Source organism: Perissodus microlepis, chromosome 2 (genome assembly GCF_051167445.1).
Source record: "Perissodus microlepis isolate ML-2025 ecotype Zambia chromosome 2, ASM5116744v1, whole genome shotgun sequence".
NCBI classification, from domain to species: Eukaryota; Metazoa; Chordata; class Actinopteri; order Cichliformes; family Cichlidae; genus Perissodus; species Perissodus microlepis.
The window spans coordinates 27,795,102-27,939,280 of record NC_140462.1 but is presented as its reverse complement, the minus strand read 5'-3'; the positions used below and the strand labels follow the sequence as shown (position 1 = coordinate 27,939,280).

At 38.6% G+C, this 144,179-nt stretch overlaps 4 protein-coding genes across 8 annotated transcripts in view; all 4 read right to left on the bottom strand.

The window, feature by feature from the left end:
• The window catches only part of pcgf1 (polycomb group ring finger 1), an 11,110-nt gene extending 7,915 nt beyond the window's left edge, over positions 1-3,195 (bottom strand). For both annotated transcript variants that reach the window (XM_084954213.1, XM_084954223.1), the window contains exons 1-3: positions 3,088-3,195; positions 489-594; positions 193-345 (exon numbers count right to left, since the gene is read on the bottom strand). In XM_084954213.1, coding sequence (XP_084810339.1) covers positions 193-345; positions 489-594; positions 3,088-3,174 — 346 coding nt within the window. In that variant the 5' untranslated portion in view covers positions 3,175-3,195. The remainder of the gene's footprint in view (positions 1-192; positions 346-488; positions 595-3,087) is intronic.
• A 59,285-nt stretch (positions 3,196-62,480) lies between these two features.
• On the bottom strand, positions 62,481-74,782 carry fgf24 (fibroblast growth factor 24). Of its 2 annotated transcripts, XM_084954202.1 has the most exons (5): positions 74,056-74,782; positions 73,848-73,884; positions 69,217-69,394; positions 66,003-66,109; positions 62,481-64,289 (listed from the first exon to the last, which is right to left on the bottom strand). In XM_084954202.1, exons 1-5 carry the CDS (start codon positions 74,085-74,087, stop codon positions 64,011-64,013), a joined length of 633 nt encoding a protein of 210 aa, XP_084810328.1. In that variant the 5' UTR covers positions 74,088-74,782; the 3' UTR covers positions 62,481-64,010. The 2 variants fall into 2 exon arrangements, with proteins under 2 accessions (XP_084810328.1, XP_084810321.1); XM_084954195.1 differs by lacking the exons at positions 73,848-73,884; positions 74,056-74,782 and having other exon boundaries at positions 69,217-73,792.
• Positions 74,783-92,491: 17,709 nt separating this feature from the next.
• On the bottom strand, positions 92,492-109,982 carry npm1b (nucleophosmin 1b). The gene is made up of 11 exons (XM_084954184.1): positions 109,874-109,982; positions 109,482-109,564; positions 107,540-107,659; positions 107,222-107,315; positions 106,839-106,930; positions 106,496-106,569; positions 106,239-106,302; positions 100,951-101,049; positions 97,165-97,254; positions 96,998-97,072; positions 92,492-95,543 (listed from the first exon to the last, which is right to left on the bottom strand). The coding sequence occupies exons 1-11, from the start codon at positions 109,968-109,970 to the stop codon at positions 95,490-95,492; spliced, it is 942 nt and encodes a 313-aa protein (XP_084810310.1). The 5' UTR covers positions 109,971-109,982; the 3' UTR covers positions 92,492-95,489.
• Positions 109,983-113,092: 3,110 nt separating this feature from the next.
• On the bottom strand, positions 113,093-126,823 carry tlx2 (T cell leukemia homeobox 2). 3 transcript variants are annotated; one of them, XM_084954156.1, is made up of 5 exons: positions 125,617-126,823; positions 119,302-119,514; positions 118,479-118,716; positions 116,019-116,199; positions 113,093-115,532 (listed from the first exon to the last, which is right to left on the bottom strand). In XM_084954156.1, exons 1-5 carry the CDS (start codon positions 126,131-126,133, stop codon positions 115,521-115,523), a joined length of 1,161 nt encoding a protein of 386 aa, XP_084810282.1. In that variant the 5' UTR covers positions 126,134-126,823; the 3' UTR covers positions 113,093-115,520. The 3 variants fall into 3 exon arrangements, with proteins under 3 accessions (XP_084810282.1, XP_084810272.1, XP_084810293.1); XM_084954146.1 differs by lacking the exon at positions 113,093-115,532 and having other exon boundaries at positions 115,545-116,199; XM_084954167.1 differs by lacking the exons at positions 113,093-115,532; positions 119,302-119,514 and having other exon boundaries at positions 115,545-116,199.
• Positions 126,824-144,179: the final 17,356 nt, after the last annotated feature.

The window sequence follows — 144,179 nt, the reverse complement described above, 5'->3', positions numbered from 1 at the left end:
TTACTAAGAAAATCATTCAAATGTGAAAGGCAGCAACTCATAAGAACAGCCTACATCTGTTAAAAACTATAATTTGGTTATTACTCCAGAATTCACTTGCTTGGCAGGTGCAAAACAAGCACACGTGCCTTGCAAAACTAACCGACTCCAACTATAACTAACAAATAGTAGAGAGCAGTTTTGTTTACATACTTTCTTGTAATCCAGGCACCAGTTTGTAGACAATGTCTTGCATCACTCGATCCAATTTGAGGTTGAGTAACGGCTGTGTTTCATGAATTTTGATGTTGCACATTGGACAATATTTGCTTGTTTGCAAATACTTTACGATACAACTTTTACAGACTGTAGAGGAAAAAAGAAACAGAGATAGTTGCTTCACATTATGCTGATAACAGACAGTTTAATAGTGCCTGTGAAACGGCATTAAGGCTGTTGGCAGCAAATGATATAAGAATAAATGATCATTTGGCTCTGTTAACACTCACAGGTGTGTAAACACTCTGTTATTGTTGTGGCATCTATGAAGTAGCCTGCACAAAGGTAGCAGACAATGTGTTCATTCAGGTCCTTGATCTTCAACTTCACTTCCTCCTGTGGAGACAAAAAAAGTGTTTTGACAAGCTGGCTACTTTGTTAGGTGGAACTGCTTGTTTACACAAATATCTAGCAGGTCATATGGCAGCAACACGAAATTTAGGCATGCAGACATGGTCAACGGAGCCTGCTAAATTTAAACCCCAGTATCAGAATGGAGGGAAAAAAATGACTTAAAGTGATTTTCAATATGGCATGGTTCTTGGTGCCAAAAGGACTGGACTGAGTATTTTGCTAGTCTATTGGGATTTTCACACACAAACATCTCTAAGGTTTATCGACAATGTTCCAAAAAAGAGAAAATGCCCAGTGAGCAACTGTTCTCAGGGTGAAAATTCCTTCTTGATGTCAGAGGTCAGAGAAGAATGGTCAGACTGCTTTGACAACGAATCACTCATGAAACCAAGGTATACAGAAGAGCATCTCTGAACATGTCAAACCTTGAAGCAGATGGGCTACACCAACAGATGACCACACTGGTGCCACTATTTTCAGCTAAGAGTAAGACATAAAACTGGACATAAAAAGACTGGAAAAACACTGCCTGGTCTGATCAGTTTCAGTTTCTGCTGGGAAACATTCGGTTGGTATGGTCAGAATTTTGTGTAACTAACACAAAAGCATGGATCCATCCTGCCTTGTATCAATGGTTTAGGCTGGATGTGGTCCAGTAGGAAAAGACCCTATGTCACAAAGTACAAATCTTTGCTTATTATGTACGTATGAATTGTGTCATTTATGGGAAATATTTAAAGTCAAAATACCAGTACATAAAACTGTAAAAATTCTTATAAAAACACTGCTTTTATGCATTTATGTCACAACATTGATGTCTAATTTCTTTGAATGTAATGGTTATTGTGATACCCGTAGTAGAATTATACTTACAAAACAGTAAGGATATAATTCCAGTGAAAACACTGCTGTGAAATATAGCCAAAGGCAAAGGGCACATGGCCAGTGTTTAACAAAACAAATAAACCACTGATTCATTTGAGTTGTTGGTCTGATGAAGGCTGTTCCATAGTTTAGGCACTACATGTACAAAAATCAAAATTATGATTGCCTCTGGATTTAAACTAAGAACATGGAAAAACAGGGAACAGCTTAGAAGCCTTGATGAGATGAGAGAAGGACTGCTGGAAAAAGCAAGCAAAAGGCCATAAAAAGAAACTTTGCATTTAAATAACAAGAGCTATGGATGATGGATGGATGAAGGCACTATCAAACTAGAAAGCTTACTTAAAAATCTGAGTGAGCTGGGATTTTCACAAGATAAAGGTAACAGACTATTAAGGACAACTTTGTAGTGCAGTGTATTCCCCTCTTTCTAAAGGAACAACAGAGACCAAATTAAAATGTCCCCTACAGCACAATTCCTGTGGAGTCATAGTGTGCGGTCACTGCAGAGGTCGAGCATTTAGACTTGTACTGTTTTTATATCCATGCGCACAATGGGCCTTTGAATGGTGATTCTGCACTTAAGCCCAGTTGATCTACATACAGTTTTTGTAGGTTTTGCTATATTTTTAGCAGACATTTTTTAAAGTTTCAGTAAATTTAATATTTAAAAAACTTAGAAAGGTGCAGTACTGAAGATTTTCTTTGGAATGGAAAAGGCTCTTTAGTGGGTGCAATTTTTTTTTAAATGTATGAAAACTCGGAGTTTAAAGCTGAATTTAACAAGAACTTTTTTATAACTCATCCCTGTAGACAAGTGTCTGTGTTTAGCTCAAGTAGTCAAACATGAAAACGGGTTTGTCCAGCTCAGAGAGGTGCTGCTCTAAGCTGACCCTGACCTTTGACCTCTGTGGGAAAGACCCACGAACCAAACAAAAACAAAAGAAAGTTTTCCTACTAGTGGCGCCAGTGAATATTGATACAAAACATGGGTTAAACTGAAACAAAGGGGGACATTTTGATAGAAAAGTGGAATGATGTTTGTCACGTTTTTGCACAGATTTGGTGGAAACTACGGGCAGCATCGCGATGAAACATTGAAAATCGAGTAAAAGCAACGAAGCGTTCTCTTACTAACAACTGCGTGCGATCAAATCAACCACAAACCAACGGCAGTTCGAAACAAGAGAGCCGTTACAACGAGAAAGAACCCACGGAGTGCAACGATCGTTACCGCCCCACTTCACTCACACAAGGCTTGAATTAAATGTAAAAAAAACAAAAAAACAACTTGAACTGAGAATAAGTGCTAAATGTGTGCTCTGGAAAAAGCAAAATAACAGTTAGTTGACAAGGTTTCAGCACGCTGCTCTACAAAACAACACGATCGCACTCATGCCCTCTACGCATGCTCAAGCACGTCTCTCCTCGCAGCGCTTCAGCAGCATCGCTCTCCTCTCTCTCCATCAGCGCCGCGGAGGCGACAACGATCTGCCGCTAATACGTGGGATTAAGTCCCCCCTGTTACACTTCGACGCTCGGTACCTTCCCCCCTCTGTGAGGACGAGCTCAAGTAACACCATTACTCACCTCGTTTCGCAGTGGGTCCAGTTTGTAAACGGACTGTAGCTGATTTCGTAGCCGCATCGCTATGGCCATCGGACCTTGCTCCGCCATCTTTGGGACTTATGCTAAGTTCCGGGTAAACCGGAAGTGGCTGTGGTGGTGTTAAGTTGAGGCGGGGAGCTGCGAAATGAAAAAAAGGAATAGGAGAAAAACGAATTTTAAATAAGGACAATAAAAGAATAATGACTTAAAGAACGAGTGGGAGCAAACTCCGATTTTTTTCCCAATGGAAACATAAAAAACCCACAATTGTTATGAAAAAATGTTATTTAAATAAGGGCGTGAGAGTGTGGGAAAAGGCTTAAAAACTAAAGAATAATACTAAATAGATAATAAAATGGTGAAATACGTGGCTGAAAGTAAACTAGTCATCTGAAAGTAATAGATTAAATGGTCACCAAATGTTAGCTAAACTGTCAGAAAGACGTGTACACTCACTGGCAACTTTATTAAGTACACTTTTTAGTACCAAATTGGACTCCCTTTAACCTTCGGAACGGCCTTAACTCTTTTTGTCAGAGTCAATATGATACTGGAAACATTAGAGATTAGAGATCTTAGAGACTGTTGTACATACTGACATAATAACATCTGAGAGTTGCCGCAGATTTGTGAGCTGCACATTCTTAGTGTTACTCTCCCATTCCACCTAATCTGAACAGTGCTTTTGGATTAAGATTTAGTAATAGTGGAGTCCATATGGGTACAGTTACAGCAACAGTATTCAGGAAGGCTGGGACATTTATATTGTGTTTAATTGGTATTAAGGAGGTTAAGGTTTGCCTAGAAAATATCCCTCACAGCATTACACCACTACTACCAGCCTGAACCATTGATACAATGGCAGATCAATGCTTTCATGTTGTTTATGCCAAATTCTGACTCTACCATCTCAATTGAGACAATTCCTCAGTTGAGTTCAATTCACCTCATCAGGCCAGGCAACATTATTCTAGTCTTCTGTTGTCCAGTTTTGGTGAGTCCATGCATATTGTAGCCTCAGTTTCCTGTTCTTAGCTAACAGGGGTGACACCTGGTGTGGTGTTCTGCTGCTGTAGCCTAACAGCTTCAAGTTTTGATGTGCTGTGCATTCAGAGATACATACCTTTGTGTAGCAAATGGTTATTTGAGTCACTGTTTCCTTCCCATCAACTCAGCATTCTGCCCATTCTCCTTTGGCCTCTGACATTTTCACCCAGAGAATTCCCACTCACTGGATATTTTCTCTTTTTTAGACCATCCATCCATTCGCTTCCACTTATCCTTTTCAGGGTTGCGGGGGGCGCTGGAGCCTATCCCAGCTGTCATAGGGCGAGAGGCGGGGTACACCCTGGACAGGTCGCCAGTCTGTCGCAGGGCTACAGACTTTTTTTCTTTTTTCTTTTTGGCCATTGTGTAAGAAAATCTCAGTTGACTGGCAGCTTCTGAAATACTCACACTAGACTGTCAAATTTAAATAATCTTTCTTCCCCTTTCTTATGTTCTGTTTGAACTAATGTAGGTGAGCTTGACCATCTCTACATCTCTAAATGCATTGAAATTCATTGAAATTCAAATATCTAACCAGTTGGCTGATTAGATATGTGTACCTAATGAAGTGACCAGTGAGTATTTGTGTTATTATGAAGTTAAAGGATTACAGAAAATGGTTGTAATTATGATTAATTAAAATGAGTTGAAATAGTCAAGCAATGGACACATGGTAATGGAAAAAGAGGCTAGTAACATTTTTAGCTAAGCATAAGCGATACATGTCTAGAACATCCAGGATCAGTCTTCAAATGGTAGTAGGAGTGTAATGTTTAGTAAACTTTGTCACCGAGATAACAGAAATGGACGTTCATGTTAAAATCCTCACAGATCATTTTAAGTCCAACCCACCTGTAGCGAGGATCTTTTTCCACTAACTGTAGAGGTGCTTGAAGGCTCTTGCTTCCCAGACAGAGTGGCTCAAAACTCGACAGACCTCCCTTAATTGAGGGAAACTGCCATAAGCAAGCATTAAATAAAGCATATAAAGAGTAGTTAAAGTAAAACTCTCCTGTATGTATTGTGTTTGACTTAATGGTCAAACACAGTACACCAAAAACCGTCTTTAAAATGCCACTAGTCTCTCTGGTGATTTAAAATGTGTGTATGGCTAAGTCAGATTTTTACTTAAAGATTCTGATCAGTTGTCACTAGAATCCTAAATTCTTTAACATTAAAAGTGTATTAACAGCTTAAAAATTTCCACCAACTAAGATCAGTTACAAAGGGAGCTGCTGTTAACCAAAGCGGTTCTAGATATGCTTGGGTTTGGCCAGTAAGGATACTTAAAGAAAGGTAGAAATGGAAGAGTAATTACCCTCAACTCAGCTTATTTTGCACTGTTGCCTCACAGCAAAAAGATCCTCTGGGTTTGAATCCACCAACTAGCTGAAGCCTTTCTGTGTGGAGTTTGCATGTACTCTCCTGTATGTCTGTATGGGTTGTCTCAGGGTACTCAGGCTTCTTCCCACAGTCCAAAGACATGTGGGGATTAGGTTAACGGATGATTCTAAATTGTCAATAAGTGTGAATGACAGTGTGAATGTTTGTCTGTCTTTCTGTGTTAGCCCTGTGACAGACTGTCCAGGAATAGTCTTCGAGCTCAGTCTAGGAAGCATTCATTCATAAGTTAGTCTCCACTTTTGGCAATAGAGGGTGCTGCAGTCACACAATTGATTTAGTTGTCTGCAGGCTTTCAGGTCTTCTGATTTGCTGCTGATTAAATAGATCTCTGTCTATTTAACATCACATATGTAAATGTCATTTATACATTCAGAGTTATTGAAGCTTCTGAAAAGATGTCTTTGTATCTGGCAAATTGACTTAGGGGGTCCTGACTCTTGAGTTGGTCTATATAAAGTATTGACACAAACAGCCTTGGTAACTTAGTCAAGTTAGTACATTAAATTACTGAGTTTTCTGAGTTAGTGTTTTATTGATTGGACACGGGAATGTACTTGATAACAGACTCATGAACACTGCAGTTTTTTATGCAGCCATGTATCGTATGTAGTTAGTAGTTGGGACATTTCAAGCCTGCCTTTGGATTGACATGGGGGAAAGTTTGGTATGGTGGTACAATACCTTAAGGCGTCCCAGGAGAAAAGTGGAAGTGTGGGGAAAACACCACAGTCTCATGTGTTAAACCACAATCAACAGCTACATGCAGAACACGGTAGGTCTTGTAACCTGAATCCTCTGACTGCAGTACTCAGGCATCGTGGAGGGTGGGCTGATACCACCACTGCAGACAAAAATTTGTACTTAATGCTCACTGAGGAAATTAGTTTGGAAACCTTTATGCCATGAACTTACACAACAGCTAAAGTGAGTGTAATTGGCTTTACTTGTCTGATATTTCTAGTGGTAACCCTTTTATTTGGGAGAGCTTGTGAGTGAAGTGCTTGAACTCCTAGACAGTTAGGGGGCTGAATGGGTATTTCTCTTCCCTTGCTGAACAACATCCATCAAGGGTCTCTTGAGAAAAGAAGTGAACCATCAGCTCAGTGCCCCAGCAGCAGAGAACTGTGGTTGCCCTGGGCAGCTCCCAGACCTAAATGTGTGTGAATATGAAGCAGAGTGTTGAAATGAATGAGTATAGGCTCAGCAAACATTTTCAAAGATTATCGTGTGGCTTATGTATTTGTTATTTAAATCAATAGATTATATTGTGTTATGGTGTATTTTTGGTATTTCTCTTGGGTTTCACAGTGGAGAGACATTGCATGCTTTTATATATGTAATGAAGCTGAGGTTTTGTTAGTCAGACATTGGCTAAAACCAGATTATTTTTCCAAAAATCACTTACAATTATTTACTTATGGTTAAAAGCAAAGTAATAGCTTTGTGGAAAAAATAATTTTCAAACAAAAATGAACTCTGGGCTGTGGCAAAGATGCCTTTAAATTAGTGTGTACCCTTTAAAAATAACAGTCGTCTTCTTGGCATTATACGTGGAGGTCTGCCTGATCCCTCCCAGAGGGCTTCCAACCTGTGGACCACCCAAAGCTGCGGTCCTAGACAAAGACCTGCCCCTCATTCATCCTTTTGTAATTTCTCAGTGCAATGGAATGAGTGGCAAGTTTGTGTTATTCCTTACAAACTCAGTGACTCCATGGCAGTTGAAATGGCTATGTGCAAGTCATTTATTGTGACTATCGGGACTGTGTTTTTTGTAGCTGTTTAAAAATACTCGGATTTGATGTAACCCATTTTAAATTTTGGTATTTTAAAAGATGGTACAAATAATTGAATGGCTAATGATCACAATCCCATAATATTGGCCTTTAATATAAAATTCTACAAGGCTGTTTCCTTTTCCAGTCATTGTTTTCTTAGTCAAACTTGTAATACCTTGCAGGGATTTTATTCAACAGATAATAAGACAAGCACTTGTCAGCAAGGTCCAAATCAGATCAGTCACTATAAATTGGAAATTACAAAAGGCACAAGTAATATATTTTCATTCTTGTACAGAACAGCTGTGATCAGTGTCGCTTCACTAAGCATTCATAGTCGAGCCTTGTGTCCCATGCTGGCTGCCATTTCCTCTTGCCAATGTAACGTCTTATCTGCTAGGTCTGCAAGGTCACTGCTTATCTGATTGACAAAGCTCTGACTCCACACAATATCCAAATAACCTGAGGGCCTGGAGGCACAGTAAGATCACAGCATGGCCAAATCTACTAGTCGGAAGAGTGAAAGCAAGTCAGAGAAGAGGCAAAAAAGCCAACAAGGAGGAAGAGGATCAAGATAAATCAAAAGCTTTCATTTAATGTCATTACTTCATGTCAGAATCATGGAAAATGAATCCCCCTTTTTCATGGTGTGTCCATAATCTGACAGTTATTTCAATAGTCCTTCACTTGTGTTGGAAATGATTAGTTTATCTGAGGGATCAAACACCTGCCAAGAATACAAAGGTGCTGCTATTATGAAGAATTTGAGGATTATTTGCAATTAAATAAATCAGACAGATAACAGGAAACCTCTTTGTCTGTCCTTGAGTCTGATGTTAACTGTCACTCCTCCTAATTCAATCATCCTTGAGGATACTCCTTTAAACCACAGAGCTCTAAATCAAAACGAAAACCCACAGAGAAGCTCGAGATTCTGTTTACGTCTGTCCAGGACACCCTGTGCTAAAACTACTCTGCAGTAGGAATCTGTGTTCTACCAGGCCAAAAAGGAGGCCCCCATCTTTCCTCTACCCCTCGTTCTCTCTGTCTCCCCCCCTCTCTCTCCCTCAGAGCAATCAGAGCATGCAGGGGTGGACTTCAGCTTTTGTCTCCTTTGCTCTAGCAATTGGCCACCAAGTGGCAAGCTAATGATGAGAGCCCTTTTGGAATTACTCCAGAGCAGTACTGCTTGTGCTGCTTGATGGGCGAGGGCATAATGAATGATGTAGGGCAAGCCCTTAGGCCTCCCCCTGGCACAAAACCTGCAATATCACAATTTGAATCATTTTAAACACTGAAAAAAAAGAAAAAAGAAATACATGCACAGGAATGTGGCTCAGTGTGAAAAATGTTATGACGTCACAGAAATGTGCAGCAGGCACTGTGGCCTAAAGTATGTTTGTGCATTTGATTATAAAATTATTTGATTTCATCTAAGTTGTGGATACTTTTCATAAATTTTATTTATATTTGTCTGCCTCTACAGTCAGTTTATCTAACTCTAAGATCTGTCTAAGATCTGTCAAAGATAAAAAGCGAAACTGGCCTTTAACCAAGCATGATCTTTAAATTATATCTATCTATATATATATATATATATATATATATATATATATATGTGTATATATATCTATATATATATATATATATATATATATATATATATATATATATATATATATACACATATATATACATATATACCCCTGCACGGTATGTACCACCGGCAGATAGAGAAGGTGGCTGATATCCAGAAATCCTACCAGTGGCTGGACAAAGCTGGACTGAAAGACAGCACGGAAGCACTAATCATTGCAGCACAGGAACAAGCACTAAGCACAAGATCCATTGAGGCTGGGGTCTATCACACCAGGCAAGACCCCAGGTGCAGGCTGTGTAAAGATGCTCCAGAGACAATCCAGCACATAACAGCAGGGTGTAAGATGCTAGCAGGCAAGGCATACATGGAACGCCATAACCAAGTGGCCGGCATAGTGTACAGAAACATCTGTGCCGAGTATAACCTGGAAGTTTCGAGGTCAAAATGGGAGACGCCCCCAAGGGTGGTGGAGAATGACCGAGCTAAGATCCTGTGGGACTTCCAGATACAGACGGACAAAATGGTGGTGGCTAACCAACCGAACATAGTGGTGGTAGACAAACATGAGAAGACGGCCGTAGTGATCGATGTAGCGGTTCCGAATGACAGCAACATCAGGAAGAAGGAACACGAGAAGCTCGAGAAATACCAAGGGCTCAGAGAAGAGCTCGAGAGGATGTGGAGGGTGAAGGTGACGGTGGTCCCCGTGGAAATCGGAGCACTAGGTGCAGTGACTCCCAAGCTAGGCGAGTGGCTCCAGCAGATCCCGGGAACAACAGCGGAGATCTCTGTCCAGAAGAGCGCAGTCCTGGGAACAGCTAAGATACTGCGCAGGACCCTCAAGCTCCCAGGCCTCTGGTAGAGGACCCGAGCTTGAAGGATTGACCGCCCACAGGGGCGAGTGGGGAATTTTTTATTTTTTTATATATATTGTGTATGTGTTACAGAAGATATAAGAACAATAATTTGACAAAAGCAGTCTGGAATGATCCAAAGTAAACAAGAAGCACTTAACTGACATGTAAAGAAACAAATGTAGAGAGAGTAAAGGCAGTAAAAACAAAACAAAACTCAGAATGTAAGCAGAGAGGACGACATACCAAAAAAATACACTGAGTTAAGAGGTGCTGACAAGCTAAGTTTCGAGAATACACCACATCTTCACGGTGTGTGACAAAGCAGTGCAAAACATGTTCACATCCCGTATTGTTTTAAATGTCCTGCAGATTTTACCCGAGCCAAGTGAAGTTACTCTATCTCTGTATGGTTATCTATCAGAAGCTGGAGGATGCATGTGTTATATCTAACTGTCATGCCGGTAATTGCGGAATTATTGCAAACTTTCAAGATACATTCTTTGACATCAGCTGTTGTTGATGATGTCTGTAACAGCCCATGCACACAAACATTTCGCTTTGATCATTCCTCTTTTTGTGCTGTTGTAGTTACTTTGCTGTGATAAGATAGAAGAGAATAAAATAGAGCTTCTGCATTTTACCAAGTGTGTAATGGTGCTTTGAAAACTGTAGTCCACAGTATAAATAAGCTAGAGGCAAACTAATGAATGACATGATTGGAAGATACTGAGATAAGATTAGTTTGCCAATAAGAACAAGTTATCCTGCCAGTGTCGGAAGAAAAGAAAGCCCCGTATTAAATCTTATTAATGTGGCACAATAGAGCTTTGTCTGTCATCTATCGAATTTTCATTACTCGTGTGTGTGTGCGTGCAGCTTTTTGAATTATGCGTGTGTGCTTTGGCCTGTGCTCATCAAGAGCACACAAATACTCACACAGGCTGTAGTAAGCCATGGTTACACGGCTTTCACTTATCTTAGTTATTCTAGGATTATATAATGAGTCTGACTTTTCTCCACATGTGGTAGAGCACATGACCCTTTTACTTGTAAAATCTTACAAATATATTGTAAAATTCACTGAAAACATAAATAGATAAGGTTTTCTGTGTCACTGGAATTTAATTGAATACTATGAAACCCGAAGGACTCACACTGTCAAGCATAGAAATCCACAGTTAGGGTCAGGGTTAGAAGGCAGTTTGTGGAGTGAAATGGCATGCAAAAAGAAAGTGTTAAGATAACGTGAAAATACGTGATGTGTTATTTAAATGCTATTACATGATACCAGCCTGGTCCAAATTCTAAGATTGGGTAATTCTTTCCACCTCCTTAAAAGTAAAAAGGATAAAATACTGTTCTGTCTTTATCTCTCACTCTCTGATACCCACACACACACACACACACACACAAAGGAAGACTCATGTTAAGATAAGGTGATTTGTTACTTGTGTTCATAATCCACACACTCATAACAAGGAGCAAATCTTGTTATTTATGGATATGGGTATGTTGCATAACACCAAATTTCAGATGCTTTTGTGAAAATATAAATTCCAATCAACCATCTACTTCTCAACATTGTTATATCTCACGTGATGTTACGGAAATGTTTGACAGCATGCTGAGTCATTCGTGTACGATTGCCAGCTTCCTCTGCCCACTCTGTACTCCTTTTGAAATTTAAGCCCCACAAATGGCTAAGGCACACTTCCTCCTGTTGTTTTCTACTGTATCTCCTCTGTCCAGGTACATGCTTACTTATCATAGGCATCTTATCTTCACGGACATTTAAGAGAATAAGGGTAAAGGAATAACATGCGCTGCAGAAAGGAAGCGTCATCTAAATCCCAATGAAGGATGCAGGCTAGCCAAGTGCCACCCTTAGAGTCAGTCTACAGCAGACTAGAGCGATATCTTAGGTGTTACTGTTTTGTTAAGTTTTAGATGTTTGCCAGTCATATAGTATTTTGCTTGTATCATTTGCTCTTCTTGAATAAGTATGCACATGTAATTACACAAGCACAGACGTTCATCCATCCATTAAAAAAAAAAAAAGAACGGCTTATCTGACACAGGGTTGATGGGGTGACACAGGGTGAGAGGGGGCCACACCCTGCACCCTGAACAGTTTGTTGCAGGGCTACACAAAGAGACAGACAACCATTCACACTCACATTCACACATATGGGCAATTTATAATCACCAACTAACATGACATGCGTGCATTTGGACAATGCAAACCACTACACTACTGTGCTGAGCACCGAGGTCGTAAAACAAAATCCTGCAAAAGGTTATACTGACTACAAAAGGCCACAAAAAAGACTAAAGGCTGATATGAAAAAAGTGTGCTAAATAAAAAAAGATGACCCAGACAAGCAATGATAATTGGAAGCAAGGACAAAAGCTGGTCAAGTTCTTTAAATGCTGAGAAAAGCTGCTTCAATACTTCCTGTCTTTCTTCCTTTATCATATGATCTTCTGGGCCTATGACAATATAAAAGGAAACAATCCCATAATTCTTTGTGGCAGAAGCAGACCTTTACAAATTGTGTTTATCTTGCACAAATGTACAGTTATTTTCATACAACAATATCACTTGTGATATATATAATAAATATGACTTGAGAGGAGGGTGAGTAGAGCACTTTCAAAGTGACAGTCTTTTGTTTGACATTGTTGACTGATAGCCTATATTCCCTTTTTAATATTTCGACTCCAAATTTGGTAATTAAGTGATATTTTCACCAGATTGTGCATGGAATACCAGTTTTGGTCAACACAAAGCAAAGTTTGAGAAACTGAAAAATTGATAGCTAGCTCCTTTGAGTGTTTTTCACTTTGAACAAGATGAAACAATATCTTCCACTCATTCAAAGGGGCCATGACCTTTATCATGCACAACTTTAAGCTGTCATACAACTTAAATCAGCGATTCCCAACCTTTTTTGAGCCACGGACCGACAATATTTTCACGGACAGGCATTTAAGGTGTCGTGAATAAATACAACAAAACAAAACCAGTACCGGTACCAAAAAAAGAAGATTTATTCATAACACATGGGAAAAGACCCAGGGAAACCGAGTTAACGATAATAACGATAAAAAATAACGTTAAAAAACGATAAAAACCCTGAGAACCATCAATTTCACACCTGAGCCTCAACTCTTGTGGCCCGGTACCAAATGACTCACAGACCGCTACCAGTCCGTGGCCTGGGGGTTGGGGACTGCTGACTTAAATAGATGAATTTACACAGTTGTCATCAGAGAATAAATTAGCTATCTAGCCCAAAATCATTGTAACAGCATTTATATTTATGCTGAAATGTTGGACATTTTACCATGGGAGCTTATGGACATTGACTCACTACTGTGTTGGTTTCACTTTTCAGACCCACAACCTTAGCAGTGCTAATACAATGATGAAACAATGCAAAAGCAATACAAAAAAAGTTCTTGGTTTCACGACCAAGAATAACAGCCTTTGAAATCTGTAAGTCTTACCTTTACCTTATGCCATCTATACAAATTTTCAGCAAGCATCATTTTCAACCAACTGTAGTTCAATTTCCTAAATTTCCTAAACCACGGTGGTCTTCTAACACCAGCTTGTAACATTCAGATAGATGAACATCAAAGCATTACTCTGCTCCAAGATGCCTTTGAGAATATTTGTGTGTGCGTGCATGTGAATTTGTGTGAGATAATGGCAATCCTTTGATCCCCAAGAGTGATTTGGTTGAAGCTTTCTGGTGCATTATTTCCCTTTTGGCCTCCTGTAAAGAACTTTGATGAGGACCCAGAAGAGAAGACCCTTATTGCCTGCACTTACTGTGTCAATAATGGAACTGTTTTGGAGACTTTACCCTCGTCTAATCTTCTTCTCTTCCAGTCATACATGCAGGCAGTCTTTCATCTATCTTTACCATCTCCTTCCGTAGCATGCAACTTCTGAGATCGTCAACCCGCTCCACCACCACTTCTCGCTGCAGGAGGAAGCACTCTATCTACAAGGGCTGTCTTAATGACGCTTACTGCTCACTCTCACTAACACATACAGGATGAGATTATGAGTGTTGTGTTTACAAAACACATTACATGTATATGATATCATTCAAAGTTACTCATAAGTGAAAAGAGAGCAGCCACTACATACTTAGATGGGATTTTTTTGGACATGCAACAGATTTTAAAACAAAAAGTACTGGACATTTCCAATATAAAGCCATAATATCTTGACGTGTTTATAGAAATCTTAGTCAAAGTTGGTCCATAGCATTTAATTACTGTATATATGACTTATATATATATTTTATTGCATTTTTCCAGAAGTTTTAAGCCTACGCTGTATTTAATACACATGAAAGAAAATCAGCATTTTCTGGTTTATGTTCTGTCTTAATTTCTGGTTTAGTTCAGTCATTTTATATATTTGTAGTGTTGATCTTTTTTACACTTAACAATCAGATGAATAAATGTATCAAAAGATTTCCCTAAGGATCATATAAAAGGTGCTTTAGCCATTTTTAAATTTTAATCTCATAGTGAAGAGTCAGGTAATCACCAAGTAATTACAATTTATCCAGCACGAGTATGAATTCCATTAACAAATCAGTTGAACCCCATCATGGTACTTTACTAGAAATAAGGATCCCCAGAGAGCAATGAATGTCTGTACAAAATCTGGTGTTAATCCATCTGATAGATATTGAGGGACTAGTTGCAATAGAGAAAAAGTCACATTTCACCATTAGAATCTATCCTTTGGGAATCCATAGCAATCCCTCAAATAATGGACATGTTTTAGTCTCTCTATAAAGAAACTTAAAATCAAGGAAAATAAAATGTTTTGGTTAAATGTCTCCCTAGTTACTGGTTACCAATCTGTATAACCCCCCCACCTCAGAGAGCCCAGACCTCATAAAATTAAGAAATTGTTAAAGGCCATGCATCATTTTTTAGGTCATGTCAAAGACAGCGGCTGCTTGGAGTAATTACAGGGAATCAAAGAGTAAGTGGTGCAAGATCAAAGGAAGGCATTCTTCTGTAATCCTGGGGTGTTGCAAATCTTTTGTAATCTGGTTGCTGTGTTCCACCACTGTTTGACATCTATTTACTGTATTAAAAGGAACGGTGTCATCAATTATGGGCCTGCTAGTGCTGTTGTTTACTTTTGCCAAGCCCTGAGTGCCGGGGCCACTTTGTGAAATATAGATTTCCCCTCTCCCCTGTTTACTCTCTGCAGTCAAAGGTGTGCTGTCTCGCTTGTCCTCGGCTTTGGGTTGGGGGTTGTCTGGTTGTTTCATGGTCTGTGATGTAGGGTCAGAGATTACCGGGGATAAAGTTTTGGCGGCTTGCAGGTTTTGCATGTTTGCTTAGCATTGACATGTGGAAACTTACATGTCCTTAGCAATGAATTGGCTGCAGTCATTTCATGTTTGGCTATGTGGCTGCATGAATATTCAGATTAAGTCTTCTTAAGATTTCTTCTTTCTAATTTTAAGCTTTATCGGTTGATTTTCACTGAGGATTAAAGGCCTTTAAACATCTCTTTAAATCTGTGCTATGTTCCCATGAAAAACTGACAAAACAGAAAAATTAACCTGCTGAAAAGGACTTTTATATTTTCTGTGGTTCACTATGAAACTAATTCAAAATCTCAGTGTCTGAATTACAGTTAATCTGTGCATAGGCCTAAGGGCAATCTGGGAAAGCAACACCTATCGTCTGATGACTTAGCCTCTGGGAATGCCATCCAATGCTTTGGAGCGGATATATGGGCCAAGAGTTCCTGTTTTCCATGTGTGGGGGTCATTCCTTGCCTACAGATTTTTCTTTTTTTATATAGATCTTTCTACAGAAATTAGTTTGCACTAGCAAAATCAAGCAGCTATGTGGAAAAGTTAATTTTCCATCAAACAAAGAAGTAAGTAATAATAATAAGTAATAATTAGTAATAATAGCACACTCCAGATGAGTGGTCCCCAGCCATTGCTTCATCTCTGGTTTTATATCTTTGGCAACTGAAACTGCTTAACCAAAATTATAGATTGTCTTGAAATACATGTATGTATGTATGTATGTATGTATGTATGTATGTATTTTTTTCTTCTCCATTCATTATCTTACAATGGCTCTGAGGATTTTTCTTACATTTCATTCCTATCTCAGAAATATAACAACGATCTTAACTTGAATGCGATTGGCTCTGTTGACAGAAATGTAATCATATAATCACAACATGCTTGATTTAGCCCTTGTCTCTGTAATCTGTGTCTCTTTAAATGCCCCTTCAAACCATTTCTTCCTGCCACAAACACAGTTTTGTGTTTGTGGCAGGAAGACACAAAGATCAGGGATATCTGATTTTTAACTCAGCCTCTTCCCTGCACTCAGACCGGATACACCTATTGTCTGATCTGATCATATCCCTCTCCTGCGAGGCTTCATCACAGTTACTCAATGTGAAGGATATGGAGGTCTGAAAAGGACAACCAGTCTAGTGCACACATTTCCCAACTAATGGAGATTGTGAGTAAGAGGCTTTAAGGTGGGTGGATCAAAGATATGATATGATTAAAGAAGAACTACAACATGTGGTTCCCTGAGAAATAAATGAACAATGGACTTTTTCAGAAGCTTCTGTTACTATTTTTTTCTTTGTAACATATAAAATAAAACAAGAAGGTGAGCATAATTTGTGCTTACTTTAATTAATACATTATTCATTTACATCTCCTCAGCCTTCTGCTTAATGTTTATAGCTTTAAACATATTACTAGACATCCGGTTCAGAATTCTCAGACTGAAAAGAAAAATCTAATTTAGACTTTGTGCCTCTTCCTTACACTTTAAATCATCTTAGCAAGCTCAAGCACATTCAGATTTTATGATATCATGGGTGTAAGTCAGTTACACAGTTCCCTTGTATCATGCTTTGATGAAGAGTCGCTCTGGTCTGATTAAAAGCTCGGTATAGCCATCTATCATATTCCAAATACCTGGAGTTGTATTCACAAAATAACCTAAGGCTAAAAGTAGCTCATAACTTGCTTAGGTAGAAGAAAATATAATGGGTGTGTAACTCTGAGTGTTACTACTAAGTGATTCATAAAGCATTAAATAGCTCATTAGTCTGACTGAGGTTAGCGGTAGTCCAGAGGACTCAGGTGTCACTAAGATCTGCTCACAATCAGATGTAGCTGCTGCTGATCATCTGCACCCCTGCACACATATTGTTTGGTTGGTAAAATGATGATGAAAAGTTGCACCTTTGCAGTAAGAATATAGTGACAGATCATGACAAATTAAAACACTGTTCTCACACAGGGGATGGTGGTTTTCTCAACCCTCTTTGACTTTACCTTGATGCAGTTACAGAAAAAATTCTCGACATTGACAGTATTGTTTAGATTTATAAACCTCCATAATAGCAACTGATATGCGATCAAAACACATGCTTTACTTTTTTTTAAAGAGGTTAACCAATATTGTTTGATTAACTAATCACAGGAATCTGTATACACAATATTTCAGCTTTCAGGGGCTCAAATGTCGTCAGTTACCACTCAAAGCTGGTAACAGGTCTGCTGATTCCATACATCCTGCATCAAGTTTGCGAAAAGGTTTTAAAAAGAAAACTGCCATACAGAGAGACTACCAGTGGTAAGATAAGACCCTTTGTGGATATGACCCATGGTCTTTACAGACAGTAAGAATGATGTTTACATTAGCTCATCCTTAATCAACTAAACTAAAAATTGAGCTACATTCTCGTTTAATCAAAGATCTCTAATCAGTGCTTCTCCACTTTGATAAGACAGAGAAGCGAGACTGTTGAAAATCAACTCTCTTAAACTTGGTGCTGAATTACGTGTAGGTGGTCTAATCATCTAAGCTCCCCATCAGGACTCATCCTCACTAACTTTTTCCCCCTTGTGACTTCACTTGACTCAGTGACACACACACACACACACACACACACACACACACACACACACACACACACACACACACACACACACACACACACACACACCTAGGTATACACAGCCCACATTTGTATTGCTGCTGACCAAAGAAGACAAATCAGAAAAGCCTCAGGGCTCGGCCTATGCGACCAAAGAGATGAGGTCATCCGACAGAACCTCATTTTCCCTCAAATTGCACCTCTGATCAGTGCGGTGTTTCCTGCAACAATTACACTCACCCTCATTAGCAAATAGTGTGGAGAAGAAAAAAAGGACCACTTGGTTTATGAAGAGCAGGATGTTTAGTCCAGAGAGGATTGCTGTGTTTTTCTACCCCCCCTTCATCTACCATCATGTCTCGAGGCTTCTTCTCAACATCACCTTTTGATTAGTGAATTCTGGTTTCTAAATCTTGCGCTTGAAGCCTGAACACGAGAGCGCTTACTTAATGTGAAGTCCATGATTTGACATTTCTTGCAAGAAGTCAGTCTGAGTAAATGACAAATGCACAGACTTATTCCAAAAAGAATTTAAAAGAACAGTCCCTTTAGGAATGTATTTATAGACATGAAAGCAAAACTTTTTAAAGTACCGTATTTAAGTTATTAGCTATTTTCAGTCTCACAAAGGCTGAATCACCTACAGCATCTTTTCCTTTTAGTTGTTTTCCTTCGATATGGGGCACTTGAGGAAAACATGCTGCAGACATTTTACATCCAATTAGGAGAGTCACATTTCTCTTTAATAGAGAAACACTCAAACACAGATACACACATAAACACACACAGACAGTCTCTTTTAAAAGACAGCATACACCTGGCATCTTGAAGGTCAGATACAGGACAACTGTAGTACCAAGTGTTTATTAGAAGTGGTTCTAGAAATGGCAAAGTTGGTCTATCTGGTTAGTTTAAACCATATTAAGTATAGATATTTGCAGTCCCCATTGGATGACTACTGATGACTTTGGGGTCCCTTTCTCTATCAGTAGTCACGGTTTGTCCCCATTGAGCATTTTTTAAAATTTATTGGTTGGAAACAGCATACAGTTTACAACATGTTTGTTGTAAACAAACTACAACAAACACAATGACATGACTTTTCATCAAGCTCCTTGATCAGACTGTTTGTTATATTTTTCCAATCTTTGCTTTATGAGCACCGACATGCAAAGTATCAAAGATGTCATCCCACTCATTTCTTGGGTATCTTGAATCTTGCTCACTCCTTGTTTTCAGAAATATATTGGATCTGGGCTGAGTGCAAGGTGATTTCCTAAGATGGACACTTTGGCAGTGTAGGACCTTGATTCATCCCCAGAACACGGGGGCCCTCCAAAAGCTGGAAACTGTTATAATTCATTCATGCTGCTCTAGGCCAAACGGCTCCCACTTGAGTCAGTATGATCTACGAGTGACCATGAGCCCCAGACACATGTAAATGTACACCACTAATTGGTCCAGCAACAGACAAGGCTTTTAAATCAGCAGTTATAGCACCTGTTAGTTCAAACAAGATGGGATAGAGATTGTTTTATGATTTGTTTCAATATTTCTTGATTTCAGATATGTTATATGGTTTTATTCGCTTGGCTTGTAACTTTTTGTCTTGTTTTGTTTTTCCTCTCAGTTTGCTCTTTTTGGTGATGTTAGTACATTATTTTTCAAATAATGATAATGGTTACCAGGTTAATGTACTATGTAAATCCAGTGTAAGCAAACATTTATGACTATTTAAAAGGAGAGCGTGCAATAAAATAATGACTATGAAAGGATAAGTAGTTGTGCCTATTTTACTACAGAGACATCTAGTGATGTTTGCATGCTAACTAGCTAGCACCAGCCCCTATACCCTCACAAGATACAATGTTGTACGTCAAGATGAGATAGTGAGTCACTGTAGTGTACAATCTACCCTAATTCCAATATGGGAGGAAGTAGAAATAGGGCCCAGAGATTGCATTTTTCTCAATGCTGATGAAGGACAGGCAGTTAACTAAAAACAAAACAAACAAACAAAAAAAAAAACCCAGTTATGGCTGAAGCTGTTTGAAAGCAGTCATTGAATGGCAGAATTAAGGGTAGAGTCAACTGGCTAGAGTTTCTTTTTGGCCTAGCAACCATTATTCTTCCTCTCATACTGCTTATGTCCCGTCCCCAAGGCCTCAAACTATGCCGAGGACTGAAGGCCTGGTACCCTCAGCAAGCCAGGATTTTCTAGCATATCTGAGATAATGACTGGATTCCATATGTTACTGCCAAACAACAACTGACCCTCCTAGATTAAAAATTCTATGTCTTTATCTAATAGTAGCTACAATAATTGCATAGGAGATCAAAACAGTTCTCAGAACAGCACAACTTGTTAGGTTTCATTTTGAAACATCCAGATGAAATGGGTAAAGAACTTTTAATATAAAATCATGAAAAAAAGTTGCACATGCAATGCCAAATATATGCTCATCAGTTTAACTGGCAATTTTATATTGGTTGTAGTTAGAATAAATGGTTGTCTGTCTCAGTTATCCCTGTAATAGACTGGTGAGCTGTCTAGGGTATGCCCCACCTCTCGCCTATGTCGTAAACACAGTGAGAGTTTATCAACTGTCAACCAGTGATGAAGGTAGTGGATAGACTACTCACCTAAGACCACGAGTTAAACACACCCTTGACCCTCTGCAGTTTCCATACAGACCAAGTGGGAGTGGATGATGCAATCATCTACATGCTGCAGAGAGCTTACTCCCATCTAGATAGTAATGGCTGCATGGTGAGGATCACCTTCTTCCCTTCTTTGATTTCTCAAGTCCAACACGATTCAGCTGCTGCTACTGAGAGAGAAGCTAAAGGAAATGCTACTAAACACATCCACCATCTCATGGATCACCAATATGATGGTGTAGTTCAGTACAGGAGTTCCACAGGGGACTACATTGTCTCAATTACTGTTCACTTTGTACACTGCAGAGTTTTAGTTCACCTCCCGGTCATGCCACATCCAGAAATACTCTGACGTGGCATGCAGTGGTTGGATGTATTAGTGATGGGCAGGAGGAGGAGTACAGAGTACTAGTGGATGATTTTCTGAAGTGGTCAGAGCAGAAAAATCTACTTCTGAATGTAAATAAGACCAGAGAAATGGTGATCAACCCCAGAAGCAAGAGGAAAGCTCTTTGTCCTGTCTCTGCATTGATGCGGTGGAGGAACACAAGTACCCGGGCGTCCACACATCGACAACAGGCTGAATTGGAAGACAGAGGAAAAAAGGGGATGAGCAACATTTATTTTCTGACAGAAGCAAAGAAGCTGACATCATTCAGTGTGTGGCAGCAAAATGGAGAGATTTTCTATCACTCATTTGTGGTGAGCGCAGATTTTGACACTTTTGAAGCTGTGGTGGAGAGGAGGCACGCAACAAACTGTTATCCATCATGGATAATCCTATCTACTTTCTACACCATATTGCACCATACTGATTATTGAAGCACTCTATCAGTAAAAGATTTGCATTAGATTCTTGCCAGCAAAGAGTTTATGTAGGGATTTAGACCTTGCATTAAAGCATGAGGCTGTACTGTACAGGAGGCTTTACGGAAACATGTTGACAATAAATTGCGAGCAAGGAAGTCCAGCTGATGCAACAGATTTTACATTTAACTGCTTATCAGATTCAGAAATGCCATACAGCCATCTTTCTTCTTCATCTTCTTTAGCTGATACCTTTGGGGTTTGCCACAGTGGATCAACTTGGTGGACAACTTTTTTGTCTTCTTTCAGTTCTATCTTTACCATTGTCTGTCCAATATATTTAATATCCCTTCTCTCCACATTTCTCAGCCTTATCTCAAAACTGTTCAACCTGAGCTGTCCCTCTGATGTATTCATTTCTAATCTTGTCCATTCTGGTTCTCCCAATGGAAACCTTAGCATCTTCAACTCTGCCACCTCCAGCTTGGCCTCCTGTCTCATTGTCAATGCCACTGTTTCCAAATCATACATCATAGCAAGACTCACTACCATCTTGTAAACTTCCCCCTTTACTCTTCCTTTTATCCCTCTGTCACAAATCACCCCTGGTACTTGTGTCCATCCATTTCATCCTGCCTGAACATTCTTTACCTGCACTGTGCACCTTCCATTGCTTTGAATGACTGACCCCGGGTACTTAAACTTAACTACCTTCACAATGACTGCTCCTTGCATGTTCAGCGTTACCCTTGTCTCCCTTTCATTTATATAGCCATTGTAAAAATAAATGTAGGCATTGTCAGTTCTAAGGTTTTATTTATCAGGATATAGTAAAAAAAAAAATCTATTGGTGCTTATTAAATTCTAAAAGTCTGTAAAGCAGTTCAAATGATGCACAATAGACCAGTTAATTTCATTATTTATTTAGAAGAAGAAGTTTGTGAAAAGAAATTAAAATAAAAGTACACCTTATAATTCAGTAGCTCGTAAAATCAAATTTAGCATCATTAACTTGAGGTTATCGCTTTCTGTATGACTTTGCCAATCTCTCATTTTGTTGTGGTGAAGTTTTAGCCCATTCTTCTCTACAGTGATGCGTCATTTCATTAAGTTTTATTGATGCATAGCTCTGTTAAGGTCCTACCTCAGCATTTCAATCTGGTTGAGGTCTGGACTTTGACTGCCATGCCTTGATTTCTTTTTTCACCCATTCTGTTGTAGATTTACTGGTGTGCTTGGGATCATTGCCCTGTAGCATGACACAATTGTGCCAAGCTTTAGTTGTTGGACTAACTACGTCAAGTTGGATCCAACTCAACTCGTTGGCTCTAAGATGCCCAGATCCCATGGCTGCAAAACCAGTCCAAATCCCCACCTTTCCATCTTTCTGACATTTGACATGAGATTTTTGTGGTGATATGCTGTGTTTGTTTTTTTGTTTTTATTTCTTGCCAAATGTGGTGCTGTGCATTATGGCCAAATACCTCTCCTTTTGCTAGTCTTGTGGTTTCTTCAGATGAATGACCTGAATTGCATCCAAACTTTCAAAACCTCTGCTTTTATATACATGCTCACACTTGCTCATAATCAGTTAATCAAGTGTATTTGATTAGCAGGACCTGGCTCCTTCTCACTTTCTGATTCCTGTGGAAGCAATAAGGGTGTACTTAGTTTTTCACAGAACTGCATTAGTACTAGTGTTTCGTCCTGGCAGCTGTCCACCTCTTCAGATCATTGTCTTTTTCCTGTCTTCATCTGGTTCCTTTTGTTCTTCAGCACAACATATTTTGTGAACTCTATATCCTTAGCTCAGAATCGTTCATTCACTTTTGCAAGGCAGCATCTAGAGCTGATAAAACAGCTTTGACATTCAAAATATTTTCGCTTTCCTCATTGCTGCTCTATTGTTCATATCTTACAGCATCGCAGTGTCAAGAATGTTCTCTTGACATAATTTGACCCACAATGTACAAGCCTGTCAAACATAGTATGCTTTCAGTTATCTTCAGTGTCAAAACTGAAAATGTTAATTGTCACATCAAAATTGGGTGGGAATAGATCAAATACTTGACCTCCGCTAAGGAAAATATTAACATATTTTTGTAGTGATCTTGTGCAGGCTTCCACGCTCATCAATGAAAAAATAGAAACTCTCATCATTTGTTTAGATGACGTTGTCCTAGCAGTGCTCTTTGATGTCCAAAGTTTGTATTCACTTGCAGAAACAGCTAATGTAACCCATACTGTACCTGCAGACAAACAGGGTTAAATGCTCCAGACTGAAGTGATCTGAAAGAACATGACAGAAGATGTGGTTTTCATTGGTTTTGGAGCTGTTATAATAAGTTTAAATCTAGTGAATGTGTTTGAATAAATAATAAAAAGAGACAAATGAAGTCACTTATTTTGTAGACCTTTTTAATGCCCATAGTATTTTAAGTAATTAGACAGACTGTAAGCACTGTTGCCTCACAGCAAAAAGGTCCTGGATTCAATTCCACTTCCCGAGTCTGGCCTTTCTGTGCGGTTTGCATGTTCTCTCCATGCTTGAAAGGGGAAAATGGCTTCCTCTGACAGTCCGAAGTCATGCATGGTGTTGGGTTATATGGTAATCCTAATTGGTGATATTGATCATAGATGTCATAGGCAGATAGTCAGTCCAAGTGATTTGGCAACATAGCATAGCAATTCTTGGTGTTTCAAGTTCACATATTCTGTTTTCTAAGTTATACAACTAAGAATACACAGGATAATTAAAATAGGCATTATCCATTCAAGAATACATTTACATTACTGTATTTAAAGACACAGAAATTATTCAGTGATAATGAGCACAGAGGTATTTTTTTTTTTTTTAACTAGAATTAGTTTGAAGATGCACATTAAATAGCTAATTTTGGTATAATTCTGAAAATAAACACCAATAAACCATGCAGCCATGCAATAAACACTTTGTAAAGTAACTTCTAGAGCAATCAGCATGGGTCTAGTGTTGGTATTTGAGAATATCATTGTCTTTTTTCCTCATCTTCAAAGAACCAGTATTATTCAGTATCAGTTAATGCTGCTAAAAATACACCCAAAGTCACCAGTGCCACATGGTAAGTGCTTTATTGTGGAAGTAGTGTTAGTGTTCAAGTAGTTGAGGTGAAGACTAGTAGAAAGTTAGAGATACTTGTGTAAACATTCACATGTCGTTCAAAGCAGCCAAAACCGAAAATGCATAACCTTAAGAAAATTACCCATAGAGAGCAAAACAGGTTTTTGGCTTTACCAGCCTGGCTACTTATGCAAGGGAACTTTATGGCATCTCAACACTGACTTCATTTTTCAGAAAACATTGCACCTTGTTAGAGCAAAGGAGAAGGCGAGGAGGAAGAGAAGTCTTCTGTTACTCACTTTGTTTTTACAAGCACCTTTGCTTGGTGAAACAAACCTGGCTTAAAACATAAGCTGGCAAAGGCTTGACAACTCTGAGTAAGTTTCCTGTTGGTGCGTTGTCAGAACAAACGGTTTCTGCCTCAAACAATTCAAATGTCCAAATGGCGTGTCATAGTCAAATGGATATGCCATGTTTCAGTCAGTCATGTGGTCCAACAGGTAAACTTAGTCCTACTTTGCAAGCTGACACCACTTTTGTGTTCATTCAAATTGTTTTTATCCTTTTCTATACAAATGACACATCAGTTGACTGGTACGCTGATCAGGTGCCTCCCACATGCTTGTGCTTGCTCCCTGACACATGTTGAAGCCTTGTTGTTTGCCAGTGGTGCTGTCAGGGGGGTGGGGGGGATGTGTCCTTATAAAAGGTGATACACAAATACAAGAAGAAAAATGCAAATGCAATTGCAAATGCAGTTGTCTTTGCATATTTATGTTCAGATGCAAATTACAATTACAACCTCTGATGTGTCTTAGATGCATTTGCATTTAAGACACATCAGACAATTATTAAACAAAGTTTAATAATTTTGTTTATGTAGGTGCTCATTTTGATAAGCAAACATTGTTTTTGGTATTTCATGGATGTAGTTTAGGCTCATTTGCATGTCCCATAAAGGTACAGGTGAAATGAGGGAAAAAAAATCTATGTGCATTACTTGTCAACCACTTTTATCATCCCAGTCTTTCAGCGCATATGATCAGAAATGTAAGTGCATGTAAGATGGGCAAAAAATATTTGGTTCTGTCTCTCAGAATTCCTTTAATTGGAGTTACGCAAACTATTAATCTGTATAGTTACTGTTTGGGCTGGCTGCGCAAGTTAATTACTCAAGCTCTGTCTTTAGTGCCATGTCAGCATTCTGTTTGATCACTTTACTGATTAATTACAGCACTGGCTGCCAGTGCACAAGAGACAATGTTTTCTCTGTCACGACTATGCTGTTTTAATTATTAAAAGAGCTCTGTAACAGGTGTCCCTACTTTCCAAAAATGTTTAGAATCTAGCTTGATGCCAATTACAGGTGCAATGGTGCCCAAATCAGGGTTGGATATGCCCTTGGGTTTGAAGTCATTACCAGGATTGAAGCCAGGAGAGACAAAAAAAAGGTTATGTTAAAAAAGTTCTAATTTATTCAAATAGGGTGCCACAAACCATAATTCTTCTTGTAATAAGGAAACATTTGACCTGCTTTAAGTATTTTTTGCTGAGGTCTGTCTCTTTGTGAGACAGACAGTTGATTTGTCTTACAAAGAGCTATACATGTTTTTTCTAATACTTAATTCCCATGATTATTCTGAGTGCTTAACATTTTTGGAAAGCAAAGCCACTTTTGGTTGCTCCCTTGGAGTTTCCACACCAGGTAGCTCCACGTGACTGCTTTCGCAGCTTTTTTTATGCTGGATGCCCTTCCTGATACAACCCTCAAGAATTCATGTCTATTCCTTGAACTGAACTGGAGCTCTTTCACTTGTTAGGCAAATACGTAAACCGCTACACTATGGAGTCACATTTTTTTAAAGCTTAGGACTAGCATATTTAATTACTTATACTGTTTACATGCAATGGCCTAAGATCCTTTTTAGAATAATTTCTAGGAAGTTGTATATCACTTAATGAGTCTGAGATCTCGGATATGAAGTCTCTTGTGTGGTAGGTTAATGCCTCACTGGATTTACTCAGGATTTTTAATTAAGCTTTCTACTTTCTGTTGAATGTTTTAGGTGTATAGATAAAGAAAATCCTTTCAATGCCACTGTTGTTTGAAATAACAGACACTGAACAATTGTTTCCCAGCTCTGTTGTGACTACGGCTATCCTGTTGCTCTTCACTCATATGGGAAAAAATCAGTTGTCTGTTTTGGGGAGGATCAGACTCCTGCAACCTAGCAGAGAATAATGAAGGGTAATGGTCAGATATTTATTGCTGTTCCAGAGAACAAGCACTCGCAGGACACTGAGGAAGATGATATCCAATGCCACCCAAAGACCGTAACAAATGACTCAGTATTTCTGAGCATCAAAGCTGCTGAGTGCAATGTGGCGGCTGACCTGCGAGGTCGCTGGACTCCATGACATCAGACACAGCATTATGTCATGGTCAACCTCAGCCCCGGAGTGCTAATTAACACCAGACAGAGGAATTATGGACAAAGCTCAGGGCATTACCATTCATCACTGAGCAGCTTAGTTTGTTTATTTGCAGATGTAGACGAGAGAATAATAACAGATTGTGTAGATTAGAGGAAAGAAAACCCAAGGGATATATAAATTAACAAATATAATGGTAGGCAAACTTTGTCGTCTGCTACACCGCTGCTGATTAGACTGCAGCGCTACAATGTTTCCCATGTGACTTAGCACTCCTTAAAGTGGACCTATTATGCTTATCTGTATTTTGTTTTTAATACTTACAAAGTAATGTGCAAAAATCTTGAGCTACCACTCATTTCTTCATATTTTACCAGGAAAGTATAATCTATAATAGAAATATAGTATATAAGGCAAAAACAGAGTTTTTATAACTCTGACAAGCTTGAAAATCAATATTTAGCATGGTCACCCCATTCTTCAACAAAGCCCAAACTCTCTTAGGCAGCTTGTTGTAAAATCTTTAAGTATTCGTCAGGTATAGTTTTCCTGGTATTTCAAGGACATCCAAAGATGTATCTTTGGGTACTCGCTGCCTTTTGTTTTGTTCTCTACAAAGATGATTCCACACTGCTTCAAAATGTTGAGACTCTGGTGAGGCCAGAGTCTGAACGGTTCCACTTCCATTTTTCTATTCAGATAAGCTTTTATTGCAATGGCAGGATTTTGGGGACCAGTTAAGCCATTTCCAGTAATGCTTTTCTGATGGTATTGTATAGCAGATCAAAATATAACAATACCTTTTTGCATTATAATGTTATTAATTTTGACAGGATCCCTAATGGCCCTGGCTGAAATACTGCCCCAAGCAATGACAGAGCCTCCACCATGTTTTACTGATGGTAACTGACACTTGCATTTCTCCTAACCTTTGCTGCACATATGGCTATTTAAATTAAAATAAAATAATCAACATTCTTCACTCTAAGGCCTATTCTCTGTCCAGTTCTTGTGTAATTTGGCACACCTCAGCCTTTTGTCCGTGTTTCTCTTCCTTAGAAATGGCTTCTCGACAGTCCCCCATCCACTAAGGTCATTTCTGATGAGGCTTTGGCAAACAGTAGATGGATCAACTGCAGGGCCAGATGCATCTCTTAGGTCCTGAGTCAGGTCTTTGGTGGATTTTTCCTATTTCTTAATGTCTTGACTTTCAGATACTGTTCGTGTGCTGTAGATAGTTTTTTAGGCCTGCCACTGCTTCTTTTGTCCTCCACTTGTTCAGTTTCTTCAATTTTTCAGAGCACAGCACACACCAATCTGAAATAGACCCAATTTTCAGTGAATAGCTCTTTTGAAAGCATTTTGTTTGTGCAAAATCGATCGCTTTATACCTATCAAACAATATTATCTTTGTAATCTTTGAAGAAATTTCAACAATTTAAATGCTTTTGTGACAGACAAGTAACAAAGTCCTAAGGATACAATTTAAAATGGATTCTTTAGGTTGCTGGTTCTTTGTCTGTTTTGTCTTTTATCTTTGAGTTAGGTGCCTTCTTTATGCTTGATATAGTCAGCTGCAAAAAAAAACAATACTAGATCAATACTATCACAGTGGTGTACGCTCATGTTAAAAATGGTGAATATTTTGAAATAATAAACAGTATGTGCATGTAATACTTGTGAGTATTACTTGCACCAAAAGCTTAGGCTTCAGACTACTCAGACAGTTCTTCCTGCTTTATATGATTGCTCTGTATGAGGTCAAAGAGAGGGGATATCTTTAATATGATCCTCTCAGGCACAAATAAAACCTTTTGTTTACAAAAGACAACAAATCACAGCAAAATTTGTTTAAAGGCAGGATGGCCTTAAAGGGGGAGAAGCAAAAATAACTTGTTTCACAAAGTAAAATAGCCAAACTAGGTGCTGCACTAAAGGTCCAATATAAGATAAAAATTAATTATTTTAAACTGCAAATCAAGCAAGGCACTCAAGTGAAGCCCAAAGAAAAAAAATAAAGTTGGAAATTAGCATAATAGGTCCACTTTAATGTGTCATCAAAGTTTATGAGATTGAGAGGCCCAGGGCAGCAGCTTAAAAGCTTGTACATAAAAGAGACAATGTTTGCTTTGCTGCCTTTAAATTGCTCACCAAAGAGAATTGGAGAGCTGAAGAAAGAAGGAGAAAGAAATGGGGAAAAACAGATGTAACTGATTCGTGGAAGATCTTTCTCTAAACAGTGAACAACAAGTCCTCCCTGTGCTTTTACACATGAATTAATGTAGATTCCAGGCGTATTTTAAGCCCATCTGAGACACCCCAACTCACCGGTGTGGTGGAATTTCGTAGGGGTGTGAGAATCTTGTTGTAATGGGCATTCCAATGCAGCAACATTACCACTATTTCCCAACAATCAATCAGAGTTGTTTATGAAGAGAAGAGGCTACCAGACCTTGCATATGCGGTTGTTATTGTGTGTATAAGGTATGTGTTCCTGTGCATTTTTACATTTGTATTAAACATACAGAAACATCGTGAGGCCAGGTAATAAACAAATCTAAAATTATGTTTTTCTTCCTTCAAATATCAGCCATCTATTCTTACTGTTGTCCAAACTAAATTCTGTCCAAGGCCAGCCCAAGAAGCTGAGTATGCATTTTTTTTCTCTTTTTCAACAGATAACCAAATCAGATCTACAGTAGAGCCCCAAACCATGAGAAGTTATCTCAAGCTGTATGTCATGTAGGACTCCCTGAGGGGGAGCTGACATGTTGTGGAGGGATGAGCACCCGACTGCAAAAAAAAAGCTGAGATGTAGAATTAAAATAGCAAAAAGGTGAGTTGTTCATTTTTAGGCCTTTGTATCACAAATTCCAACAAGAGAAGGCCCACAAAATTCCCATAAAAGTCTATAAGAAATCAAATCCAAGAAACACACAAGAAAACACAAAAGGTAAGCAAGTGGGCAGAACAGAGTAAAATGCATCAATCAATCAATCAATCAATCAATCAAGAACATGGCTTTTTATACTACAAACACTGAGGGTTAATGAGGACAGTGGAAACAACTGGGTTATATGAAACAGGTGAAGACCCAGAAGACAAACGTATAACAAAATAAAACAGAATGTAATAGATCCTAAAGAATGAGAAAACCAAATATAACCAAAAAAACAACAAACTATGAATAAAACATAACACCAAATAATGTACAAGAATTTAGTCCAAGACTCAAAACTCTAGGTCCACAACCCAGGATCATGAATAGAGCATAACACTGCCAAGGTTTGGGATTTAGCTCACTATTGGTCTGGCTACTTTAAAAAGTAAATGGTATGGTTGTTAGCAAGATCAACAAAAGTTATGGCTGTAAACCTGCTGGTCAGTTTTGTTTTGTTTTTTTCATGTTCTTCCTGTACCTGCTTGGGTTTCTCTGCATCTCCAGTGAAAGGTATGTTAGGTTCGCTAGTGATTCTCAATGAGACGATGAAGTGAACCCAAAAGTCTATCTGTCTGAATCTGTTAGCTTTCTGATTAACCAGTGAGCTGTTTCCGTTCAAGGTTTACACTGCCTTTCCCTATGTCAGTAGTGGTTAAAGAAAAAAAAAGAAAAAATGTATTTCCGTAACCATAAAAGCAGCCACACAGGAGTGAATCATTCCAACATTTTATTTGGTAATACATGAACTTTCTGCTCTCACTAGCAAACTGAGTCATCTCTGTGATGTAAAGATGAGATTGAGTCATGCACAAACCATCCCAAACAGTGAGACCTGTTGATATTTTGCAGCATACTGATAAAGATATCTAAAAAAAGAATAGTAATAAACATAACCTAATGTTTTCCCCATGTTTAATAAAGCACATAGCAATGCAGTGCTGTCATATTTTTTTCCTCTTCTGCTCTTCATCATTACTAAACCCAGCTAATATTTATACATATATAGGTTTGTCTTTGCAGTAAATTTACACATTTCCAAGCAATTGTGGTTTTGCACTTTTTTAAACTGTAAAACTGTGTATATGTCAAACTAATTCTATAGCTAGGTCTTTTCCAGCTAGACATTGTTATTTTTGGGCAGACAACTAAAGCAACCTTGCTGTATTTTTACTTGCACTAGAATATGTTTTAAGTGTTTAATTTACTTCATAAAAAACAAACAAGAAAACAATTTTGATATTTATGCAAAGGCATTTTGCATGTAAAAAGATAACTGGGGGTGCACATAACCCTCTTATATTTTAAAGCAGTATTTAATGTTGGTCACCTTGTTCTAGATTTCTTTCTGAACTGTGTTAACCTCTGCTTAAACTGCATCTTAAAGCAGTTACAGGCATAAAAAATATAATATTACTTAATTATATGCTGAGCAGACAATTACATGACAAGTTTTTGAGGACTTGTTTTGTTTTTAAAGTCTTCATTCTTTCTCAGTGTATTTGTTTATGGCTGAATTTTGAGGTCCTGGGCAGTGCCTGACTCACTGACATTGACACTGCACATGTGGATCTTCTGACGACAGGCACATGCACTACTTTCCATCAGAACAAGTTCAGCCCAAATTAAAAAGTGAGGTGGATGACGTTGTGTGACAAAACAAGAGGGCGTTCCCCTCTGTCTTCCACACATTCTCAACTAATCAGGAACTGCCCTGCTTGGAGACACAGTGTCCACTGAATAACAGCATGCAGTGACAAGGTCACCAAATTAAGTAAAGCTGGAATCAAGAATCTGAAGCCTTTTATAATCCATGACTAACAAGATTAGAAGGTCTCCACTCAGCATACAGGTCACTGGAAGAATTATTTGGAGCTGTGGACACAGAGAGACACTCAAATTTCATAACCTTTACCCTAAAATGAAACATCCATCTTAGTTAACTGTGCTGCAATTGCAAGATTTGTGGTTTGATCTTCAGCCTAAGACAGAGTGTCTTTGAGGTACCGCTCATGTTCCTGATGAGCAGACCGAAGCCTTGCAGTTACAGTACCAATAGAAAAGACAGTCTGTGCTTGGCATAAAACTTATACCAGATGATGATCCTTGTCTTGTCCTAAGAAAATTTATCATGCAGATGTAATTAATTTCTTAAAACATACACTCAACAAAAAAAGAAGTGTTAAAAGAATTTGAATTTTTAGGCCGTGGGTGTTTTTTTTCTTTGAGAATAACACCCTATCCTAGCTGTCCCTTGGCTTATGACTCTTGGGATAGTTACAAAAAGTAAGAACAGCAACAAATTTGCACGCATTAATTCTTTGTATTATTAATTATAATTGATTTTTTTTTTTTTACATTTGTACCTCACCTGAGCAACTTAAACTGAGGATCGACATTAAATATGTGAGAAACTTTTTCTAAAGAACTTTCATGCAAATATGAAACACTTTGGTTGTAATTATTCGTATGCTTGCAAATATAGCAGTCGATTTCTGGGAATTTGTTTTATCTTGCATCAGTGGACGTTTTTAGTTCAGAATACTCAATAACTTACTGAACTGTTAAAATTATTTATTTTACAAGCATAAAAATAAAAAAAAATAAAGGGATCTTGTAGTTCTGGGAAAACAAACAAACAAAAAAGTTTTATCTTCACTGTGATGATTTTGAAGGTGAATTAAGATTGAAGCTTTTTTTTGTAAATCTTTCAGGAATTTGAAACATTCAGTGCCCTTCAAACAACATAAAGCACAAGGAGACAGAAAAGAATTTGAGTCTGGAAAAAGCAGACCAATATGCAAAACAACTCTGTGTCTTTCCCAAAGAAAGGGCAGCCTCGTCTCTGAAAAGATTCCATACATGAGGTAGCGAGGAGAATGCCACACAGGCTAAAAAGACAGACTGGGGAGAGGAGAGAATACACTTTCTACCTCCCTCTCCATGCTCAGTGATCCAGCACAGTGAACACAAAAGCGACTTCAACCAGTTACCTCAATGAGAAAAAAGCCCCAAAAGTGCTCCAAATTGAAAGCACCCATATAAGAATATAACCAGTCCAAAAGAAAACAAAAATGCAAGGTATGTCTCAGAAAACCGGCGAATAAGTTATTTGACATAAAAAATAAGACTGAAAACTGAATAGTAAAAAAGTTGTGAATGAGAGTGAAGTGAGTGACAAACTGACAAGACAATCTTAACTGAGGATCTTGCTCCAGTTACGAATCTCTCATTCAGACTAGACTCGACAGACTAGACAGGCCCATTCAGAATATTTGCAAAATTATTGTTTTCACATAAGCTGAGTGTTTTTACAAGTACAAATCCTTTTCAACGGCATATGCACTATTTTGGAAAGTAGTGATGATCTGAAAATTTTTAAATTAATCTTTTTGAAAAAGAACTGATGCCAATGAAGAGAAAAAAAATTATGAAAGAGGGAAAAAGGAAAATTAAAACAGGGGGAAATAAAAGAAAACATTATTCTTGATGTTCTATTTACTTCATCATCATGCAAATGCGATATAAACAGTCCCATTTATAAGTATAGATGAATTTTCTATTGTTTATTATTAATATTATCATGATTGTTATTGTTATTAATGAATAACAGTCTTACCCCACAACATGGTTTTTATAGAAATCTGCATCTATATTTGTTAAAATGACATTTCTTTACACACTGAATGAAAAGTCTTAAATAAACATTCTGCACAGTAAATAGTGTCTTACCAGATGAGCAATTGTAATCAGCTCAGCCCAGATTTCTTTCCTCAAGTTCTCTATGTGACTTTTGAGAACCACACGCAATCCATGATAAATCCTGAGTGCTTTATGCTGCTTTTAGAGGAGCATAATTCTTGCAGGCTGCTCTTTTTTTTATCACCCAGTGTTTATCCTGGGAACACATCTTCTCTAGAGAAATTTCACACAGGACTCGTGAATAACATTTATCTTCACTGGAAGGAGACTACTCTGTAGATTTGTGCCTTTTATGAATGTTTCACTCTGAGGAAAAACGAAGCACTTAGAAATAATAATCAAACCATCAGCCAAAGATTATTTTCTGTGAACAAAGTTTGATGATTGATAATATGTGCAGTTGTATTTTGGGTTTAGATATTAGGTATGATTACGCTATATAAGATTTATCTAACTCTGTTAGAATGCATGCACTTTACTGAGCAATAAAAGATGAACTACATCATGAGCATCAGTAGAATTAGACAACTAATATCAGTGTTGAAGTTGCTGAATTTTCAGAAAGTATTCTTAATGATGCTCCTAACTATAAAAACATTTCATTATAATAATGTCTTTCTGTAGCTGCTGGAAGTAATTTAAGGATATAATTCCTTCACTGTTGCCTTCTTCAGTACCATCTGCCAACACAGTGCAGAGCAGCTGCCTGAACTCTACTTGAACAGAAATTGATTATCTGATTAAAAGTGTTACACCCTCACTGCACGAGACTCTGGGTACTGTTGTTTGTCTGAAAAAGAAAGTCTCAAATAAGAAGTACTGAACTCCCTAGTACAACTCACAAATGTGTATCTTAAAGCAGATGACTCATAAGGTATGAGGTAATAGCATCCCACTAATTTAGAATGTCTTCATTTAGGCAGGACCTAAATAAAAAAAGACCCCCATAAAGCTAGAACATCTTACTATCCAAAATAAGAACCATCCCATATTCAGCTTCAGCAGTTTTAACCTTAACCAGAAATTACTTCATGAATTTCTTCACAAAAAAAAGTATTTCTAACTATCTCACAGATGTATCATTACATACAGCTACTTTCGATACTAATGGTATTTGTTTAGAGTCTTCCTCTCCCATGAATCTTTCTGCATTCACTTCAACAATCACTTCCTAAGCAATCTACCTCTATTAATGGGCTACATACCCCAGGTCTTTAATGTTAGAACCACCATGGGGTCATTTTAAAAATCCTGTGACTCTGTTATATTAAAAACCCACCATCACACATTTCTCAACTTTCCCTAAAATGAGGTTATTCATCAAACACTGAATTTTGTTGTGTGTGTGATCAAAAAAAGGAAAATTCTGACCACCTGTGCCCAGAACTGCCAAGAACGTCATTTGAACCCCATAGAAATGAATGTAAAACCACTACTCCAGCACACGATTATTTACACATATTTCGACGTGAAGACCGCTATAACATGACCCAGAGCCAGGTATGGACTGTGACAAACAAATCCTCCCTTACTGCATTTAATCATAAGTTAATCATTATTCAATCAATCATTAATCTCTAGCTCTCTTCCACTATGTGGCACCAGTTGACTGCTCATCCCAGAGCTCGGTTCTGCCAGAAGTTTCTTCCTGTTAAAACTGAGTTTTTCCTTCTCACTGTTGCCAAGTGTTGCACAAAAGGGGTCATTTGAATGTTTGGGTTTCCTTCTCTGTTATTGGTGGGTCTTACAATTTAAAGCACCCTTGAGGACACTGTTGTTGTGATTTGGTGCTATATAAATGAATTAAAATTGAACCTAATTATGACTGGTAAAGAGAAAGAGTTGCGTGACTTGATGAAAAGACGGCAAATATATAGTGTGTGCAGGAGATTATGGGTAAAGGAAGCAATGGCAGGAGCACTAGAGGTGGATTGAAACTCTTCTGCCAGAAGTAGAGTAGTGGTAATCTTGAAGGAAGAGTAAGTGAATATGTTTGTGGCCGTGAAGATTGTATTCTATATTATATTGAAAATTGCAGATCTAATAACCTAGATTAAACTGGTAGCGACTGTCCCTAGCATGTAGAGATTAGTATTTGGAGCAGACTTTAAAGGAAATGTAGGTGAAGGGAAAGGTGACAAGGAGGTGTTGTGTAGGTATGATGTTAAGAAGAAAAAAAACAGAAGGAAAGACAGTAGTGCATTTTATCAAAAGGAATGGAAAAGGCTGTAGTCTGTCGGATGATTGTGGACATCGAGAAGAGGAAGTAAGTGAAGGCAGAGACAAGAATTAAGTGATGGAAGTTGAAGAAAGAAAAATTTTGCACAGATCTCGGGACGGACTTGATGCAGATTCTGGCTTGTAGGAAGGAGCTAACAAGTGACTGAAGAAGCACAGCTGTAGTGCTTTGGGAAACTGCCAAGAAAGTATTTGGTGTGTCCTCTGGCAGAATGAAGAGGTTAGCAAAGAAAAAGTGTTTTAGTCAGGGAAATGAGGAAAGCAAATAAGAGTGGAAAGTATGGAGAAGTGGAGGTATGCACAAGGGAGATGAAGAATAAAACTATTTGAAACACGCCCAGATCCATGTGTGTAAACTGGAGGGAGACAGGTGGAAAAGTGAACATGTATGGAAGGGAGGAGAAGGAGAATGCAGATTATTTGGTCAACCATCCAAAGGAATGGACAGTGAATAGAGGGGTGAACAAGAGAGTGTATGTGGGCAGGGTGAAGTAGCTGGACAAGAGTGTTACAGGTGATTTGTGATAGCAGCAAGAGAGAAAGAGAAGGCTTATAAAATGGTAGGAAGACCTGCTATGGTGCATAGTTTGGAGACTGTAGCACTTACAAAAAGACAGGAGACCAAGTTACAGGTGGTAGTGTGGAAGATGCTAAGACTTTAATTGGGAGTGATCCGAATAAACAGGAGTAGAAATAAGTATATAAGGGACAGGTCAGGTTGAATAGTTTGGAGACAAAGTTAGAGGCAAGGTTAAGAAGGTTTGGGTGTGCCGAGGAAGGCTATTGAACTGCAAAGCTGGGGAAAAAAACAACCTCAGTGGAGGTTAATGGATGTACTGAAGTTGGATATGGTTAATTTAACTGAAGAGGATGCTAGGGTGAGATGGAGGCAGATGATCTGCTATGGCAGCTACCGAAGGAAGTAGCCAAAAGAAGAAGGAGCAACTATTTCCTCCGGCTTTATTTCACGCATTCCAACTAAACCAGATTTTGAGAAAAATGTATCATACCTGTCATACCTGCAGAGCTATTTACCTACTTAATGAAGCCTAATATGCTTGGTCACATTCTCAGGAAGAGACCACACAGATTCCTCTTAATAGATAGTTGCTGCCAAGCTAGCCGATTGCTTCAGTTATGTTTTCCAGTCGTAATGCTAATCCCACAATCCTCTAAATACATGTTTAAAAAATGGGGATGGCTTCAATATTAAGTCACGTTAGTAACTAGACAAAGAGAATTTGTCTTTCTTTCTCTGCCATGGCAGTCTCATATTTCTAATTTATTCAGAGTGACTGTTCAAACACCCCCCAAAAAGAAAGAAATGTCACAGTTACACAGAAAATAGCCTAACATTAAAACTCGCCTGGGTTTTATTACTATAATAAAGAATGTGAGTAGTGGGATGGCCTGTGCCTTTCAGCACTCAGCTCAAAGATCTTTTTTTCCCCACTGGACCAATCTGTCATACTTATCACTTTTCTTGTTTTGAAACATCAGGACCACCTCATCATCACTTAATGTCGACTATACTTTTTTAAATAGTGTTTATTGTTGCAAAATTGCAAATCTTTCAGTGTGTATATACATTACATATAAAAGTTTTCATCAACACAGGTGGGACACCAAGAAACTCAGATAGGAACAAATCAGGAATTACGACACAACAAAACTTAAGCTAGATATAAAAACACAACAGGAAGTAACAAAAAAAGAATCTTAAAGACATGTAAGCTTAATAAAGGATGGGGAACACAGGTGAAACATGCTAACCAAAGCAGGTAATAAATGGTAAATGGTCTGTATTTGTATAGCGCTTTTACTAGTCCCTAAGGACCCCAAAGCGCTTTACACAACCAGTCATCCACCCATTCACACACACATTCACACACTGGTGATGGCAAGCTACATTGTAGCCACAGCCACCCTGGGGCGCACTGACAGAGGTGAATAGAATAGAATTCACCCTCATAAACTAGAACAGAAACTGGATAACTAACACAGACAGAAGACTGAGGAGAGCCAGAGCAAAGAGCTAAACACTGAGGAATTACAACTGACTTGACACAAGAGGATAAAAGAGGAAAACACAGACAGGACTAGACCAGACATGGGAGCATAATTGACTCAAGGAATACAAAATAAACTTTAACCCAAAACAGAACTAGATGTGAAACTAAACCTTAGAATATCAATATACAAGGAAACCAGGAAATACTGAAAGTAAACACCGGGTCCTAAACCCAGATATCCGAAGGCTGTCTTTCCAAATGTTGAACCTGGGAAGGACCAGGTGATTTTTTTTATTATGATATGATATGTGAAACCTTAGAAATGAATGAGTGTGTACTTTCTTTTTACCATGACTTTACATGCAATGATTGTGTCAGTCGAATGGGTGTGAATCTAACACTGCAGTTTAACCATGACCTCTATAAAGTGAGCCAACAAAGAAAAGAAATTCTCATAACTCAACAATATGCCTTTAATTTTGGATCACACCATTCTGTTTAAGAAAATATTTTGCTTTGTTTTCATCAAAATATCTCAGTAACCTTGGAATCTGTCAAAACATTTTGGGTGCATCAAGTTTACCTGACAGTGTTCGATTCCATCAGAATATAGGTCTGAAATATTCCACTGTTCCAGATTAGTTGGTGTTTTGTTAAACAAAGGAGGGTTTGACTCTGAGCAGAACTCAGTACTCCACCTCGTCGGCATTACATAAAGCGTGAGCCTGGACTTGGCATAGTGCTCCTGTGACAACGCTCTATGAGAACATGACTGAGCAATGCAAAACCCATGACCCCTTTTACACTTGTACCCCACATCATCCTGTCACCACCTCTGTGTCTCATTCTCTCTGTTTTTCAGTTTTTAGTCTTCTCCTCCCTTCTGTCCTTCCTTTTCTCCTCCTAAACAGCTTATTGTGTGTCACTGGTTTTGGATGTAATGCTCTTTGCAACGTTGTGTGGAAAAATAAAATAAGATCTTTGGTACTATCAGCGAGACTAATACCAGTAGTAAAAAGTAGCCCTGAAAGTAATGGCCAAAACTGTTAAAATAGTACTAGTAATACAGGAATCTTTAAAAGGTAAATTAGTGGTAGTAGTTTTAAGAGTACTAGTAATTGCAACAGTTAAAGAAGGTGACTGCAAATGTAGCCTCGTAGCTGCAGATGTAATGTTACTACAAGTGTAGTGGTTCTTGTTCAATATGATAACCACAACTCTTGTTGTTTCTGCATCTGGCTTCCTCTCGCTCTCATGCCTGCTAAGACTTGCAGCTTTGCAAGTCCAGCCGGTACACCTTGTACCATAACACAATCATATCCACCTCCTATTTGTTTTGTGTCTCACTCTCCAGCTTACATCCTATCACAAAAAGTCCTGTCACTTATTTAATCACACATCAAAGGCCTTTCTGCTTGGATCATATCATATGAAAATATCACTGCTGTCACTGCTTCTGTTATTGTTAAGAGTAATGGCAATCTTGTCTGCCCTCTTTGCATATTTTAGGTGGAGCATAGCCCCAGGTAAAAGCATTATAGAAAGTTAATTCTGTCAGTAGTCAACCATACACTTGTAAGTACCACTCTAAACATGTGGAAGGAAGGAAGGAAGCACTGAGTGAAATGGGGTCATTTGATCCTAAAAGAGAAGAAATGCAAGTGATTAGCTTACACTTACACACTTATTGATACCAGATTTGATAAATTTTCCATGTAGTTCTGATTTGTTACTGCTGATTTCTTGTTTATTTCTCATTGATTCTTTGTGGGAAAAAAGTAGAACAGAAAAGGCTCGAATGTAGTGCAGGTGTACAAAAGTTCTCCTGGTGTGAGTTTAACATTTGTTTTTGCAATGTGTACCTGTCAGAAAAAAATCACAGGATCAATCATTATTAACATTGTTTTTATAAAGATACTTAAAATATAAACACAAAATATATGATGGATTAGACAAACTGGATCAGGTTCTCTGCTCAGTTTGCATCCCATGTAGACTGCCCATCAGAGAATGCATGTAAATGTGTGATTTCATTCACTAGTATAATGAATTCATAAGGTTGAATGCTAATGATTTGGATGGACTGGACTATTTGGAAGAAACACTCAGTTCCCATTCACTCTTGTAACCCGATCGTCAGAGACTGAAGAGCAATGTCATCTCCAACCAGGGCCTCAGCTCAGCTGACTTCCCCGCATACCACACCACTTGGTGACAGACCAATCATTGTCTCTCCACCACTGCAGCCAAGGATTCTTTGGGGATTGAATAAACGCAGGTGAGCTACTGCTCTGACAGGGAACTGAAATATTCCTATATTGTATAAACATTACATCACCTACCCTATAAGCTGTAACTGGCAATTGTCCACAAGTTATTAAAGCTTTGTTGCTCGTTCCCTATATTGCCTTGCCTGGTTCTTTAACTGAACACAAAGGGTAAATTCTACTGGATCTGTTTTTGTTACGACGATGCACGAAAACTTTAAAAGTGTGCAAGCTTTTGCTGAGTAACAAAAACAGATTTTGGACAACTGGGACTGAATTTATTTCACCTATGTCATTGTTAGTAAATGGAGACTCACTAAATGTGATCGTCACTAAATTCCCAAGTGGAATAAAAAAACACTCCACCACTTAATGGCTGTTTCTAAAACTGTTTTTATTTTTTTCACTTGTTATTACATATTCTTTATATTAATAGGTATTAATAAACCCCTGAGCTTCCCTCTTATGTATTTAATATATTGAATTAACGCTAAGAGAAATTCAGCACCAGAACTATACTAAGATTAAGGACAGACAAATATTAGTAACATCAGCAGGATAGTTTCTATTTCAGACCAAGACATTTTCTTTTATTACCTCTTGGCACTTTTAAAACATTCCACTTATTTTATCTGTCTTCCCCTCATCCATAAAATTTGATAAAACAACCAGACTTAAACAGTTTTTAAGCATCTGCTAATATTTCTTTTTCTGTTTTAAGTCTCACATTGCTCAGTTCTTCCTTGAAGGGCTCTCTTCATTATAAACCAGGTGTTTATTAGTTTAAGAAGATGTGTGGGGAAAGACAAGACACAGCAGAAGACAAGTTTCAAAACAAAAGGTCATAAATCTATGAAGGCATTTCTATAATATGTTCCCCTCCCAGACAGAAGGAGTTAACACAGGCACGCATCTGCGATGTTTTGTTTTTTTACACTGTCATGCGATACTTTCTTAAAACAGTGTTATGGCTATGCTTTTATTTATGCCAAAGGATATGTGAGAAAATATCTTAAAATACATTATCGTGAGAAGATGACCAATTAGGCTGTTGTCCACAAAAATAATCATCTGTTGTTCCTCTTCACTATAACTTTGTTTGATCACGTTTCATTAAAAGAAAACTAAAGAACCTATCAACTACTATAAGCTGTGATTCATATGTTGCAAAAAAGTTGCTGTCATGTTCATCTTTCTGTGAAATGAATGAATACCTGAATTGCCTTGAATCTGTTCTTTATGCAGTGTGCACTGGATCTTCTGTATTGTGTCAAAAACAACGCATTATCATAATTTGACACCCTAGGAATGTGAATGAGATGGTTTAAAGAAATGAGACCCTGCAACTGGTATTTAGTTCTGAGTGAGAGCATGGAGCTAAATCTGGCAAGCAGAACTAATTATTAAACTAGATTCTGTATGTAGCCCTTTTTTCATGTTGTGCGAGCAAGCAAAAGTTCTCCCAGACACACCTTAGGATGTCAGAGTTAAAGTATGCATTAACAATGTGAACCTATGGTGCGAATTTACTAAGCACAACCCCGTGAACATCAGAAAAGAAACAACAACAACATGCATGCTGCTCATTGTGCCACCTTCATAGACTCAGTTTTCACCATCAGTCATGATACTCAGCACAAATTTAGCACAGTATTTGATGTATCCTTTCAGAGCAATTTCGGGGTCCACAGACAAATCCAAAATGCACACATTCAAATGATCAGAATGGGATTTCTAAGGAGTGGCTTTAATGGAGCAGGAGCGCTTCAATACTCCCTGCGCTTCACAAGACAACTTTGAAAGGGATAGTGGCCAAATCCCATTAAATATTCAAGGTGATTAAGAAAGGCCTTGATATATTGTTCCTAAGAGGCATCTTGGTAGACAGCTAAGAATTTAACTCTGAGTTGAAGACATTTAGATAAAAAATAAATAAAACAGCAATTTTATAAAAATCAAATGTGGAATTTTCACTGCGCACTAAGGAACTATCTTAGTAAGGATCCTAGTCATTGCTATCCTATTTCAACTTTAGTCATTCCTCATTCACCCCACAGTTTGGTCAGATCATATGTTCAGAGGCTGCCTAGTCTCCCATCTGTAACAGCTGATAGAGCAGCAGGAGCAGCTGTAATCTGATCATAGATAATCTGGGGATAATCTGTGGATCATAGATCACTACTATATGACAACAGTTTGAACTTGTCTGAATCCTCGCACAGCAGTGACCTCTGTGCAAACAAAAACTCTTGACGGGCAATCTGTCACTCTCTGTTCAACCTATACATGAGAAAGCAACAAATTGCCTTTGAATTGCTTGTTGTGGGTGAAATCCCAGCTTCAGGGGAGCGTTTTTCTCCTCCTCTCTAAGAGCAATGAATCATAAAAATGTGACAAATATAGTTTGACATTGCTTTTGGGGGCTGATTAATGACTGTAGCTATAGTCACGGTGGAAAGTCCCACACAGACAGGTTTGAAGATTTCTGTTTAGCGGTGGAGCGGTGAAGAAAAGCCTCTTCATGTGTGTCCTGGCGTTGAACACAGGCTGGATGGATGATATGCAATCAGGCTGTTCCCCTTATGTGAACCTTAAAATTTACTTTACAGCTTGCTGCTGTCTTTTTGCCTCTACAGTAACAACAGAATGCTCAATTTGTCATCTACTGTATGTATTGACACTTTCAGTTTTACAACAACATTGGGACGGTTAATGTACCATAAATAAGAATAAAGGATTAGTCAGGTTTACTGTCAATCACGAGATTACCATGCACTCAATATGGAGAAAGGTTGTCGTGTGTTTGATGTATTTAAGATAACAAAGAAGTATGAAGCATGTAGAAATCCTAGCGTATGAACAGTCTAGAAGAGATATCCTCCAGTAGTATTAATTGAAACAAGAAACTAAGAAAACCACTTTTCAGCTTTTAAAAACAAAATATTGTAAGACAATTTGAATCTGATGCAGGCTATAACACTTTTTATGTTGCATATAATAAACACGAATAGGATAGTTTTTCAAGAATGTGTCATGAATGGGATTTCTCCTCTCATCAGTACCCTAGAAAATATACATGCAGTGCAAATACACTGCCTATTTGAGCTCTTAATCAAAGTTATTAGACAGAACCTTTCGTTTGTATTCTTTTCAGTGAGGCTTCACCTAGTAAATTACCTGCCAACTTTTTCTAGATCCCTTACTCACCAGAAAATTAAAATTCTCTGAATTAGTTTTGTTCTACAGGAGCAATTTTGAATATTTTAGCAATTGGCTTAAAACGGCAGTGTTTTGGGTTACAATAGTAAGCTCAGTCACAATAGAGTAAAAATTACCCCAAATTCCTTGCAAGTAGAAAAAAATCAAATAGTTATAGACAGAGATAGGCGCGTTACTGTAATCTGATTACTTTTTTCAAGTAACGAGTAAAGTAAGGGATTACTATTGCAAAAACGGTAATTAGATTACCGTTACTTTCCCGTAGGAATGCTGCGTTACTAAAACCGTGATTTTTTTTTTGCGAGAATGTCTCATGACAGTGACGTAAGCAAGTGCGACGTTCGTGGCAACAGCTGTGTGCAGATCAACAATGGATAATATATCGAGTGCGGGAGAGAGTATGAGCGTGCAGCGTTTAAAGCTTGGAAGTACTGACCTTACTTTGAGTTTGATTCCATAAAAAGTGACAAAAACATTAGCGTCCGTTGTGCGTGGGAAGAAAACTTCTTTTTACAGCGAAAAAAAAACCCCTAAACTTCCGAGCAAGCACCGAGTGCGCTACCACATAATGGGAAATTCACAGAGAAACTTGCGGATTCTTCCACTGACCGCTGCGGCACACCTGCACCAGGGTAAACCTCTGCCTACCCTACGCCTGCTTTACAGGTGAAAAAAGAGCAAAAGGACCGCTAGTCTTTGACTTTATTTATTTTCTGCTGTGTTTTACTTACATCTATTTGAAAGACTGAGTGTAAACACACACAATAAAAAATTATTTTATGTGCTGGAATGTGCAGAAAAAAGGTTTAAATATTAAACAAATTTCTTCCAGTCTGAGAATGTTGCATATAATTAAATTTATGCTTGATGCATAAAGTTATAAGGTTAAAACTAATAAAACAAGTTTTAAAAAGAGACTTTTCCATTTGATTACATTTTGTATGATGGATTATGCAGAAAAAGTAGAATTGGGCTGAAAGATCTATCACTTTATCACCTATTCAGGTTGTAAATCGTGTTTTTAAAAAGTAACTAAGTAATTAATTACTTTTGAAAATAAGTAATCAGTAAAGTAACAGGATTACTTTTTGGGGGAAGTAATCAGTAATTAGTTACTGATTACTTTTTTCAAGTAACTTGACCAACACTGGTTATAGGTGCCCAACTTGTTGCCCTAAAGTTAAGCGTGCAACACCCTGATCCTCTGGTCAACCACTTTTAATCGGAAGGCGACTGCACAGGTCTCCTACTGGGAGGCATCTGTTGCCAAACAATCACAGTCTGATTCACACTGACTACAATCCCCCCTGAGACAGAGTGGTGAAGGTTTGCAAATGACTGTGATTGGATTTACAAATACAGATAGATGGCAGTAGAAGCAGTGTAGATTTTACTCATTTAATTTGTTAGAAAACCTGAACAACCTGTTGATGTGTAGTAGCAGAAGCAGAAGGTTATTGTTTTGGTGGTAATAGTGGGTGGAATAGGTCTACTTTAACATGTATAATAGTACTAGTAATAGTACTGTTAGTTCTCAAAACTAGCAGTGACTTACTAGCACTTGAGCTAGTCATTAATGCTGAAAAGTTTGGGGATCAAAGTAACAGTTGTAATGGCAGCAGTAGCATGATATCAGCACCACCAGTGGTAGCAGTAGAGGTGATGTAGTTATACTGGAAGTTGTAGTGATGAGGCCTTCTGAGAATGTCAAAGGGAATGTTCAAGTCCCTGTGTTGCTTCAAAGTATCACCGCACAGAGAGATGAGCTTTAAGGCCCACTAAATATTTCACAGTTGAAGAGTTACAGCAGCAAAATATGAAATCATCATCTTCAACTATGAAAAGTCGCTGGTATTTCTAGTGTCGGCGCCTATGATAGTAACCATGACTTCATACAGAGCTGTTTGAAAACAACCTCTTTAACCTGTTAAACTCTCACCAGTTTATTTTATTTGTCACCTGTAGCAACATGTTCGTCTGTGTTTTATTTAGGCATGCATTCCAACTGGACTACATTTAGAGAAAGGTTTATCATACCTGTCATACTTTCAGAGCCATTTTCCTCCCTTATGAAGCCTAATATGCTCAGTCAGACCACACAGAGAACGCAGCTTTTTATACAACATCCAGCACAAGTAATTGGTCAACGATGCATTCCAGGCGTGCCTATAATTCGCACAATGCACTGGATGTGTTTTATCGAAAAAAATGAACTGGTTGCTACGGTAACAAATGGCTACAAGGTAAAAAGACAGTGAAATATGTATGACACCTCTTGTGAAAACACCCCCAGCTGCATTATGGTTGTATCATAATAAGAAACACCTGGAGATTAGGTTTTCTTTTTCAGGGGTGGATTCTGTTTTTAATCCCCAGGAGTCTACTGCTCCAGTAATGATGTAGATTCCCTTTTAACAAATGACATACATTTCTGTCCAGATGAGAAGTTTAACAGATGCATACGATGGTCAATGCGATGTGTGTTCACACACATGTAAAAATGCATCACAATGTCTAAGAATGTGTATTTGTACAGAAATGGCATGTAATGGAAGGACATGGAACACACCATGGAGGAGGAAGATAAATGGCAAGAAATCATTATTACAATTTCTGTGTTTCAACCACCGAGGTGGAACTATTAGGGGAAGCTGACAATACTGCCATCATGGCAGCAGAAACCATGTACAACAATGTGAAATGACCATGAAGTATCCACACAAGAAAAATGAAGTCAAAACAGGCATGTGAGCCAAGGGTTTGGGTTAATTAATGTAACTGTTGAGACCCACTGACAAAGTAGTAGTCTGACCTCCATTTTTTAATATAGGATGGAAAAAGCAGTAAATCATCTCAGTGCCAACTCTTGATCTAATTTTTGTTTCATCTTTGGTTGGTTTTTGCTTATTGTTTTGTTTTTAATGGCATCATTACCCATCATGTAGTGTTCCTCCTACTAGCTTGTCTTCCATGCCTACGACTTTGTAGAGTTACATCAAGTGACCAAAATTGATTTGCAATAGCCGGTAATATAATGTCGTTGTTTTTGCTTTTGCAGTTTGTTTGTTTACAGATTGTTTCATAGCTAAATCTATGTTTTACAAGAAGTATGAAAGATCACATTATAGTAGGGCTGCTCGATTATGGCAAAAATGATAATCACGATTATTTTCACTGAAATTGAGATCTCGATTATTTGACGATATTTATTTAACAATAACAATGTATTGAATAATGGCTTTAAAGATTGTCAAAAAATAATATAAAATAGTGTGCAAATACTGATAACAGTGCAAATGTTTGCAATATAAAAAATAAATGAAAAATGCAATGCATGTTTAGTGAACGTTGCAGTGTTGCTCTGTGGTGCAGCTACGACACTGTAGCAAAGTTTACACACTGTGTCTACTTGATCCACGTCTGACTCCGCGAACCCATAATGTTTCCACACCACCAAGTTTTTTTTTACCTCTCTTTTCAACCAACGGCAGTCACTCTCCTCTCCAAATAACTTCTGCTTAGCTTTCCGAGCTTCCCTCGGGTCCTCTTAATTGTTGTGAAGCGTGTTCGAAATGCAGAGAGGTGCGCTCGATTTGCCACACGGAGCAGCGCGAGAGTAAAGCATGAGGGAGGGGCTAATAATCGGCTCAGTCATTTTTAATGATCGTTGAAAGCCCAGATCGTAATCGTGATTAAAATTCTATTAATTGAGCAGCCCTACATTATAGGTTTTCTGCAAGCCCTTTGATCAACTGGCATGCTCTGCAGGGTGTACCCTCCCGTATGTCCAATGACTGAAATGGGCTCCACCCTGCCATATCCCTAACCTGAATAAGCAGCAAAGAAAATGGATAGACAGATGGATTTCTGTAATCTGTTCCAGGTTTACTGTCCAGTTTTAGACTGTGCTGTGTGCACACACATTCTTCATAACAACGACCAGTTTGTGAGAAGGATTTTTCATTTAATTAAATCATGTCTGGACAACATGTAACCGATGAGCTCCCTATAACAAAAAGCATATTAAAATAACCAACCCAACAGATGTATGGCAAAATGACAAAGTTTAAAAGCTGCATGACAGCTTTAAAGAAGTCTGGGTGGTGCCGTAACACTGAGTTACACTCAAAATATCAAGTCAGTTATTGCAAACCAGAAAACATCTAACATTTATTTAACAGTGATTCTTTTCATGAAACTCTGCTGTCTCCACTGCACTGGCATTATCCAAACATGGAAGCATTTTTAAATTCATTTGAAATTGAAGATTTTGTTAAATACGTCACCAGAGAAACACCATAGTTTTCATAGAGTGCTGCATTTCAGTAGTTATTTTTGTGATAATCTGGCCTCCTGGCTCCTAAAATGGTGATGTGTTTATTTCAAAACTGCTGCCTGTCAAAAAGAAGACAGACATTCTTTTCATGCTTTCCTCTGTGGTTTTGTCCCACAGCTGCAACATAGCTGTAATAACTTTTGTCCCATTACAACAGACTATGTGATTTCAGCATTGTTTGGGAAATTCCCCCAAAGAAGCCTAATATTGCATAATTGTATTAAAACCGCACAAAGACTTTGGCTACAGAATAGGTAGAGACAGTTTTTCAGATGAATTAGCTGCTAAAATAATAAACATTGACATTCCTTACTTTATCTCACTATCTAGAGTTACCCACAGGCTGCCAAAATGAGCAAGGTGTTTTTTACTACTTGCGAAAAATATTATTATGTACAAGACTTGAGAACATGATGAAATGGGATCACACCAGCCACAACACTCATCAACGTGTTGTTGCTCTGATGCTTGTGTAGACTGCTCAGTATCTTAATAAAATATTGGTCACCATATTAAAAGATGAATATATAAATACGTAACTCTGTTAAAATGGTTATGTTATGCTTGCAATGTCATTTTTCATTATCCGTTCTTTTATGCCTAACGTCATTAGCTGTTTCTGGGTCCAAACTCTGCTTCACTTCCAAAGTCAAACGAACACTGTGGCATCACTGAGAGTTAAAAACTGTCTAAATTCTTTCATCTTTAATAAATGATCAGTGTGGCTGCTCTACTAGGTGTAACAATTAAGTTTAACATCCAGGCATCCACGAAAGCAGAATGTATTGAATTTAATGTTGTTAGAAGTTAGCAGGAGTTAGCTCACTAGTTTCCACTCAAACATAATATAACATGTTCTGACTGAGGGATTTCTGAAAAAAGTATAGCTCTGCTATCGCTTCTGACATGAATGAAGACAGAAAACTAAACAGCAATGACTTTTGTAGGGTTACCGAAGTTGGGCTAGCTGGTTTAAAATGATGTGCTACGTGGTGGCTAGCTACAAAGGTATGGTTAGCATAATATAAACACATTAGCACACTGAAGCTGGAGGATGAACACTTACTTTTTTCCATTCGATAAAAGTTTACACGAGGCTTCCCGATGGTTAGGGACAAATGCAATTTCATGGCAGGATGCTGTAAACGGACTAAACTTCAGTCAGGAGAACAACTGAGATAATCCATCCACAATACGAGGTTAGTCATTAATATACTGCTACATGGGCTGGGTTTTAAAAACTGAGCTTTAAAATGAATAGTGGTAACAAAAGAGAGGCTGACACTTTTTAGGGGCTTGTTCATTAAATAGAACAAGAAACAAAGCATTAAAACATGTTAAAAACACAACAGCTTAATAAATGCAGACTAGTTTGGACCCGGAAGCAGGGTTCATCACGTTATCACATAAAGACCAAATAGCTGCTCCTCTTTTCACCCTGTGTCTATGACATGGTTTAGCTTTTTTCTCATAAAGATGCCTGCCAAAACAAAGGTATCCCAAAAAGTTGATTGTGTTCATCTGGATGTAGTGTTTTCAGTGGGAGAAACGTTTTGTCACTGTACTGTTTATAAGGTTTCCCCAACTTTATAAACAGTACATTTGCAAAAAAAAAACCAAAACCAAAAAACAACAAAGCCATAGCCCTCGAAGATCTATTAACTTAAAACAAAAGTTCAGCCATATAATCTAACCAGAACTGTCTCCAGAAGAAGATGGGACTCTTGCAAAAATTGTGGCATTGGAGTATTCGTGCAATAGTGTTACCATTTTACAGAATTGTGACCATTGTGTTTATTTTTCATATCAGAAAATGCTAAGGAAAAAATACATGATTTTAGAATCTACAGGAGCATAAAAAGTGAAACACAGTAACCCACATATAGGGACTATTTCTAGGTGTGTGTGGCACTGCTCACACTACTGTCCCTATACAAATGAATAAGCACATGGTATTTTCTTATTAGTCTCAAATCTTAAATATTAAAATTTATGATTTTCTATCACCTTTACAGATTATATATATCTCTGGCCTGTGAGCGTAAGAAGAAAGCTAATGGTAACATTACTCACATTATACATACAACCATGGGAATGGTCTAGGCTAGTTTTCAAAAATGGTAGATTGCTAGAGCAGAAAATGGAAAAATATGCAAATTTTTTACTAAATTAATTTCTGAGTTAAACTTAGAGTGCCATCGGGAAACGACACAATTTTATTCTGTTTGTACAGTGAAATCTGATAATTCTATTTTTGTGGTACAATTTGTCATATTTGCTCAATCCAACATAAAAGAGAATATTAATATGTACATTTTACGTTTTTGCTTCAAAGGTCATTTTGTTGGAAATTTTTTATTTTGTTTTCTATTTCCTGTGTTTCTTTTGTTGAATTTTTATTTGTTCGAAATGAAAGAAAGAAAGAAAGAAAGAAAGAAAGAAAGAAAGAAAGAAAGAAAGAAAGAAAAAGAAAGAAATGAACATTGTATTTTCTCTTCATTTTTTGTGACTAGGATTCCATGTTAAATACATGCTTTAATTTACTATATCTGAAATTCAACTATATAACATTCAGAAATTGTCACTAGTTATCTTTTGCAATATAAAGGGTTTTTTATTTATTTATTTTGTATTAATGTGTGCTCAAATATGGGACTTTGCAGCAGTGCTAAACTTTTTAAAAATATTTTCATTAGCCAATAACTAAACTGATATTTAAATTTAAAAAAAATATCTGTCACAAATTCTGTTTTCATTTTCACGGTAAAAAAAAAAAATGAGTGAAAATGTTTTATCTTTAAGAGTCTTTGAGATATTCATGTATATTAAGCTAACATTTCAGAGCAAGAATTATATATATTCCAAAATGTACCATAAAACTTATTTTTACAAATCAAATACTCTGGATGGAATGGCCCAAATGGAAAACACAAAACCCACAGGACAAGCAAACTAAAATCAGACATAGCAGTAAACTAATCAGACCTGAAGGGAATATCATTGTGTTTTACATCTTATTACTGGCTGTGGGAGCCATGTGGATCACTGTTCTTTGTATGTTAAGTGGCTCACTCTTTATGCTTATTGACTCTCCTACTGGTTGGGTTGGTTCTTTTTTGTGCACATGCATTTTGTAAGAAAGAGAATCAGTACAGCCTTCACTCACCACCTTTACTGGAATAATGTACAGAAGGACCTGAAATTTCACAGAACTCTGGGCATTCTGGAGGATTTTAAAAATTCCATTTTGTTCGACTGATGAATGTGAATGCTCTTAAACTTGCTCTAGTTCTTGATCGATTATTCCATACGATCCAGATGCTTTGTTCACTCATTTTTAATTGCTCATTGTGCATTTTTATTGTGTGACAGTTATATTTTTTTCTTAACTTGTGTTTATTTTTGTTACAGTATCTGCTGTCATCTTGTCCATGTCCCTCTTTTTTTCTGTATAAAAATGTGCTGATGTGCTTTCTTGTGCTGATGTTGTCACAAACAATTTTAATAAATAATGTTGTCTTTTGACTTATTTACCATAAAGACTCTTTTCTCTACTTGAGACATTCTTGAGTTAGCAGATGCCCATGTAAAAATTCTTTCTATTTGAATGAATACTAAACTACCTGCTAGACTGGCAGTATGCAAATTGATAATAATATGTACAAGCAGAGTGTTGAAGAGTGGTGTATTCTGTGTGAGAGACTTACCAGCTGGTAAGTCTAGGTTGTTCTTGTAGGATTCCTAAATCCTAAAAAAAAGAGAAAGTAAGACAAGTACCCTAAAGGAGAATATAAAAATACCTTTCTCACAGTGTGAAAAAACATGGAGTACTGAGAGTGATGGATTAGGCTGTGCTTTATCAAAGCAGAATCCTGATTTATTTATTTTTTCCCACTTTAGGGCATTCCAACAAAACACAAGATTGTCATCTAACATCATAAAGTTATTGAGCTAAACTTGTGAGCTAACAGACCTGGAGCAACAATCATTTATTAATTCCTTCCAGCAAAAAGCAAACAAAACAAATCAATCATTTCAAAAATATCTCTGAAAATATCATCTTCACAAATCTTTTTTATCAAGCACTGGTTCGCAAACTCTGGTGAGGCATAAAGCCATTGCAGGGTAAATCCCTGAGTTACGCATGGTTGAGGTAAAACATGGAGTGAAAATAAATTGTATGAACAAGATTCAAGATTCAAAGTTTCTAATTGTTTATTGTCATGTGTACCAAGAAATTTCTCTGTACAGTGAAATTCTTTCTCTGCTGTCCACACACAGATGCTGGTTAATATGTACAAACAGATAAAAATACAAATAGCATGAATAAATAAATGGAGATAAAAAAAAATGTTTCAAGATGTTTCAAAGAAAAAGAAGAGTTTGCTGATGCTATCAATTTACTCAAACTCCACTTGATCCTATTTTTCCTCTTCGTTTTGGATTCTAAATAAAGAAAATGTCAGAAAAGATTTGAAAACAATTAGTATAAAGTAACCCAGTCTACCTGGGAAGTAGGCTGCGTTGAAGGGACTCACATGCCTAAATCAGTTGGTCAACACAAAAAATGGCTTTAAGGCATCAGACCAGAAAAGGCTACTGTGCTTGGCATTCTCTCTTCCTCATGGATACGTATTTACTTTTGTTACTCTCCAAATACTTCTAAAGGGGAGAATGTTTGGGTTTTTAGTTGCTAAATGTTTTACTTGTTTTTAGTAATTTGATTCCTATATAAAATAATCAAAGCCTTATAATGAAAATGAGAAATACAGTAAGATACACCAAAGAAAAGTTACAATACATCCCTGCTGCTGGAGACCAAACTTACACCAAATTACATCACTGGATGTGAGGCCTTTCTTTACTTCTTGCTTTTATGTTTTCAGCTGTTGCCTTTATTAAATATTCTTAACTTCAATATGTAGACAGTGACACATAAAATGTATATTATCCTAAACACACTTTCACAGAGGACTAGTTATTGTAGATGAATGAGTTTCTTTATTCAAGCTCCCAGAGTTCATCCAACCATGGCAAAGTGCTATTGGCATTCTGCATTGCTGTGATTGGTGGTGTTGATATGTTTTATTAAGCGGTAACTCTAGCTCCTCATATCTGTGTTTCATCCTCATAGTCTCCTAAGAGCATGCTGGAAAACAAAGACGGCAGGGTCCTTTGTGGGGTACACTTAGGACTGGTTTGGTTTACTGTAAACACACTGGCAAGGGTGTCACAGAGGTCACATGTGAGTGTTTGTGTGTGAGTGTGGAGGTTTTTGTCACAGGGCTTCCATAGAGTTAAGTTGGAGGTTCTGGACTGTTTTTGAAGTAGGCGGGTGAGATTGATTTTTATACACTTTTTTTATACACTGATACACTGATAAGCTGTAATTTTACATAGAGAATTAATGAATCATTCTTTTTTTTAACTGGGGTCAAATAATGAATAAGCATCTATAATTTTTTTGAATCCAGTTTTCTTGTTTCTGTTCATACTGTTTGTACTAGGGTTCATATGATGATGATTTGGAAATGCTGTGAAAAAGCAGCAGTTAAAACATCATTTTGATTGTGTTGTAGTACTAAAATGATAGAGGAAATGTGCAAATATGCTGCTCTAATAGAGCTCTAAAGCATACCCAAGACGTAAGTTGGAGGAAGTAGGTTAATTGTTGGCTGACCAGTTAGCAGGGATTGGTATTTGTTACCTTGACCCCTAGTCATTCTACAAACATTGACTGTGGCCTGTATGGTACAGGCTGTGAAGTGTGTGTGTGTGTGTGTGTGTGTGTGTGTGTGTGTGTGTGTGTGTGTGTGTGTGTGTGTGTGTTTACACTTGTACCTTTTCTGATACAGAGGTCAACCAGTCAACTAGCTGCTGAGGGAACGATTTTTCTCAAGCTTTGATTTGCCTGTGAGTAAGTTGGCAAGTATGCTTTCAAAGTCCAGTAGTCTGCAGTCCCAGCAGACCACCACAAAGGAGTTAATCCCCTCTATCACAGCCAGTGCAAACACATTAGCCACACAACATCAACACAGCACTCAAGAGCCCCATTGACAAATCCTCCTCGCTTTCTCAATGAAATTCAGACTGGGAGTCACGATGTTCCTTTCCCAGCAAAACAAGGAGCTCAAATTTTGAAATGCAAGATACTGTGAAGAATAATTAAACTGCATTGTGCAAAGTTTTATCTTAAAATAACAACTGAATAAGACACATGTGATATGAGTTGGTTTTTGTTTTTGACATATGGGCTTACTTTGTGAATGAGCCTGATTTTTAGGAGCAAGACACAATGATGAAGCTTAGAAGTACAATAGGCTTTAAGCAATGAAGGGACTTTCTTTCCATTTATAATTATAAGTATTATGTTGTTACATCTGGTTTCTCATAATGGCATGATTGTACACATCATTGAATGATGAAAAAAGAAAAAAGAACACTCATTAATACACATGGCACTCACACATACACAGGACAGCATTGCACCAGTTTGTATCATAAATAAATGAATAGTAAATACAAAAATCTACAAGATGTGTAATTGAAGAGTAGCAGGTTACTTTGGCCTCCAACAAGATGTCAAGGCATCATCCAGCTGTTGGAGCATGAACTTGACTGAGATGCCTAGACAGCAGTTGGCGACTTCCTGGCAACTTCAAGTCAATATACAAAAATAAATATTCCCTGAGCGGTTGCTTGTGGTTGCAGGCAGTTGCTGACAGTTGCTGTGAAATTGATTGCTAAAACTCTAGTCACGCAGGCCCGAGACAATTCAGTGATCCCAGGTAGCCATCAGTATATTGGGCTTCATTTTATATTGGGACCCAACTTTCAAGGACCCAACTTTGAATGTCCTTGAAAGTTGCTGGGTGAATTTGGTATACAGTATTGCATCAAAACTTCCTTATGATTTCTTTTGTTTGGTAGCAGACCGATGCAGTTAGACAGTGTTTACACGGAAGATGCCGACTTGTCTGGAAACATTCACCAACTACCTACAAAGTGACAGTGAAACTCAAAAATGAAAAAAAAAAACAGAAACATAGAGTGATTACCTTCAAAGGTAAAGCTGTGACTTTTGACACATGCATGTTTCAGCAGCAAGGAACAACTTTTACTCTGAAGGTGAACCCTGTTCATTTCCTGTTTGCTTCGCACTTCTTTAGCTGTTACTTCTACTCTTCTTCTTCTCTTACTGTGAAGTGTGCTATTTAAAATTTTGTGCATATGTTACTAAACAAATAAAAAATTAATCCCACAATTGCATTTGGAGCACATGCTCATACTGACTACAGGCACTTTTCTTTCTTGTCTGACAGTAAACCTTTGGTAGACATTCCCTTCAAGCAGCCAATTATGGACCTGCTTTGCATGACGCTCTGCCTCTCTGTGTGGCTCTGCTGGCACCACACCTTGCACTCAGGCCACTGAAAAGTAGAACACCAACATAGCTGCTAGCAGTGTGAACACAGAATTACTGTCAAGCTCCTGAGAGGACGTCATTCGAGATACAATGGCAAGTGGGCAGTGGCCTCTTGGTCCCCCGTGGGGGTTGCAGGCTCCCAAGTGAGAGCACTGTAGACTCCCAGCTGTTCTATGCAACATGCTGAACAGTAGGGGGTCGCCCTGTGTTTGTTTAAAACTAACAGGAATCCCATTAAAGCCCTGACTCCCTTCATTTAGGACTGCCATGGGGACACAAAGGACAGCCCTGGGAAGCGGCATGTTGCAAGGGACACCAATTATTGAGGCGAGGACACTGGCCAGCTTGTTCGTGCTCAGGGACATGTCAACTCGTTGGACGACCCCCTCCGTCAAACCCATTGACCAGAGCACACGGAGAGGCATCTTAATTGGTGTTGGGCAAACAGATTTTGTCACAAAGTTGCAAAGGAAGCTAAGTAGCTGAATGTTCACATTGTCTAACCCCTGACCTGAGCTTTAGGGGCCACTCCGAGACATCATTATGCTCCATTACTTTGAGTAATCGTCTCAGACTCGTCCTATACCGCAGCAGGGAATCCAGGACAGCAATTAAAAGCAATATTCTGACAATAAAGATGGCGTAAATAAAAAGTGAGCCCTTTTCTCTGTGTACAGTGATATGATAGTGGCGAGGGGCAAGATCTGGCAGAGAAAGTAGCTGCTAGGGTCTTTTAGCCAAAACAAGTTGAGTTTTTTGATAATGAGACGGGGTCTTTTCAGTCTTTTTCTTTGCTCTAACCTGTCACTCAGCTTCAACTCTATCCCCTTGCTGGACCCCCAGAGCCCCTGCACTTCCTCCCCTCTCTGCCTCTTTCATTCTGTTTTAAAAGAGATTTTTTTAGAGGGAATCACTTGACATCATTAGTTTTGGAGAGCGGCCACCATGGCAGGGTTGCTTGTCTTGGCTCATGAAAACATATGTTAGATTAGCAGCAGAGGACTTGTGTTTCGACCTCAGGTGAAAGGTCGAAGCGCAAGTCTTTTCTTTTCCTTTTCCTTTTTTTCTCCATTACCATTATCATTAATCTAAGAATAGATACTGGCCACCAATTATTCTTGATATTCCTTTTAATCTGGCTAGGAATTGGAGTTGTCTCTGCTTGTCATATAAGATGTACATGAAGAAAGCTTGTGCTACTAGTTTCTCAATACTAATTCTCTAAAATAAACTGTCCTTATCAGAATTTCCATAAATGCATCAGTAGAAGTTGGGGTGGACTGCTGGATAAACAGAAGTTTGGATTTTAGAATCTTTCCAATGATAAAGTTACAGTTTGTGAAATCTCACCACTAGATGTCAGTAGATTAAAGATTGCAGTCAACTGAGTTCTTTGTAGGCTGTCAGTCCGATGTTTACCTCAGCTGTCAATATCTCAGGTGTCCATGTGTATTTTCTCTAGAGGAAGCTGTAAAACTTTGTCAGTGAAGCCCAATATGAGTCAGTGAGTCTGTAAAGCTCACTTCTATCTGATGACAGCAATGCTGAGGTGAAATGTTGAGGATGTCCGGAACTTTTCTTGCGGTAAGAACTGCTGTAGTTTCCGCTGTTAGCTGGTGTTAGCTGGCATTAGTGAAAGTGTCTTTGAAGCGGATCAAACATTTTTGTTCTTGGACACTCAGTGAATAAATTGATATGATGTTATGATGTTAGAATTTGATCAAACCGTTTATCAGAGGGAAACTGTGTCATAACGTTAGCTTTTCACCTATAATCAGCTGTTGTTTAGACAGCTTGTTGCTGTATTGCATGTCTAATCTGCTGAGAATACGTAATTGCAACAATATCAGAAATAAATATACATACACATTTTTGCTTCTTTGATGAAAGGGACTTCTTCTCAGATTGATCCTATGATCCTTAATCCTTAATCCTTCGTGAGTCTGAAGGTGCAGCTACTAATTAAAATTTGCAGTAACACACGAACACCTACAAGTTCTCTTATCTTTTACCTTTGGTGTCCTACATATGGTGTCTTTAGTCACATACAAAAACGTGAATGGGGGAATAACAATGTGACAATAACTTCATATTGGCCACTGTATTCAAGTTGCTGGGGCAACATGGCTACTTCCACAAACCAATAACCTGCTATATTTTTATTCAATTAATTCTACCCACATCAGTTTTTTGGAAGATGTAATTACACATTAATCAATGTGTATTTCTGAGTATCACATTTGTTTTCTAATAAATAAACTTAAAAATAAATTAACTGTTCCTTTAAAGCTTAGCTTATGCTCGCTGTGTGCTTTCGTGCTGCTTCAGGTGTTCAGGTGCTTCATGCATGGCCCAGTTTTTCGACCATGGCGTGCACTGTAGGGCTGTTGTATATAAAAAAATAAACAAGCTAGAGTGACAAGTCTGCGAGCAGGCCCCCCTCTGCAGGCATCTCTTCAATCACTCAATGCGGGAGCATAAGGATTCCCAGATTAAACAGAACTCGTGGAGGGAGATTACTACAACAATTGAAAAAGATGAGACTTTCTGCTGAAAGCCTCAGAGAAACTACCCGCTTTGACTGTTATCATCACAATGAATGTCCCTTATCAGTTGTAATCACACACACAGATATGGCCAGTAGGCACCCTCGTGTATCTACAGGTAGTCCAAAAGGTGCACTATCATCCTTTTTAATCACTGATATAAGAGAAAGCAACCCAGATCGTGTCTGAGAACACCTTCATGTAAATAAGTGTGTGTAAAATTTCTAGTGGAGACCCTAGTAACACTAGACAACTAAGCATTCTGATTTGTAGTAAAAATCTCGAAAAGATGTCTTTGAAGCCAAATCACTGTCTTTCCCTAACTCTACCCACAATATCAGGCAGCGACATAATACTCAAAGTATCCTGAACAGAAACATATGCGAGAATTCTACGAAAAAAGCCAACTAACATCAGCCACTGAGCCTGGGAAACTGTGTTGTGTACACTGCATAGTTTAAACTGTGAGGTGGCAAGGATATCTATTTATGGTTACACTAAAAATGTAGGTAACTGTGCCATCTTGTTTTACTGTACATAAATGGTGCATGGTGTTTTGTTCAGTGCTCTGGTGCATGAGCCAAAGACATGAAGATGTTGACGAAAAAAAATAAGCTTTTTAAATCTTGTTTTGAAAAGGAGTCACTTATCAAATAAAAGTGATATTTTTTACCTTATTTATTTAGATCGGTGCTTCATATTGTTACAGCCCAGAACTGTTGCTAATATGACTTTCAAGTTTGTAGACTTGCTTCTAGAAAGATTTATCCTAACCAGTTAGTTTTCAGTGCCTAAAGCAAAGCACTCAAAAAAAGATGGGTGTCTAACTCAATTCTAAGTGTTTGTGCTAATGCCTATATAACTAAATTATACCATAAAATAATCTCATCATACAGTTCTTTTTGTTTTTGTTTTTTTTTTCAACAATGATTTTCAGTATTTTATCTGATGTATACCTCTTGCTACTGGCTGTGGATCATATCTAGGACAGACACCCTAATAATATAATCATTTAGGTTGGAGGGCTTGTTTTCATGTACTGTGTAACAAACCGGAACCACATTCTTCTCACCCATCTCTCCCTTTGTCTGTATAGCACTGATTCAGATGCACCCACCCAAATCACTGCACTGGGTTGTTGGTGTTGACTGCTATTTTGCAAACAAACCATTCACATAAATGCCTAAGACAGCTCAGTGGTTAAAAAATAACCAAAGATCATAAATTAAATCAAATAAAAAGATGATACAATCATAATGACTTTAGGAAAAAGATCGTGTGAGAGTAGATAAGACAAGACAAGACAACATTGTTTCATACAGGAGTAACAGTGGCACAATAGATCGACGATATAAGTAGACTTCTGAGATGTCAGGCAATCACCACGGGTGAATTTTAAAAACCCATCAATGGTCGGTGCTCACTGCTTTGTTTTACAAAACTAATTCCAAAAGTTGGCACATATGCAGACATAAAAAACATCAAATTTAAATTAAAAAACTTATTTGATTATACCTAAAGGCACAATGCATCCATTTTATTTGACCTGGCGTATTGGGTGACCCCTTCGCCGATTGCATCATATATTTTGAAAATCATTGTTGCATCCTGATATTTCCATTGCCGGAAACTGGCGTCACAACTTAAAAATTTGGCCTTGATAGAACCAAGCATTTTCTGCCCATTGGTGGGAAAGTGCTGATTAATTGTGTCGTAGCCCTGTGAGAAAGTACGCCCAGCGCAAAGCACTAATTACGGGCCCTGCCTGGTTGAGAGAAAAGGGGGCAAAACTCTCAACAAAGGCTCATCTCATATCTCAAGACAATGAGGAGCCAAAATAATAGGGGAAAGGAGAAGTTAATGAGCTGTGTCACCTGGCATCTGCTGATGTAGGGACAAGGACTGACTAGTATAGTCTGTCTGTGGCCATGTGAGAGGAGAAAACATATCATGTATGTTCAAATGTGTTTTCACAGTTCATCACTTTAAGTTCATTTTTCTGCAACATTGCCCAAAAGATAGAAAAATGTAGCGCAGAGATATAATAAATTTAAACTTTCTATTACTCTATTATTATGTATGCAATGTGAAGCTTTGTCAGTGTTGCTGTTTCTCCCCCTTTAGGTGTTCAGCCACTGTGACTGCCATTGTCTAGTCAGGTCTGTTAAGGTTTGAAGAATAAAAACAAAAAAACAAAGCTGTTCCCAATCACATGCTTTCCAAATGGCATTGCATGGTGGATCAAAAGCTGAGAGTATTCTATACATCCATCCATCCTCTTCTGCCTATCCTTGTAAGGGTCACGGGGGGAGCTGGAGCTTATTCCAGCTACCACAGGGCAAGAGGCAGGGTGCGCCCTGGACAGATCGCCTGACAGAGCCGCCTGTAGCAGTAATTCCATCAGTTGCTACTGTAGTTATGAAAACATCAGAAAGAAAATCAAAGTATAGGTACATATGCATTTGATGGAATGAAATACATTCTGTTCCAGATGCAAGTATGCTGCTAGCAGTTTTAAAATGCTGTGACTGGTGACATAATGTCGTAACCCATCAATTACATGCAGTAGTATTAAAACTGCCAGGTAAGCTTTGATATTTCACACTTTGGTTTTGACACAATATTAAAAAAACACAGAATTTTCACTTAAGTTGGTTAGTGTATTTCCCACAAATGTGGATAGGGACTTTAACCACTGTGCTAACTTTAAAAATCACCTCATGTGAACTTGAAATAAAATATAATAAGGCTGACACAGTATACATACTGACCTTTATTTTTGACCCTTCTTATTCAAAACATGCTGACCACATGTTGTTATGAGGAGAACAGAGAAGAGGTCTGGCTTTCCAGAAACTGTATGTACAGTAAGCACATTTGTAATCCTGTAAAAACACAACTCAGCCATGTATTCAAAAATACTTTGAGAATCACAGAGAGGGTTTCCCCTGTGGATTTCACAGTCACAAAGGCAGTCCAGTCAAGTGTGGTTAGCGCTTAGCGTGAGTTAGACGGGTGGTAGCAACAGTCCTGTTTTGACAGTAAATGACGTGATGTCAAACTACATTTAATGACACAAGGTATATTATAGGTTGAATACTGTTTTATTTGGCTTCAGAGTTTTGTTTTTCACTGACCTTGAGGGACAATTTCAGTAATATTCATCGAGAAAAAACTTGTTTCATGTCTCAAATAGAAGAAAATTTCTGTTGACAGGGCTAATTGTTAAGTGTGTGGTTGCTGATCTCAAGGCCAACGGACCACTTTTGGGTGTTCCACTAAAATTTGTATAATTTATTCAGAACCACAAAGTTTTTTCTCTACGTTGACTCTGCTTTCTGGTCATACTGTATCCATTGTGCACATTTTCAGCGTGCTGAGATTTTCTAATAATAGAATATAAACTACTTGGCAAGGAGGACTGCATTTAAAGATTCCACCTCCTTTGAAAAGGGGCTGGGCTTTGCAAAAGGGAATTCTATGTTTCATTTTGAAGTTATTGGTCCAGTTCCAAGACCATCTAGCCTCCAACGATCAAAGGTTGAGTCAGAGAAAAGCCTAGCGGGAGGCTTATGCAAAAATGTCATCTCCTTATTGCGAATGGGCTGCCATGTTGGAAACCATCGGCTCTCGTTTAAATGTCAATATACCCAGATGCACTTTGGCTGTGCTTGGTCAAGTTTGAAGTATGCAGAATGGAAAAAAAAAAAAAACTTGTTGCTTGTATAAATAGAATTTGCAGGGTTTCAAAAGTTGCATTGATTAAATTCCTCAAACATCTACCGGGCTGATTTTAACTCCCAGTCCTCTAGAGTAACACATCTTTGCAGTAAGTGACTGGCAGGACAGAACTTTGGCGATTTAAACAGGAAGCAGTGAATTAAATGTTTTTATTTATGGTATGTGAAATTTTTCATTGTACAATGTATGTACTCTGGCTGCATGTTTCTATTCCTTTCAGTAAAGTCATCATTCCTCTACAGAAGTGACAATACACAGTTAAAGAAGATGAAGACAAGATAAAGGGCATAAAACATTCTTCAAAATCCTACAGATACCTCCTTCCATCCCCCCAAAGACAAGCACCATCTTCAGTGCTGATCCATTATGTTAATGGCACATAACAGGGTCACACTTCAAGCACTATGTTTCCACCTTTAAAAGCAGCAGGCCAGACATTCAAAATCCCATGACGGAATGGGGGAACTTCTGGATGTGTTGGAGGTGACTACCAGAGTGGAGTGAAAGGGAGGGGGGCCGATAGCGTTGCAAGGAATTTAAACAAAAGTATTTTTTTCCCCCTCAAAGCCGCCATCTTTCAGTCTGACGGTTACTGTAAACATCATTCCTGCACACAGCATTATAAGACATGCTTTCCCCACATTCTTTCAGTGCTTTTAACAGATGCAAAGTTGTCCATCTTTTACCTCTTCATGCTTACTGTTTGGAGGACGAAGCATTTAAATCAAAGTAGGCTGCACTGCAAGTACTCAAAGATTGTTTGGGGTCTCATACCTGATCAAGTTCTTTAGTCTTGTGACAAAAATATTTGTAATTGTCTCACCACTCACTTTAGCTATGATTGAAAAATTCATCAAATCTTGATTTATAACCTTAATAACTTGGTGGGAAAACTTTATTCCACCATTTCCTAAATGTTAAAAAGAAAATCTGTTTTTTAAAGCACCAGGTGCTTGAACTCCAGTTGCCACACACAATGATATAAAGAAAACTTGAGAAATATTTCAGTGGCCTTTCTCAAATCACTGCGCTTAAAAGCAGTCCTCACACTTTGGGTTTGTATATAAAAATGCATAACTTGGCAGTATGCAGAGAAGGGAATGTACTCTATTCATCCAAACCCTACCTGGAGTGATTTCACTTTCAGGGATTATTATAGTCAGTGTGCACATCTCAAAAATCTGTCTCAAATTAGGCTATAAAGACATTTATACCTGTTTTCAGAGTTCAATAAAGACATAAAATAAGTCGGTTTTAAAATATACTCCTCATTTTATTAACAGAGGCCAAATAAAACTCACATTTTATTTACAAAGAGAGGCAATAAATATCTTAATAATAGTCATAAAATTATTTTTTGCTTACATTTGTTTTTTTAAAAAAAATCATAAACGTGTCATGTTGTTAGTAGCAACTCATACAAAAGACCTGCCTGACAGCAGGTAAATACATACTACGGATGATAAGAGGCTGGAGTTTGTTGTCAGTGAGAAAAAATAATTATAAAAGCAGACTTTTCCCTTTAGGATTCAGATTTGAAAACAAAATAAAACTACCATGCTGCTGAAAGTATTCCCTGGATCCTTGACGTATTGGTCATCTGGACTTTTGAGGAAATTGTTTAATTGTTAAATATGAGTTTATGAGGTGATCTGGAGTGTATTATGTACAGTATTCCTATCCATGGATGACTAATCTGCATAAAGCTAAGCCTTCCCAAAAGCATCTTTGAGACTGTCTTCCAGTGAGAGTGAAAGGAGCGAAGATGAGCTCACAGTCAAAAGATGATTTTGTAACAGCGAGAGAATTAAGGAGAGACGGAGAGAGAAAGAAAATGAGTCAACAGAAAGGTTCCTGAAAGCAACCGAATGCAGACCGTGTAGGTGAAGATAAACAAAAGATCAAGGAGGTAGAGGAAGTCATCATCAGCCCCCAGACAGTAGCTCCGACTCAAAGAATTAAGGCAGCTTTCTGTTGTGGAACAGCTCTAACCCATGCAAAGAAGAGCTGTAAAAGATGCAATCTGAGGGGAGATGAAAGGGATTAAGATCCCTACTCAAATGCAATGAAGTTGGATTTATGTATCACATCAGCTGTTGTATTTTTGTGTTGGTTTTTCAGTCTTTAAACAGAACAAAAGCCACGTTTGGCGCTTGACTAGTCAAAGCATGTTGGGTTTCAGCTGAATCTCAGGCTGTATGGAAATCTCACACAGTACTTGGAGGCTTCCGCGCATTCTAGGAGCTGAGCCACACATGGAAAGAAAGAAGACGAGAAAGAGAGAGACCTGTAAAATATTGCACTCGAAGCTACACAGTTATTCTGGCAGCACAGTGTCACCTGCAACTGCCACCTCTCTCCGTTTCATCTCCATGGTTTCTAATTCCAGTGGAAAGTATGGGATCCGCATTGTCAGGGGCAACACAAACAAAAACCGACAGGTATTCCAATAAATCTCTAGTTGGCTGATTTTTATAACATTGCATCAGCTCCTGCTTTTGTCAAAAAGAAAGCATGCCTTCAGCTTGCAGTTCATATGTAGCTGAGGGCCACGATCACAGGAATTCGCTCAGAGGTCCTTTAGTTTATCCAGTATAAATAACATGACAGAAACATTAGCTCAATGGCATCAACCCAGAAGAATCCGACAGTTAGGAAATATTCAGTCATCCTGAAATACAAAAATAAAAATTCTTTTTTTTTTTGTTCTTTTAGTCAGTCTTTCTTTTACAGAAGAGAAGTCTTCTTTTAAGAAGCTTGAGATTTTCAGGTACAGTTTTTTTCCTCCACGAGGAAAACTAGAGCTGTCCCATTAGTCCTGTCAGTTCCTCTTTGCGTTGGATTTTAACCGCCGAGCCCTTCGTGTCCGCTTAGTTACTGTGGTGAAGCGAAACTCCTGCACTGGGTTCACCTTGCCCTTCGGCTGGCGTTTCATAAAGTGGACTTCCTGTTGTCGTTGCGTGGTCCGCGAGCCTTTCTTAGGCCGCCCTTTCCGATTGAATCCGAGGTACCATCCTTTGTACTTGGCAGAGACGAGAGCCGTGTAGTTGTTCTCCAGGAATTCCTCGATAAAGACACACTCCTGTTTCCTTCCATCAGGCTGAAAGAAAAAAGAACAAGAATGCAGAGGAAGTTATCATGTGACACTAATTATTAATATAGTAGTGTGGCCTAGTCTACCTCATTTTCTCCTCTTTTTCAGTTTGGAGTGATTTTGTGTTGCAATCTAAGTTTCCCCGTCACATGGTTATAACGTACTCACAGATCAAAAAGGGTTTCAGTCACAGCTGAAAATACAATTGTTAATCAGTGGTGCTAGTTTCAGTCATTATGCAAATGTGCTGTTTATAGGGTCGGGGAAACCTGCAGTCAACTGAAGTGAAGAAGTCACTTGAATGAGTGATGAGTTTTGGATGAGTTTCACCCACTGAAAAAGTTACGTTTAGCAGAATCAACTTTTTGTGAGGTAAAAAAAAAGTTGGCCATTCTGTAAAGGCCTCCCTGTAACGTGAGAGTTAATGTTAGGTAAGCGTAAACATATTAACTGTTACTTGACTCATTCCCATTTTTACCACTAATGCACTCTCGCTAGGTGAGAAAATTGAACTCTTTAAATAATTGTAGAAAATCTTTTTATTTGAGCTTCCTTGCTGCTTAGAAGGGTTCTATATAAATTCCATAGATAATAAGAAAAAAATCTCACATTTAGTTAATCCATACAAACAAAACAAAGTGGTGCAGTGGCAGATAAAATTAAATATCTGGCTTTACAGAATATTATGGGACGGACAACTTTTTAGAGCAGTGACGTCTTGCAGTTGGATGGATTTCTTAGCTTGTAATTCAGTTATGCTAGCTATATCCCGTTGCATCTAGCTTTTTTGCAAAGCTAAGCTAGCTATCTTCCAGCTCTAAAACAGAGGTATACAAGTATACTACATATGGCTATGTACAGGATGACACACAGGAAGCTCTCACACCATATAACGTTCATAAAAGATGGACATAGCTTCCAGGTCTTAAAACTAAAGTCAGCCGGAGCGCCTTCAACCTGCATAATCTCTGTAGGCCAGAAGGGGGCACTCCTCTGGTTGCACCTCTCTGATTCTCATAGAATTCTCATAGAAGTCTAGAGGAAATGGCTCTTGGCTCACCTCATTAACACTTTCTTGATAGGTTTAGAGTTAAAAATAGTAAAATATTGACAGACACAAAATCAATACATCCCTGGGTTTCAGACAAATCAGAGGCCAGGAAAATGAACACTAACATGGCAAATTCTGGCATTTGGGTTAAAGACAATTTAGAAATCTTGATGGGAACATAATTTAGTTCTAGCAGACGACCGCAGCGAGGGAAAACTTGAGTGAAATAATCCAGTCGCACCAATGCAAAGAACATGATTTATTAGAGAAACAGCACATACGCTCTAAAAAATGTTACAGTTTCAAATGTTAGCTTCTTTCACACTGAAATGGTCATCTGCCGAGCCACATGCAGTCATCCTGCACTTGTGGCCACCTGGTGCGACTAAGTGATATAATTGCAATGGTATTCCTCCTAAGTGACTATTAGTCTCTCAATGCATTTTGGTGATTGCAGACTGTAATTGACTGATCGAGTGTCAAAGGAGTAGGCCGATTACGTAATGGAAGAATGGCTGTGAGTTATCAAAGAGGTTTTGTTAGGGTGTAGAAAAACAGCAGGAGAAAGCAGATCCCAGGCTGCGTTTGATTCAGCATGGATTAAGTGTACGCTTTAAAATATCAGTATTCATTGAATATTACCAAAGTTAAAATCAAAATGTACTCACCATTCCAACTATTTTGCCCTTCTCATTCATGCAAATGTAATGTTCGCTCTCTTTTCCTTTTATTCGGACGTGGCTCCCAAAGGTTTCTGTCTCAACAATAAGGAGAGCTGCAAATGAAAAGAAAAGAAAAACACATCCAATTAATGCCATGTATATGTCTTGTAGCACACATACCTTAAGCAGTCAAACACATTCAGTTGATTCTGTAAGAATACAAGTTTTAATCATGGTTAACTTCTTTTGTTATTTTTTAGTTAAAGAAACACAAACAAAAGGACACAATATTGTGATCATTAGCTAAATAATGATGATTTTCTTGACTAAATGCAGTTAAAATATTTCAATTCAAGTAGAACATTATTTAAAAATTCCTTGTATGATACACATCAGAAAAACAATGCCACTGTCACTTCAGTAGTCCACTTTAAAAACCTATCTCGGTAGCCTTTTTAGTTTTCCGTGCCCACTCCGCCACCCCAGTGTTAACCCCTGCGAGGTCACCTTTGTCTCTGCTCACCCTCTGACCAGTAAAGAGATCTGCCAAACATTTGTGGAGCGGTTATGTGCCCCTCCAGATTAGGTTTCAAGTTCCCTTTAGTCTGTGCTCACTCAATCAAAAAGTTAAGATGATCCATTTGTTTAACACACAGAGCCATTCAGTAGCACTCAAGGGAGGAGAGAAAGAATAGTCGAAGGGGACGGGATAGGCTTGGGGGCAGAAATAACTCTCCACCCCCCTAAATCCAACCTTGGGAGAAAAGTGGGTTGTAGGTAATCTGTCTTAAAGGTGAGGGAAGAAATAGTTATTCATTCTTCATTTGCAAAAGATTTGTTTGTACGTCTTACTTGGGATCTAAAGTACATCGGACTTGGTTTTATTGTCGAATAGATATGCAGGGACATCCTTAAAAAAGAAAAAACAGCCCAACAAGATTGGTTTTCACACAAATAAAATAATATTCTGAAAGAAACTACTGCCATGAATGCAAATTTAGGAAATCTTTAACCACACCTTGGCCTTTTCATTGTGAGCTACTTTTACAAAAAGACCCAAAAATTCAACCTCAGTTATGCTGGAGACTGAGAACATCAGATAAAACAATATTTCCCTCCTTACTGTAAGTTGTTCTTTGTCTGTGACCCAGTTCCAACCCCTATCTTGAGTTTTTCTGGGAAAACACTAATGGTTTGATCTTTATAAAAGAAGAGTTTGGCAGCTTAAGGCATCAATAAACGTAATTAGATCCTTGAGTCATAGTTACAGTGAAATGCAAACACTCGGAGGAATCTCACTGTTGTCAATACCTCTAACAAGTGGCACTGAGTTGACAAAGGAGGGAATGTGGTGCTTTTATTTACACTGTAAGCACTTGAATACCCCTAATCTCCATAATCCACAACCTTAAAAATTACTGAATGTATGAACCGGGTGCTTCAATAATCTCACAGCAGCCTTGTGAGTGTAGGACTCCTCAATGCTTCCCAGTTTTTTATGGATAAACAAAAAAAGGTCTAAAACATGAAAAGGGTGTATTTTATTTAACAGAGCAGAAGTCAGAAGATCAAAAGAAAATGAAAAAATATGACAAAAGTTACAGACAAACTTGCCAAAGGTCTACTTTCTAAAGTTAAAGAGACACACAGGCAGAACTGTGAGCCATGAACCCCTTCGCTTCTGAGGTATGCTGCACTTTTTCTGCCTTGCTTCCATATGAATAATACAGGTTGCTGCCATATTTTGACCTCAGCGAAAGGCCACCTGTTCAAAAAGCTGAAAAAGTCGGCGTTAATCAAAGATTGCAGCTTTTATCAATTTAAAAGCCTTTGCAATGACCCACCATCACTCTTGGCAGACATCACTTACAATGGACTGTTCTGGAAAATGACTGGTCTGGTCTCCTAAAAGTAATGAATATGCTACATTAATACCTAAGAAGATTTATAATGCCAGTGATGTTAACTGGAGAGATACCTACTTAGGAGTATATTAGCAATATATTATATTTCTTCAGCAGCGTATTTTGGTCCCTGTATGTGAAGCTGCAGACACTATGCATGAATTAGAGTAAAGAGAGTTATCTCACTGAGCATTATTGCTGCAAAGGAGTTCACAGGTGCCAGGTACTGCAGCTGGATGGGGAGGAGGAGGTGGGGGGATGGGAGGAGGGGTGGAGGGTGGAATTGGCAAAGCCTCATGGGAAAAATTGGATCTGCTTCCACTCAAGCTCTAACAAGCAGTGAGGAAACTTCGCCTCGGCGCATCTGTGACTGAACACACTCACTCAAAGGCATTCAAGACCAGCAATTTTAGAGCCGTGAGTCAGCTGTTATGAGCAAAATATCTGCAGGGAAGCACAACATAAGCCCCACTGCTTTGCGTTTGGACTACTACTTCAAAAGGGTGCTATACTGACCATCGATTTAGTCATTCGCCATACTCGTTTTAAACCAAAATAGCAAAGTGCACGTGAAAAAAAAGAAAAAAGAAAGAAAGAAAAGACAGAGAACACTTTAAAAAGATGATAAAAGCCTAAGATTTTATCTGAAATACTACTAATTACATAACAACAATGATAATTACTGGGTCAATCTGCCAAAAGTATTTTGACACCTTCAGACTTAATGCTTAACATTTTCAGGTGAGCACTTTTACACTGCTAGGCTGAACAAAACTCTCCTGGCTTTCCCTAACCGTGTATATAAATTTGATTTCTTGTAATGCAAATGTGAGATTTCCCCAGTTTGCATGATGGAAGTTCACAGTAACCAAGTTGAGACTGAATCCTTAGAGGGCAAAAAACTATATTTTACAACTCAGAAACCAAAAGAAAACAATATTTTCACCATCAGATACCAACAAGTCTTGGTCTGTATTAGACCCCCCCAAAAAGCGTAACACTGCTGACGTATGACTCCAACAGGATAAAAACAGACTTGCCCCAGATACCCAAATCCTGCAGTAAACATCAACAGCAAAGTCAGCAATTTCAGTATGTATTCATCCACCCCAACCTGTAGTTGGTGGCTTTGAAAAGTCACCATCCTCTCTTGAGCCAGCCAAACACAGAGCACGGAAAACCACCGACAAACAATGAGTAGTAAACAGCCAAAGTGGCTGGTGGAGATAGAAAAGCTCTGGCTGGCAGGTAATTTCTCATACTATTATAACAGCCTAGCTAAATGTCAAGTGAGATGCACAGGAGTTCTCCCATACCATACTTGCCCCCATCATCTCCATTGGCGTTGACTTTCTTCCCCAAGATCTGGACGTGTTTGCCAGTGGTTCTGCTGTAGAGTTGATAGATCCGGACTTGCTTCCGGCTCAGGTCATCTGGGTTTCTGGTGTGGTTTTCGATGTAAAACCTGAAATCAGCAGAGCGCTGCTGCGATTCCTGCACAGATGTGAGACAGGAGGAAACAGAGAGAGGGACAGTAGATGAAGAAACAGAGAGGAGGAGAGACAGATGGTGAGAGATCATCGTAGCACAGGTATTGATAGTAATGTGCACTGCTCATTTTATGGGCCTGGTGTAAAAAAAAAAAAAATTGCCCCAGGGTTTTAAAAACTCATATAACAACCTGGAAATTGTGCTGTGGCTTTTTAGTGTTTTGCTCCTTGCTTTTAACTGACACATTTTATATGCAATGCATTTACAAGCTGCTAACTATGTTACGAGACATGTTAATGAAGTCACGGTTTGAGTAAAAATCGCACAGAGCAAGAGCAAACCATACAGTGAAAACTGAGTGTTGGTTTATATTGACAGAGTATATATTCTGCGCCCTGGGCAATACTAAGAAACCTGTATTCCATTTCCACAAGCAAGCAAGCCACTAGCAATTATACACCTGAAGCATCCAGACCTGTTGCACTATCATCAAACAAATATCTGCCTGCAGGCAAAGTAAAGTCCATAAATTAGGAAATGCAGCAGGCGGAGTACAAGATGGAAAGAGGCACCTCAAACCATAAAAGTTCTCTTGTGGGAGGAATTTCTGTAAAAAACGCATTGAAACCTGCTTCTCAAAACTCACTGGTCAGCTGTTTAGGAATCAATTTAGACTTGACATGGAAATAGAGGAAATTGCAGAATTCAGCGGCAGCTCAGAAAAGCGACTATGACTCAACACGTGGAAGAGGAAACGTATACTTTCAGAAGCCCTGGAATCTAAGTTCACGCCAAGATCCCATTTCCCCAGCTGTATGGTGTCGTAATTGCACAGTAATGGCTTTTTATGTGGCTGTTCTCAGGTGGCTAATTATATACACATTACATACCCCAAGTCCTTGTTATTCTAGTAAAATGACTGACATGTAGCAAACTTGATTGGAAATTATGGCCTCTACCGAACAAATCCTTAAAATCAGAGAGGAAAAAGTAAACAATTTCGCAAAACTGGGTGCAATTCTGAAGAGGCTTCCGACAACGCTCTGCTGAAACATGTCGTATGAGTCGTGCACCACGGATGTTGTCCACGAACATGGGTTCTACTGAAGAAGCCCGGCTTTACAGTTTAACCTCAATAAACCAAACTAAAAGACACGTTTGAGCACCAACTCATCAATCTGTAAACATTTTAAATTGCCAAAAAGGTCATGAGGTGCAGATTAAGTAGCACTTCTTGGTCATATTTCAAAGAGCCTTTGAAATATGAAAGATATGCTTGCTTGTTATGGCATATTTGGTCTACAATGGTGACATATCCTCTGTGTCTGTTGACATTTAGGAAACACGAATGATATTATTTTTGGCATCAGACAGTGTGGAAAATAAGACGTTGAAGATAATCAAATCAAATGTACTCGCTTACTCAGATTTGGCATGTGATGGCTTTTTTGTCTCTAGTCACAGATTGACTATCCCCCTATAAGAATATTCTATAGTATTTTTCCCCCAGAAAGGTACCAATTACTTCAAAGAAGTACACAAACTTCATGATACAATACAGAACAATGATGTTACACACTGCCCTAGAACATATTTAGATTTTTCTGCACATAACACAATATGAAATCAAAATAAATGACAAGAAGAACCCTCTGGAAAACTCTGAAAACTAAACATTCCCTGGTCTTCAATACTCACAATCCTAAACCCAACCTGGACCAGAGGCTTGTACTGCAAAGCAGATTTGGGGTTTGTTGGGGTCAATTCAGGTTTAACCTTGATTTTTCAGAGCTGCAGTGCTGTTATCTTCGTACTAGGATACCACACCATGCTAACACATCTCGAACTCTTAACCTCCATCACAGCTTATGTTTTACTTAACATACTAATCCAAACAAAAAGACTTGTTTCTGGCTAATCAGTTCTTGTGAAAAATACTGTCAGTGTCAGACTTTGTCGAAGGTCCGATGGAGATGGGTGGATTTAGAGAGGGTCACTTAGGAGGGTAAGAGTATTCCAGAAAAACCCTTTGCTGTTCCTTGACAAGAGATATAGATTATCAGAGATGAAACTGCTTATCTTTGTAAGCTGATTAAGGCACTGATTGAAGCCTTTGTTGATCTTACAAAGATGTAAGAGAGGAGTCTGCTTACTGGCTGGAAATATCCTTTCATATTTGCACATTAAAACTGACCAAACAAATGGAAATTCTAGAGAAAGAGTTCTCATTTTACATTTGTGAGTCGTGAAAGTTTCAGTGTCTGTTGTTCTACGCAGTATGTGTCTTAAAAAATGATAAATATCAACAGTTAAGTGGGTATTTCAGATACAGCAGTTAAAGAAACTGACGGGGGAGAAAAGTGTCACCATTTCAGGTGAAGAAGTTAGTTAAATAGAGGCTTAGGGGCTGGATTACCAGTGACTAATGCATAACAGTGTAAAAGTAAGCATGTTTCCAATGGTTTCAGCAAACTTGCTTATCGTAGAATAAGTACAATAGTGTTTAAAAGCTGAACATTAACATCATCTGTTGTCAATGTTCTTTCTTAATATGAAACTCAAAGCTGAAGAACAAGAAAAAAAAATGAATGCACAACAAAACATAGCGTAACTGGGCTGCTGAGGGATTTATCCCAAATCTCCCCATCTCTAAACAAACATAAAGGTGTGTTTGGTAGACAGTTGCATTTCATGTCAAGGGAAAGGCAAGCCTAAGCACATGGCTGAGGTGAATGCTAGCGACAACAGCTTTTTTTTTTTTTTAAATCACTCTGTCTCCTTTCTTCAAAGACAACACGAAAACGGATATGGTTGAAACTTCAAAAGTCTGGCACTCAGTTCCACTGAGGAAGTGAAGTTGTCGCAGTCATCTAAGATACACCTTGCTATCTTCTCCCCCCCCCCACACACACACACACACACATTCATACATACATACATACATACAGATGGGGTCACACACACTCACATACAGAAAAACATTCCGACAGACATTGGCAGTGTATTCAAAGTTAACTTCCAAGTGCGGTTACTTCTTTTGTTTTACCTCGTAAAGTCACAACCACAGCATGACATGCAAGAGCCATTAAGCCATACCGAGGAGCATTGAGAAGGAGTGGAGGATAAAGGCATGTCCCTGCATTTTTCTAAGATAAATGATTAGGCTGAAACCACTGAAGCCATGAACATCCTCTGTTTACCTGTAGCTATCATCTGACGAACTTTAAATCACAACAAGCATGAAGTTCACATTAAAAAAATAATAACCAAAAATGTTGGGTCAAGTGAAGAGGGGTCAACTTTTTCACCAACTGTGTTTGTGCCATCTCTGTTGAAATAATCTGATTACACAGTTTTAAGATTGCAATTTCTAGTTTCAGGTTGGTTTACAGTTTGTCCCTAGGAAATTTACCTTGTTACTCTAAAAGCTGATGGTTTTCAGGTTGGGACAATGTGATCCTAGCAGCAGTAACTGTAACCAATAAAATGTATTGTTTATAGTTTACAAACAAACACTCCTTTTATTCCTTATTCTTGGTATAGTTTTTACTTTTCAATTAAAAGAAAGAAAGAAATGTAGTAACTTTTAAAAGATGTAATTACATAAACACTAAAACGTTGCCAACTTTTTAAGAGCTGTTTGTTAAAAAACGGATGAGATACCGGTACCTTTTAAGGCAGGGTATCCTGTTTTTATTAAATGTCGTAGATCCCAATAACACCGAGAAATTAATATGAAACAACTGTGTGTGCAATATTATGGTCGGACACGTCATACCAACAAACCCATCAGATACTTTTATGAGAGAAGGAGTGTGCTGACTGCATCCTATGTGAATCACGGCGCGCAATCAATTAGCTGAGTGGGTGCCTGCAAATCATTACTGTTCAAAGTGAGACGCGCAACTAATAAAAGCTGAGCGCCAAAAGAGCCATCTGTTCAAAGAACAACTGTTAACCCCAGGGATCGCAATATTTTTTTACACAATTCTGCTGTAAAATATCGAAACTGCTACTTGAATGTCAAATCGCAAACATCGGGTTTTAATTAAGGTGTAGCCCGGATAATTGTACTGATTTGAATGAATAATGAACATTTTGAATATACATGAATTATGCATTACTGTAATACTCGTGACAAGTATTTAAATCACATAAATGATATTTCACGGGGTTTTCGTGGTTTACTGTACGACTAAGTTTTTGTTTGTTTTTTTTGGTGTTGTTGTTGTTGTTTTTACTGTGGCACGCAGTAGACCCAAAATTTGTCATTTTTTTCCTCATCATTCTAACCAATTAGTATTGAAATGAACAGAATTAAAACACGTGAATTTCCTGTCCTGCGTGGCAAAGACCGTCGTGAGATTAAACTATAACCGTGATATAATCAACAGTTACATCAAAAAGCTGCACAGGGACATACAAACACATACACACAAAAAGTAATAAAACATACCTGCAGTTGGAAATAGAACACCAGAAAATGTAAACACCTAAGTGGAGAGGAGAGAGAAGGGAAGACGGGAGTTAATCACACAGGCAATTACGTGAAAAATAAACGCTGCCTACCTGGATGACAGCAATCCAAAAATATGAAGCGTTTGGCGACTTCTATTGGTAAGAATGCATGAGTTTGTGTGCAAAAGCAAACGGAGAGGACTTACAGGTATATGAACCTCGAAGGCAGGAGAGACATCTTGACTTGCAGAAATACAGCTGAAATACACCTGCTTCCACTGATTTAGCCCCAGGAAAGGTTGGCGAAATCGCCCCCCTCTCTCGCTCCGTTTCGCTCCCCTGTGCGTATTTTACGCACACAGCTCCGGGGGTAAGTAGGAGACTGGATCCCAGTGTAAGGGCAGATGACGGGACACCAGCGGCAGAGTTACGGAGTGCAACATTGGGTGCTTCCTTGTTGGATGAAATTATCCAGAAGATTATTTCTTCTCTGCTCAGTCTCCTTCACTTCCCGAAAAAAAAAAACCCGTCTCCGCAAGTCTGTGTCAAGAATGGAAGTCAGTATTCGACCTCTCCAAAACCACTCTAAAAAGTATCCTTTAGTTTTGCGCACCAACAGCTAAGTTACCCCGCAAACCGAAGGTTGTTGCTCCAGAGATCACATGCTTCTCATCTCCGTCCGTACCTGTGCTGGATTTCTACACCTTGCATGGATCATTTTACGCTACCAAGTGCAAGAGAAAAAAAAAAAAGTGGCGATAAATAAAAGAGCAGTCCACCAAAACGAAGTTGTTTAATATGGGAGGACAAACTTTCCCGAGCTCAATTTATATTTTTAAAAAAAGTGCTGAGCAATCGCAGCGGTAGCAACAGGAGCGGATCCCTGGAGAGGTTCGGGAGCTGAGGATGGCGCAGCAGTGCCTGTCAGTGGTGTTTGTGCGTCTGCGGCTTGAGATTTGGGCACAGAGAGGCTTTTTTGTTGGTGGTGGGTGGAAACATGTCAGCGGTTAGCACCTGATAGGGTAATCTTGGAGAGACCATCATCTTGGAGAGGGTTTTTTCTGCTTGGTGGGCGAAGCGTTGCGCAAAGAATTTGAACACAGAGATTAGGTGCTTTTTTTTAAAATTTAGTTTAGATTTGGACTTTTTTTATTATTATTAATTATTATTATATATTTTTTTTTTAGAACTTTTAGGACTGAATGTGTATTCGCATATAAACAAAGATAACCCAATCCGACAATCTAATATGCACTCTATGTAATTGAAAAAAAAAAAAGTCGATTCAGTGGTTTTGTATTTATTATTATTATTATTATAATTGTTGTTAGCTGAAATTAGGCGTTCTAAGTGTTACAGAAACTGTTTGTCCCTAAAGTTATTTGTGCGTTTTAAACAGCGGATGGTTTGTGTATTGGCCTGGCTCTCCCAGACAGCATTCAAATGCAGGTTGTCTCGAATTTTTTCAGTAATGTGCTATAACTTACCCTGAATTTAAATGAGAGAGAGGTGTGAATGTGGTTGGGAGTAGCTTACTTCAGAGCTGGTAGCAGTAAAGTGAGTCCATCTCTGCATGCTGCCTTAAAAAGAAGAGAAAACCTTTGTGGCTGGCCCTTATTGTCCCATTAAAACTGGGTCCTCGGGATTCTTCTCCCATTGATATTCAAAATGATTCTAAATGATCACATACATAACTCCCCATGCTGGGAATTTCAAAGGGTTCCCTGCAGCTAGTTCAGTGGGAATTGAAAATGAGTGTTTAACTAAGAACTCGAGCTTATAATTTCTGCTAGCAGAAAAAAGTCAGGATTCTATCAGGAAAGTGTCTATCACTTTAATTTAAAATATATTGTGTTTATGAGTTTTTAAAAGCCTGTATCTTTCCTGCAAGTGCATGGATAATGTGGGTTTATCCAGTGATTTATGGCTCTTTGCCTAACAAGACTCCTTGATCCTGTCAACCTCAGTGCACTGTACAAATCCCTTTAACACACCTGATGTACAATGTAATTTAAAGCATGACTAATTTAGTCTTGTCTGCCTTAGGGAGGGAAATCACCAAAAAATGAGCAAATAGTAATTATCCTGAAAGATAATTTGATTATTTCCTTAGAAATAAAGGGCTTTCAGATTGTGTGAGCAAACAATAGCTGCTGCTCATTGATTTCTCTGAAGGTCAAACATAAATGCACCTGACAATTGATTTAAAGGCAGGATGATAAACAGCAATTATCACACTGAATGTGATACAGCCAGCATTGTGGAATCACTCATCGCCTCTTAAGCACATGTTTGCGACAAACTTCTCGGAGCATGACTGTAACTCCACAACTAAGGGGTGGGAGCAAGAGGCTTGGATGTGGCCACCTGTGAAGCACAAGAAGGAGAAAACCTTTCCTAGCTCTTGGAAAAAGGGAAGGCCCCTTTTTTAGGGGACTTTTATCATTTCATCAGTGTTACAAGTATGGGAATAAGCAATGGCCACAAGCCAACTGTGTGATGGCTCTGCAATGCACTTGTCTGGTCTAGTAGTCACTTTGGCAGCTGACCAATTGCAGGAGTCAGCAGGTAATTCTAGAAACTTAAACTAATATATAGAACAAAAAAGTTCAAGTAAATCCAAATAAATATTTTGTTTTCCAATTCTGCCAAAAGTTGTACTTACCAAGTGGAATTTTTTATTTATTGAAGTTCCATGATTTGACTCCACTGGTCTTGCGATGCCTCATTTCAACACACAATTACTTTATCAACACTTTTATCTATTTCCACCTGTGGTTTTATGCAACTTTTGCACAAGGAGATTGAAGTGAAACGGTGCTAAAGGATGCAGACACAGAACAAGAACATATTGTGCTAAATGCGATGCAGTCTTAAAAATACATAATAATAATAATAATAAATAAATACATTTCCTACACAGTATTAGCAGTCGTTGAGATTAAAATGTTTGCTATCATATTCTGTATTTTTTTTTAGAATTTAGATTAATAATTTATTTTTTTATCTACTTTTTTTGTAAAAAAAAAAAAAAAAATTACAATCCAAAGAAAGATATCAATTGAAGCAAGTGGGAAAATACATTGATCACTGATAAAACTACTGACATGTGTAATTTATAACGTTGTCTCTATTATTCATGGGGATGTAACTTTAACACAGGAGCCAACTAAAAGTTGTTGCATATTAAGAAACCCCCTTCATGGTAATAGCAGTCTCTCATGGCAGTGGCCTCCCCCAGCAGGACAATGCAGGTCACCTCACTGCAATAACCGCTCAGGAACAGCCCGAGAAACATGACAAAGACACTAAGATGTTGACCTAACCTCTAAATTTCACACTTCCCCAATCTGACTGAACATCTGCTCGATGAGACGAACTAACCAGAGCCTCGGAGGCCCCACTACAAAACCCGTACGACCTGAAGGATCCACTGTCAGTGTCCCAGAGACAGATGCTTAACTGCAACCGTAGAGGTTATGTCAATGCTCCAACAGATCAGAGCTGCTTTGGTGGAACAAGGAAAAGCGTACACAACATCAGGAAGGTTTTTTTAATCACTGGATCCATGTGTGAATTTACCCTGAACCAAAAAAGTCAGTTAGAAGAGTTGGTGTACCTAAAAACAAAACAAAAACGTGTGCTGATATGAAAAAGTAGGAAAAACAGAAAAGAGAAAAAAATCCTGATGAAACCATGAAAATCAATCAACGCAGGTTGACGCTGGAAAAGTGTAACAAGAGAGAGCTTTGTGAATGAGGAGAAAAGTTTCAGTCTAGTTCACGAGGTTTGGAAGAGGGATGAGTGGGGGGGGCAACCACTCAAGAGTTGGGATAAGGTTACCCACACAGATTAGCTGAAAAGAGAGAGGGAGTGAGAAAAAACAAGCAAGCAAGGTAAAGGTCTTAGTTTACCTGCCTTGCTGTGCTTGGCAGCCAATGAAAGTGCTTTCAAGCCTGGTGCCTGAAATGAATGAATGAATCCACTGCAGCCAAATTTGTCAATGATATTTCAATTTTTATGAAAATGAAGAGAACTGTTTTAGCCAGGGGCTACAAAGTGGCGATGATGTTACTTAGACGACTCCCAGAGTCCTCCCAAGCCTTTGAATTTGAACCTCGCCGCTTCCGTGCAGTTATGCGTGTCTGTCTGCAGCAACGAGACTGTGGGAATGTCACCGAGGATATCTCATTGAAGCTGAAGGAGGAGGCATCTGAGGGCGGGCGAGCGCTCAGCAGTTCAAAGGAACCTAGCAGCCATTTAAGGCTTGATAAAAGAACTTGGCAGATCAGTAAGTGAAGCCCAATGTACTACATTAGTGTCAGGACCCCCTCCGCGTCCCTCCCACTTTGCACTTTCATCTCTGACACGGACATATTGACTTAAAGGAAAGGAGGGGTGCCCGGGACACGAAGGAGGGGTCAGTAGTTGTGGTGTGTGTCGAGGGGGTGCATGTGTCCCATTCAGTGCCCAAGGTGAAGCGATTGATGCCGAGGGGTGACCACTGACTCATATAAGCCACCCAGAAGCCTTTTTTAAACTAGAAGTCACAGGCCGACAAGCATGTGAGACCTAAATGGGACGGCCCCTTTCCTCTCATCTCCCTAAAACTCAGCCTCACCCCATTAGTGTATGCTGACCCTACCCCCGCCTCTGCACACACCCACGCGCACACACACAAACATCCTTTTTCACACTGGTGATCATGCCACGCTGCTGGTTACCAAAAGTCCAATTGCTAACGTGGCTCCAGGTCATAAAGGGGTCGCGACACCTTGACATTGTGGAGGGTGACAGAGAAAGGAGCCAGAGGAGGGAGGGTTCAGAGAGCTCTACCTCTGAGACCTTTCAAGTATCACCTGAAGAAGAAGGAGAAAGGGGGGGGGGGGGGGACTGCTTTGGTAATTTGTCCCCCGTCACATGTTGTTTGCACGGAGTCATTAAGGACCATTTAGGTTTTGCCTTGAAGAGAAGCTGCCCAAAAATTTGGGTGCAGGCCGTGGGAGGTAAGGGTTAAAAATGAAAGCATCGCTCTTCAACAAATTATCTCCACGCACTACATTACACGTCGAACATATTATCTTTTCCATTAGCTTTGGTCGTCTGTTTGACATTAATGATGATTTGCTCCAAAGCGATCCAGCGGGGAGTCTAAAGTTGTCCAAAAACATAAACACAAGTTTGGGCTTTTTTGTTGCTAGTTGCTAACATATGCTATAACCTTTTGTGACTACATGCATTTTGAAGACCTCACTAGACTATTCATGCCTGGATTAATTCTTTGGCTATTGCCTAGCAAAGACAAACTGCCAAAATGTGTCACAATCCTACAGTTGAATAACAATCAGCCGGCAGAATTCATGTGTTCTAAGTTTTTGGCCTGCGTTTGACAGATAAATGTCAACTCCCTTGGACAAGCAAAGGTAATCAAAAAGTTGTGTTTCTGTTCACAGACTTTTGTTGAACAATATGAGTGCTTTAATGACATAATAAGCCTTCAGAGCTGGGTGGACTAGTGGTGAAAGTTTGGGAAGTTAAATGATGTAAGTGTTTCTTGTCAGCTCTTTAATTTTTTTTTTCCTCCCTGAATTGAACAGCCTCAAAATTGTTTTCTTGGATGGCCACAATTACTGAATTAAGGGGCTGCTTTGTTTGTAATGTGGCATAAAATTGCTTAGAGACTTGCAAACTGGCCAGGTTTGACTCATTCACACAAAATGTGTGGTTATTTGACAGCTACTAAAAACACTTAGGCCCCCTGCCGTGTTTAAACGAATCCTGAACCCTTGATGGATCGCAATTTATAGATGCCATTAAAGAGACAAAGGCTCTAAGTAAATTAAAAATCTACTTTAGAACAGCTTTGAAAAGGTGATACTTTCTAATCAAATGGAAGCCCACCAAGAGTGTGACCTAAACTCACCTTTATATTTTGATGAGGACTTTGGTTTTACCTCATTACCTTCAAGCTGGGAGGGTTAGGAGATGTACTCCTGAAACCTGTCAGACTAACATTTATCTGATTACTGTGTAGTGTAAAAAAAAAAAAAAAGGACTTGCTTGGGTGTAGCTGGTCCGCTCTGGTCTTATGCAGCCCTATCAGGTTCAAGGCCTTGTAGAAATAAACATAATTTTTAAATAATAATAATATTATATCTGTTTTTACAGTTAGATTTTTTTTTTTACATACTTAAAAAGGAAACCTCTTTTTAAAGCTGGACTCCATCGAAAAACAGTATCATGGAGCAACTTTTCACAACTGACAAGAGGGATAAAACCTGAAATAGATCAGTTTCCAGAATCCACCCAGACCACCTACAACGTTCTACTTGTATAACGCAAGTTTCTACAACTGAGAATATAATGGAGGAAATATATCATGCTTTCCCTCAAAATATTAGAAGAATACATGATTTGTTTAAAAATAATAATATTAAGAAAACATGTTTTCCAGTTTCTAGCACACAGGATTGCTGATAGTTTGCTTTGTAGTTTGGAGGTAAAGCGTTACTGTTGTGTCATTGGTGAATCAACTTTAAAAATAAACGTCTTTGACATTTTAAAGCTGGTCTGTTTTCAAATGTGAGCTTCACTGGGAACAGTCCTCTGTTCCCAGTCATGAAAGAATCTTCAGGAGCTGAAGTGGAGTCTCTTCTTGTGCCGTCTCTGCGGTGCTAAGCTAGCCTGAACCTGCAGTTCCACTCATCCTAACCGCTGAGCCCAATCCATTCCCCTGTCTAGCACCTCTTCAGAGGCCGCTTGCCCCTTTGTTCTGACAATGCACAAACGACCATTCAAATAGGGCAACTCTGTAATCAGTGAAATACTAGCCTCTGGGCTTCTTAGAATAGGGAAAAAAAACAGGCAAGGAGAGAGCAGAAAGAGTGAGAGAAAATCCATCCATGACCAATCAACTCTAACTACCTGTCTGGCTTTTTTAGCTGCAGATGTTATTTGAAAAGGGGAGCAGGGGGGTACCCATTCCAGATGTAAAATGTACAAAAGGAAGGCAGGCTGGTACCTCCACCCACAGAGAAAAAGGCTGGACTGATCCACACCCAACCATTTTTGATATGGCTAAAGTCTGTGCTCTTGCCTACGCCATTTTCTTCAAGCAAATATGTGATGTGTTACATCATCTTGCACTGAAATGAAAGATAAAATATGACTGATGCAGTTTCACTGTCAACGCATGCTGAGATATCGCTGAACCATTCCCTGAAGTACTTCAGATGGATCCTTTCTACATCAATTATGCAGGTAAAAGTATAATTAAATCATAAGATGTTAGTTCCTAATTGCTCCGGTTTGCTTGTCTTGTTTAGTCCAAAGGTAACAAATATAAAACGTGCAAACATGCATTGTTGTTCCTTATATATTACATGAGCTGATGATCCAATTTACTACTGTTGTACTATTAACATAGTGTTCTGCAGCACTGTGACTGCATGCAAGCTGCAAAATGACTGTTAAACTTGAACATGCAGATTTGTATACACTAATACTGTTTAAACGATGGCATTAAAATGAACTAAACAAGATACACGAGAGTAAAAGCATTTAGGTTTCGGGTTGGTACTCGGTTTTTATTATGTTCATAATTTGTCTTTGTGTCATGCAAGACAAATAAATACATTAGTAAAGTAAAAAAGAAAAAAAAGAAGTTAAACCAGTAAATCAAGTTAGTGCTGGTAAAAGTGTGTCGTAGGTCAAGAAATGCATTAGCTTAAACCGAATAAAGAATGGGGGGATTTAGTATCGCCACTTACAAGTCCTCCTTCCTCTGAACTTCTCTTGTGAAACCACTTTTCAAATTATAATCGCTTATAGCTTTGAAGCTACTCTCACCTGTGTATAGGAGGCCACACTGTTGAGTGAGTGCGTGGGTTTGAAGGTTTGTTGTGTTCTAGATTTCAGAGGCACTTTTAGCAACTTTTAGTGCAGTGTCTCTGCATTCCTGCTAATGTGATAAACACTTTAATCTGTAGTAAATATTCTTTTCTCTGTTACTTTTGTTGCTCTTAATTAATGTATGAAATAAAGTAACAGCAATAAAAAAAGAACATTATCTCATTGTATGTGTTGACTTTTACTTCATGCAAATTACAGTCGACTTCATGTTAACGTCTATGGTTATTTGCTGTCGTTGGACAACCAGAGAGCTGGAACAGTAGCTAAAACAATCAGTCATTACAAAGAGTCGCATCTTGCTTTACATACAAAATAGAAGCCTTCACTTTGTTAAAATGAATACACTAAGGAGCTGTGAAAGATGTCAGATTAGACAACGTGCAAGGTGTGTAATGGCCTCACAGAGCTTGGGGGCTAAAGTCATTACCGTTATCAGCTTTTTGAAGTTTGGGGACTGACAAATTACCTTGTTGAACTTTATTATTCTGAATGAGGCTTGTCTGTCAAATATCTGATAAAAGGCTGCCTGAGGCTGCTGTTGGACTGATCCTGGACAGATAAGTGCATGTGAAACAGATAAATGTAAATTCAGTAAAGTGAACCTGTGATGTGGTGATAAATTAACATTAAAGTTATGTAAAACAGCTGATTTCAGTTTACAAAGACTCATAATACTAATAATGTTTGTCCTTCAGCAACATTTTCATGTATTTAGCCATCATTCACACTGAATACTGTAACTTGTTACTAAGCATTTTTACACAGTATTGGTTTACTGGGATGCAGTAACACTGAGTGGAGTTCTTTAGTGGCTGACAATCAGGCAGACTGCAGAGAAACACTAAACCTCAGTTATGTTGTTCAGTTGTTCAGACACATATCTTACTCTTATCTTGAACTAACATATTTATTTAATGAAAATAGAGATGTGAGAGTCCGTTCATTTACTTTCCATGGCTTATCTTAAGCTGTTTTCATATGTGAACTCCAGCCCTGAACTCTTCTAGGACTTACTCAACAAAGGCACATGTGAGAACAAAAATGTCTGACACAGCCAGATCACACATTAGCCAGTCTTTAACGTGCCAACTCTCTAGTACAAAGTCTGTTTGGTATCGGATAGTGCCAGTGGGCCAATTAATATTCTGGAGTACTTTTGGCATTAAATGTCCCACTTCCTGCACACTCTACTCAGGTAAATCTCCCTTTAAATACACAGAATAGTATACAGTAATAGAAAAGTGTCAATAGAAAAGTGTCTGAGAAAGGCATAGAGTACTGTTTCTTTCATTAACCACACTTAGCATCAACTAAGTCTGTCCTAATTTTAACACAACAGTGGAAAGAAATATGAACCACATCCTTGCCATATTATAACCCTTATCCGACAGACATCCAAGACTTCTGAGATATCTAGTTTTGTTCCTTCTCTTTATTTAGGTTCAAAAAGTGTTCACTCTAGGATTCAGGATATCAGGGTTATCAGGCTGTGACAGTTATAGGGGCCTCTTGACATAACTCTGATCAACCAAACTTCTGCAGGACATCTGCAGTTGAGAGCTTTCTAAAGTGGGGAGCTGGATGCCACCATGCACGGGTGGGATGCTGACAAGTTGAAAGGTGGGCCTGGACAGGAAAGGATGTGACAGTGGAGTTCACCACCAATGGGAGCAGCGCAAAAACAACAAAAAAAACCCCATCAAAGATCAAAAAGTGGCTGGAGGGGACAGTTTATATCGTAACACTACGTTTCTGTTCAGCTATTTGCATGTTACCTCACTCTTCTCCATAGCCTTCTGAAGGACAAACAACGGCATAAAGGGTTGTTCGTCATTTTTCTGGCTCTACCCCCTGGTGACAGTAATGTAGATGATGATCTGCAAAAACTGCCAATAGCTTCTGCACAGAGCAAACGCACACCCATGCTGGTCCCTTGAGATTTAGACCAGTACGCATCTTTGTATCCTTTACTAAGGTAGTCTTCAGAACTGAAGGATTAGTGAATAGTCCTACTAGACCCAGGCTGAAGGCTCTAAAGAGTCAGGGAGCCACTTGTATTAAGAAGCTGGAAATTATCACAATAAACCAAATGGGAAAAAACACAAGCGTAAAGATACCAACTGAACTCAAAAAGACTCCAACTGTACAACGTGAAGCAACATTACCAACATGACAGATAAAATAAACAAAACATGATTCATAATGACCTTAAAGAGATGCAAAATGACACAAGGTGAAGTTAACTATTTGCACGATACTCAGATGAAGATGCAAAACATATTTCATATGTTCATATTTCCATGGTTTCTGGTTGATCTGTGTCTCACTCTGAGTGTTGGGGGTATTTTAGGTGTCCGTGTTTTCTGATCTGTCTATGCCTGAGGCCAATATAATGTTGCCCCTTACCACACGGCCTCCAGGGTCACGGAGTATACAATGAAAATAGCACATATTTAAAACCAAGCCATATCCGGGAACTGCAGTCTTTCACAAGCAGAAGACATTAAGGATGAAATCATTTCGAGAAACAAACTAAGTGCATTCCCATACGTATCTACCCACTGCCTACCCCGAGCTTTCCAGCTGTCAGTCTTCACCACAGATTTATTCTTGGCTTTTACTAGATGCTTAAAGCAAAGGGGTCAAAGTTTTCAAAGGCAGACCTAATAATAGCTTTGACAAAACAGGTTGGGGCATAACCAGAAATAATAGAAATGTTAATAATTTAAGAGCAAGCTGAAGGCAATATCTTTATAACTTCCTTGAGAATATAACAGGAAATGCAAACTGAGAGTGCAAGACGACGTCTTGTAGGCTGCTCAGTGCGAAGAGGATCCTTATAACCGAATGTTCCCGAGTGACATCAAACTTAAGACCGGACAATATAACCAAGGTTTGCCATAATCAGTTTTCCAACCAGAAACTGATGAGAATCTTCCAGTCTTCCAACAGGCTAGCGGCTGGATTTACATATAGGATGCAGTCGATTTTGTTTAACTAGATTGGCTACAAACATCTAATTGAAGCCAGGCTGAGATGTTACACTCTTACATGTGATGAAGTTTCTTACATGTGATTAAGTTGGCTGCAGTTTCTTTCAGTTTCTTCCAAATATAAACTTAATCACGCTGCAATCTCACCAACTTCTTGTGCTGATGTGATGAGCTTCATAGTGGGAAAACATGCCCAGACTTCTCAAAAGCAAACATAAAACTGCGTCATATAGAATTTGGAAAGTCACTGGAAAATTTTTATCTTCCAAAAAACAATAACCATTAATCTTGCATAAAGACTGACATACTTCAAATTGTAATGTACTAGTGAGGTATACTGTATATCAAAGTGTAGCGCAGTACTGTAGGTCTATTTAGATTTGTTGTCTTCTCAAAATGTATTTATGGCCAAATAAACAAATAAATCAATCAAGAAGATAGACGCATGAATACGTGGGATATAAAGGTTTATGTGGCTTCTCTTTCACAGCCCCAGCCCTCAAATTCCTCCGGCAGAGTAACTGTAAGAAGTCTCTCGACTGCATTAGCGGAAAAAAGCTCCCAGTTTGTGGGCAGAGGAATGCAGCTCGCATCTTTGCCATAGCAGCCGTAAAGGTAATGTGCTCGCGTGTTGGCGCTTGTCGAAGAGAGTGCACCTCCCTCTTCTGTATTAATAACCGCATGTCCTATTGCTGTATCAACTGGGCTCTGTTTTACTAGGCCTGGGTTTGCTTATGGGAAGACAAGATGATGAACGCCCCACACCTCTTCCTTTAATTTACACAATAACTTCCCCCAAAGTCTGTTTCACTGAAGTATTCCCTGTCCATGAATTAAAAACACCCATACAACCCCCACTATGTCATCCCCCACATATTATAAATGTCAGGAGCATACTTTAGCAAAGAAAAAAAATACATGTGGTGTAAAGAGGATCAGCAAGAGTATTGCATTTATGACTGAGTACGAGGACATTTTGTGCACAACAAAAATAGTTAAAAATAGATCTGTTTACCTTTCAGAGTATTAAATTATGCTGCCAGTGAGTTCACAAATCCTGACAGGAAAAGAGCTGACTGCCCCCTTTTTTTTTTTTGGGGGGGGGGGGGGGGGGGGGGGGGGGGGGAGAGAGGTTTGAAAAAAATGTTTATATAAGAGCATCACCCTTGACAATTGACTTATACATAGAAGGAATTGTTATTAAGATACAGTCAACTGTCAGAATCGTGCTGTGAAAGAGAAAATCACCGGTGATGACAATGATGGCTTCCTTTCTGTCTAATATAAACATACCAGCATGATCACTTTTTCCCCCTAGGGCAAAGTCATTGTTCCATTTTGAAAGCTCTCTGTGAATGCTTGAAACGCTGCCTTGATATTTTTTCCCTCTGCTCTTTATTTGCTTGTAGCCAGGTGATGTGCCAACCTGTCACATCAAGCACACACAGCCTTATTTCCTCAGAGCAAAGGTCAAAACAATCGTCACGGGATGGGTGTGTGTGTGCGTGTGCATGTGCGTGGGGGGGGGGCTTATAGATCACACTCACGAGTTTTAGTTTGATAAATTAAGTTCAAACCAACTGCAGAAAGAGTCTCTCTCAAACCTTTCTGTAACAAATAAATGACCTATTTGCAGAAGGAAGAGATCTAAAATTTATGTGTGAAAACAAAAGATTCTGAATCCGTCTAAATGAAACGTCTAAAAGGTCTAAGGCTGTTGTTCTATTTTGGATATTACATGAAGTTGAGCTGGTTTGATCGTGGATAATAACATGCTAATCAAAACCTAAAACAAAAACAGAGCTTTTTTTCTGTCCCAAATCATGTCACATCATATTACATGACTGAAAAAGCTAAAAGACCAAAAGAAGAACTTTATATTTCCCTGCCACTTGGGGCCGCCAAAGTGCAGATGTGTTGGTTAAGAAATGTTTCATTACTGCATGTCCTATTTTCGAAGGACAAATACATTTCCAATGTCTCTCTAACGTAACAACAACAGGAATGACAAGTTATAATACTGACCACATGTGTTATCTACAAAAACGTTACATAAGGTTAGAACCTACCTAATAACATCTGCTGGAAAGGGTTTAGAAAAAAAAACTCAACACACAGATGTCTCTAAAATCACACATCCCTTTGGGTCATAAGAAAAAAGAGGGCGGAAATGTACATGCCTGCAGAGACATGACCTTACATTTCTTTCCACCAGAGACAGTGCATGAAAATATTGTCCTCGGTTAGATGTCCTGCAGGTAAACCCCAGGTAAAACACAATCTGACTGATGAAGCCTGATTTGACTGGACTCACAAAGTTTCGCTGAACTTCTCGTGTCAGCAATGCGCTACTAAATATTGGCAGTCATTCTAAAAGAAATAAATAAAAAAATTTAAAAATTGCAAAAACAATCAAAGCAGACATTTCTAAAGAAACTAAATAAATAAAGTGGTTGTGCTTGCCATCACTGCTTCTAGCTATCAAAACTGAAGCTGTAGAAGTACAGACTTGGCCGTTGTGAGTAGAGTGATATAGTCAATCTGACAGTAGTGCTAGCATTCCCTGAAGGCAGTTTAAAGAACAGTGTAGAATGAGATTGCATAATCCATCCTTCAGTCTCATGGAACAGAGAGCCTGATCTCTGAGAAAGATACTGACACTTCCAAGTTGTCTTTAGAGAAGCATGTGGAGTAACGCTCTTGGCAGAAACGCAGGTGATTGTATGAAATGGAAATTTGTAGCTTAATTGATACTAGTTGCTACAAGCCGTAATAACAGAGAAAGTGATGAGGGAGTGACAAGGCATGTATGAATTTAAAAAAATGGATATGAAAGTTTGCATTGTGATACATTTTTGAATAGATTTAACAGACTTTTTAGTTTTTGGTCTTCTCATAACAAATTCAAACGGTAGAAGACTTTAGACCTGCATGCAGAAGGCATGCAAATGTGAAATGTGCTTACAAAGCTTGAATAAAAGGCACCCGCAAACTGGCAAACACAGACAATCACAATTTATGTTGCATAAGGTTTAAATATTACACATTGTGCTCATTTCCACCTTCATATTTTTATTACTGAATTCTCAAAATAATTATTGTGTATCTCATAGTGCAGTCCCTCATTTCATTTTCTCCCTGTAAGTCAGCTCTCATCTGGCTGACTGCACCCCAGAAACAGAACAGCAGGTGAGTGCACTGTGTCTCTGAGATGACCAGATTTGGGTTAACGCCGCTCAATGGCATCCCACAGAGCCAAGAGTAGAAATACTGTCTGAAATTGAGAGTTTCACGAAGTCTTGAATCTGAGCTTTTGGCTATGGAGTACTCGCACATATGCAAAACTCATTATTTCAAACTTTGGTCATGTTTAATCCACTATTGTAATTGTATATATACAAGAGAAAGTATGGTAAAGCAAAGAGGGTCTTTTAAAATATAACTGCTGGAGCTCAAGCAGAAGCTGCCAAACTATCGTAAGGATCCGATAAGCCTCTGGCTTGTCTAGATATATATTGCATTGTATCTGCCAGAAATATTCAGTTCTGCCATGGTTTAGCGATCAAGTAAATCCAGGTGAAAGCTGCAGAATGCTAATTCTTCTTTCAATAATACAATAATATAAAGGAAAGCAAAAGAAAAAAAGTGGAAAATGTAAGAAATGACAGAAATAGATGGAGAAACGTGCTGAAAATAAAATGGTTAATATCCTGAACCAGGAAAAATGGTTATCCACTTTAGTTTGCATTATTTCTAATATAATTTTGATCTGAAGTTTTGTTCAGCCTAGTTCTGTTAAACTACGTGTATTTGGGGTTAAACTCTGTTACTGGTCAACTGTATAACACGACATCCTGGTTTGTGTTACAAAAGTATTCAGTTTCCTCAAAAGACGTTTTAAACAACTATTTAAGGTCCCTCTGTGTTTTTTTTCAAGGTTTTACAGCAGATTGTTTGAATGTAGAAGAACAGCTTGTGCCTATTAGATGCTATCTACAGTTCCTCCTCTTCCCCACTTCCATTTCATGTGTTGTGAAAACAGTTATTTGTGTACAGTGGTGTCTGACATGCAGCTGTTCGTGTCTTTACAATTTGCAATGAACACAATCTCTGTAGCTTTAAGTAGTATTTTAAAAAAAATATATTTGTGTATATGTTTTAGCTTCAAGTCTTCTGAAGAGTACAAATACTGGAAGTTATTTACTGCAGATTTCTTAGCCCCATACATTTCTTCACACACACACTATAAGATTGTTAATAATGGTGGTACAGTACCCAGCACAAACAGCCTATGCTGTGTACCGCTTATACTCTCTTCAATGGGGGTACAAATGCACTCAAACAAAACACACCTGTTCTCCTCAGAGCGCAAACACGAACACACACACAAAGGCAGGATGCAGTCCTCACAGCAGACTGAATTCGGTCCCATATCGCGTGACACCTGGATTAAAGAGAAGGGCAATATTTCCCTAATGGCTGAATGTTGTGGTTGGCTGGCACATGCTGGGTATGGATACCTGCAGTCTCACATGTGTACAGCCCACCTGCTGTGCGTCTGTGTGGTTTAACTCTTATCGTAAGGCACTGACTGACTAATGAAGGATTAAAGGGTCATTTCATTCAAATTAGATAAGTAAAACATATTTCCACTCACCCTGGTGACATTAAAGTTTGCAGGATGTTTATATATGAAAGCTTTGAGAAGCCAGTTTCTTATTTCTGCCTTATTCTAAAGCAATGATGCCATTTTAGGGAAAAAAAAATAGCCCCACTTGCAGAGTTGAGGATATTGAACGTGAAGTTGTGATCACCTGCACTGGAGTAGGGAAGAGCTTTTCGGTGTAGCTGAGCACAAACATCCAAAAACACTAGGCATGGCTGCCCACCCTCCCCACTCCCATTACAGTGAAGATGCGGGCCTGAGTAGGTGTCTCTTTGTCTCAGCATCTCAGATCCTCTCTTTTCTTTGCCTTTTCCCTTTTATGCACACACACGTGGGCTTTTGAAAAGAGATTCAGGGTTTAAGTTTTTCGTTTTTTCTCACTTAACCGTAGTGGTGACACTTTGAACCCTCACGTAGTTGCTAATTACTTAACAAAGCAACTTTTATAGAGGCAGCTGTAGTTGATCACACTACAATTACACCACACCCAAGCCCATCTTTTCATAGGCATGGTTTGCTCAACTGGCACGGTATGGATCACCTAGTGAGTACGCTCAATGAGGAACTAGACACCTGCTTTCCTCTGGGCTTTTTGGGCAGAGGCCTTGGTCAAACACAGGTCTCTTTAATGTGTTTGGCAAAGGTCATTCACCTGAGTGAGCACGGTTTAAATCTTCTGTTAAACAGAAAGACTCAGTTCATAGACTTCTTTCTAGCTGTTGTCAAGCATATGCATATACTTTTTGCTTATTTCGTGGAAGTGACTTGGACTGTAGAGGAAGGGAGAGCTGCAGGATGGGTGTTTTTTTCCTTTTATACATTTCTGCTTCCTGCAGAGTTATGAAGATCACTAGAACTGGGAAGTGTTCGCGTTTCTTGTCCTTGCATCCTTTTGTTGATTTGTACCATTTAGTTTTTACCTTTTCAAACCGGTTTCTAAAGATGATCTTTGCTTTTAGTGCCCTTCTTTCTTGGTATCTACCTGACTGATGCCTAATTTACTGGTAATGGATGCCGGTAACTGAAGTGGAATTAAATCCTGCAAGTCAATACTCCCATTTTCTCGCCACACTTAGAGAAAGTTGTAAGCCTACTTCTATAGCACCTATATTTGAACGTGCTTTCAGTGGGATTTCAATGTGCAAGAGTGTGTCAATACCTCCAGGCTGGTTCAGTCAAACCCTGGACTGGAATTCAAGTGAACTACAATAGGGGGATTTCCACGTGCTTCGCAATCGTCTTGTTTGGAACATAAAATTGTGCGTCATCCCGTGGCTGCATCTGCTAGTGCGCCTCACTTCCTCGTGGCTAGGGGGCAAAAACTCTTCAGCTGGCAGTGAAGTAATGCTTGACTCACACTTCAGGTAAAAGCTTAATCAATTTATATCATTATGAGTCTGGCTTTGAAGTTAATGCCTGGACTTCAGTGCCACCCAGTGGAGACTACAATGGTGGATGGTTCGTCACCTTGGACTTAAATTTCTTTTATCAGCCAGATGTGTGTTGATAATTCTGTGAATGTAGTCAGAACAGATTCTTGCAAATATTTTAAAAGAAACAAAGCGTTCCCTAACCTCAGCTCTTTGGCAATGTTAAGGAACTTTACAAAGGACTGACTCAAAATATAAAGGTTGTGGAACTCTGGTATTTGGAAGCATCAGGAGATATATAATCACAGAGTTTTCATTTAGTCTGTGACAAAAAGGCCAAAGCTGGCGAATTTTGAAAGGTAATGTAGCCCATATGCTTCATAATTGTTTCTTTATGCTGAAATTTCACAGCCATGTTATCAAGAAAGGAAACTAACAACAATAACATGGATAAATTGCAAACAAATGTAAAAGGTTAATGATAAATGTAGTGTAAAAGTTCATGTAGTGATGGACAACTTAACATGCTTAACATCTGACAGTCACTGGTGTTTATGCTTAGTTTCCAGTACATGAGGTTTAATGGGGGTGGTTTTTTCCCATCAACCTTAATCGTGTGACAAAGCGAATTTATGGGCATAATAAGTTCCATGTGAACGCAGCATATTTTAGATTGATGATAATAAAAATACACTTATACCTCAGTCATCTTATATGCAATATATATGGTCCAACAGTCATTTTTTGCAGTTAGGTCCATAATTTGTTGGAAAAAGATCATTCCTGAATATTGTTTACAAAAACATAGAGGGACATTTTAATCAAAGCGCAGCATCAAGTCAATTAAACTTCTGGGATATTGATCTGGTGGGTAAAGAAGCAGAGGACGTTATTAATCATTTTAAGTGATTCAGTGTTGATGAAATTCCCAACAATTCTCCCACTAGAGAGGCAACAATGAGACAACCCCCAAAACAGGATTGGTTTTCCAGGCGGAGGCCAATGACAGCTCTTTCTTGTTTTTTCAGTAGTTTTGTATTTTGCTCGACATGGTATTATGATGCAATACCTGGGCCCTGCATTGGTTTGTTGGTTTCATCTCATTTTTTCCTTTTAGATTTTCTTTCTAGCAAAATCTAATCCGGCCTTTCAATTCTTGAGTGTAACCAGTGGTTTGCACTTTGCACCTTATGTAAACCACTGGTTTAACTCTCTGTATTTTTCTACTCATGATGGCATTTTATGACCGTCAACATGGACAATGAAATGCCTAACATTTTGAAATTGTTTTCAACTTGGTTAACGGTAGCCTACCTAAAGTTGCAATCTCTTTGAAGCTTGTATTTTAAAATTATAGTCAAAAGCTGTATAATACAAATTCAGATTTCAATTGTATTTGTGCTGTCTTAAATCTGAAATCATCTCAAGATATTGTCTGCTTCATTTGTCATGAAATAACAATGGAACAGGCTTCACCTGCCCATCAAACTGTTCATTATTCAACAGTCAAATTAATTTTGAGCTCCTGAAAAGGAGACTGTATAAAAATGTCTGTAATTCCGAAACTGCTGGTGCATGATTTTTTTTTATTTATTAAACCCACTTAATTACAGCTGAAAGTTGTCACTTCAGTCACATAGTTACAAATGTGACTATAATCACACTGTCAAATGGTGTTGTCTACAGTAAAGAGGGCAGAATGTAAGTCAAAGACTTACTAGAATTTATTTTATTCAGGTAAATGTGACAGATAAGTACAAAAAAAGGACGCACATGTTCCTCTCGACAAACCATTAACAATAAACTAAGTTTGATGTAGTAAATGGACACAATGCATTTTATTTTAACACACAATGGGTCAGCCAAGCTACCTAATTACAATTTATACTTGACTACATCACACAGTAAATTAAAATTTCATGTGGCTTTGTTTTGACATCCAGTCAAACTGAAGATGGGTACTAGCTTACAGTTTGTATTTTATGTCACAGGAAAAAAAAAAGACAACCATTTGGATGAAGTAACTAAATTCAGTGAAGTGCCATTACATGGTTTGGGACAAAGCTCACTCAGTAAAGCGATACATGCATCACCTGCTCATCATGTACTGCCAAAAAATGAGAAACAGCTCCGTTACAAAGAGTCTGCTCCTATTATCCCTTACATTTTTTACAGCCAAATTAAACCAGATGCTTGTGATTACAAAAATTATTTAAAAATAATGAGCCTTAAACATGCGTCAGCTTTCAACAAATAACAATCACTTTTTTGCACTTGGACTTGTTTAAGGTCCTGGCTTCACCGTTGCCCAAAATATGACAAACTTACACACATCGTGTGTAAAACGAAAGATCAGCAACAATCAGAACAATATTCCAGACATTTTAAAAAGGGATTTTTTTACTAGAACACAATATATGAAACAAAGACTAAGAAAACAGCTCAAAGCAATAAAAGAAACGATTAGAAAGGGCAGGATAAAACCTAAACTGCAATTGTCCAGCTGCCGGTCTTGTAAATAAAAGCAAGAAATATGTTTACACAACACAACGTTCATTAGGACTGATATGACAAAAGTATTTAAAAAAAAAATCACTCAAACACGTGCAAAGCAAAAGGACAAAAGACTGGGCCTGGCAACCTGCTGCTACTGAAACCTCAGTGTAAAGAAGACATCACTAACAATTATTAATTACATTTGGGTAAATTACAGGGCCAACTTCCGTTATTAAAATTGAAGTAATACATTTTATAGCAAAAACGCTTTCTAGATAATGCAGAGTTTGAGCATATCAATTTAATTGGTTTAAGATGTGGAACATTTTGATATTAAATGAGAATAGAAACACATCATAAGCTCAGCATGAACGAGAGTTTGTTGTCATCAGAGGACTGATATATGACTGCAAACAATTACAGATATGAGTTCTTATATGTTTTTTTAAGGTGATGTCATGCTACTCTGATGTAATTCTCTGATACCTCATACTGTACTAATATTATTAATACGCTTGTAATGTTTTCTGATGCATTACAGTACATTCAAATATAATGCAAAACAGCATTAGGGCTAATATACTCCTGGAGTTAGCAATCTGTTTTGCTCTGCTTTGATTTTATATGAAATATACAATAAACAAAAACATTTTAGTCAGAGCACCTGCGTTGTAAGTATTTCAATGAGAGTTGTTCATGTTGTGGACATGAATACACAACGGGGATCTGTGATAATTTTACTCTGCAAAAACTGTTTTTTAATGCATTTATTTTTGTGACATCTTTTTGCCTATTTGCTTAATTTTTGCTGGGAGAAACATATTTATTGATTTTGCTGGCCAAGCTGTTAAAAAATATAATTGTATTGTATTATATTATAATGACTGATTGTGGTTTGACTAAAACAATACAGTATTCAAAAAAACGCATGTACAATCTGTAAGTCTGTAAGCGGAAATGCTTTTTAACTCCTCAAAGCTGAAATAACAAACAACTTTTATTGTCACTAACTGATAAAATTTTCCAGCTGTCAAACAGTCCTCTTTTATTAGCTGTCTTCACCATTTACATATGCGCTGCTCAAATTCACACAAAACAGATTTATCTCAGTTTACAGTAGAGATACATTCCCCAGTCAAAAGTTTAAGACCACTTGAAAAATGGCAACAAAAAAAAAAATCAGATTTTACATGGTTGAATCCTAACAAGGTTGCAAGTTAGGGATGGGTATCGAAAACCGGTTCTTGTTGAGAACCGGTTTTCGATACCCATCCCTAACTTGGAACCTTGTTAAGATCCAACCAGGCAAAGTATGATTTTTGGCCATTTTTCAGGTGGTCTTAAATGTTTGATCAGGACTGTATTTAAAGGCACATTCTGCATAACCTCCTCTTGCAATAATGACTGAATATGATAAACAGATGCTAATCAACCAATTTCATATATTTCCACCCAGATGCTGTTTCAATGTGACCTGCATCTTCTTCAGTATTTGAAGAAAGTGGGACGTTCAATGAGGATATCACCACCTACAGGCAAGGAAAGGAATAGCTTCTGTATTGTGACACTTACACCACCTGCAGGCAGCGTTTCAACAGTTTCAAAATTTTGTTTACTTTTTGTCAAGCACATTTGTGTTAGTGAGTCCTTCTGCTGGTATAAAAATAATACTGTTTTGCCAACAGGGCGTACGAAAGAACTAGCAACTACTAACTAGGTTAGGTTCTAAGTTTGGCCTGTTTTTGGTTTTGAATACTTCAAGTACAAGATTTATTGTTAACTAATAATGATCATATTCAGTGATACACAGGAGCTACATAAATCTGCACACCCCTACATAAATCTGCAGGTAGTATAAATTTTAGAAACTTTTCCTTTCCTGTAGTAGCAACACAGACCCCGCCCATTATGATGCACGCAGCTTCTCCTTGCAGCAAATCTACAGTCTGCTAAACATGAATCGAGTCTGTGAAAGAACCAACTCAATAAAGTCCTTTCAGTCTAGGAAAAAACGAAGAAGAAAAACATTGACACCTAAATCTATGCATTGATGGCTTTACCATATTTTAGCACTCAGTCCATTTTCATCTGATCATAGTCCTTCACAGGGCTGAAAGAAGGAGACCGATTAGGAAATCTAGCCGACTGTGCCTTTAAATGCCTTATAGGATGCAAATGTACAAATGCTTTAATGTATGTGTATGTTACTTCTTCTCAGTCTTCAGTGTTTGCACAAAACTCCAAAGATCCTTGACCACCTGTGGAAGGAGAGAGAAAAGAGGGATAACACCAAAATAAGAAACAAGGAAAGAAAGAGAAAAATTACAAATTATCTAAATGAAGTGCTATACAGCATGAGACACATGACTCACTTTTACTACAACATGCTTTTGTGCGTCTCGGCTGTGGGAACACTGAATTTGGATGGGGCTGTTGGGGGAACGACGAGGGGCTGGGTGGGGGCAGCATTACATACCAGAGTATATGACTAGGTGCTCCAGGTCTGACAGATCTCAGCCTTGGCTGATGAAACCAAAGCACTTCCACAGATGTTTCTACACAGTGGGATCAACAAGCTCTCCCTGACCCAACTCCACCCCCACTCTTTCCCTTGTCCACCCAACCCATGTGCCGCTCTAAAGAGCTTTCACCTGCTCTCATAACTGTACAGTTATTATTTAAACACTGCAAAGCAATCACATATGAATGTTCAAATAGCTCGGTTCAAGTGATCGCCATCTAACAGATGCCTTAATACAGAAAACACAACTTCACTATCTGACACACTGCCCAGAATCATTAAGTATGCAGTGATCATCTAAGGGTTTAAGGGTGATTAATTCATGCTTTGCAAAATAATGTGCAGGGGATGTTGTTTTTCTTCTGAAACGACAGAAGCCGCATTAGAAAAGATTTAAGGCTTGCATTTGGTCAAAGGCCTTGAAAGCGAAAAAGGCTGGTACCACGCACATACCACCAGTCGCTTCATTAGGGCTACAAAAGACACACTTCCATTAAATCACCGTGAAAGAGTTTGCCTTGGCAGGTGTACTCCCAAATCCATCTCGCAAGAGCCCACCGAAACAGTGTGAATATAATTCAAAGAGTACACACTGTGCTGGAGAAACATTTGAGGCAAACTGAACAGAATAAGGTATGAGGACAGTGAGAGGAAGAATAACGTATGCCCGGTTATACATCATGGCAATGAGCTCTTACAGATAAAATGAGTTTGGGCATAAATGCGACTGCTAACACTCTACATCTGAAGGAGTATTCCTAGAAACCTGGCGGAAAACAGCCACTCTCGGGTGAGTGTTTACGAGACCGATTACACAGACCGCAGAACAGCAGAAAATTGATGAGAACTGCACATGGGATAAAAATGTACAAACTTAAAGGGAGCACATATACACACCCCTTATTATGCTCATCTCAGGCATATATCTGGTGTGAGTACAGGCCTCTCTCACCTGCTATTCAAAGCTTTTATTTACAAGGGACAGCCAATCGGACAAACGCTGGCTTAAATGGAAGCTAAAGGGGCTGCTCCAACATATTGGATAAAGATTATTTTGAACTGTGAGGGATGAAAAACTATTCTAGCAGGGCCCAAAAAGATATACATGAAGTTGGAAATAAGCACAACAGGTCCGCTTTAGTAATTTACATAAGCAAAAAGCTCTCACAACACTGTACAAAGATTACTTACTTGTTTGTCTGAGATTTTAAAAGCACTTCTCAAGTAATTCTCAAACTTTGGCTCTGTCTTTGGAAGTGGCTTTCCCTGAAGAAAAGGACCATTAAATCATCATAATCTTAACTGTCATTAAATTATGAAGGATCATTTAAAAACAAATAAAAAAACAGCAGCCTTACCTCCTTGGCTGCAGTTGACAACTTGCTCTTAATCTCAGGCAGAGATTTAGATGGGCCGGGCTGTTGTTTGTCTTTTCCCGGGGCAAGTGTCTGGAAAAGTACATCAACTAGATAAGACACTAGAAATTTACAGAGCTATAGATAAAATGATGGCTTCAGATTATGCCACAGCATTTCATCGTTAACACAAGCTCAGTTCTTGCCATCAGTATTATTTTGCTAAAATGAACCAAACAGACAGTTGCTAAATTTAGCATGCTGCTGATTAATTAATCTGTTGACCAATTGGCCAGTCTGGGCAAAAGCCCTGTTGTGACCCACTTAGTCTTGGTCTGTGTTTAAAGCCTTGGCGTGGGCAACCAGCTGGAAGGGGATAAAAGAATTGGAGAGGACAACAAATTCTAGCCTAATTACACCATCATCCTTTTTTTAACAAATACATCAGGTACAAATTATGTTTTTATTGTCTGCAAGCAGGAGAGGGCAAGCCCTGACTCTCCAGTGAGCAATTCAGGTTGTTTGTCAAGTGTTTTCCATTGAAGAAAAGTTTCTCAAACACTGAATTCAAAAGAAAAAAAGTGCAACTTTAGCTTTTATGGCTGCTGTCAGTAAAAGATTTCTACTGAATATCAAATTATTGATTTGCACAAATAAAGCAACAGATTTTCTTTTCAACAGACAGTACTGTCTGGGCAAAAAGCAGCCACTCATTTCTGTATATTTTCTTTGGAAAATGGAAAACAGGTGCAGTGATTTATTGAAACATGTAAACATAAATGGAAATACAGTATATCAGGTAAAAACAGAGTTTGCTTTCTGCCGCTCAAAATATAAAGAAATTATGTGTAGCTCAAGAATTTTGCACAGTACTGTATTTACTACCAATGGTCAGGATTAAAAAAACAATACTATCACCAGATTTGCAACAGTAAATGTTTTATTTCAAAACACAAAGACTTTGCTGTGTTTCTGAGGAAGAGAAGTGCGAGCACTGAACTAGTAGGCCAATAGGTGTGTCCAGACCTGGGCAGCCAACGACTCAGGTCCTCAATTAGCAAGTGTCTGAATGTGACACAACAAAAACACACATACGCCATACTCTGTTACTGCATGTTATGCAAGCCATGGAGCTTGCCCCTACATGCAAAGCGGAGTGTGGAATTCAGCGAAATTGCAGGGTTTCATTGATAGCCAGAGACACATCGGAAAGATGACAGTGTATAGATGTACAGAGAAACTCTATACCCACTCTATAGTCAACCAACTGTATGTCTGTGTGCCTGCATTACGACACTATACTATTTCATGGTGACATCTAGCAGCTCACTAGTTAACAAGGACATAGAAATCACTATGTTTGTAGTGTCATTCCTACTGGAACTAGTGGTCATTATATGTATCTTTAATTTTAGATACTGAGTCAAAATGTGCTGATTGCAAAAAAAAGAACAATAACTGCATAACATAATATATGTAATGTCTTGCCATGCATAACCTAAGTTTAACAGGCCTTCCAGGAGAAGCTCTCATCTTCCAAATACCAGACCCAAAATGTTGTAATTAGTCGTACACGTGTAGCCACAATGCCCTGTCCCTGCCTCTGAGAGATCAGGTTCTCTTTTAATAGCAGAGATTAAAAGGTATAAAATGAACAAAACCTTGGCACACACATACCACACTAAGAAAATGGCCTTTTTTCTGGCTCCTAGCCAGACAAATGCACTACACGTTTATTATTTACAGGCAGCTCTCCACTTCCAAGGGACAGCTGTGGACCTGAAACAGCTGATAAACACACAAAGCCAACAAGCTTTTTCATCTGGCCCAGACACTGATTACAGATGCCATGAGACATGGAACTTAATCACAAGCACGCTATCATTTGATGTAATCTCTCATCTTCAATCCAGTGCAAATACATGGTTGTGACATTTTTGCTCATCAGGGCTGTTCAGGGATAGTAATTGTCATTTTGCTGGAATGAAAACCTTGGAGGCACAAATGTCAGGTCACACGGAAAAACCGTGACTCTCATCCTATAAAGCCTCTGTATGTACAGGTACTTTAATGAGTTGATCTTTTGGTCTATCTTTGAGTCCAAATGGTAAAATGACAGATTGACAAAAGACATTAAAGCACTTACAAGATATGCACCTGCTGTAACACGCCAATCAGTCGCTAAAACAATGACTCAAACCCTTGTGGGATAAGGCTGAGTGAAGTAGTTAACAACTTTACGACTCTGACGTGTGCTCGAAGGCATCGGCTTCGCTAAACCCATCAATCAAATGACACCAGCTGCAAGATAAAGTTACTTCAGATCAGCGCAACTCGAGTTAGCTGGTTCTCACGTCGAGCCTGTTACACAAGAAGGTGCAGCTACATGCTGGGCCGTGAGAGGTGAGAACCGTGGTACTGGCAACAGATCTGACAAGCCAATCTAATGACCAGTCACCTGCATTTAGGAACGAAAAAAACAGACACCCACACCCGCTTCCTCGCTCCTCAGGGGCATCTGGAAGCACAAGCTGCACCAGACATCAAACACTGGTAATGAGAGCAATTGGGAGAAGGTGTGTCCAGGAAGTGAGGGGTGTGAAGAGGTGGTGGAGAGAGAACAGTTGTGAAGAAGCTGAGAGGGGATGGAAGCATTCAAAGCACCACAGGCAAGAAAGTTAAACCAGCAGGTTGGTTTGGGGCGATTTAGTTGCCCATTGGCTAATCCCCAAGAGCATTTCAAGAGTCGCTGTGTTATGTCTGGGCAACAACTACTGCATTATAAGCTGCGCTCACCCATACAGCATGCCCTTCGGGGCACTACACCTTCAGGGGTTCGGTAATCCTGTGGCTTAGTGTTTAACATGACAAAAAAAAATCACAAAGCTTTCCGTCAAGATGTCAGACGAGAAACGATAATCTTCTCACGCGCCCCGTCTGCGTAAGTGAGCGCAAGTCATGTTTCTATCATACAAACAGACAACATTCGCATGCCAACACGTAACACCTTATCTGAGCCGAGTTTCTGTCCAAGTATTTTCTTTCACAGTAACATGCTTTAAGAAGTATGTAAACCTGCAGAGAAGCTTGACAATTTGTTTTTCTTAAAGTGTGCGCGAGCTACAGAGGGGTGAGGGGCATCAAAGGTGGCTGCAACTTAAGATGGCGAGGTCAAGCTAAAGGGTCGCAGGTTTAAACCTTGCCCCAGGAAACCCGTTTAGAGGTCAGGTGTGTTTGCTTAAAGACAGGCAGAGTTCAAGCTTTAGGTTTTCAGAAGTGGCTGTCCAAGACATTCCATCGAAGAAATTAACTATCAGGTTGAACTAATTGCACCGTGCATTTATCACATTCCTTGGCTTTGGAATGGGAAGGCTCTCCAAGTTTTTTGTGTGTCTTTTCCCCTCCATTTGGTAAGCCTGCATTTTTTCAATTGATAATGGCAGTAAATGCAAACAACCAATTTAGCAAAGTTCCCTCACCTTCTGTAACACATTATGTAATTGTATACTTTTTTATCCACTCTTCTGTAAAACTTTTCATCATCTATTGTTTGTATACTTGTTTCTATGCCTAACATGACACATTTCTTTAGAAATACAACTACTGGCTTTGACTTTACCCTGCTGTAACTAGTGACATAATAAAAAAATTCCTTTAAAAATTGCAATGTTACACATTTTCTTAAACACTTTTGATCTCGAGTACAACGGTTAACAACTGGGTATTTTAAATACCCACAAGCCAACCACAGGTAAACAAAGATTTACTTCGGAAATCTTTTGGGCATACCTTAATCTGTGGTTTGACAGCTGATCCTGAGGCTTTTCCTGCAGGGCCATTTTGTTTTACTGGAGTCTTGTTGGGCTTCTTAGGTGAGGACTCCGGGATCTGAGGAAATGAACAACATTCCCAGTAAGATATCTCAGAGCTCCATAGAAATGTTTGTACTTTAAACAGCTCAATTCACCACACCGGGTTCCTGAAATTCATAAAGATGTTAATGCTTTCTTAATGCATGCACTACAGCCCTGAGCTTTCCTTCATACTGTCTGACAGAGATATTGTTTGGAACATGTAAAACTTTTTAACCTATCAGCACCTTTGTACAAAGACTATGTCCACATGGAAATAGCGCTGGTAATTGTCTAGTAAATTCAGAGCGACTGAGGGCGCATCATGCATCTTACACATTCTACCCAGGGCACACCCTGTCTCTGAATCAGACTATTTCTGCTGTGTGCTGTAAATGAGAAAATTCAAGTTTGGATCATTTTTAGAATTTATGTGTGAGAGCAGCTAGTGGCAGTTAATCACGCTAAACAAAACCAAAAGTGACAGACTGAAGTTACTTAACTGCTGTTGTTCATTGCTGACAACTCAATGAAGCCTGCCCTCGTGTTCTGACCAACTCAACTAACTAAATATTCAATGCAACACATGTGGCTCAGTTTAGACTGCTGGCCATTTACAATTTCCTAACCCTCTAAAAATCTGTATCCCACTGATGTTCTTGCTAAACGCAATGCCCCCTTTTATAGCCGATAAATAATAAATGGCAAGTGACAAAACATTATCCTCATTTGCAGTAACTCCATTTCTTGTTTTGCCATGACTTGTCACAATATTTTCTCCCACTCCTATAAGGTGTTACTGCTTCATGTGTGCATAAAAAAGCACAATAAAAAGGCCAAGAAAAGTAAAACCTAAACCAAAAAAAAGAAAAGAAATAGCATCAGTTATAAGGTTATGCAGCTAATTAGATATGACAGCAAAACAATTGCCTTCCTTTGCCGTCTATGTTAAAAGCATACCTTTAATAGTGCTAATCACTAATTAAGGACTACACTTAATTAGTGATTTCTCATTGATCAGGTACTTAGTACCCAGACAACCTGTAATTGTTGCACTGGATTCCTTCCCGTCAGGTTTTGATTGCTCTCAGTCACATATGTAATTACCTTGGAAAAGCTGGCAAGTACCTGAATTTCCTAAGCAGCAAATCCTTTCTTGCAATCACTGGTATTCACCTTGGAATGGACTAGAAGTGTAATTGCCTGTGTTGACACAAATGCTACAATGCAATCACACATGTAATATCCTACAGCAACGCCTGCAATATAAGATGCTGGAAGTAACAGTGAGGTTTCAAAGCCTTAATTCCTGAAGGACAAAATTCAATCAAGAGAAACTAAACATCATCATGGATGCATCTGAGTCTACCAAACAGAATCTGTACATCAACATTTGTATCTCATTTTTCTGTTTTATATGGTTATATTACACCAACCATCTGAATCTCCTGACCTCTGAAATACCCCCAAAAATGTTGGGGGTATTTCAGACAAATTGTGGAGAAATTTGAATGAGATTAGGATGAGCACAACGATTATACCAAGGGTTAGGGTTATGTAGGTACCCACTCAAAAAGGGCTTTACGACCAATGCAAACCTGCAACTCTTGTAATTTTTAAAGTTTAATCAAAAATATCTTCCACATCTACCCAAACAGAGATTCTGTAATATGTCAGCAGGTGGATGACCTCGGAAACTCTTGTTTTTCCATTGTTTTTTTGTTTTCTTCACACCTTTCTACCATCTCTTTCCAACTCAGGAGTTATGAAGGTATTCTGGGTGCAACTTTAGAGCGCTCATGTTGCTACAAAGCACTAAGACCCATTCACAGAAAGAGGAAACCAAAGACCAACTCTTGAAGGATGATGAGATGAGTGACACGCGTGTCAGCTTGTGGTAAAGAACATTTTCCAGTCTTTCAACAGGCTCAACAGTTATTACAGTCCATTAATAATGATATTAAGTGTTTAGAGAGAGCACGAAATTTTCCAATCAATAGGCAATTTGCTGTCCAGTAAATTTGAGTAAAGAACATTTATTAACCCTGTACAAATCTGTTGCAAGAAACACAAAAGTAGTGTGTAATTATTTAAAACACGTGAGATTCTGTGACGATACTAATCTACACAAGAACAGCTTAATATCCTGATTACCTGTTCATCAAAAATACATGATCAAATAATAACAAGAAATGTAGATTCATATGAAAAAGGATTTGATTCAATTTTGATACTGAATATGTCTGAGATATTTTGGGTCCTATTCAGTACAGTATGGAGGTTTGACAAGAAAAAGAAAGAAAAATATAGCTTGAAACATAGCTGAATTAGCAGTAAAAAAAAAAAAAGGGATAATAATTGTTCCCAGCCCTACTTCCCCAAAGCTTTGTGCTTTCATTATTAAAGAATGAGACAGGGTAGCTATTGAGCTAAAGAGATGAAGGGTGAAAAAAAGGATTAAGGTCATGGAAGGAATGGGGTGTGGGGTGCAGGAGGAATTGGAAGAGAAGACAACAGAATAAATCAACAGGTGACAGAAATGCTCAGCTGTCATCTGACCCTGAGGGAAGGATCGGCGCTCACGTCGCAGGTATGCGCATCTGCCCTGCTTTGATCTTTTGCCTGGCAGAGTTTGCACTTGGATAGCGTGCTTTTAAAAAAAATAGAAGAACGAAATCACAAACAGACACCGACGTAAAAATGAGGCAGATACACACACACGCACCCACACACTTGCAAGCGATTGTGGTAACATGCAAAACAAGTGTTCAAAGGCAAAATCCAGGTGCAAAGCTGAAATGGCATGAGAAACGATAAAAAGGAGCAATCATATTAACAGTGGGATGACAGAGGGACAAAGATATGCAGTGTTTCAGAAAAATGGTTGAAGATGTTTCCCATAACTGAAGTGCATGTGCGTGTGAGCACGCATGGGTGAGAAACAGTATGTAGAGTGCAGTTCTCTGCTTATGCGCTACCAGTATGAAGTGCATATGTTTGCAGACTTTGTGCATTTACGCTAGAGGTTATATGTACTTATATGTTCAAATGTGCATGTCTACTAAAGTGTATCTATCCCTTTATATGGGTGTGTGTGTGTGTGTATGTGTCTGCTTACGCACAGCATAACATACTGTTGTCTTGCTGGTGAGACGGTGAGAATTCAAGCAGATTACAGAGGAGAAATCCGATCATTACACCACACAGACCCTGTGTTTTACTCTAGGAAAACAGGTGGGTACTTGAGCGAACAGGATGAAAAAGTTCCATGTTTTGTCTCATACAAAGAGGTGGACGGTCAGCGAGTGCACGAATGGGGAGGGCCTGCTAAAATGAAATGCTACTGTAGCATACAGTGAGTGGAAGTTTAAATGATGTGGTTAAAAAAAGGGTTAGAGAAATTCTTTCTAGACACACACGCACACACAAACAAACACTAAGGGGACGCTAATGGCTGCCCTGACATCTAGTGGACAACACAAATACATTCCACTGTAAAAATCAGAGTTACTGAACCGCAAGAAACTTTGTTTGAACTAAAATGACAGAACAAATGAGTCAATAAACAAAAGATCAATAAATGTTTATGTAATAATACTAAAAGTGAAACTAAGATGTGGAAATATCCACAGCTCTCAAAGACAGGCTGGAAAAATATGTCCTTGCATCTAATGAATTTTGTCAAATACAAATTATCCGAGCCTATCAGATAGTAGCTTCTCAAATGGGGGTAACAGCACCCTGAGAATTGCTCTAGCTCTACTAATCTATCAAGTGCCTTAAAAAGCTCATAGAAAAGAAAGCAAGAAAGCAAAGAAAGCAATAAACAACTGAATTCACTGTGAGTGGAAATAAACAAAATGTACTTGCCCTTCTTCTCTGTAATTATGACCGCAACAAAGCAATGAAAACGCTGTGTATGGAAAAGTAGTTTGATCATGGCAGTTTCCTCTCAGGCACTGAGAACTACAAAGATCCGCAATGATCTGCTTGTGTTTTTTACCAAGCTTAAAGGGCAACGGTCATCACAGTACATTACATGATAAAATTTTGATTCAATATGATTTAAATAGCAAAATTTGAGACACTGATGGTGATGGTCTTTGTTAGCTTTTTATTGTTGTTTTCTTTAACTAAAAAGTTGTAAATAAAAAGTTTTTTCTGGACAGAAGCTCTAAAAAGTTAAACAATTTTTATTAATATTCAGAGATATTCCAATTTAACTGCTCATTATGTTCTTAGGGTTAAAAAAACAACTAAATTCTGATGAGCACTGGTTCATATTAATTTTGTAGCAACGTTTCCCAAACACACTTCCAGAAATGGTTATGAAATGTAAACAGTCCTCTTTATTTATTTACAATGACACTAACGTTAATACTTAAATGAGCAAGGACAGAATCGTATGTTTCTCTCCTTCAAACTGTATGACTGGGGTTAAACAGAAATGATACTTTCTGCATGTACGAGTCCACTTGGGTCCTGGTGACGCTCGAGGCGGCAGACTTCAAAGAAGCATCACAGGAATCAGTACTTGGCCACTGAGTCTCCAGCTGTCCGTGTCCACAACCTAAGTATAATCCAGGCTTTATCTGGTGCCACGTTCCAATAACACTCTTTCAGTGGGCCAGTTGGTGTGCAACATTTTTATAAACAAATGAAGGTTTATAAACGTCAAGTCAGACAGAGATTAATCGAGTTTGATGAAGCAAATAGGTGATTTCTGCTTTTCTAAAGCTGTTTAACGCACAAACTTTAAAAAATATGGTGAGAATCAGGTCAGATTATCCTTTCTCACATGTAGCACAAAGCAAGGGACTGCCCACTTTTGACACACTCACTACTGGAAATATTCTGTTTAATTTAGCAAAGGGTGCTGCCTAAATCAAAGATGCAGAAAGCAGGCACATGATATGTCTGTGTAGGTTCTCAGTCATACAGGTCAAGTTAGTCCAAGCAGCTTGGAAAGCTCCAAGAAGCTCCTCGGATGAGAGGAGAAATGTCTTCAAGAAACTTCCAGTCACTTTCTTTCCAAGCTCCATAGACCACCCGCATGATTACAAATCCAAACTGCATTTATCACAAACTCCATGATACACAAATGTTTTTATTTGACCATATTTCCTCCATATTTGATTGTACCTCAAACCTACTCTCATATTTTTTAACATGGAGAACCTAAAGGTTGATTGTTATTTGTAATAAAACAAAACGGATGAAGCTTACCTTTGTAAGCACTTTTCCCGCATTCTTCTGTGGCTTCACATCATTTTCATCACTGTCATCATCGCTACAAGAAGCAAGTAAGCTGGTTAAAAGCTACACTGCTCGATGTTTGTGCCCAAAATTTAAAAAAAAAAACACACACAAAATAATAGATTTTATACTATGAGTTTACAAAGATGTTATCTTTTAGAATGCTAAATTATTTAGAAAACTCAGCCAATTAAATAAATAAATAAATGAATAAAATAAAAACATACTCATCATCATCTTCATCACTGTCTTCTTCATCGTCATCATCGTCATCATCATCAGAATCCATCTTCAGCTTTTTCTACAAGAAATATGAATCGTCTTTTTGTCAAAAACAACATTTGAGGCTTATTTGGGGTGTCAGAATAAGTAACAGTGTACACTTTAATGCTGACGTCCCGCGATAGCATCTTATCACCGATTACTAAACGTGACAACCATTAAACAGAAGGCTATGCAGTAAGCCACCACCTCGGCAGGAGAACAATTTCTGTAAACAATGATTAGTTTTGCTATAAGTGCAAATATAAAACATTTAAAGCAATGTAATACGACAATGTCAATAACTACCATTGGGGGTTTCTTCCCTGCCAGCAGATTTGCAGGCCGCTTTACCGGCGACGAATTGTTCTCCTCCTCTTCGTCATCAGAATCCTTCACACCTGACAGAGCGAACACACTGGTCAACATATTGCCAAAAATCATACAACTTTTCTTTATGTTATTTTACCCCAAAACATTGTTTTAGAAGAAAAACTTACTCAAGAAATTAAGTGTAAAGTCATATGTGGACTTTTTTCGGGCTGGAAAACTTGACCCTGTATAGTTTTACCGAGCATGAAGGTCAGACTTACAACTTGCTATTTTTCCACTGACAAGGTCTTCAGTAGGTATGCCTACTTTATTTTAACAATGAGGCAAATAGTTACCTGAGTCTTAACCTTAATACTCACTAATAAAATGTTGCCCGCTTATGTAAACTGGTCCAGAACCAGACTGGAGACGGAAGGTAACTGGAGGTGTAATCTCAAATCCACCTAAACTCATCTGGAGAAAAACATAGCAGGAAGGAAGATGACATTATAAGTATTTTGTCAACGATTTATGAATTATTTATATTTATCAGCACAGTGTAATGTTTGTATTTATGGTTCTGAGAGAATGCCTTTTCTTTTTAGTTCTCTTTTTTATTAGGCATGAAGAGCGTAAAAACAAGTTAATTTAAACCAGAAGCCTCTTAAATACTTCTGTCAGTGTTGGTGCTGACTCACAGAGGGCAGGACGGAAGGTTTAAGGACAGCTAGCGGCACTTTTGTCGTCTTCCCGTCGTAAGTGAGGCCTTCAACTTCCACCATGTGGAACTTATCTTCAGCCTCAGCTCCCAGACACACCTGGAACAAAATAACAGTGTGCTATATAACACTACCTCCATGTACTGGCAAAATGGCTCTCTTTTTTTTTTGGTGCAAACATAAACTGTTCTTGTTAATGTTACTGTTAATCTGATTAAACTCCTGTTTTATCATCTATAAATAGCCTACTGCATCAGTAAGGTTAGCAGACTAACGTTGTGAATGCTCCATGACAATAAATTAATAAATAAATATAAATTAATACCAAAAATCCAATATGTTAACATTTCAGAAATCATGTTCTCAGGAGAATATAAAATAGAGCCGAAACTCCGACCCGCTGCTCACTAGCTCACAAACTACTGGTAAGGAACTTCTAATAAACAATTGCTAGGGTGCAAGGAGTGGGGTTTTTTTTTCAATGTGGGATTTTTTGATCCTTCAACCAGCAGCCTTCCCTCATGCATCTGATTAGGCTAAACACCCAGTTTAAGTTTGTTTAGTCCATATTTGCCATACATGCAATTTATTTTTCTTTCAAAGCTCTTCTTTGGATGTCAGCTGCCTTTTATTCAGTTCTGTCAAGATGATCCCACACTGCTTCAATAAGGTTCAGGTCTGGGCTCTGGGGAGGTCAAACCACGACTGACTGGAATCTTTCATTGTGTTTTTTTTAATTGAGATATGCTTTTACTGCACTAGGTGTATTCAGGATTATTGTCAGGATGAAAAATGAAGCCATTAACAAGGAGATTCTTGCCAGTGGAGTAAAATCTGACAGGTTTTTTTTTCTACATTCTGTTTTTCAGAAATAGCGACACTCACCCTTTCTCCTGACCTCATCCGTACATAAGGCAATTTGAACCAAAAATGTTAAATCTGGATTCATTTCTCCATGAGACCTGTTACTAGTCACTTTCTGTCCAGTTCTTGTGTATTTTGGCATACCTCAGACTTTTCTCCCCATCTCCTTTCCTTTAAAATGGCTTTTCGACAGCCACAATTTTTTCGACAGAATTTCTGATAAGATTTTAGTAACTAGTAACTAGTACATAGAAAGATCTGATGTCTCAGGTCCTGTTTCAGGTCTTTGCTGGATTTATTTCCTGTTTCTTAAGGATATGACTGTAAATAGTTTTTTCATACTGCCACTTCTTTTTTTTTGGTCCTCCACATGTCCTGTTTCCTCAATTCTTTTTAAGGAAACAGTATACACAATGTCAACATAAGCCAAGACTTTGGCTGATAGCCCTTCGGAAATCACTTTGTCAATGCAAAAACCAAAAAATCCTACTACATGGCTGTCAAATTCTCTTATGTTTGCCATTTTTCGTAACGGATTATTTGTTTTTGCTACAGACTGCAAGTAGTCGATTTTCAGAAAAGAACAGCAAATGAGTGAGAAAGCACCGAATTTCCAAAGAAAAGCTTTGAAAGACCTCCAGAAATCCTGAGGAAATATTGCTCAAGACCACTTTATAATTCAAAAGAGCCAGAAAGTCTGGCTCTTAGGAAGCGAATTATAGAAAATTTGAGGGGTGGATGTCTTTTAGGGGTAGATGTATTTTAAATTATATATATACTATATGTAATATTATTCTCTCTGTTTATTGCCTATACCTTTATCTTCACGTGCCATAACAAAGGCATTTCCCAATTTCTGGATAATTAATATCTTATCGCGATAAAACAAACTATGTTATTACGAATTTACAAGACATAACAATTTATCGCGAGAGTATAGCATTAAAGAATAACAGCGCTCAATGTCGATCTCGGCTTCCGTAGTTAATAGCCGTATTAGTCAAAGAATTAATTTTTTTCAAGACCAGGCAAACTCGATCTAAAGTCTGATTCTTACTGCTTTCAGTGACAGCTGCTGCTCCGTTTCATCGCCGTCTAGGTCAACTTTGAATTCCCGTTTGTCCGATTTCAAGGTGCAACCTGAGGGGGAAACAATACGTGTAACCAACCGTGGGTTGCGCTCGTCTTAAATAAACATACGCACATGCATATCATTTTATCAGATAAAGAGGTGTATATACATTTTGCTTCTTTACGTGGCTCCACGCCATGCTCTGCTAGCTAACAAAAGAGCTGAATTGGCGCGAGTGGGAGGGGGTAAGCAGGCTAGCCAGCTGTTTAGCTATCTTCCGATTAAAAATCTCCAGTGGCTATTTGTGCATGACAACATGACGTTAAAACTGATTGTGCAAACAAAAAAATCGGGTTTGTCAGAATTAGCGAGCTCACCAAATAAGTACATTTGTGGTCTGCTCATATCTGAGATATCGTCCTCCATCTTTGTAGTGGGTGGATACAGTTCCGTAAACTCGTATGACGGACACATCAAAGAGCCACTAGGACGGTGAAACGTCACTTAGGGACAAGTGATCTGGAGCCAATAGAAATTAGAGCGGAGAGAAAACTCAAGGTGAGCGGTCATCTGGATGAACACGAGATGGCGCCGTTGAATGAATATTTGGTAGTTTTATCTTTAATAAACCTTAATATATAAAGTATACATACATAATACTAACTAAAGGAAGGAAGACATGACAGACTATTATCGTTTTTTTGAACATGATTGAGACAAGCATAGGTTATAATACTTGGAAAACAAATCCAAACTAAAAGCTATAGTAAAGCTTGAAGTCTATACGCATGTTGTTGTTTAATTTTTGTGTGTGTATCTAGATAGATAGATAGATAGATAGATAGATAGATAGATAGATAGATAGATAGATAGATAGCAGGGTTTATATTTAGATTGTGATCTTTTCCCTCATGTCCATTGTCTAATGTGCTGTTTGGACTAAATAAAAGAGGCCTTTGGTCAGTAATATTAAAAGTCCAGCCCAGGGGGCAGTTGCAGAATGGAAGAGTCCTCTGCGGTTGTTAAAAATATTCATAATACAGTGAAGAATCATTGCAGCCTTGCATATTACAGGAGAAATTAACCATTATGATGTTCCAGACTGAAACAGATCCATCTTCTTAAACCCATTGTTTTTGTGATGGTCACTTTAAATGTATAAAAACATTACCCTTTTTGGTTTGGTGATCAAGTGAATGACCGCATTGTTCTTTTTAATTACAAGGCAGGGGATAGAATAAATCAGATAACTGCCTTTGTCCTGCATGGTTATAACATTTTGTTAGCATTCTTTTATTGTAACCACCTTGTGATGACTGTTGTTGAGAACTGGTGCTGTATGAAAATAAATCCGAACTGAAAGGAGCATTCAAATCGGATTCTTCCATAAAAAGAAAAGAAAAGCTGCAGTAAAGTATTTGTTGTGTTACCATGTGCCTCCAGAGTGGCACTTGTGCCTTGCCATTCATTCTCTAAGTCTTTAGAATTACTGCAAGAATGGTGGACCATTCTTCTGGTTTGGTATCTGATGACTGCATAGAACATAGTATGTGAGTCACATCAGTTTCATCATGGAAGAGACTCCTTAAGGTTAGAAATGTTTCTTTGCATGATCAAGGTTATCACTTTCACTGACACGGAGTAACCTTTCCTTCTTAGAGGACAAGTGAACCCAGCCCATGCCAGCAAAAATCTGCCATTCACATGGCTATTTTACTTGCCTTTAACCATTTCCAGGACACACAAACAAATGTGTAAAGTGTAATAGGAAAACGACAGCTGAGGTATTACTCAACCTGTATTACTCAACAAGAATAAGTCCCCTTCATGCATGCCTGGAAGCTTGAGAAAGCTTTAATGTGTCATGTACTGTTGGGACACGTCTGCAGATCCGTTCTCATGAATGATGTGACTTTGATGTGCATGGGCATTACTCAAAACTAGTTTTGCACTTTAGCACAGATAGTAATGCTGTAAGACTGTATGAATGTATGAAGTTGCTGGTGACTGGTCATTTTCTATCACCAATTAGCTTATACTACTTAATAAAAAATTCTTTGAGATTATAGTTATGCTAGAATAATTTTACCATATGAGATAAAAAGAACATACAATGAAATGTTCCCATCTACATATTCCCACTACTGTATAAATCTTCCTTCCTCCTAACCTTAACAGGGAAATGCTCACATTTCCTTGTTCTCTTTTCCTTGTATGCATTCTTATGTGTAAATGTGCAAAAGTGTAACTGTTTGCACACACTTAGGGTTCAATTGTATATGTGTGTACATCAAAGAGAGAGACATGAGAGCATATCAAGTCAACAGACAGAGTTTATTCATGTCGTGGCATCAAACAGCAGAAAGAGTTCCTCATTCGTCACTTTGACTTCTGACTTGATCCTTATGGAATTTCCTTGTTTGTTTTTTTTAAATTATCATATTAAACCAATATTTTCAACTGTCTTGCCTTCTACTTCTCTGCCATAAAATCATGTGCACTTTTTGTTAAATATTCTGTATGACTTTATATATCTTTGTAAATGTTAGGGTTTTACTTGCCAATTCAGGCCGAATCCCGTCCATGGATGTGTTTAGTACTGGAAAACATTAATATGTCCATTTAAACCAGTTAGCATCATTTGAACACGTATATATCTACCCTATTCAAAATAAAAGAAGATAAAGGGCATAATAAAGAATGGCATTTCTGAATACAAACTACAAAATCTAAGTAGTATTACCATTACATTCATCAGCAGAGGATTATGGTTCTGAGTCTGAACTGATACCGGTGTTCAAAATAACATTTCTCTAAGAAAATCTATTGTTTCTGGTTCAAACTTTTCATCAAACGTAAAAAAATAAATTTGTTTAACCTTATTTGGGTGTTTTATCAAACAGAGCTAAACTTGCTGACAAGCCTGCTTATATGCACCTTTTTCAAGAATCTGTCACACTTGACAAAGCATTAGAGGTAAACTGCACAGATCACTTTTGGAGTATTTTGCGGATTTAGTGCAAACGGCTACCAAGTATATTGTTAATCTTCAGTAGAGTTCTTCTTCATTGAGCATTTTCTGCTACACAAAAGGATCACAGTGCTACTTTAGAGCCAAGAACCATAGACGACCTTTTGTCAACAAAGCCTCGCGTGTCAACACATTAGCAGTTTGGCAGTGTCAGACTGTGTTTGCCTTCCTCTGAAATATTGCAGCTGCCACAGACGGAAAAGTTGTTATAACTGCTAAGTGATGACATTACATCTAGAAAAAAGGAATCTCAAAGATTTTATATCCTGTTTATTTATGCAGTAGATATGCCATGGGATGTTTGTGCATTTGAACATTGGTGTCATGGCATCAAGCCAGTCTGGAAATAAAACTTATCAAATGCTTGGTTTTGTAAAGAATGACAAATATGTCACTGGATTAAATGGAATTTAGTATATTTATTGTCCAGATGAGGCTGTAAAATTATGCTTTTTGTATCAAATGTGCAGGTCACAGGCATTTTACTTATATATATATATATATATATATGTCGATAGATGGATAGATAGATGTATATATCGACACTAAAATATGCAGGGTGATAACAAGTACGAAATATTTATTGCACAAGAGCAGATCTGACTTGATAATCATACTATAGAAGTCAAGCTTTCAATGCTCGAAGAGCTAAACCCACCGAAGCATCAACAACTGCCTGATAACGGCTTAAATGTTTACTGCATTTCTCAAGAATGGAAACAGCTGATTGGAGGAGACAGAGCACAACGTGGTGAGTACTTTTTTCGTTTATGGTGCTCCTGTTCAAAACAAAATGCTTGATAGGAAGTCTGATATACCTTGAGCCTCTTTGTTCTTGTTCATCTTGTGTGGTGACATTTTATTGGATAAGGACAGGGCTCCTCAGTGGCAACAGAGAGGGGGGTGGGAGAAAAAAAATCCAGTGCCACGATAGGAGAGGAGGAAAAAAAATCTTTAAGCACCTGTAGCAAAACACAATGAGCAGTTTTGAAAACGGTAAAAGGAAGGAATTTTTCTAAAATGGGCCAAGTCACGTCTTCAAGGCATTCGAGATAGAGAGATGAAAGCAGCAGGGAGCGGAGGAAGTGGGGGTTGAGGAGGATTCACCTGGAGAGCTGGCTGTTATTGACACGATCTCAACCAGGCAAGACGCTCTGGAAACTGACTAAACATTGGCACTATGCCTCTGAGAAAACAGAGGGTTGTTGAGGGTGGCTGCAGCTGCAGACAGCTGTTTCGAACCACATCATCAAGCTGCTCTAAGAGAAAGGCAAGGCTCAAACAGGCAGATCTCAAAAAAGAAGGTAAGGGACAGGCCTTCTGATAGGTATTTTTCAGTGGCAGGTACAGCCAAGATTAACAAGAGGTTGATGTTATGCTTTACAGTCCAAAGGAACTGAGTAGCTCACTGTTAAGGAAACAAGATAGAGCACAACAAGACCCATTTCCTGTGACGTTCTTTGTGTTGAAGGCTCATTTACAAGCAGGGAACCTGAATGATGTGTTTACTGTGCCTAGGTCTGCCTAGGTCGTTTTTGTTTTGACTTGGGTGATAAGCACGATAGGCTGGATGTGTTGATAACAAATGTTTACGACTGTCTGGTGCACAGGTGGCCACGATTCGCCCAGACAACAATGGAGGCAAACACCAAAAATGGCTACTCTCCAATAGAGGATGTTTTGTTTTCGTTTTCTAAATAATAGTGCTGTCTTTTGGCATTCCGCTTGTACATTTACCGTAAGTTTAAGTTTAATCGCATTCTTTTTGGCCAAAAGAAGAAACTCTTTCGAAACGTAAAGATACATTAACCATAAAAAAGGCAACAGGTATTTGGGAGATTATTTAGGGTTGAGATTTGCATTCCTGCTGGATTACAGTAAAAGGCAAATGAACTCTGATCAAATCAAACATCAAAATTCTTGTTTAAGGTAACTGTTGATCTCACTCGGTTTTTGTGCTGGAATGAAGGAAGGAATGACATTATTAAACAATATATCTGGCCCCCGATAGTTTCAGCCGTTCCCTGCTATCCCTGCTGTTGAGACGCTATCTCAATCAGTGACCCACAGAAAAAGGCTAAACTTGTTAGCCTTTCATTTGTTGCTTGGTTTCCTGCACCAATCACTGGACAACTGCTTCGTTAAGTCCTCGCAGTTCAGTGGAGTAAAACAAAAATACAAACAAAATCAGGCTGCCGCATTTCAGATGTTCATTTGGCACAGGCACAGCTCGTACTTTCTCATGTACTCTCATTCTAATTTGAGCTGGCATCGGTTTTGAAACCTTTTATTTATCCAGGGAGGCTTTTGCCGAGCACGCTTGCTGTTTTTTCGGCAACGCCCTGCTTCACGTTCACACATGGGAGCTGTAGTCATCAGTTTTTATGGATAAAAAAAGGTATTGCTCTGTCCTACTCATACAGTTTGATGGTATCTTACCTTTGGGTGGTTTGAAACTTTAATGTGTAATCATAGCCAATTCCCATGAGGCTAACTACATCCCTAAAATCATAAAGTATTATTGCACAGTTTTCATAATGGTGACAAACAACAAACAGGAAGTGAGTGAGGGAACCCAACAAGACAATAAGAGGCAAGAAAAACGGAGAGGTTTGTCATCTTTTCAAAAAGTCACAATATTATTTAATATAAAACACCTTTAAATTCGACATAATGAGGAATCCGTGATCAGGGCTTTCACCAATCCACTACCATTTGAACACTGCAGTTGGGGAGGAGATCCACCTTGGCAGCCGCTGACTTCAATGGTACATCCGAGTGCACACAGAAAAGGGTTGAAACATGCATTTACTACATTGTTACAAAGTCAAAAGCGAAAACATGAGGTCTCTTTTTGCCATTATTGGCAGAGAGTCTCTCTGCCACCTTGTGAGGGATCCAGAGGCAAAAGAGGGTACAGTCTTGACAGTTGGGCATGTACAGAGGTGTCCATTTGTTTCCTGGCACTTAGGGATAAAGTGCCCTCTTCTCTTTTAGACCGACAGCTGAAGGGAGAGCGGAAACTTGGTGTAAGGCAGGAAATTACTCAACATGCTTTAGATATTTAAGATAACAGTTTTAGACTTGCTTAGTTTTGACAAACATCAATGTAAGTGCGGCTCCTGTGCTGTGAAGTCCGCAAACAGTGTTTTTTTGCAGGTCTGGTCAGTAACCGATAGCTGTGTCTTTCTCTCTACACACTCTTCCCCACCATGTTGCTGGTAACGATCAATGAGTGAATAAGCACATTGTCCATTATTTGATTTGATTTTTTTTTCCAAAGTAAGCATCCTGCATCTATGATATCCCAAAATGGTTCTGAGTTTTTGAATGTCAGTCTTGGAAGAAATTCCTCTCTTGTGTCCATTCACACTCACGACACTTTGATCAAGACATTCTGTTTTCTCCCCTTCCCTCCCTTTCTCTTCTAAACACACACACACACTCACACACGCTCACACTACAGATGCTACAGAGGTGACGGAGGTCACCTTATTGTCTTCTGCCCAGGGCTGCAGGTTCTGCAGGGCGTAGAGGGAGGAGTTGTGCAGGCAGAGTGGGTCCGGCTGCAGTGGCTGGCTCAACGTCTTCTGGAAAGCTTCCTGCTGAAGTTGCAGCATCAGCCGGTTGGCCTGCTGCCTCTCAGCCTCCCTCTCCTCCGCAGTCTGTCTCCTGGGTGAAAGGAGGAGACAAAGGAGAGCAAAGGAGGATTTAAGACCAATATAATGTTTCTTTTTATGGTGATTGTACATAGTATCGACTTGTACCACGTGCCAGAGCGTTTTAGCAGTGTGCTATGCTTTAATAAAGAAACAGTAGGATTCTCTCCCTCCTTCTTTCTTTACTTTTTAAACAGACACGATATGTAGAATAGATCTGCAATTCTGTATTAGGTGCTTCTGTTAAAATTTTCCTGGATAAGTTAGCATATCCAGGGCTCATTTATTATCATTTCTAATTGACAAAACCAAGAAAAAGCTGGCAGTCTTTGGTACTGGTGGTGAAGAATTTCAATCATATGCTGCAATGCCTGAAAATAACAAGAAAAAATAAATAAATAAATAAATATATATATATATAGTAAAAAGCCACTGATCAAAGAAGTCAAAGGAATCAAGGAAAAAAAAAAAAAAGCTTTTAGCAATCAGATGAGATTGCAAATTTCATAATAAATCATGTGGATTTGCAAATTGCCTGTTTTTTCTTCTGTCTTCGTGCTACACCTCTGCCAGATACTCCTTCTGCTTTTGGCTACATGACAGCTGATCAAGATGAGTGACAGGTGTTGCTGAAGGAACGTGACTAATAGAGGGGGAAGACGTACAAAGCACTTCCTGCCTCAAGGTGAAAAGTTGCATCTGTTTCTTTTCTTTTCAAAGAAACGACTACGCACATCCTGTATATGCGCTGTGCTGATATCAACATTTGCTGCGTTGAAAAGTCGTGCGTCTTCCTAAAAAAAAACAGCCTGTTTTGTAGCGTTTATGTTGGAAAACCTCCAGAGTGAACTGGTGTTTTAGTACTCAACAAAAATTACACTTCTATTTCAATTTAAATAGTGAATGTAAATACTTTTGGCAATTTACTTGAATTACTTTACAAAGGCAAGCATATCTATAAACAGTGGAACATTTTACTCTATCAGTCTTGAAAATTTCTTATTACCATAACAGAATAATTCATGGTGATTTATTTACGGACATTTGGAAATGATATGTTAAACAACATGTAATAAATGTTCGATTCTCTTAAAAATATAAAGCAAAAATACAAATGGCAGCTAGAAATCACCAGCATAAGCACACCTCTAAAAACACTCTTTCAAGCACGCCAACCTCCATCCATTAGCCACACATTATTGTTAACAGCATTATCATAATCTGATTCCCTGGCTGTTGATTTGATCATCCTCTTGTTACTCGCGTAGTCGTCACACAAAGACATCCCTCATGCTCATCCTATCAGGTGCACACTACAGGGAAATGGCATAAATCTCAGCAAAAGTAGGAAATCAGAAAAGCGAGTTAAGCCAATTCCCTTGTTACTCGTGACATGCCGTTCAGTCTGCTGTTTATTTTAAGCAAATTCATTTTTACTGCACTTTGTAGTGGAAACTGTGCCTTAGCATTTTATGGCTTAAGGACATGATTGCTGCAGGGTTTTTTTTTCTATAAATGCATTTTTTTAAAGAAAATGTAAATGAACATCCTTAAACCAAAATTCTATATTATACTTTAATTTACAACAAAGAAGGCAGTGATTTTTAACTGTTTTCTTTAACTTTTAAATAGAAAATCATTCGAAAAAGCTTTAAAGCCATTTACACATAAAAACCCTTAGGGTAATGACTTAAGGTAATTTAGCTGTGTGTAATATGCGTTTGAAATATGTATCCTGCTCCTTTAACAAGGGGCAGGGCATCATAATTTGATTTCCTACTCATTTACTTTCAAATGGCTATAAACAACAGTTAGAATGAAGTGAATGAGTGTGTGTTTTTTTCATGGACTCGGCAGTCAATTCCTCCTGTGAGTGTTTCAGTATTGCTTTGGACAGCAGGTTTCTAAAAGGCCTTTCAGGAGGCTCAGGAGTAATTGTGCTTGGTCAAGTGAACTGGCCTCAACTGGCAGCTAAGCTAAGCAAAATAGGTGTTGTGTTGTACAACTCCTTCAATGCAATGTGGGCCATTTTACTTGTCTTCAAAGTAAGACACCAGTAAGCATTTTTGGACGCAAGTTTAAAACAGATACACATTCTGTAATGTCAGTTTGTGGGACAAGAAGATTTGTAATTCTGAGCAAACATCCTGTCCTAATCAAGTCAAAAACCATCAAGGCCTGTTTGTTTTGCTTAAGTATATAGTGGGATGCAAAAAAAAAGAGCAAGACATGACACGTAGAATGGAGAACTATGTTACTTTAGCATCCAATAACACCCTGCTGTAATCTTACCGCCATTTTGTCCGCCTGTTTTGAAACCAGGTCTTAACTTGTGCATCCGTCATCTTCAGCGCCTTGGCCAGGGTGGCACGCTCGGCCGATGCCAGGTACTTCTGACGGTGAAATCGTTTCTCGAGCTCACAGATCTGCACCCGGCTGAAGGAGGTGCGAGGCTTTTTCCTCTTAGGTGGCGTCCGGTTCTGGTACGGGTGGCCGATTCGACGGGTTACAGAAAAGGGCGAGAGGGCAGCTGAAAGAGGGAGGAAAAAGAGGATTAATTTGTCTGATGAGTGTTTTAAATTTGTAAAATTCTAGAGATTTAACACGAATGCTTGATTGGTTACTTATTTCCATTTCTAAGCTGGAGTGACCTGTTCTTCTGAATTATAAATGTATTTCCCCTGAGGATTTATTTCTATAGACTCATAAACCTAGTTAGCTTTCCATTCCTTGGTAAGATAAAAATTATTGTTCATTTGCTGCTAACTGAAAAAAAAAGCTATGATGTTTGGGGAGTCTTAAGAGAAGGCCTAGAAGCTGCCAACTGAAGAAGATAAACGTCACTGCCACATTTTCCATTTCTGAAGAGCACGCTGAGATGTGCAAACAGAAAATCCAAGGAAAAAGTAACTGAGGCAGAAGTAGAAAGATGGTATGTGAATTATCACTTCAAAATTGAAAGTGCTAGAGGATAAAGACGTGAAAAATACTGACGCATATTAAGATTTCAAATGTTGTTTTAGATCCAGTTTATACTTTCTGGTGGCACACGATGGTGGCTCTTAAAAATTAGCTACAGGTGAGGTTTTTTGGTGGGGGAGAGGGGGTGACTCACCTGGGCAAGCACCCTTTGGAAAAGGATAGTCTGCTAGAAGGCCATTGCCGTCTCGCAGGTGGGCAAGCTCGGGGTAATAACATTTGGCTAATGTCTCCACCGTGCTCCAGACAGGGACCCTGCCGATGTCTCCCTTGGGGAGAGGACAGAGGGATCCGGTGGCCCCCGGCCCCCCTGTGGCCTCTCCGGCTCGGCTCTCCTCTGCCTGCTCCCCTAAAGGAAAGGGAGACACAGTGAGGTCCCGCATCTGGAGCACAGCAGCAGCTGCCGCCGGGCGGGCACCGACGCATAGCAGCTAATCACATGAAGGGGCCTAAATGATGAACAGAGTCTACTTTAATGCCATTTGCTTCTAGTCTCTTAAGTTAGCATTTGGAGATCTTTAGCTAAGAAATGAGATATATGCCATTCAGAAAAAAAATAAGTGACATCTAGCAGGATTACACAGATAAATCAAGCCCTGGCTGACCAATCAAAAACCTACAGCCAAGGTCATCCTCTGACAATGTGATGAAGCTCCATAAGTACTATTCACAGACCTACATAATATAATTGTAAGCCTAACAAAACACAATTTCTGAAGGAAAGTAGATTTTGGTGGGTCTTTTTTCATCACAATAATTACATTTAAAAAATATTTGATATTTGCAAAATGTCTTGGAGCACAAACATGAAGCGTGTGTCATTACAACTCAAGCAATAACCCCAATTTGCAATTGTGTAACTTCTTGCACAGTGACATCATTTTTTGCAGAATAGGTTGCCATAAACTTTACACGCATTACTATTTAGAATATAGACACTTTATAATAAATGCTATTTCAAAGTATTGCTGTATTGTCTTACTTTGTCTCTTGTCGCTTAGTCACTGTTCCTTCTCAAAAATATAAACTGCAGTTTTGCACTGTAAGGGTGTACATTGTGTTTTTCTTCACTCTCTGCCTCAGTGCCTCGTGGTTCTCTTTCAACTGCCGGGTATTAATAACAACTTATCTTCTTGCATCATAAAATATCTATGAATCCTGTCTATTTTGTCAGCCATGGGTAAACAGAAGATCGATAAATGTAATGAGATCGTTGGCCATAGATCCACTCCCAAGCCACATTCTCATTCTGAATGGAAATCAACAGAAGAAAAGAGAAAAAAAATACTTTGTCTTCTTCTCTCCTTCTCTCTCTATCTCTATGTCATCCGTCCCCAGCAAGCTGTTTTGCCTGCTGTCTTACAGGGTGTTTATTTGTTTTTGTTTTGTCAGAAAAGCTCACCAGGAGCCAAAATGAATATGAAAACATCTGCATAGGTGTCCCCTCAGGGTTACGTGCTGCTCCTGCTGCTGCTCCTCCTGCTGCTGCTGTTCTCAGAGTTTTCAGCGACTTGAAAATTCATTTGCTATACAGACGATGACAATTTGGATGTAAAATAGAACATGAAGTTATTACGCACTTGGCAGTCATTTCAAGGGAGCCGCCAACGTCCCCTGATGGTGCTGAACACGAGTGGCAAATTGAAGCGTACACAAACAAATGATTTGTAAAGTAAAGATGAATAGCTACTATGCACTGTTACGGTAGGTCACACAAAGTTAACATCACGTAAGTGCAAATTAGTAGCACAGATTTAGTGTCTGAAGTGAAAATGTGCTACAGTTATTGGCTTTTGCATGGATTTATAGTGACCGTGACCTCTTCGTTCCCACTCATTATTATTTTTAATCTTCTATGTTAATATTCTTATAACAATTTCACGTTATGTGCTGCTCTGATGCTCAATAATAATAAAAAATGGTAATTGTACCCCTCCAATATTCCTTTTGGGACTTAGACCGGCATCTGTAGTATTTAATCACGAGTTTCTAATGACAAAATCCCCAAGATATTTCTATAACACTACTATAGGTGCTCACAATGGACTGGAGCACCTCCACAGTCCTTAATACTGAATTATACGGCCCTTATTGGACTTCATAGTGTGTTTCTAAATCTCCTGTAAAGCCACATTCTTACAGTAACTTTAAAGTGGAGTCTTAAATGTACAGCACATATGTTAAGCAAAATATCATTTTTGCTTTTTGTGTCATTGCCCAAATCTATTTGGAGCTTTATGGGTCCCACAGAGAAAGCAAGCGTGCCTGTTGTTGCTCCCAGCGGCAGGTCTGGCTAACTAATACAGCATTAGATGGCTATTTCAGGCCATCTGTGGGCTAAGTAATGGGCCAGGCACATACAAGCACGTTCAGAGGCAACCTAACATGCAGCAGCACCCTTTAGACCTGACAAGTACAGCAAGGCTTTGCTTTACAGTGTGCAAAATCCTGATAAATATATGATCCAGTGGTGTGATACCCCACCAGACATGTTTAATGCTTTTTTTTTCTTTGGTTTTACTCCATATGCCTTCAGGTTTATGCATTACTATAATTATTGAGACTGTGAACTGCAGTATAGAATCAAAATGAATTATGCAATGTGCTGGATTTTAAGCCAAACCAATTAAGAATACCCTTGCTCAATTGCATCAGTGAGTCGGTTAGTTTAGTGACAGTCAGGGTAAACTAGCTGGATATAACTGGATTATAAGTAATGTGTTACAAATAATAGTACCAAAAATTAAAGCCATATGGAATAACAAATATAGTAGTCAAAATTTTATAAATCTGAAATATATCAGAAATACTGATGGCAGTAATTTGTATCTGAAGAAGAATACCACTCCTGTACAGATTCCAAATGTAAGGGTATAATAAGTCCCACGAGCTTAGAGCTTCCACAATTAGGAAATGAGTTATTAAATAAAGCTATAAAACATAATTATTTTTCTAATAATTAATTGTTTTCCTATAGCTCGGAAAACAGTTAAGCAGTCTGTATGTGGCCATTATCCCCAACAAAAAAAGCGATCATGTAAGTGTTCCCATGAAACAAAGAAAATGAAAAGAATCACCAGCAACCAAAAATAAATTCTCAAACACATTGCACATTTTGTTCCCCCTCTTCATCAGATGGAAAAGAAAATGGGTGCGAATGCTAAATCTGTTGCCTGGATAACACAATTTAGCATAAGCATATCAAAAAATAAAATGCTACCGTGGAGAATATGTTTGCCATAATAAAACCACTTATACTTAATAACACTTCCCGGTGACAGCGCCTCCCGTCCCCACGGCGGATATTACCTTTGTAGCAATCTAATAAATATATCCGTGAAGGATTCTAAAGGGGATATTGAAATATAACATGAACATATATTGCTATTTATTACACTATACGCAACAAAAAGCAGGGATACGGTCTTTTGTCACACGGAAAATCAGGCCAGCGTGGAAGCAAAAGGGCAGGAGCGGGTTCAGCTCTGAAATAAAATCATATTTTTTTCGGCCCTGCTGCCATTTACACCCAGACACAGATATACAGGAGAGAAAAGGCGCTTTAATTATATTTCTTTTATTGCTGTTAGGTGGTCTACAGTGAAAGACGCTGTATTATTGCTCTGTTTATTGTCAAAATGTCCAAACAATTCAAAGAACATATTATTATGTATTTTGATCCTTCATCAAAGATTACAAATTTCTGTTAGATTATTATTATTATTATTATTATTATTATTAGCAGTAGTAGTAGTAGTAGTAGTAGTAATCACTAGTGGTAAAAGGCTTGGTTTCTTAAAATTAGTACATATTTTACTTGACATTGTAAAGCCCACTTTTCATTTCACTATCCATTACATTTTTCTTCAGTTACTAACTAGTCTTAATTTTCATTACATATTATTGTGCTATGTTTTATGTTATTAATGTATTATTTTTTAATTCGTTTCTGACGTAAAAAGATGATAATGTGAAAAAAATAACAATACAAATAAATCTTGAACCCGTATATAGACGGGTTTGTTTATTTTTTTGAGCAGAGTACATTGAAAAATAAAGGTGGCTACTGTTAGCCTCCGACTACTACTGCTGCTGTTGCTGCTATAGTAGTGCGTGTGTACTTTTACGCACGGTGCGGCTTTATGTATGATTTTATTCTTCTGTGGTTGATTTTTGCCTACATGTTCAGGAACAGCAGATGGAAAATAGCAGCTAGCTAACCCTGGTGAACTTATTTTAATTCTTCACTCGTCCTTCAGAAATAAATAAAAATAAAATAACACATAAATTAGTTGCAATAAAATAGCCTTACGCACAACATTTTAGGCCTGTAAGCGCTGAGTGAATACACAGAGGAGTGGGTGACCACCAAGGATTCATCAGTAGGCTACATGAAGTGTATCTTTACAGATGGATAAATGATGCCCCTATAACCCGTAAATCTTTTGCGACAGTCCAATCCAGCTTACTGTGATTAATAACACGAGTTTGTGCCATGTGGGAGGCATCCCGGCGTGAAAAATGAGAATCTATTGTCGAAGTTAACAGGTTTCGTTTACATCTCTGCAAGAAAAAAAAGAAAGAAATCCTGCCATGAATGCCAGAGCTGGAAGCATTTGGCAACATGTTTAGCTGTTTAAAGCTGCACGGGACCGTTTTTCTCCTCCGGTTTCAACTTGGAAGGCGAAAAGGAAAAACAAGAAACAAGGAGAAACATTTAAAACGGTGCTCTACCCATCAGGATAGATGATAGTCCATTTGATTTACGGCCTTTTATAGGAAACAGAGCAGGCTAAATCTGGAGTGTTTGTGTGTGTATATCTGAATGTGTGTGTGTGTGTCTGCGCGCGCGTGTGTGTGTGTGTGTGTATGTGTGGATAGTGCTACTGTAGCTGCTCCTGCTGCTCGTGATCTTTGGCTGATCAATACAGAGGAAAGATATAAGCTGCGAAATAATTACAGCGACACAAAGCTGAGAGAAATTAAACGAGGGGCCCTCGGTGACTATGAGTAAAATTGATAAGCCTATTTACACTGTATCTTTTTGCAGATGACATATCGTCCCCCGGTATTTAATAATTAATCAGGTAGAAAGAACTGAAGAGTGAATATTTAATGCATGGAGAGGAGGGGCGTGCGCGCGCAAATCCATGATGTTCTTCCTTTATAGCAATGAGGTCATGAGAAAAATATAAGCTGAACCACCCCTCCCCCACCCAAAAAAAGAAAACAGAGAACGCAGAAATCGTTTTTATGAAATACGTTTACCTATCTCAGCATATTCCATTAAAATATGATTTGGCAATCGTTTTTTTTTTTTTTTTTTTACCATTTTCTCCCTGAGAATTATCTTTCGTATGTTTTTCATATAATTTATTATAAACAATATATAGTCGTTATGCTAGAAAAGAATATTTAAATAAGCATATATATAATATTTAAATAAGTAAAGCAAATATCTCATTTTGGATTGAGAAGGAAACAAATAGAAAAACGATGTCAGCCTTTAAGTAGCATGTGATTCTGATAGTGTTGAAGGGCGTGTGGGGTTTTGGGAACAAAAATGGCTGCATGTGTTTGCAGACACCTGAATAAAAAACATAGGCAGGAATTATGTAACTCATCGTGGGTATTAAAAGCCCAAATGGCACAAAAATCGACTTCGGTGAATTTCATTTTTAAGAAAAAAAATAAAAGCAGCTGGTTCTGAAAGAAGTAAAATTGGAAATAAAAACTACAAATTAAAAAAAAAAACCCACTGAAGTCTACATATAGTCTGCTAGAGTAAGTCTGCAAGCAATATTGTAGCTGTTGTCCAATTATAGGTTACTGCTGTGACATAACATTTAACCAACTAGCCTAATTTACTCAGCTCAAATAATAATAATAATAATAATAATAATAATAATAATAATAATAATAATAATACATTCTTGTTTAGAATTGAACATGTCATATATTGTTACTACGGTGACTCATCTTCTTGCTTTCTCAATTGGCTCTCCGGGAGAGGGAAAAAAAAATCATTCATCCTCATGAAAAAACGGGGGACGTCGTTATCCGTCATCCGCTGTAAATGGAGAGTGATGGTCCAATACTGATTCATCAGCATGTCCGAGTCAATTTCTCCACTCGTTTATCAGGCTGCCCTTCCAGCATAATAAAACTGACTGTGTGCGCATATATGATTCGTTATAGATTACAACCTAAAGATGAAATCATCAGCGCCACTTTGTTGAGCCATTAGGCCCACTTCACGCTTCGTCGGTCGGAGGTTGTTTTCAACACAAGTGTTAGTAAATTCATAATTTCCTCTTTAGTGGCTGTGAGGAAAATATTCACTTTTTTGGTGGTAAATAACGAGGTCTTGCTTTCTGACCTACTATGTCTGTGTTCATGAAAAACATTAAACTACAAGTGTTGTGGGACCAGGATAAGATTTATTCTTTACCTGTTAATCTGTCCTTGGCGAATCTTCTGCTGCTTTCCATCCACGGAAATGTGAAGTTTGCTGCATTCCCCATTCCCATCCCCGGCATCGAGGGGATGCCGGGTCCGATGCCCGGTGGATGCGTCGATGGCGGTGGATGAGGAGCAGCAGCGGCGGGTGGCGGTGGCGGAGGCGGCATGGGCCTGTGCGCCGGCACCCGAATTACCCCACCTGCACCTCCAGAGTTCACGTTAACGTTCATGTTCATGTTCATACTGACGTTCATGTTCATGTTGACGTTATAGGAGCCGGCTAAACCCGCCGCTGCTGCCATGGAGCAGGCCGGGTTGTAGACGCTGTTGTACCCGTTGCTGTAGACATTAGAGGCCAGCGCGTAATCCGGGTCACCGGTCCGGTTGGGGAGCATGCAGCCGCTGGACTGGTCCGAGCTGTTGAGGATCTGGTCGATGCCGAAGCTGATGGGTTCATGCTGCTGCTGGTGCGTCTGGTTCACCTCCTCGATCCCAGTGTGCTCCATAGTTTTTGTTCGTAATGTGCTTGTCAGTATATTTTATCAGCGCACGGATGTGTTTTTGACATATAGCAATTCACGCCTTTGGAAATGAAGTATTTGGATGTAGTCTGCAGTGGTGAGCTTTTTTTTTTTTTTTTTTTTTTTTGCTTTCGAGCATCGACACGGGCCTGTTCTACTCCCAGGAAACCAATAAGGTGTCCAGCGCTATCCAAAATCTTCCCATTATTTTTTGTCCAACAGTGGGATCGGGTGTTCCCTAAATTAAATGCCTATCCGTCGGACTAAGAAATACCGTATCCATCTTTAATAGCGAGTTCTTTCCAAGTGAATTAGATACAAGGCAGCTTTACAACAAGAAAAACAGCCGATAAATGCCAAATGGCTATCCCGAGTAGCCTACTTACTGAGAAAAATCCGAGATTTGGGGGGGGAGGCACCTCTCTGGAGAGACTTGATGCGCTTTGTTCGCCTACTCGGGCAAAGACGATCCATACGCTGGGGTCATGATAGGATAACCAAGCTCGTCGCATCAAAATGGAGCTGAAGACAAAACAAAACAACCCCGAAGAAGCGAAACGAAGCGCTGACCTCGCAGGCGTGTTTATTAATTGGAGGGGAGCGCGGAAGAGTGCTCTGTAGTGCTGAATGGTGAAGTGCGTTTCAGCAGGTGAGACTACCCTCTGCGTAAAAGCTGCCATTCGGTCCTCCAGCCAACCCTCCTTCCCTCCCTCTCTTCTTCCCTCCCTCCTCCACGGTAGGACAGTTGTTTTGCTCGGATGTCTTAAAGAAACCGCAGCTTTTTATTTTTTATTCAGCTCTTCTGGTTTTAAATGCAAGGTTTCGTGCATTTAGTGGAACTGAGGCCCGCGTCAAGTGGCTACTTTCATCTTAATGCTCCTCTACGTATCAGAGATTTGAGAACTATGCTAGGTCTTCAGGAATGATAATATTTTTTCAGTTTTAAGAAAGTAAATTATTTAACAAAAATCAAAATTGAACAACAGTGGGGGACAAAATCACAGGACAAAAAAAATGAACATTGCTGTCTGTGAACATAAACTAAAGATTTATGTAAATATTTCCCACAATAACATTATGAGCTTTGGTGAGTTTATGACAGCAAATGGTCTGATAATCATTATCTTTATGTTATGACCAAGGTTTTCAAATCAGTGCTCTCTGTTAGGATTTTATTCTTTCCCCAAGGAAACCTGCTGCTAGACATGATTTGGAACAGAACTTAATAGCAAGGGGACGCTTTAAGGAAAACAACAGTTTACTCTTCAATTAATCCTGTGTAATCCACGAAGCCACTTAAACTGCATACACAGTGACACATGGATATTCCGCCAGAGTTTGTTGGTACCATCATTTATCCATTATTCACCAATATTCTAACCAGTAGAAACGGACAGAAGATCAAAAGAAGTGACAGTGAGCTGTGTGGTATCTCCGCTGATTTGATGGCAGCTGATAGCAGTACAATTTATCCTAAATGAAACAACAAACTGTGAGCAAGTGTAAAGGTGCTTGTTGCGCGTTTGCGCACAATGAAGTCATAAATCTCAGATTATGATGTGATCACTGTAGGCGCTGATAGTCTCATTCCAATACACACGATCACAAAACTAGATAGATAGATAGATAGATAGATAGATAGATAGATAGATAGATAGATAGATAGATAGATAGATCGATAGATAGATCGATAGATAGATCGATAGATAGATAGATAGAATTAAACAAATAAATAGCAGATGGACAGATATCAAGAAGCCAAATTTGAAAAGCGGCGTTTCTGATTTGCACAAATTATTTAACCTTTCCCCGCCCGGAGCGACGACGTGGATCAGTCGGGTCTCAATTCAATAAAAATGAAAAATGGCTCATAATAAAAGCGCGACACGGGGAAAAACGAATTTAATATATCACCGTTTTATTACGCACTTATTTCACTTTCTGTGCGAATAAAGATATCTCTCAACTGCACAAGATGGCTAGAGGGAAGCATAAAAATCAATTGTGTGAATTCGAGGCCATATCAATAACGGTGCGGGACGAGACCGGTGCGAGTGTAGCTGCTATTAGGCCTGTTTATATTTGTGCGTTACAATAAAATGAATAGGGACGGGAGGATGCACTGAGACTCGGATCAGCTTACTGACAAGGTAATTGGCCGTTTATGCAAAACCAGGAAGATCTATGGGCAGGAAGGCGGAAAATAATGTTTGCAAGCCACTTTGGGGTAACACATCTCTCCCTGTTGGTGATGTCAGCAGCTGTGATGTGATGTCTGATTGGGCGTCACCTTAAGTGACATTTTTTTTCTTTTTGGATACAGAGCATGCAGGGAATCCCATTTTTTCCCATGTCCAGTAAATAGAAAATCTGATGTACTGATGCACGATTTACAGAACTGTATCTAAAATTGCCGACTGCTCTATTGTTGCGCAACACTGTAATGTAGATTCAGACTTTTAAAAGGATGATCAACTTGTGTGTGGGGTCAGCGTTAGATGAATGCGTCCTATCACAAATTCTGAAAGATTATAATCTAAAACATTTGGGATTTGAGGGATCTGAGGGAAGCTGTTAGATCGCATATTCCGATTAGATCATAATAATAATAGTAATTAGTAGTAGTATTAGTAGCATTTACATTTATATTGATTATTTGACATCTCATTTCCGAAGGATTTTAAGAGACATAATCATGTTAAACAAAAGAGTTCAAGTGTAGACCTCTAATGTAGGTGTAATATCTGAGATCTCTTTATTGAGCTTGACAACCTGAGCCTGCTCAATAGGACACCAAGCGTCTTGTTTCATTATTCTCAACAATTTAGACTGCACACCATGATTAGCTCTCGTGTAAAATGAACGTATTATAATGAGACACCAGGGAGTTAAGATGGGGTTTTAAAACTTATCTGATGTCTAATGTGTAGTTTGGGACTCTTTAGATGGATCGAGCAACTTCTTATCCTGTGACCTGTAGCAGGGTTTCCTTCTACTTGTATATCTTTTTTATTATTTTCAATCCATCAAATGGTTATTTTTATTTTTTTTAAATTCTCTGGATTTTATTTTCTTTTGACATCCAAAGCACCAGGTTTTGAGCCATATCTTGCTAAATCTTATAGACGCATATGTTCGTCTGACATAGCGCATTGTGAAACACTGTTGGGACTGTTCTCTGTGGACTCCATATTCTCTCCAGCTTCAAGTGCGAGTTAAAATATCTTCCTCTGGCCACACTTCCCACTTATATATATCTCCCAGTCTGCGAATCTGCGGTGGCAATTACCCAGTTTTCCAAAAGAGACTGTTTTTTCTTCCAATGTGCTACACCTGCAGAACGTCTTAAATTATTGTAGATTTTTGAATAAAGATCCCTGAACTGGTTTTGTCATTATAAAAATCTATAATAGGCCCATAGGAGGTTTATCTATAGGTTTTAAACGTAAACTCAACATGATGCTGTGCAGGTTTGCAATCAGCAGTTTTACTAATGCAATAAAACCCCATAGCCAATTAAGATACCCCCCCCCCCCCCTCGCACGCACACACACACACACACACACACACACACACACACACACACACACACACTCAGACACGCACATCCCAACACACACAAACACACGTGCGCATGCACGCATGCTCTCTACTCTCTCTTAATATGAAAGCCCCTTGCTGACTTTGCCCAAAGGCGTTGTCTATGGTTGCCGGCTGTGCGTGATGAATCGTTATCTCCAGGCCATGTTGCTCGTCTGGGTAATAAAGTACCAGCAAAGCGGAGACAAAAGGAATTTGTCACAGTTGCCTCCCCGATATATTAGTGACCTATAGGCCGATTTAGCTCTCATTTGGGGGACTGAGGGAGCTGCACACCAAATTAAAATGAACAGAAGAGGATGATAAAAAAGACGCAAATGGCAAAGTTACGTATAAGCAAAGAGCCAAAGGATGCTCGGGCTTTGGGGGAGGACCGTATAGATCTCCTTCTGGGCTTACAAATTCATAATAATATACAACTAGCGGTATACTTTAGTTACAGGTAATCTTTCACATAATGCTCTAAGATGCATGCGAACTAGCTTTCAGTGCTGCAAGTGTTCAACGTTTTCCAATACATTTCAGCCGGTCATAAATCTGGATTTGGCCTAATTCTCCAGCACTGAGGGGATCACAGTTCAGGCCTATTCTAAGTTATTATTTATATGTAATCCTTGAGGTGTTTTATTGACAGAACGTTGATAAGAAAGGAGTACAAGACAAAATAGCCAAGTCACCAAACAGAAAAGGCTTAAGGTTAAATACTGGACACAATGTTATTTAAATTAAAAAAAAAAAAGAAGTATAATTTTACCCAGTGAATAATCAACAAAACTTTCAGCAAAGTTCACCGTTTCCCCCTGAAATGAATGGAAATACTCGAGTAAAATATTGTTTTCTTAAAAGTGGCCTGGAGGATTCACTCTCTGTAATAATATTGTTTTGTATCACTGGCTTTGTATCTTTAGATTGTGCTATGAATTTTTTTACTGTCCATGGATTTTTTGTACAGGAAGAACCCCACCCACACCCCTCCATTCACTTAAAGTTGACTTCATTTTTCCATAAAACAACAAAATAAAACAAAACTAAGAAAAATTAGAGAGCACGTTGATAAGTGTGAACATCTTCCTGCTTAGTTGACACCACACACACAAAACCTGCAGTTAACACATGAAAAATTCACTAAGGACAAACACAGGCATCTCATAATGGATGTCTACCTGCCAACTTATATGATCTTCTCTTCCCAGTTTTGTTTGGTTCTCTGTTGCTATTAGGTTGAAATTCAGAGGAGACACACCTAGAAAAAATAACAAGGTCCAACTGTTAAAGGACTCATCCATGCATCAAGTTAAAAATTAAAATGCACTGTTCCAAAGACCTAAAAATGTCATTATAAAATACCCATGAATTGTAATAAACTCAAAAGTTCAATACCACATGTTTATTGGAAACACATAGCATTACTACGGCACGTTTTGTTGTCTGTGAGAAGAACATGAGTTCTTCTACAAAAACCTTTTCACAGTTACTTGATACAAGTATATTTGTCTGATTTGTCTGTATTTGCTTTACGTTTGGTGGTGAATTCTGCTGTTGCCCTTACCTTTACAGTTCAAGCCATATCAGTGATCAGCTTAGGCACATTTACAGATTTCTGATTCATAGCAAGACTACAGGCAAGGGTGTCTTGGTAGCCTTTGAGTGGGTTTAGTTCCCACAGTCTTTTCTCCAGGTAGCGAGATAAATAAATGGACACCTGCACAAAAATCATATTTGGCCTCAATGCTAGCACCTTAATGATCTCTGAAAGTATCTAGAAATATATAACAGCTAGAGTATTTTGTGCTGCCAGGAGCCTTGTTTTATTGCAATTCAAAGTATACAAATTTGTGTGTACATGGACAGAAATTGATCTTTTTCAGCCCAGAGTACATTCAAAGTAAAAGTTACTTGTGCGTAGGTACATTCTTGGACAAATGCCTGCTAACACTTGGCTGCTGTGTGCCCACAAATTTTAAACCACACCAACATGGTGGGATATTTGAAAACCTTCTTTGATATGACAACTTCCTATCTAGAAATAGTTTAAAGAAATGGGTTTCTGAAGACAAGAAACAAGAGGTTAGCCTTGTGCTGTTCCATCTCTTTTCATTTTAGATCAAAAATAGTTCGTTTGACAGATTTGTGTGAGTTTCCAAAGGGTAGCAAATCCGACCTGACACCACTTATCCTTGACCTCAATAGGCTTGACTTTGACTGTATGGAATTAAGTATCAGCTAACTTAATAATCAGTCTCTCTGAAAGCATTGCCTTGCATGACTAAATAGACAATGGATGGGAAGTATGGAAATACGCTAATGGAACTTGTTGAAATCTTGCATGTCTGCACCAATTTCGAGCTCGTCACACTGGTAACCTTGAAAATAAAGGTTTCCAATAATGTGGAGAATTATGTAAAAATGTCTGTAATTAAGTCTAAGATATTTTTTTTTTTCAAAATATAGTTATTAATTATAGTGCCTTAATGCAGCCAAAAACTGAAAAGTAAAAATAAGTTGTAAAATCTTAGGAAACAAAGTGTAAAAATATTGGTTCCACATGGGGCACAAACCCTGGTGTCTTGAGTCAAAGTCTTTGGACATAAAAGAAGAAGCAAAAAGCCACAAGAATAGGATATACCCATAGAACCCTGAATCATGTCACTCTCCAGTTACAAAACTGTGGTGCAATAACTATGCTGTGGTCCGCAGACGGTACTGAAGGTGTAGAATTCAGGCTTGAAGAGGGTAATGTACTTATGCTTTTTTCCAAACACTTACAGGAGCCTCATAGAAACAGAGAAGCAGAAGAAATTCATAGAAAAATATTTCAGGTTTTCTGTGCACTTGTTTTTGCACTCATGCCCACTTGATACATGGAGAATTATAACTTATTGACTTTACTGTCTAAAAGATGGTACATATTAATGTATTTTTTTTAATATAAAATGCATGAACTGAGAAGTCCTCTTGGCTCCATGAGCTGTGACAGAAGTATTAATCAAAGTAGATGAATGCAACTGCTTATATTTTTTAAATTTATTTTCCAGGATATCTAGCAACTGGATTAAATAGGTCTCTATTAAAGCTAAGAGCTATAAAGTTGTTTTTGTTGTTGTTTTTTAGAAATATAAAACAATCATTCTACTTAGTAAAATTGAACCTCTACAGTATTAGATTGTTCAAACTTTCCACTGGTTCCAGACAGTGACAGGTTTTACTCTTGGCAGCCAGGGTTGTTTACTCACACGAAAATCACTTTCATTTTCTGTTTTGGTAATATCGTTAAGTTATGTTTGCAATCTGCAGGTTGTGTTGGGGTTTTTTTTGCTGAGCACTGATTTCGCCATATCCCCAGTTTTCAAAATTCAAAATCCCATTTTCTGCCATAGGAACGACACCTATAATCACCAGTGACCCTCCTCGTGTTGCCACCCTGTAGCCATCAACCTTCATGGTGTTGAGCCTTTTATCGAGTGTAGACAAACAAGACTCAGCGACTCAAGAAACAACATCAGCATGTAGAGTGCAGCGCCACCAGTGTTCTGCTACAAATCACAGAACCCATAAAGAACCGTCATGTACGTGGAACCCTTTTTGTTGAGAGTGTAGGATTACATTATTCTGCATTTGGAGGGTTCAGTCCTTGACTCTTCGCCTCCCTCAGGGGAAAACCTGGCGCCTCATGCCCCTATCAGACGACTCAACTCGACTGAATGGAGAGGAGGAGGGGAGGAAGAGGGGAGTAAAACCAGTGAAAAAAGAGATGAGAAACCGCTGAAATACAGGCATGGGACTGGGAGGATGGAGGGATGTCATGTTTCTGCACTAGGCCTAAAAAAAGAATCGGGTAATTATTATTATTATTATTATTATTATTATTATTATTATTATTATTGTTGTTGTTGTTGTTGTTGTTGTTGTTGTTGTTTTATTGTTGTGATACATGTATTTATTTTAAAAAGCTAAACTGTATTTAATCTCTAAGTTTTTATGAAAAAAAAAATCGACCCAAAAAAGGTAAAATAGAAGCGATCATTTCATTACTGGACGTCAGATTTCTTGAGTTTATCTTTTTCTCCTTTCCTTTTAAATGCAAACCGATTCATTTTGCCCTTCTCAGCTGTTTGCCTCAGATAAACCTATCGATTAGACATCAGTTAGATTCCTAGCCAGGGTTTTATTGAGTAAGTTGGTGAACCTTAAAGTGAATTACAGGAACTGCTCTGCCCCTCCGGTGAACTATTTAGGTGAATCTAATTTACTTTGATAAAGACCATCTATTTTATTTACTCTGATCGCCATTTTCATCGAAGCTTTATTGTGAGACTGTGAGGGCAGAGTTGGTGGAGGTTTTTTCGGGAGGAAAGAAAATTAGGATTTTGAATTAGGATTCGATATTTACAGGTTTAAACAGAAGAACAGAAAAAAAGAAGAAGAAAGCCGCAAGATGAAATATTTATAAAATTATTATTATTATTATTATTATTATTATTATTATTATTATTATTATTATTACCTGTAATTTTTGGTAAATGTGATAATATTCACTCAGTAAAACCGATAAAGATTTTGTTATTATTATTTTTTTAATTTTATTTTTTGTGTGCAGGAGTAACAGAAATCTGCAATTTCCTCGTGAGCTGCTACAAGATGTACGAGAAGACTTCTTTCCACTTCTCCAGTGAACCTATATAAAACGGAGCATCTTTTTAATTGACTAATTGTGTTTTTTTTTCCACTTAAATAAATTATTTGAAATTATATTTGATTAGATGGATTAATAATAATGCAGGTACTGTGGGGAAAAAATTAAGATTTACACTTTAGATTCTTTTTTTAATGGGAGGATAGAAATACGTGTTTTTCCTGAATGCTAATTTTGCAGTTAGCACAAACACACACACACACACACACACGCAGATATATAAATAAAAGATAATATTTGGCCACAAAAACGTGACGAATCTCTGCAGGACAACCAGGATCAAACGTGATAAACAAACTGGACAGAGGTTGTTTGTCGTCCCCTTCATTCCCTGAGTCTACAGTCGACTGCTCGGAGAGCCTGTTGTACACATGCGTCGTATTTAAGTGTAATTGGCCGTATCATTGGCTTTTGTCTTGTTTACAAAGCGGGCAACAGGAGCGGTAATTTAATTTCCGCCGCCGCATTGAAGAGCCACCAGCCGCCTGTCAGGGCCGAGCTCAGCCTCCCCATCCCCGGGCAGCGGGTAGGAGAAAGGCCCGGGGCGATTCTGGAGAGAGAGTAAGGGAGAAAGAGGAGGGGCGGAGGGTGAGGAGGGCGACATCTGCCTCACAATAAAAGTCAATATGAATGATATGCTGGGATGCAATGGAGGATGGACATGTCATTATGGCTTAAAAATATTTATACTGCTGTGACCAAGTGGTGACCAAGAGTGTTTTGCTTTTGATGAACGTACATTTTCTTTGTTTACCCGTTAGCTTCCAGTTGCACATATCTTCTTATCAATGGATTATTTCATATTAACATTATAGCAACATAAGCTATACTTATTCGCTTTCATCACCTTTAGATTATTTACAGATTATTTACAGATTATTTAAAGATTTTTAATTTTATCCGTCACTTGTTTTTTATTGTTTAATTTAAATGTAAGCTCACTCTCGTCTTGTTTTTTCCCCTCGCCACAAAATAATTTGAGTTAACGTGAAAAATTAACCTAAACCTACCTAACCTAGAATCCGAGACAGTATAACAGAAAAGGGAAGAATAAGATCAGGATATTACAACTGATGGATTTCTTTTTCTGATGACGATAATAAGCCAGTTAAGCATTACCACCCTTTCCGTTATCATCACAGACTTTGTACAAAAGACTAGAACGAAGAAAGAAAGCAAAAGGGCAAAAACACATCCCACTTGACGCTCTTATGTGAAAGAGGAGCAAAGTAAAATTAAAAGCAACCGTGCCAAGTTCAAGTCTGGAAAAGAGGAAGCACTACTTACACTTTATAAAAAAATAAATATATCAATAAATAATGATAATAATATACAAGAATTAAATTTAGACCACACAGCGGGCTGAAGTTGCTGATTTCACATTGGAGACATTTGGTGGTGTTTTTAGGACAAATTCAAATTTAATTGAGCACAGTATGAAGGGGGAAAAAGGCTCTGCTACGCATTTAAAACTCAGACCTGTCTTTAAATGTCATTTAATTTCTCATTTGGAAAAAAAAAGAAAGAAAGAAAAAAATCTTTATAGGGTTGATTCTTGTTTATGTTTTAGAAATTAAATAATGAATTTAAAAGGTTAAATTTGTTTGCAAGAAGAAAAAAATGAGAAGCTTTTATAAATTAACTCTTTATTGGTATTAAACAAGTCTGGGGAAGAATGAACCATGTACCGAGCTGTGTGTGTTTGTTTACTAGACCAGCAGCGAGGGAGAGAGAGAGAAAGAAAGATGGCACATTAGGCCTGGGGGCACATCATTATTAGAGAGCCTGGCTTCGCTCCCTTTCTCTCCATTTCCATCTCCACCTCTCTCTCGCTCTCTCTTACTCTCTGCCTCTTCTTAACTCTACCAGACCCAATGCATCCAATCACAGGGGTGGTCGAAGGACAAACAGAACGGCCATCGTGCGGAAGCTTCCGTACAGGGCAGCGCAGTTCCTCTTCTCTAATTAAACCATGATACAATGCAATATTCCTCTCCAAATATTCTCACATAAATTCATTTCACAACCCATTAAAGATACAGCGGGTGAGATCATTTACATCACAGTGTCCCAGTACAATACAGCATGATGCCGGCTTTAACAATGCCGCCAAATGTGCCAAGTCCCCCGGTTGAACGGCAACCTGGTAGGCATTAACTCAACATAATGTCTCACAAATTAAAGTATTGCTGGGGCTACCACCATGGCGTCAGATAAATGTTCTCTATTAGGAGGCCCCAAGCTGTGCAGAAAACAATTGATTGCTTGTTTGTGTTTTCATATGGCATCCGTGAACATGCAGAGTGATGGATGAGAGCCCACCATCTCAAGTTGCTCTTAGTCAATTGCTATTGGTGATTTTTTTTTCCTCCTCTCTTCTAATAGGAAAGTTAGCCAGTCTGCACACATATACCTTATATTCTCTTTATTGAGGCTGTAGGAAGACAGAGAGGGAGAGACGGTGCAAAGCGGGCTAATGGGAGTTGAACTTGGGCAGATGTAATTGCAGAAGGAGTAAGGTGTTAACTGCAGTTATGTTGACACTCCAGAACTTCTTCTCGTGTTTCTAAATGATGCCTGTGTAAGATTTTAGTTTGATTTTATGCTTTTTTGACAGTTTACATATATTTCTGGGCGTGGTCGAATTCTGCTTCCAATCTCTGTTGACAAGGGTATGAAGTAAAGCTAACCGCTAAAGCTGTTTAGCTTTCTTTGCATCTTTGTGTGTCATTGTTCGGGATGCTAACGTTCAGTAGAAGTGCTGCTTAATTTATTAACCGTAGATCCCTCTTAAGGATAATTGTTTTCACACATGCAGCCCTGAATGTTTTTAGATCCTGCCTTATGAAATGCTTAGTCTGATTGAACACTAAACTGTATTTACTGTGCTGGTTTTCTGGTGCAACGCTTGTGCCTCCTGCACAACTAATCGGATGGCCCACTGACAAAGAAAAGAAAATCTTTCTGGTGTTCAGAATTTGTCTGAAGCAGACTATCTACTGATGTGTGCCATAAATCAGATCAACTATAATGTTTCAAATTGATTCTTGAGCGAAGTCAGCTGATGACTCAGCTTTTTCCCTTTTCATACCAACTAAAGAGCACAACATTTCTGTCTAACCTAAGGAGCTAAACATTTTCAGCAGCAGTATCCAAGACAAGGGCAAAAAACCTCAATTTAGTCAAATCGCTTCTCAAGCAGAATGCAGAGAAAGGTCCAAAGACAAGTTGATACACTGACTCAACAAAAACTACAACTCTTTACTGTAAAAATAGAACATGTAATTTATTGTTTTTCACAATATGCACCTAAATGCCAACAACCAACCAAGGAAGTAGTAGCAAAAGGGTTTTAGGGCAGAGGTCAGAGTGATGTGCAAGTAGAGAGGACACCTGGCTTTCATGTAGTACATGCCACACACCACATTCCCGGCTATAGCAATAAGTTACATTATTTGTAATCCTTATTTAAGTTACACCAAACGCTTGTGCACCCCTTATATTTGCACACTGACAGAAACTAGGCATTTTAGGTCCCTCCCTGTCCCATAAAGCCAACTTTCTTCTGCAGGTTGCAAACATATGGTTTGAACAGCATGTGGGTGTGACTTCTGACCACATTAAGGACATGCCATCTGTTTGACATCAGACGAGGTAGCGCTGGAGAAAAATGAACAGAATCATCTGGTTTCCCTATATTTATTCATCAAAATGAGCCAAAAGAATATATAGTATTTTCTAATTAGGTGAGGAAACTGGAAGGAGGAGCCCAAAAAGTACTCAGACAGTGTCTCCTCTTATGGGCTGATGATGAGATAAATCTGTGTTGTTACCCCCTTTTATATAATCTGTTTATACCATTTGTTTTCACCAACTCAAATGTTTAATCAGATTAAACATGTTTTCCATTGACATCAAAGACGCCTCAGTGTGAAAGTAATTACAAAAATGCATGCAATGCTTTTTTGCTGTGTACTAAATGGCTAAAAGTGAGTTTTTAACAATAAAAGAAAATCAAGTCTGTACATTAGTGTAGTTAGTTTGCCATTAATAAGTTGTAGTGGTGTCTCTCCATGTCTTTCTAACGTCACGTTAATTATCAGGTTATTTACGTCTTCTGTATCATATATTTTTTTCTTACATTCACCAGTATTACCTATTTATAAAAATAAAGAATTTTTTAAAGAAATCAAATGTGTTTTGTTTACTGCGTAACGTTTAAATATCATGACATTGTCACACATCAGAGAAGGGATTTCCTTGTTCCTCTGTCCTCGATGTAGAAACTGAAATCTGTCATCATAGCATTTGTAGGGCAGTACAGATAAGGTCAGAATTAAATGCACTGTGATTAAAGCCCTTCACTGAAACATCTTCAATCAGTGTCACTTGGTTCCTCACAGCCATCGCAGAAATCAGGAGGCTGCTTCTGTGAGTCTATATGAAGGTGGACTAGGACCCCCCCCCCCCCCCCTTACTCTCTTCCACAATCCCTCCAACTAACTAACCGACCACCCCTAAGACACCTGTGAAATCAGCAGAAAAGGCTTAAATTTAAAAGAAAATAATTGTTTTAGGATATAAATCATCAGCCTTGTGGTGCTTTTTATCACTCAGAAAGAGAAACCGAAAGAATTTACTGTATTTCATGCAGAGTCTTATCAGGCAGAAAGTACGAGCACATTTGATACTTGTGGTATGACAGGATGTTGGGGAGAAAAAAGTAACGTTTAGCATGATGCATAACCGGCTTTAGGTTATCGCCGACTCGATCCCGAGTCTCCTGCTGTAAACTGGGTGTTTTATCTTTGGGAAGCAAGCAGCCAGAGGAGGCCTGACTGCAACGCCAGCCAAGGCAGCTAATTACATTTTCCATCTCGACAAGAATGGAGGATACCTTCCTATGTTATTAATCATAATGAGGGGAATATAATAAGCTACCATACATCATGCTGTTGACAGTCGTAGTTTGCCATTTGCAAGCCCAAGCATTCTTCTTCTTTTAATGGCCATAAACTGAATTAATGTACGCAGAGTTCGATGCCCACAATCAATTGTGGATGAGATTCAAGGCCTTTTAGCCTCACCCTCCTAGATTTTGGATGGATAGCAAGAATTAAGCTTCCCAGGAAATAACTATAGGTGTTTATATGTACCGAGCAACAGCGATTCTCATACTGAATCGTCATAGATGAATGTTTTCCACCAGTCATACACTTTGGAGGAAAATCATGCGTATTTGCATACTATTTTGGTTAACAAAACATACAGGTTGCAGGATGCTTTATTTATTAGCTCTATGCATGGCTGCAGAAAGCTTTTCTTTAGTAAATGAAGCTTGTCAAAATGTTATTTAATTTGCAACTAAAGCACAATTAAGCTTATTAAATGTTTAAACATCACTAATTAATATTATACAGATTTCAGTTTAAAAACCCACAGAGAAACATCAATGAACGTCTGAATGAATGTCTGTAGCCATTTTTAGCTCATGTTTGTATTTTACACCACATTTACTGTATGGTTCAGTCTCAAGGCTCTCATTAACCTGGTTTGAAAGCAGCAGCAGGCAGCTGTTTTCAGAGAGAAAAAAACATATTGTAGTCATCCACTCAGTAGAGCTGGGTGTCTTCTTCATAGTATCACTGTGCTAATTTACATTGCATTTACAAAAAAGTGAAATATGATCTTCTTTAGCGAGCTTTTGCTGATCACTCTGATCATATTTATCCATACAACACCTAACACCAGTGATAAACACATGGTAAACTGTGCTATGTATGTGCTAAATGTGCAAATTAAATATGATTTCATTTGGTTAACATGTTGGTCACATTAGGGGTAGGCAATCATATTATGTGTCAGAGTTCTGTTCTTCTTCCTAGTGGCTAGAAATAACAACATATTTTGCTACTCTCTATCAGTATTAGGAGTAGGATTGTGCAACAATCAAAATTCCACAGTAAAGGAAGCAAATATAGGGATTAATCTTTTCGTTTAACCCCTGGTAAGGAGATGTGTTTGCTCACTTGCAAACTCTTGCCAAGAGCACACAAAAACTTCGCTGGGGCTAGAAACTGGTTAGCTTAGTCAGTATAAGGACTGAATAAAAGACGTGGCTCTGTACAAGAGTAACAGAAATCTCAAGTTATTCTTTTAAGTTTTATTTTTGGTTGTTTAGGTTGTTTTAGGTTACAAATTTTTTTTAAAGATTTCTTTGTAGATGTTTAAAGGTTTTAATAAGATGCTCATCAGTGGAACCACAGTGTTGTTTTCAAAAGGCAACTAAACCGCTCATATCAAGAAGACGGTAAGGTCATAGTTAAAAATTGAAAAACGCAGAGCTGCATCCCTGTTTTCCCTGCACATTTTATTTCCTATTCAGACTGCAAATGTTGAAGTAAGCGTATATCAGATCAACTTCATGAATTACATTCTAGGTCACTGTATTTTTGTGTGGCTGCATGACATAGCTTTTCCTTGTGTGTGTGTTTTTCGCCACTGATTTGATGTTGAGGGTGACAGTAAAGTGCAAACAGCAATCCACATTTCTCCTTCTGTTGTCAACCCTGGCATTTCTGAATCAACTAGGGGAAGGCGATTTTATCACTAGGTTTAATAATGGCACGAAAAATGAAAAGCTCCTGAAGGTAGCTATACCTCCTGAACGGCTATCTGGAGAGAGAAACAGCACAGCAATGTAATTTATCGTGACTGAGCTCACAGCCCTCGGGCTTCTTCTAAAGGAAAAAAATGTAAAAATCGAACAAATAGGAAATAAAGGCATTTTCTCCTCTTAATCCTCTTCACCTCAAGGGTGAAAGACATAGGTTAAGGACTTCACGGCCCTATACAAGTGAGATAAGTTCTAAGTCAGTCTGGTCAGTATTTCAATAACGTCATCAATCCTGGAAAATGCAATCAGATACAGTCCAACTCTAAGCTGCTGTTGCCCTTTGGGAGGCTGAGAGAGACATTCATTTTGGTGAAGAGGGCACACGATCTCCCTTTTGTAATTAAGAGTACCCAAATAAACTGTGTGTGTTACCCCTGAAGTGGAACAGTTAGAAACAAATAAAAGGCTAATGAAGAAATGATTGCTCTTTTACAGCAAGAGGGAAGAGAAGGAGTCTTATGGCACTGAGTTCCATGTATGCAGCAGGCCAAACTAGCTTTGCTTATGGTTGAAATTAGTCAAAAATAAATGAGGACTGGTACACACCCAGATGTTACACAAGATAGTTAGGAGTCACCTAGAAGACATGATTTGACCTCCTTAAGGTGTGCGTCTTTGTTTAAAGGGAGCCTCCAATGATATCAAACAAGTGTGTCTCAACCAGTAATTCCTGTTCTGTAATCGGAGCTGGAGAAGTTTTGTCAAGCCTGGAAAATAAGTAATCTCTCCTGCGCTTTTTTGATTTGAAGTGAAAGAAGGGTCTGAAAAGTAAGAGGACTTGCCAAGCAGGCAGAATATAATGAAGAATTTGAGTTTCGTTATGTGGTAAAACAGTATTTCTGACCATTAGCCTGCAGGGGCATCACAGCTTCTTGTGCTACTGATTCCAACCAGCATTTTTCCACCATTTGCCATTAGCCAACTTTCATTCAACCAAACCAATGCACTCCTTGTGTATGTCCCAAGCCTAGATAAATGTGGAGGTTTGCAGCCTCTAGCTTAAAATATTTGCCCAATCAAACAGGTTGAAGACAAAGTTAGAGAGGCAAGGCTAAGATTATTTAGACATGCAGAAAAGGAATAGTGGCTATACTGGACAGAAAATGTCGAATATTGAGCTGCCAACCAGGAGGAAAACAGGAAGACGACAGGAAAGATTTGTGGATGTAGTGAAGAACAGCAGGGATAGGGTGAGATGCAAGCAGATGATCCACTGTAGGGATTGCTAAAGGGAGCAGCCAAAAGAAGAAGAAGTAACAAAAACCAGCAGTGCCCCAAAAGAACTTATGTCAGTTGTAGTTCAGTCAAAAAATAGCTATAGTACTCAAAGCAGCTTTTTCTATCTTCCTGCAAACAATTTTATCTCTACCTTAAAGTTGTAGAGATTTTTAGTATTTTGATATTTGGTAGTACAGTTTTTCAGATACGGAGGTTGTCTCTCAGCTGAGGCATCATTTAATGGTGTCACTATCAGCTTTCAGTGAAATCATATTTGCTAATGAATCATAATGTCATCTTGCAAACTTTGAAGGTGCACAATGAATGTTTTCTTTTTTTCCCCCAATGCAGCCTGATGGAATGTTTTGGAGGATTGCATCACCTACAGGATTGAACTTTACTTGATTGTCCATGCAAAAAATATTTTGTTTTCAAGCATGCCATGACAAAATATTTTTTAGTATGTACATTTAAAAATTTTGAACCTTTAAATGTTGCGTTTATAATGTTTAAGAATCGGAGGACTTCTTCAACTTATCGTCTGCTCGCAGGCTCGCAAGCTGTAAATCGCTTGAACACTTTAAGCATTCACAAGTTGCCCATAATTAAAATGTTTTTCATGGTCTCAGTTACTCTATATTTCTAAAAGTGCGGGTCTTTTTGTTTCATATTTACTTTTCTTGGCAGATAACTGACGGCAGATCAAGACGCTGAACCAATTGCGATGAAAGGTTTTGACTGCGGAGATGAAAGTTTGTGAATTCCAGAGAACAACTACGTCTCTGGTTACAAAGCAAGGTCAATCCACTTGTGGTGACTAGATTTTTGTGTTTGGGGCGCCACAGGTATATGAAAAGACACAGCAGACATGTCTGGCACTTTGAGATTTCAGCTCTCTTTCCCAGAGAAACACAAAGCTGTGAGGCTTTTTACATAGGGTCTAAAAAGAAGACAAAAAATTGGTCATGTGTCATCAAAAACGTCATCAACCATGGAGAGTGGGGCACATACCTTTGTGCAGAGCTGTTGCAGAGGCTTGTTGGAGCTATTGGTGTATCAACCTTCATCTGAAACATGATCCTCCACATCTGCGTCTTTCCACCATGGCCAAATTCCTGGCTACTGTAACTAAGGGGATTTTTTTTTTTTCCACAGCAGTGCAACTTCTACTCCCCTTTGACTGTCCACCCATAAAAGTGTCAAGATTGAAATATCTGGATTAAGCATGAGTGAAGTGGCTGCAATTTTCACCAGCTTGTGTGAAACGTCTGTGTCGTCGACGGTGCGGCCTTCTAGCAGGAGGAAAATGCATTAGTCCCAATGGATTCTAGTCCTCCGGAAACCAGATATGCTTCTTTTATAAAGAAGGACACAAGTTAATTTATGTCAGAGCTTAAAATGAGCCTGTTGCCGTTTCTTATGTTAATCATGAAGCAGGTGCTGTGGGGTTTAACCTCACAACAACAACTGGCTCTGTCTCAAGGTTGTGCCAGATTGTAAATGCTTTAATTTTCAAAGATTATTTGCGGCTTGTAAAGTTAACATGGAGAAGAGTATTAATGATCTCTTATTGGCACCAACTCTGATGATCTTTAGAAAGATAAGAAAACACCAACATGCATACACAAGTTTTCACTGCTTAAAGAGTTACTTAAGAGGTTCAGATAAGTAACCCATACACAAACATTAGACAGGAGCAGAGTCAGAGAAGGAGCTGACACTGATGAACTTGGCCTGTCCAAGCCTGCAGGTCTTACTAATATTGAAGCACGCAAACGATGAAGTCTGAAGAACACGACCTGGAAAAAAAAACAAAAGAAAAAAACCCCACCTTCTCCCTCCCT

Excerpts from the sequence above, each read along its gene's own strand:
- fgf24 (XM_084954195.1), bottom strand. The coding sequence starts at position 69,481 with ATGATCTCTCACCATCTGTCTCTCCTCCTCTCTGTTTCTTCATCTACT. Across the intron at positions 66,110-69,216 it reads AGATGATGGGGGCAAGTATG|CTCTCCTTATTGTTGAGACA; the intron begins GTATGGGAGAAC and ends TTTCATTTGCAG. Across the intron at positions 64,290-66,002 it reads AGGGCAAAATAGTTGGAATG|CCTGATGGAAGGAAACAGGA; the intron begins GTGAGTACATTT and ends TTTTTCTTTCAG.
- npm1b (XM_084954184.1), bottom strand. The coding sequence starts at position 109,970 with ATGTGTCCGTCATACGAGTTTACGGAACTGTATCCACCCACTACAAAG. Across the intron at positions 106,570-106,838 it reads CAGGGAAGAAACCCCCAATG|AAAAAGCTGAAGATGGATTC; the intron begins GTAGTTATTGAC and ends TATTTCTTGTAG. Across the intron at positions 95,544-96,997 it reads TTAAAATCTCAGACAAACAA|GTGGTCAAGGATCTTTGGAG; the intron begins GTAAGTAATCTT and ends CTCCTTCCACAG.
- tlx2 (XM_084954146.1), bottom strand. The coding sequence starts at position 126,133 with ATGGAGCACACTGGGATCGAGGAGGTGAACCAGACGCACCAGCAGCAG. Across the intron at positions 119,515-125,616 it reads CGCCAAGGACAGATTAACAG|GGGAGCAGGCAGAGGAGAGC; the intron begins GTAAAGAATAAA and ends CCTTTCCTTTAG. Across the intron at positions 118,717-119,301 it reads TCCAAAGGGTGCTTGCCCAG|CTGCCCTCTCGCCCTTTTCT; the intron begins GTGAGTCACCCC and ends TCCCTCTTTCAG.